Source organism: Pinus tabuliformis, chromosome 3_2 (assembly GCF_031772625.1).
Source record: "Pinus tabuliformis cultivar Carrire ecotype Pingquan chromosome 3_2, CPIR1, whole genome shotgun sequence".
Lineage (NCBI taxonomy): Eukaryota > Viridiplantae > Streptophyta > Pinopsida > Pinales > Pinaceae > Pinus > Pinus tabuliformis.
Window position 1 is genome coordinate 501,805,681 of NC_142302.1, and position 144,179 is coordinate 501,949,859.

The 144,179-nt window shown below is 37.3% G+C and overlaps 1 protein-coding gene across 3 annotated transcripts; it reads left to right on the forward strand.

Moving 5' to 3' along the window:
* The first annotated feature begins 26,888 nt into the window (after positions 1 to 26,888).
* On the forward strand, positions 26,889 to 120,726 carry LOC149181483 (inactive beta-amylase 4, chloroplastic-like). 3 transcript variants are annotated; one of them, XR_016257013.1, is made up of 10 exons: positions 26,889 to 27,386; positions 82,965 to 83,093; positions 83,327 to 83,576; positions 83,759 to 83,979; positions 118,024 to 118,101; positions 118,239 to 118,398; positions 118,670 to 118,923; positions 119,184 to 119,278; positions 120,054 to 120,122; positions 120,275 to 120,350. XR_016257013.1 is itself a non-coding variant. In XM_089416635.1 (10 exons), exons 1-10 carry the CDS (start codon positions 27,094 to 27,096, stop codon positions 120,473 to 120,475), a joined length of 1,725 nt encoding a protein of 574 aa, XP_089272761.1. In that variant the 5' UTR covers positions 26,889 to 27,093; the 3' UTR covers positions 120,476 to 120,726. The 3 variants fall into 3 exon arrangements, 1 of the variants encoding a protein (XP_089272761.1); XR_016257014.1 differs by having other exon boundaries at positions 119,190 to 119,278; XM_089416635.1 differs by having other exon boundaries at positions 119,209 to 119,278; positions 120,275 to 120,726.
* The last annotated feature ends 23,453 nt before the right edge of the window (positions 120,727 to 144,179 follow it).

A 144,179-nucleotide genomic window follows, 5' to 3' on the forward strand; every position in this document is an offset into this window, starting at 1 on the left:
TCTGATACCATGATAAACACACATGGAATGTGGAGAACAGATAGGATAGATAATCATGAGATGATTTATTATTCACAAGTTATACATTTATAATACATTTGTGTAATTCTTGGATTCATCTTCCAAGGTCTCTTATACTCCCTTTGATTGTTAAAATTCCACACCATAACCCTTAGCGGCTTAGGTGTTCAACATATAATAGAGGAAGAATAATCAGAAGTTTGTTGAATCACAACATTCTTAAACTAGGCAACTCAAGAGTCCCCAATACTAGATCTAATGCTATCAAATTGTGGTAAGACACATGAAAAAGTGCCAACATAACACGGGGAGACACATTAAAGGGATGCACAGGCCCAATAGGGGTTGTAGAGGCTGATGGAGCCGAATTCACGGTAGAGATAACTACCATTGAGAGGAGGGACACCATATTTGGGCTCAACAATGGAGGCCATATGCTAAGGGAGGAGGCACATTAGTAGCTAAGGGGGAACCATAGCCTCTAAAAGCAAGATCATGATCACCATTCTCTTCTTCGTCTACTTAGGATTAGATCATTATTATCATTGAGGAAGCTCAACTTCACTCTTTGAAAGTTTATTGTTGTTTTGCATACTTTTGGAAAGCTTTTTACTTTATTCCCAGGGAGGATTTATTCAAGAGACCTAGAGGCATTAACATATTAAACATTCTTTTATCCACCATAATGCATTTATATGAGTCAGTATTGGATTTTATCTGTGCAACACATGAGGTATCATATTTTATCTAGAGTGCTACTGCGATAAAATAAGGTTGGTCCTTATCCCCCACACTATTCGGGATGTGCATTGACGAGTTAGACTGCTTCTTGCATGAGCACATTCAGGATGGTGATGGTTTCCATATAAGCATGTCATGATTTCTATATTGACGTGTGTGGAAGATGTAGTCCTTTTGGCCTCATCTACATATGGATTGCAAAAACAATAAGATGCCCTTTTCTATGATCTTCGTTAGTTGACGATCAACCTAGGTAAAATAAAGGTCATGATATTCAATGCATCGAAGAATATCCTCTGTGATAACCATTTATTTTTCAAAGCAGAGGACATCAAGATCACCACCTCATATAATTAGCTAGGGGTACTATTCATATGACCTCACTTTAGTTTATGGCATGCACTTCAGCCTCAAATAAAAAAGGGCTATGGGTCCTTGGCCCTTCTTTAGAAGCAATGTTTCTAGCATCATTTGTATTACATATCGACTAAGTTGTCACTCATGGACACTCTTGTCCAACTCATAGTTCTATATGGATAGGAGCTTTGGGGAACGAGTTTGCTAGAGTCTAATTAGTCTTCAACAAAGAGAGTATAGGTCATCCTCCTTTGCTACAACATTTGGTGCAAGCATATAATCCCTTAACCCAACTTTCTTAGAGAGTTTAGAGATCACCCCTTCCAACTTGCGATGTTGTTTGGTCTCATATCTCGTCTACATTGTATTCAGATCTTTCTTGACATGGTGAAGGGGCGTGACTGGTGTCCATTCTTGGCCTCTTATTCATTAGAGTCCATTGTAACAGCTAGTCCTTCGACTTGATCTCGGTGTTGGTACACGAGAGTATCAAATCTCCTTGGTTTAGTTGATATTAAGTTGGACTAGTTCCTACATTCATATATTCCCTATGTGCACCTAGCCACCTCTTACCAACCAAATGGGAGATGAATAAAATAGCATAAGAGGATATCAACAGGAAATATCTATAGGTCAATTGAATAATTCCTTAGTGTGGATTACATATGAAGATGGCTTTCTATGTGAATCACTTCATTGTGAGGGGGGATGGACTCATTGTTTGGCCTCATTACAAACTCCGCCATTAGATACACACCCTGTGGATCGCTCAGGACAATGAAAAGTTGGTTGTCATAGATTGTGGATTAAGATTGACCACTAAATTGACCAATCAAATAAAATTTGCTAGTTGTGCCATCTTTGAGAGATTGAGACTGAGCAAATTTCATCTTCTGTTGCCCCATTTATTATGAGATCCATGGGAGATTCATTGCATGCAGGCCCTCTTCAATTTCTTTTGACACTAATACCAAGGATGTCTATCCATGTACATGCAAGTGGCCCTCGAACTTCATGTCCATATTCAATAGGTTCCTCCAAAACTAGGTACAATTCAACATATTACATCCTTCTCTCTAGTGCTCGTGTTAACTAAGGGCACCAAAAGATAGGCTATTAATATCATTGCTTCAGAACCCCAATCAATGTAGACCCAAGGGACCATTCCCCTTCCATAGAGACCTTAGATTCATTGCCAAACCAGAACTTTTACCAACAAATAACCGAGGTCAAGTAGACAACAACAAATGGCTACTTCCTCATGACAGCAATGTAACAAAGAATCCAAATCTTCCCCCATCTCTCCCCCAGGGCACCATTCTATTTTGAGTTTTCTTCATTTCACCTTAAGTGTTAGGAGATATGGATCTCATGAATCATGACTTAATTCTTGGATCCTTTATATGGCCACCTACACATGGAGTTGAGAGTTTTCCATGCTTTCACATATAGGCATTATCTTTCTACTTTGTTGTTTATGTTCTTTTTATAGGAGACCTTTTCATACTCTAGCTCGCATCAACATCATTGTACTCAATAGTCCCATTGACCTACTTTTGTGGTCATTTGTTGGACATTAATATATTTATCTTATCTTATCATTATATATCCATTTTTGAATATTGGATATCATGTGAAAATATAAAGTTTTAACAATAATCACTTTAGCTAATTAAGTGTGAAATAAGAATCAATTTAATTAAATAAGTGTTAATTTTGGGCATTTATAAGATATAATATTAAGATTTTTTTTTTCAATTGTGGTTCACGGTCACTGAGTGGTTGCTACATCTATGGGTAATAATCCGGGCAGATCCACCCAAAGGGATCTACCCGTCGGCTTATCTAATCGGGCCTAACCCTAAAGGCGTCGAGGAAATTTGACCCTGTGACCTCCCAATTCGAAAGGTACTTAGCAACAAGAACTCGACCAATTGAGTTATCCCTTGGGGCTTGATATAATATTAAGATGAAAAAGTATTATTTTGTATTTTTTATGACGATGATTGTAATGTCCCCTAATAATAATAATATAATATTAAAATATAAGCAAATAAATAATAAACAATTAAGAAAAGATAATAATAGTAAATAGATAATAAATAATGAAGAAATATAATAATAACAAATAAATAAAATAGTAAATAACAATACTAGAGTTTTAAATAAGTATATATAAAAGTAAACTATAAAATAGTAACAATATGTAAAGTTAACAAAAAGTAAAATAAAATAAGAAAGAGTTAACTAAGAGAACTATAAAAATAGTAAAAATAAGTAAAGTTATCAAAAAATAAAAATGAATAAAATAAGAAATAAATACATTAAGAGAAAATTTAACTTAAGTAAAACTTAAAATAAAAAAATAAAAATAAAAGTTGCATGTTGACACATGGAATGTGTGCATGCGGTTTCATTTCCAATGTTTGGTATATTTAATAAATGATGAGGAAGATGAGAGATTATTCCATCATCCATTCTCTTGGGAGAAAAGTGTTATGAGGCAAATGATTCCCTAACAGTAGTACGTTGATTGAGGGCTTGGGGGTCGCTAGTTGTAGAAAGATTTTGTGCAACTGAGCCTACAGTTGGGTGGAGAGTTGTCCCCAAAACTTTGTTGCAGTTAGCAAGATTCAAATAGCGTTCAACTCTGAAATCACAAGTAAGGAATATCATCACCACAGGTAAGTTGTCTCTATGAGATCTTGTTGAGTGCATAACAACATAAGAGGAGTTAGAATTCGGACGGGAGACCTAGATGGAGCTAGGGTTTTGAACCAGTGGATCCTGACTTCAGGCGGGCGGCCTGTAGGGCCAAGACAGCGACAGGGAGGAGGTACAGGTGACAAACAATTGGCAGAGGAAGGCTCGTGGTTGTCAGGGATGGGAGGACAGATGGAAGCAGACATGCAGGAACACTAATTCCTTGGGAATCATGCCATCAAGCCTTTGGTTTAAGTAGAGAATGGAAAACGACAAAACGTTTTACAGTTTTAATCTTTGTTGCGCTGCTGCTTCCTTTCCTCAGCACATGCCTGTGGTAATAGCACAGAGTTTTGTTTCTATCGCTAAGTTGTTAACAGAAAACAGGAGGGAAGAATATGGTCAAACAGAGCGAAGCTGTTGATCTAAATCCTGAACCTAGGGACATTTTTTCGATTTAGAGGTAACAGACCAAAATATAGAGACGTATATTCATCCAGCTGGACAACTAGGAAGGAAGAAAGGCGACTCAGGAGCGGGTTGGACTCAGAGCAAATCCCTATGACTCCTAGAGGAAAGCTTAGGGTTATCGTATCTGGAGAAATGGGAGGGGCAACAGCTGCAAGGGAGGCAGTCCTTTTCAGAGCATGTAGCGATAGAAGTCAAGGGTTTACAAGTAAGTAATGATCCTCCTCTTTCACTAAAACAATTTTACTCAGGGGGACTAGAGGACATATTATAAGTTGCAGATTTAAGGGTCAGAAAGGCTTGCGCTCCTTCCTGGCGGACGGTTTAGGGTTGGAAAAATATGGGAGAGGGTCATGCCTAAACAACACCCTCACATGTAGAAGCTCGCAAAATAGGGGAAGCAGGGATGTCACTCGGCATAACCCACATGTAGGGGCAGGCGTTGTTGGCCTGCTAGAGTGTTTAGGGCTATTGGCAATCACTTGGGCAAATTTATGGAAGTTGATATGTCGTTTCTGCAAACGAGAGAACAAGGGATGGCCTGTATACTGGTAAGCTTAAATCCCTGAGAAGGTTTGGCGGAAGAAATAAACTTGCAATACAAGGAATTCACTTATACACAAATACTGGATTATGAACATTTGCCTTTTAGATATCACTGGTGTCATAAATGTGGACACCTGGCAAAAGAATGTCCGTTGGGTTTTAGGCGAAGAAGGAGGCAAAGGAAGGAAGGGGGAGGGAAAGCAGCAGAGGAGGAGAGCAAGGGTGAAAATATGAATCCGAGAATGGGGGATGATCAGATGGAAGTTGACAAGCCTCAGGAGGATAATGTGGAGAATATGGAAGTGCGGGAGGAAGACCATCCTATAGTTCTGCAACCTCAGCATGAAAAGGAGACTAAACCAGCATCAACAGTAGTGGATGTCAGGAGCCTTACTCATCCAATAGAGGGTACGGTTCTGGATCCTATCCTTCCTCATATTTCTCCTGTTCATTCTTTGATTTTTCTACATCAGAGCCTGGTCCCTCCAGGCCTAAGAACTATGTTATACCCCTCTCAAATTTCGCTAATGAACAACTAGATAGTATTATTACATCAATCCCTGATTTACATCTAAATCGAAGGCCTGGGAAGGGTGAGGAAGCCAAGAACAAAGATGATACCCAAGAAGTAAACCCCTACTACAATCTCAAGTCCCGTGAGAAAAAACCCCCTCCTTGGGAGGTCGTGGGAGGTCTCGGAATGCAAACTATCCAAGTAGGAGACTGGAAGGTTAGAGGGAGGAAATCAAATTTGTCAAAGGCTCAATTGAGAGCTAAATTAGACATTGTGAATGGGAAGCAAGTGTCCATATCTGGGGTGCTTAGAGCAACGCAAACCCCCTACCCCCGTGGTTTTCCAATGATTATGATGTCCTTGAACTATAGGGGTTTAACGAGTGGTCCTAAAAAACTGGCTTTGATGGAGGTGATCCACAACTACAATCCGGACATTCTACTCTTACAAGAAATTTTGGGAGTTGGAACAGAGGTAATAAAATCTCTGTCAAAATTAATGCCTGCATGGCAAATCCAGGCTTTCGATGCCAAAGCCCAATCACGGGGGCTGGCGTTGTGTGTAAAGGATGGGAGATTAAAAGTTCTGAACGCTTGGGGGCTGGACCAAGTGATTGGAATAGAAGTCTATTCCTTAGAGCTTTGCACAAACCTGTTGATTCTCAATATATATGGATCGTGCCAAGATAGAGTCCATTTTTTGAATAACCTTTGTTCCAAGTCCCTTATGGATAACCCGAATCTGGTGATTGGGGGTGACCTGAATTTTTCTCTAAGAATTTTTGAAACCTGGGGCCCTTCTGCCCATACAAACCCGCTCTTTGATTTCTTCTCTAATATCATTACAGAGAACAAGCTTTTAGATATTAATCTGTTAAAACCTAGACCAACCTGGAGGAATAGGAGAACAGGGGAAGACCAGGTGGCCAAGAGACTGGATAGGTTTCTTCTGAGAGAGGAGGTAGCGGTAAAGATTCCAACGTTTCAATAGTGGGTAGGAGAGGGAGGTGATTTTGATCACTTACCTATTTTGCTCGAATTGAAATGGCCACAGAGGAAGCCAACAACACCTTTCAAATTCAATCTATCTTGGCTATTGGAGGATTCTTATAACACCCTCTTTAAAAAAACCTGGAGACTTGTGGATACAAGTGAGAATAGAGAACAAACATTCTTTTTTATGGAAAACTTAAAACGCCTTAAGAAGGCTACGATTAAATGGGCTAGAGACAATAAATTAAAAGAAGAAGAAAACCTAAAACAGATTGGGATGGAACTCGATGAGCTCAAATGTCTAGAAGCTTATGGATATGAGACAATAGAAAAAAGAGATCGGATCAAGATGTTGGAAACCCAAAGGAGGAAAATCCTCTTAGTAAGAGAAGAACAATGGTGATTGAAAAGTAGGGCTATCTGGCTAAGGGCTAGGGATGAAAACAAAAAATTCTTCCAAAATTATGATAAAGGAATGAAAAACTCAAATACCATTTGGTCTCTCAAAACAGAGGATGAAAGATAGGCCAACTCTTTTGAGGAATTGTCTTCAATGGGAAGAAGCCACTTCAAAAACCTTTTTAAAGCATCTTCGGAAGTGTCATTAGCTGAGGTGATCTGGATAGCTCAGATTTTCCCTCGATATGTAGATGAGGAGGACTCTGAAGAGCTCATGGGGGAAGTCTCAAGAGGGGAGGTTGAAGGAATCATAAAATCAATGCCAAAGGACAAGAGCCAAGGTCCAGACGATTGGACAGTGGAGTTGTTCCAAAACTTCTTTGGGACTATAGGCAGTGAATTAACTGAAGTGGTTGAAGAATCCAGGAGGAAAGGGGCGATTTTTGAACCCTTTAATGCCACCTTTATAGCCCTCATCCCCAAGAAGGAGGACCCCTCCTCTTTTGAGGATTTTAGACCGATATCTTTGTGCAACTACATCTACAAAATAATAACAAATGTGATAGTTGTTAGATTGAATTTTATTCTCTCAAGGCATATTTCAAAAGAACAATTTGGATTCTTGGATGCAAGACAGATTCATGAAGCGATAGGCATGGCTCAGGAAACCATCCACAGCATAAAAAAAAAGAAGCAAAGGTGCAGTCGTGAAAATTGACCTCTCAAAAGCGTATGATAGAATCAGTTGGATGTACCTCCAAATGCTCCTAACTCATCTAGGGTTTCAAGTGGGCTTCATAAACTAGGTCATGGGGTGCTTGAACAATGTTAGTTTTGTGGTTTTAATCAACGGGGCGACATCCTCTTTTTTCCAAAGTCAAAGAGGGATGAGACAAGGTTGCCCTTTATCCCCCCTCCTCTTTCTACTAGTAGCAGAAGGTCTAAGTTAGTTGTTACTGGAAGCAAGAAGAAAAGGAGATATTCAGGGAATAGAAGTGGCAGTCAATCTTTATATAACTCACTTACTGTTTGTGGATGACATTCTTCTTTTCAGCAATGGGATAAGGAATGAAACAAAGAACATAAAAAATATATTGGAACTCTTCCTCAAGGCGACGGGCATGCTTATCAATAAGGAAAAATCCTCATTAATTCTAGAAGGGTTTAATAGAGTGGAATCCAGGAATATAATAGAAGATCTACCTTTCAAATATCAGAAGATGGAGGATAGTTTCAAATACCTAGGATTCTTCTTAAAGCCACACTCATATAGGAAACAGGACTGGTTCTAGCTAGTGGCAAAAATAGAATCCAGGATTAATCATTGGAGTTTCAAATGGTTGTCTAGAGCAGGAAGACTGGTACTCATAAAATCAGTACTAATGGCCATCCCAATTTACTAGGCGACACTTACATGGGTTCCGAAAGGAATTCTGGAAAGGATTAGATGAGTATGCAGCCGATTCCTATGGGCTGTCTCGAAGGAGGATTTGATGCTACCCTGGGTGGCATGATAAGTTGGGAAGACCTAAGGAATGGGGAGGATGGGGAATAAAAGACCTATCAGCTTTTGGATCATTTCTAGCTGTAAAACTGGGATGGAGACTAATAAAGATGGAAAACCTGTGGACCATAGTGGTCGAATGAAAGTACATCAATCCCATTCCTTTGGACGAATTGATCAGGAGGCAAAGTAAGAAGAATGGGAATGCATCAATGGCATGGAAATCTACTGTAGATGCCTTTATTATCATAGAACAAGGCCTTTCCTGGCAAATTGGAAATGGAGAACAAGTCAGGATAGGGAAGGATCCCTGGGTGGGATGCAACGAAGGATACTCACTATCTCTGGGCCTTATAAATCAGCTAGATTCAAGAGGCATCCATCATATAAGCCAGATCGAAAAAAATGGACATTCCAAGATATGGGGCCAAGCATGGCTATCTGGGATAGACCTAAATCTCAACCAGCAATGGAGGGAGGAGTGGCAAAACTTCACCAAGGAACTGACCAGGTCAAATGTTAGGCTTAGAGATAGGCCAGACCAGCTAGTCTGGGCACATGCCCCCTCAGGTACCTATTCTCCAAAATATGGCTACAAATTCCTCATGTCAAGAAAGGGATGGGGGAACCTGGAATGGTGGGTGAATCACATTTGGAAGCTGAAATTTCCAGCAAAAGCAAGAATGTTCTTCTGGTGCATACTAAGAAATAAAGTGCCAACCTGGGACATTTTACAGAGGAGATACAAGTCGGGCCCTGGCAGGTGTGCTTTATGTAAAAATGATATAGAATCGATTCACCATCTCTTCCTAAAATGCCCATTCACAAAGGAGGTTTGGATGGAATCAGGGAGGTTGATACAGAACAGGATGACCTAGGAAGGGGAAACTCTATCAGAAGTATGGAATCAATGGTGGAAGGACTCTCCAGAAGGAAATTTGTGAAATATCCCTCTAATCATAGCCTGGGGTATCTGGATGGCTCGTAACAACAATATTTTCAAAGACTAGACTCCCTCAACAAGCCACATTGTTGTAGAATGCGCTGCTATTTATGCAAGTATTCCTAAGCCAATCCGGGATATAAACCCAAGGATAGTAAGAGAGGAACATATTAGATAAGGAACTCCTTGGAGTATTTTGATGGGGCCTCAGCCCAAAATAATAAATGTGGGGCAAGTTTGTTGATACACCTAAATGATCACAGAAGTCTTAAAGCCTCTGTAGGGTTGGGGAATGGATCCAACAATTACGCAGAACTTCTTGCATTAAAACTACTACTTTGTTGGCTTACCCACCTGGGCATTCATTTGGTTCAGATCTTCGGGGATTCGATGAATATTATCAAATGGTTCAATGGCGAGAGCAGATGTCAGAATTATATTCTATCTCCTTTGTTAGAAGAAGCTAAATATTTAAAACAATTTTTTAATGATATCACAATATGTCATATTTATAGGGAACACAATAGTGCAGCAGATCAACTTTCTAAAGCGGGTCTACAATAGGATCTGGACTGTTGGAGGATAGAGGAAACTGAACTCGATGAGATCCATGTGTCGGATCAGCCACCATTTTGAGAATCTTGGCAGCAGTCTCACGATTTCGGCCTATGATGTTTTTCCTTACTGTTATTATGTTTTAGTTTTTATTTACAACAACTCAAACTTAATTTTATGCTAAAAATGGTCTTTGGAAATAGATAATGTTTTGGGCGAATATATACTTGTTTAACTGAAAGTTGACCATATTCCTGTTTGGGTTGTTTTCCTCTATGAGGAGGCCCGAGAATTGGTTCAAAGCTTCCTTATGGTATACAACCTTTTTTCATACATCAACTCTTGTTGATTTTTTGGTTTTTTTGAGATACTTAAAGCTGATCACTATCCTATTTGGGTTATTTTCCTCAATGAGGAGGCCCGGGATAATGGTTTTAGTCCTTCTATTTTGCAAAATGAGATGGTAGAGTAAGAGGACACTCAAACTTACCATTTCAGAACAAATCTATGCTTTTGTCAAAAGTGTTAGGATATTCCGACACATAGGAAATAGTTAAGTATAACTTGGTCTAGTATAGAGTTAGGTAAAGTGTGTTTCTTTACTATGTACATTTTGTAACTTACAATCCGACGGTCACGATATGTAGTGATCCGACGGTTCATTCTCTCCTCGGTATTATCGACACTTGATCCGTGGCTAAACACCCAATTGGTACATGATCTCTATTTAAAGAGCATGGAGGGTCATTTGTAGGTTAACCGTTCATGAGAGAAGCTTATGTAAATTTTCATTCTTTTATTAATAAATTGCCTGAAGTGGCCGCTTTGGCTCAAGCCGTGGACTGTTTCCCTCTTTGAGGGTTTTAACCACGTCAAAAGTACTGGTGTATTGATCTGCGATCTATTTGTGAGCGGTGTCCTTTAGTGTTCTGTCTGAGGAACTTACCCTGTAAATTCCTACATGGTATCAGAGCTATTTGAGGGCCGCGTCCGTTGGTGATCCAAATCTGAAGCCGGTAGAACTGCATCCGACTACTGTTTCCTAGATCTACTGTTTCTGACTGCTTTCGAGCTGAGAGGACTGCTCTGTTGTGTTGGGAGCATCTGTTCCAGTGAGGAACCCCTTTCGTTTCACGCGAAAAGGTTTCCGGTAGCCCTAGCTGCGTCATTTTTAAGATCTGGAGGTATACAGTGTTTATTTGCAGTTTACAATTATTTTCTCTCTGTTTGTTTCGGTTTCGGTTTATTTAGCTTTTTTTATTACCGGATCTATACCTTTCATTTTTGCGTATGCTCTTTGCTCCGCGACTCTGTGCGATCTGGGCAAATCAGAAACAGAAAGGAAGGATTTTTCTCATGCGTATGCTCTTTTCCGCTGCGCCTTAGTGTGATCTCGGAAAATCAGAAACATTGAGGAAAATATTTAGTTTCCGGCTAAAGCTAACTTCGAGCCGTAAAGTTCATTCTTTTTGTATGTTCGTGTTGGGTTTTGTGTTTTTTGTTTTGTAGGGAAAAATAGCTTTCTCAAAGCAAGCACGCAACCCAAAGCTTCAACCCCCCTCTCTCTCTCTCTTTCTCTCTCTCTCTCAAACTTTTTGTATAGCTCACTTGGTTCAAAGCTAATTTATGAGAGTAGAGGTCTTGAGTTCAAGTCTCCTTTTTGTTGGAAAGGGGGCGTTTTTTTTCATTTCCGCACATTCCCGCACTTCGTCGGCATCTTCATCAATTTTTTTTCAAAAAGCCATAACTTCTTCATCCGGAAGCCGTTTTCAGAACCGTTTTTTTTTAAACGGCCTAATTTTTCGAGATCTTTCCATTGGAACACTTAGTTTCAGCATCTATAGCTTCAGTTTCTGTTAAAATGGAAAGTCCATGCCAAGTTATTCTTGACAGCACCAACTACTTCCAATGGTGGTCCTACATTGTCGATTTACTTAGAAGTAAAGGTATCTACAGGATAGCCACAGGCCAAGAAACCAAACCGAAATATGAAGATAAGGCAGCTAAATGGGAAAATAGGCAAGATCAAGCACGTGGGTTGATAGGGATGTCTATTTCTCCAGATCTTAGATTCCATATTGCAGAACTTGATGCTCCTGATGAAGCAATGAAACAGATTACTAAAGTCTTTGGAATTAAAAATGAACTTAAAGCCCATCAACTTGAAAATGAGTTGCTTACATTGGACCCCAATAATTTTTCTTGCATTGAAGATTTTTTGTCCAAGTTTAAGACCCTTAGACTTCTCTTGGAAGGTGTTAAGGTTAAGAAAGAAGATAGTAACCTTATATATTTCATTCTTACTAAGTTGGGACCAGCCTACTCTGTGTTTGTTTCCACCTTCCATTCTACAAGAGAAGCCTTCATTTCTCAAGGACAAGACTACAAGTCCCCTTCCTTTGATTCTTTTTGTGATTCTTTAATAAGAGAACAAGAAAAACTCTTACACCTTGGTCTTCTTAATCTTGGAAACTCTTCTAAGAAAGCGTTAGCCGCCCAGCAGCAACCAAATCCAAAGAATCCTAAGAAGTTGTATCCTAAAAAGAATGGTCCTAAACCAAACAAGGGTCCTAAGCAATTTCAGCCTCAAAATGAAAAATCATTTCAACAAAATGATAAAACAAATAAAAACAAAGGGAAGAAGACTGATAGACATTGCAACTTTTGTAATTGAGATGGCCACTTAGAATCCAAATGCTTTAAGAAGATGGAAGCCTTGGAAGCAGCAATGAAGAAGCATAACATCCATTTGGAGCACTCTTCAACTTCAACTTCATCTTCAGGAATGGCACTTTCTGCATGTGGTTGTCAAGCATCTCGGTCTGGCTATGCACTAAATGTATCTTCTTCTTCTCATTCTCATGAGTGGCTCATTGATTCTGGAGCTTCTTATCACATGGCCAGAAACAAAGCCATGTTTTCTTCTTTAAATGATTGTAACACCAAAAATATATATGTTGGTGATGATAGATCTCTTAGTGTTGTAGGGACTGGAATTGTTCATGTAGACAATGGTCAGTTTAATGATGTATTATGTGTTCCAACCTTATCCTGCAACCTTCTATCTGTATATCAGATAACCCATTCAGGTGAAGGTAAAATCATTGAATTTTCACCTCACGATGTTGTAATTAAGGACCTAAGAGATCCTAGACAGATTTTAGCTACTGGCATTGTTGATGATTCTACAAGGTTGTATAAGTTTCACAACTTTGGGTCATCAAATCTTCCCTCAGTATTTGTTGCTCATAATGATGAAGTGAACAAACTTTGGCAAGAGCGATTTGGTCACTTAAACTATCGCTCTCTTCAGAATCTATGTAAAGAAAATATGGTGACAGGTCTTCCAATGGTATCTTACAGAGATGGTGTTTGTTCCGGATGTGTACCCGGAAAACATCATCGGGACAGTTTTGAAAAACGTGCCTCTTGGCACGCCTCAGCCCCTTTACAGCTTGTGCATAGTGATTTATGTGGTCCACTTCCAGTTGTTTCATTCTCTGGCTACAAGTATTTCTTAACTTTCATTGATGATTTCTCCAGACGCACTTGGGTATACTTCTTAAAACTCAAGAGTGAAGTATTTAACATGTTCTTGGCCTTTAAGGCCTTTGTTGAAAAACAATCTGGACATCAAATTCTTAAGCTAAGAACTGATAATGACGGAGAATATGTTAAAAACAACTTCATCAACTTTTGCACTGAGCATGGAATTCAAATGCAACATACTGTTCCATATACTCCACAACAAAATGGTGTAGCTGAAAGGAAGAATCGCACCTTAAAGGAAATGGCTAATTGTATGCTTCAATTTAAAGGACTTAGTCTTAATTTGTTAGGCCCCTATACTACTAGTGTAACCCCTTATTGTTATTAGTACAACCCCCTTATTATATTGATGTACCCATGTAGTGCCCATATTGTTACTATTGTGCCCCACAGAAGCCCACTATTGTTATTATTGTGCCCTTACATTATTATTGTTATGTCGACTCTGATTATGTTATGACCCCTTAGACTCCTATATATAGAAAAGAGGTCTTTTCATTTGTATCAATCCAAGAATTTTTCATTTATGTAATGTAAAGGAGGTTTCCCCCTCGAAGAGGTTGAATTCTAAGGCGTTGATCTATCTTTTCTATCTTTTCTTGAGCTGGTTTCATAACATAATTATTGGGCAGAAGCAATTAATTGTGCAAATTACATAATAAATCGCACTCCTACTAAGGTTTTAAAGAATATCACTCCAGAAGAAGCATGGAGCTCAATTAAACCAGATGTAAGTCACTTTCGTGTTTTTGGAAGTGAAGCATGGGCCCATATTCCAGATGAGAAACATAAAGCTTTAGAACCTAAGAGTGAAAAATGTATTTTGTTGGATATTCTGAAGATGTCAAAGGATATAGACTTATTCCACTTAAGTCCAAGAATGTTATCATTAGAAGAGATGTAAAGTTTGCTGAAAATATATCGGCCTACGAGCCTAGTTCGGCGGATGTGCCACCTCTTCCTATCTCTTCTACTTTTGAAAATATTTCTTCTTCAGATGATGAAAGCGAGGATGACAATCCTCCCCCACCTTCTCAGGATCCTCCTTCAGCTCCTCAGCTTCCAAAATGGGTCCGTGCTACTCGGGATGCAGCAGGTGATCTTGCCGATGATCCTACAGATCAGCGACGTACACGTTCTCAGTTCGAGAGAGCCTCTTCTTTACTGGCTCAAGCTTCAGTGAATTATGATCCTGACACCTTTGCAGAAGCTTCAGGCCATCCAGATTGGGAAGCAGCTATGAATGAAGAATATCATTCATTATTGGCAAATGATACATGGGATCTTGTTCCTCTACCAAAGGGACGAAAACTTGTTAGATGCAAATGGGTTTATAGAACCAAGTATGGACCAAATGGAAAAGTTGATAAACATAAATCTCGTCTTGTTGCTAAGGGCTTTTCACAAGTTGAAGGCATTGACTACACTGAAACCTTATCCCCTGTTGCCAAAATGAACTCTATCCGCCTTGTTCTTTCCCTTGCTGCCTCTTTCAAATGGGAAGTCCATCAGATGGATGTTAAATCTGCCTTCTTGCATGGGGACTTGCATGAAGAAATCTATATGGAACAACCTATTGGCTTTATACAAACAAACTCCAGCCTTGTATGTCGGCTTAAGAAATCCCTTTATGGTCTCAAGCAAGCTCCTCGAGCTTGGTATGCCAAAATGGATAACTTTCTTTTAGAATCTGGCTTTTCTAGGTGTCATTCTGACAATACTGTCTACACCAAGAAAGTGGGCAAGTCTCTTATCATTCTTGTTCTTTATGTTGATGATCTTATCCTCATTGGTAGTGATCCCAACCTTATCAACCATGTGAAGTCCCGCCTTAAAAAGAAGTTTGAAATGACAAACTTAGGACACTTACATTATTTTCTTGGTCTTCAAGTCTTGCAATCAAAGGAAGGTATTTCCCTTTCCCTGTCCAAGTATGCCTGTGATATTCTACGCCATTTTCACATGGAAGACTGTAAGCCAGCCCCTTCTCCCTTTTAGTCTGGAGTCAAACTTTCAGTCACTTGTACTTCTCCTGAAGTTGATGCTACCTTATATCGTCAACTTGTAGGAAAACTTTTGTATCTAACCCATACTCGTCCTGACCTTTCCTTTGCTGTTGGCCTTGTTGCTCGGTTTATGCAAAACCCATGTGAAAGTCATTGGAAAGTAGCTAAAAGAATACTTCGTTATGTTCGAGGTACAGTTCAGTTTGGGATTCATTACAGTGCCGAAGCATCTCCTCTATTGGTTGGTTTCACTGATTCCGATTGGGCTGGTGACCCTGATGATCGGAAGTCTACTGCAGGTTATGTGTTCACTCTTGGTTCAGGACCTATTACATGGGCTTGCGAGAAACAAGGTGCCATTTCTCTTTCTTCAGCAGAAGCAGAATATCGTGGTGCCGTAGAAGCTAGTAAGGAAGCCTTGTGGCTTCGTCAGATCCTGTCAGAGTTTGGCTTTCAGCAGCAACATCCGACTACACTTTGGTGTGATAATCAAAGTGCCATTCAACTATGCAAAGATCTAGTCCAACATCAGCACAGCAAACACATTGAACTGCACATGCACTTCATCAGAAAGCTCATCCACGACCATGTTCTTGAAGTGCAATATTGTTCAACAGATGATCAAGTTGCAGACATCTTTACAAAGGCTCTCACAGAGGCAAAGTTCACTAAACTTCGATTTATGGTTGGAGTTCAGGAAGTTGTCACTAAGGGGGGATAGGCTCTAGTGCCTCCTTCCTTCTCCTATTGTGTCATATTTGTAAATTTTTCAATCCTATCCCAAGTTGTTCTTAAGGGGGGATGTTAGGATATTCCGACACATAGGAAATAGTTAAGTATAGCTTGGTCTAGTATAGAGTTAGGTAAAGTGTGTTTCTTTACTATGTACATTTTGTAACTTACAATCCAACGGTCACGATATGTAGTGATCCGACGGTTCATTCTCTCCTTGGTATTACCGACACTTGATCCGTGGCTTAACCCCCGATTGGTCCATGATCTCTATTTAAAGAGCATGGAGGGTCATTTGTAGGTTAACCGTTCATGAGAGAAGCTTATGTAAATTTTCATTCTTTTATTAATAAATTGCCTGAAGTGGCTGCGTTGGCTCAGGCCGTGGACTGTTTCCCTCTTTGAGGGTTTTAACCACGTCAAAAGTACTGGTGTATTGATCTGCGATCTGTTTGTGAGCGGTGTCCTTTGGTGTTCTGTCTGAGGAACTTACCCTGTAAATTCCTACAAAAAGCCATACAGTTTATTGAATGCTTAAATGCATATACTTTGTAACTTTGTATTGCCTTAATAAGAAGTTCGATTTTTTCTTTGGAAATAAAAAGGTAAGTTTCCTTTGCTCATATTTATGAAATTCTATGTTAAATAGTTGATTAATTATGTGTTGATTATAAATCGCATAATTGATGTAATTATTTGTATATTTTTGAAATCGGGGTTGTTATGATGATGATGATTAACATCCACTAAAATAAAAAATGGTCTATCGGACCTTAAGGACGTAAGATATTAATGGAAATCCTTTAAAATTTGATTACTATGCTAAAAAATCACTTAGAGAAGTGTTATGAGATCAACATAGTTTTGCTAAGGTAAATGGTTAAGAAGGCTAGTAGTGTGACAAATATTTTGAAATTTAGATCCAATCTAAGTATATGGTGGATAATTTAAGCAAAAATGGTTTTCATCTTCAAGCCTTTTAGTATCACAAATGTGACAATTTTTTCATTCCAAGGTTTTGGGATCTTACCAACATCCAATTTCATTATGGAGCTCATGAGTGTTCTTGTTTTAGCAATGTTTAATTTATTCTTTACACTAGTTAGTACAAAGAGATACTTTTGATTTTTGAGGTTTGGGTTAATCACCTCCTTGTTATTTCTTAATTTCCTTTTTCCTTCTAACTCCTTATCATGCCCTAATTTCTCCTTACACTTTTATTAATAAAATTTATAATAATACATTTGTTCTACATAATCATATATTCCTTTATCCCCTCATGGTCTAGCTAAGACCGGGCATCCTTGTGCCATCCCTGCTTGAGTCAAAGGTAGTTTTGACTACAGTTTGAAGCAATTTTAGGAAGCATGTTGTCTTCTTTGTTAATTAATCTCTTATTATATGGCCATAACCATGCTCCCAATATAGGAAATCCCTGCTTTAATGAGGATGATAGGACGTGGTGTATTTCCTTTAATTTTGAGATTATAGGTTATAATTGTTTTTGGATTTATTTTATCTTTCACTAGGACTTTTTGGATATATTGCATCCTCAAACCTCACATCCATATAAAATAACATGAGTAATAAGAGTATCAAAAATGTTTTTTTTTTTTTTTTTTTTTAATCCCATATCCAAAGATTTTAATTATTTACAATTGTTTTCAAGGCCATAATAATCTTTTCACCTTCCATTAATCCTTTTGTCAATGCTATAATTCAAATCGAGCTTGTGATGTACTTTAATTTTGAGATATTTGTAGGAAGGCACTTCCTCTGAGTTGTTGCTATCGTATATAAATGTACCACACGTGATCTTTTTGGATTTAATTACATGACTTTCATTTTGTCCATGTTAATAATGACACCCATCTTAGAACAAAAATATTAGAGGATTCTTAGTTGCTTGCTATGATCATAAGGACTCCTTATCAAAAGAATAATATTATCGACATAAAGAAGAAGGGTGATGACTCTACTAGTGAGAGTTGAGGCAACACAACCTGCTTCCTCCAAATGCACTTCTAAATTATCAACGTATATGCTAAAAAGGGTAGGGGACAAGGAACACCCTTACTTGACTTGAATATTGCAGTTATTTTTTTTCGACTATGGTCCTAAATTTGGCATTAACACGCTCATAGAATCTTGCCACAAATAGCCCTCAACTCAAAATGAGCCTTTATCTCTTCCATCCTCTTCTACAAGTTTGTCCTAGAGAAGGTGACAAAAGTTTTCTGAAGTCAACGAAACAACATAAGAGATTAAAGGTGAGATGAAAAATAAGACCACTCAACAACAAGAATCACTTGAGAATTGAACTTGGCTAGGGAAGAAATATCATTCTTTTCAACCTTCCAAAATAAATCAATTAGCAACTTTAAATTACTATATATACCGAACTATTCAAAACTTCTATTAATTTAAAAAAAAAAAAAACATTAACCAAACTTTTAAATTGATGTGATAAACTTTTAATTATTATCTAATAATATTGAAATTTCTAAAGTCAATTGGGTTTGTTCTATATAAATTCACTGAAACTAAAATAGAAAGTAGAATTAGATAATATCACGAATATTAAATATAATTTTGTTGATTTATATTTACATTTGGATAGATATATGTAATGATACCACATGAGAATTAATGTTGACAAATTTTTTTCAATATTTAAGATGATAACAAAATTATATATATATTTTTTATCCAAGTACATTTATAAAGATAAAAGTAATGTATGGATTTATTAAAATTAAATTCATAGAGTTGGATGATATCATAAATATTGGATATAACTTTGTTGGTTTATATTTTATTTCTTGTACCATATTGAAAATCAACATTTTTATTTTTATTTTTTAAGATATATATGGTTTTAGTATTTTTATTATATATATATATATAATTTAGATAAAAGTATTAAAGGTAAATTAAATGTTTTAAAACTAAAATATAGTATAGTTATGAGTGATTTAAGGAATATTTTTTAATTTCATTTTTTAAATAGGAATCACTATATATTATTTAGTGGAATCTATAATTTTGTACATATCATCATTATTATTTTCCTAAGTGGAACGATAATTTCATAAATGTTAAAGGGCAGTTTATTATGTCTCTATAGAGATTTGAACCCGGACACAAAACATGTGCCATGCCGCTCAAGCTAAGTTCCTTCAACCTACTATGTTAACACAAAAAATTCAATATAATTATATTTTTAATATTTTTTTAAATGATAATATATATGTGTGTGGGGGATTAAAAATGGATAAATTAATAAAAAAAGACTAAATTTACTAAAAATAAATAGAATAAGTTAATAAAAATTAGAATAGAGTTTGGATGATATTATAACTTTTAGATATAATTTTATTATTGCCGGACACTCTCCAATAATGTCATGTCATGTAATCATTTTAACTTTGTCAAATTACATAAAAACAAAAATTAAAATTAAAATAATATTGTGAAAACATTTTTACTTGGTCAAAATAAAATAAAAGTAATAAAAAATGTTAAAATAAAAATATCTTCATTGTATTCATCCATAGTATTGACCTACGACATGAGAATCCATGACATTGACCCATGGTATTATGTGGATTATAGCCTATTTAAAGTGGGGGAATTAAACCAACCTAGACCCATCTTAACTCCAACACTGATAGGGATCAAATCTGAGATGCAAACCTCTATAAAAGTGAAAATAAATTTGATCTCTCTTGGCGCTTGGTAGAGTGGAGTTAAGATAGATCTAGGTTGGTGTTAAGAGACATTCTACATTTCAATATGGAAGAAATGTTGGAATAAAATGTCAATGTCAATAAAAATAATAAAATATACTGCAATTTTGTTTTTATTAATAAGACAAGGACCCAACCAATTGAGTTAATCCTTGAGCTATTTTATTGATAAAATTATAAACAATTTTTTAACAAAAAATTGTTAATATAGATACTACATTTAAATTTTTTAAATTAAAATAATTCATATTCATAAACATATAAGTAGAAATATTTATAGGAAGGCACTTCCTCCAAATCGTTGTTATTGTATATTTTTGGATTTAATTACATGACTTTCAATTTGTTTGTCAATAGCGATACAAAAAAAAATATTAGAGGATTCTTAGTTGCTTGCCAAGATCACAAGGACTCCTTATCAAAAGAAGAATATTATCGACATAAAGAAGAAGGGTGATTACTGCACCAATGAAAGTTATGCCAACACAACCTGCTTCCTCCAAGCACTCTTCTAAATTATCAATGTATATGCAAAAAAAAACGAAGGGAACGCAGAACACCCTTGCTTGATTTGAATATTACAACTATTTTTTTTTTACTAGTCTTCAATGGTCATAAACTTGGCATTAACATGTTCATACAACCTTGTCACAAATAGCCCTCAACTCAAAAGAAGCCTTTATCTCTTCCATCCTCTTCTAAAATTTTGTCCCAAGGAAGGTGACAAAAGTTTCCTGAAGTCAAAACAACATAAGAGATTAAGGGTAAGATGTAAAATAAGGCCATTCAACAACAAGGCTCACAACTATTATAATTGAGAATTGAACTTGACGGGGGAGAAAACAATCATTCTTTTGAACCACTTAAAAAAAAAATAATTAGTAATTTCAAATTACTAAATATACAAAGCCATTCAAAATTTATATTAATTTTAATCAAAATAAAATATTTACCAAAATTTTTAATCAATATAATAAAGATCTAAGATCCTTATCCAAATTCAATTTTTGCAAGTGACATAAAAAACGTGATGTGTATATTCCTCTGAGATCTTTATCCAAATTCAATTTTTGCAAGTGACATAAAAAACTTGATGTGTATATTCCTCTTTAAGATAAACTCATTAAACTAAAATAAAAGATAGAATTGAATAATATCATAAATGTTAGATATAATTTTGTTAGTTTTTATTTCCATTTCTTAGTAGATATTTCTATGTATTAGCATAGTGAGAACTAATGTTGACAAAAAAAATTCAATGTTTGAGACAATAACAAAACTCTATATATATATTTTTTCCAACTACACTCATAACGATAAAAGTAATGTATAGATTTATTAAAATTAAATTCACTAGGACTAGAATAGAGCCGGATGATATCGTAAATATTGGATATAACTTTGTCTTTTATATTTATGTTTCTTGTACCATATTGAAAATCAACATTAAAAGATTCTAGATATACATGGTTTTAGTATCTGTTAGGATATTTATAAAAATATCTTTTTTATATCTATCTATACAAATAAGGATAAAGACCATATATAAATGTATTAACATTAAATAAGTTTATTAAAATTGAAATATAGCATAGGTGTAATGAATATTATTGGATATAACTTTGTGAATATATATATATATATATAAAATAAAAATAAAAATAAGTATATTTTATTTAAGGGAATTTTTCATACATCATTGATATTGTTATAACAATTTTATAAATATTATAAGGGTTAATTTATTAGTGTCTTTGAAGACTTGAACTTACTAGAAACACAAAACTTGTGCAATACCATTCAAGCTAAGTTCTTATATTACAATGTTAACCAAAAAAAATATAATATAAATATAATTATAATTTTTATAATTTTTTAAAATGATAATAAAATAATATATAGTTTTTTTGTATGATAAAAATAAAGATTAAAAAAATAGATAAATTAATAAAATATAAAATAAATTGATTAAAATCACAATAAAGTTTGGGTGCTTCTATAACTTTTGGATATAATTTTATTAGGTTGAGAGTTGCTCTACATATGGAAGAAATGCTGTAATAAAAAGTTAATAATAATAATAATAATAATAAACTATAATGTCGATATTAAAAAATGAATATAAAATAAAAGTAGTAACAATAATTAAAAAAACACTGTAATTTTGTTTTTATTAATAAATTTATATATTTTATATTTAAAATTTTATGAGAGCATGGAGAGCTTGGAAAACCCTCACGGTGGCTAGGGTTTTGCCTTAGTCGACCGATCATGTCCAGATTGAGTGATTATTGCGGGTTTTTGCGGCTTTGGAATAATGATGAATCTTCGTGTCTCTATGATGAAGATGGTCCCTATTGTTGGCATGCGAACTAGAATGGCTAGTTCATCTTCTGCCTCTCATAGCTTCATTTTGAAGTTAGGGTATGCCCTCTCGACAATTCAAGAAATTCATTCTCTTGACATGGATCTAGACAAGGAAGCATGCAACACCGAAAAGTTTTCTCAAAGCAAGGATTAGTTTGCAGGTTTAATGGTTTTTGGCTGCGACTGACAAATTTGCATAAATGGATATCTAAATCTTGGAAGCCCCATGTATTAGATAACTTGAATATTTACCCCATGGCTTGAGGTTTTTCGTTGTTGTCTTTGACAACATCAAGGATAAGAAGGTTATTTGCAAATCTAGTCTGTGGTTTTGGGGTAGTGCTGGTTTATTCATGCAGCCATGGTCTCCCACTTTCGATCTAGTAATGAATCCAATCTCCACGAATCCAGTTTGGGTAAGACTCCCAAATCTCCCATTGTGTTTGTGGAGCATTCAAACGCTAACATATATTGGGAACACTATTGGAAAATTTTGTTGCCAATGTCTAGATACTGAGTATTATTATAAAACAACTTATGCTTGCATTTGTGTCGAGACAGACTTTAGTAAGGGCTTTCTTGCTAAAATAAATTTGAAGGGCCCTAATTATGTTTGGGCTCTAATGTTAGATTACAAAAATGTTGTTTTCGGGTGGAAAGCATGTTATGAAACATGACACATATTTAAAAACTACCCCAAGCGACATGATAATAAAGACTAGAGAAAATACCCGAGGTCAAATTGGTGACAATGAGCGAAGGGTGATCACTATACAATATATAAAGAGGATGAGCACCAAGAATTGAAAGTCTCATAAAATAAATATGAAGAAGGCACTATAAAAGAAAACACAATTGGGATTAATTAGGGGAGGAAATAATCAGAAAACATATCTGAAGTTGGTGCAGACAAAGAAGTTGCGCCAGAATCAAAACAAGGAGAAATGCAAGAGGATCCTCTAGTCTTAGGAAAAGAGGAAGAGAAGCTAAAATGTGTGGAAAATGGACTATCCCAAGAAGAAAACAGACGAAAAGTTGGAGAGGCAGTCTCTTGGGCAAACAAAGAAGATCTCAAGAACCAGAATCAGAATGTTCAACCAAAATCAATGGAAAACACTAGATGGATACAAATTGGGAAGAAAGGGAAAAATGTCTCACCAAGAAAAACCGAAAGTCACAACTAAATAAAACCAAAAATAGGTTCGTCTTGATGATGAACCACACTAGATGGTTCAAAACACGTCGACAAAAAGCTCTGGGTGTGATTAGTACCGAAAGATGTCCCAACATTCATAATATGGATCACGTAAGCCTAAATTCGAAGATTAATTTATGTATTGCCAATACATAGAATTTTTTGGATTTTTTTGGCGAGTATATACATATAATAGTTTATATAGAATAATGTGCTATAGGGGAGGGAAAATAAGAAGATTTCTTTGGAAATCTTGGATAGTAGAAGATGTAGATGAATAAATTGATGCAATCTCTTATAATATAAAACACCATAGTCGTTCCTTTCTATATATGTAAATATGTGTGTGTGTGTGTGTGTTTTATATTTTGTGCAATTTACGGACCCCAGAGATTAGTGATCGCTACGTCCACGAAATATTTGTTCCAACTAGATCCACCTAAAGGGATAACTTCCTGCTAACTCAACCACAGAACTTGATCGCAAGGATGTTGAGAGAATTGAACATCTGACCTCTCAATAACAAAGGTGTTTTAACAACTCAGATTCGACAAGTTGAGCTAACCCTGAGAGCTATTTTATTAATAAAATTATAAAGAAATTTTGAACAAAAATTTAGTAATATACATACCACATTAAAAGAATTTTAAATAATAATAATTCATATAAAGATATAGGTAGAAATAAAAATATTTCCACATACATACACACATACATATATATACTTACTATGAAAATTAAAACAATGATGATTCATATTAGTAATAAACATATTTTAGAACTATTTCCATATACATACATACATACATATACTTTTATGAAAATTAAAACAATGATGATTCATATTAGTAATAATCATATTTTGGAACTATTTCCATATATATATATACATACATAAATACATATATATACTTACTATGAAAATTAAAACAATTATGATTCATATAAGTAATAACCACATTTTAGAAAACACACACACATATATATTTAAGGTAAATTCTATTAGCTTTAGAAATTGGAGATTACATCAGAAATTATCATAAGATCTGCTCGTCTCTTAGATGGGAGACCAAACCATAAAAAAAATGGACACTGCACAGGGCCTGTGGGGACAATTTGATACAAATAGAACTAACAACTATTAAGTCTAAATGTGGATGATGGCCCATGCGACCTTGCTCAAAACTAACAACAAAAGTCCATACATTAAACATTAAGTGGGGGGATTAGAATCAGAGCCTGCCACCCGAATAAGAGCCATTGGATTCGCCGGGGGTTTAGATGTCATCGAGGGGATGCTTAGATGGTGTTTGATCTTAGCGAATTTGCGATTGATCCCGTATAGCTTGTTGTCATAATACTTTAGGTGTCCATACATGTGGTCTAGGGATTGTAGCAGCTTTATCCTAGACTCTTGGCTATCCAATAGAGTGTGTCCCAACATGAACTTCATCTGCTAGTATATATCTACTGTCCACATAAACTGATTAGCTCCTCCTTGCGTATATCTTGTGTCAAGGAGCTAACTTGTCAAATTTGATAAGGAGGTTCTATGGGCATAAGCTTCCCCTTCAGTTTTAACCAACTCCTCCTGTACATGAATCAAAATATGCTTCCCGTAACTTGTTGCAAAGCCTTCCACACAATTATGTAAGTGAATGTTCTCTCTACGTGCTTGCTCCTCGTAGTATGTTGCCCCTCTTCACACGACCTCTTTATGTAGGCATGGTGCCAACAAATTATGTTAACTGAGCTACATGATATGATTTGTGATGGATGCACCAAGGATTTTCCACTCCAAGCCGCTTCTCCTTGGTAAAGTGGAAAACTAGTTGAGGAATTCCCGAGGCCTCAACCACTTGATAGTCTAACTTGCTCGAAACTCAACCACACCACTATAGAGTTCCACCTATTACTAGCGGTTTGGTTGCAACCAAAATCCACCCATCACCTCTTTCCAACTAACTAAGAGGACTCTATCTCGCGGGTCTAAACTTACGACGACACTCCCTTTTCACCTCATGTTGATAAATAAGGTTCGATTGCATATGCATGTAACTATATCTATTATCAGAATTTTAATAAAATAAAAAATAAAATACTTTTTACATATAAAAATGTGAAATTTATATATAATATAAATAGTATTGTTAAAATTAACATAAATCCATCTTAATTTCATATCTATCCAATATCTAAAAAATAAAATCTTTCCATTTACAAATCTTTTTTAACTTATATATATATATATATATAAATTAAATTAAGCTTAATAATTTTATAATTAAAATAAATTACGTTAATATATTTATATTTATTATATTACAATAGAACTAATATTGATAAAAAAACTCAATATATCGGCCTGGAGTATGCCGTAAAACTGCTTCTGCTTGGCTAAGAGCTCGTCTTCCTCGGACGTAAGGAAACAGGTTAACGGCCCAAGACCCAGAGGCATCTGGCAGGAGTGAAAGCCTGCTCCCTTACGGACCACCAGCGGGTTATTACAGGTGGCGTGGTTTTCCTTGATAACGGTGATGAGTCAAATCGACATTCGCGGATAGCAGCCAGAGATGGTTGTCCTCACTGTTGGTTTAACACCTGAGTTTGATAAGTTTTGCCACCTTCGAAAAAAAAAAAAAAACAAAACAAAAAAAACAAAAAAAAACAAAAAAACAAAAACTCAATATATATACTTTTTAAAAAACTCAATATATATACATTTTTGATATATTCTGATATTGAAAAACTAATATTAATAAAAAAAAATATATATATATATCTTTGAAAAAATGAGAAATTTGTTCACTGTTTTTAACTATAAATATAAATATACTTTACTATATTGAAATTTAAAATATAATCAATCTCTTGTATTGTAATATTATTTGTATTAATAAAATTATATAATTTTATTTAAAAAAATAAAACTTTTACTAATTCATTTTATAATATAATTCAAAAATCAAAACACTAAATTTAAATAATAATAAATATTATTAAAAAAATAAAACTTTTACCAGTTCATTTTATAATATAATTCAAAAGACTAAATTTAAATTATAATAAATAACAATTAAATATATTACTTTAAAAAATGTAAATAATATTATCAAATTTAAACAACCATCAATATCATTATAGAGTTTTATTTTTAAATTTGAAAGAGAGGAACTTAAAAGATGCACTCAAACTATTGGACTACGCTATCCTTAAAATTCCAACATACCAGCCATTCCATTTATTAATCATGATCTGTTAAACTTTGGCATGTGATGTGATATGATAATTGAAGATAGGTTTGAGGATAAAAACAAACCATGCAATGGCAGGTGGCCAAAAAGTTGACAACGCCATCACTTTTACATAAGATGATATTTTAGACGCGTGAGGAACCGACATCCCACACCCAAGTTTGCCCCTTCAAAATTAAGGTGTCCGTTCATTGAAATTGACGTCCTTTTCTCATGGAGCTTCCCAGTCATAAGACGGGAAAATTCCGCAGTCAAGGGACAGGAACTGCTCGCCTATAAATTCCTTCACCCGTCTTCATTTCCCTCCTCTATCCCGCCTCTCCTGGAGATCGTCGACGCAACGGGCCACTCGGTCGCGTGACGGATCATTATTCTCTTTCTTACCCTTCAATCCCCGGCCTTCGCCTATAAATCAAAGTCCCCGAGCCCTTATCCGGAGCTAAATAGACGTTACGCAATGTTCCGCTGGTGGAGATTCCAAATGACCGTAGGGGAGGTATGAAGACCGCAGCAATAACCCCCTGGTTCCATCCCTGCTCTGTCCTGGACCCGCACGCGGCTCTACACTCGCCCAGGCTGGGCACCGCTCGCAGGAGCTTCCGCGGTTCTATGAGCAGCGCTACCGGGATTCCCAGGCACCATGGACTCATTGCAAAGGACTGCGCGCGCAGACATTCATTTGTGCCGAGGAACTTCGGCAAGAAGAGATCGAAACCCGTTGGCGGCCGATCGGGGTCCAAATACCAGGGGTTAGCCGGCCAATTTCTCAGACCCGCGGGTTTTGTGCTCAGGTCAGATTGTTTTTTTTTCGACTTTTGTTTTATTAATTTATCAGCATTCTTCGCAATTAATTGCGGAATGCCGAGGCCTGACGGTAAATTTCACATCATTGGCGTTAAATTAGCTTTAAATTTAATTAAATAGTTCTTTATTGTAAATTTCGGTAAATTGCACATCATTGGCGTTAAGTTAGCTTTAAATTTAATTAAATAGTTCTTTATTGCAAATTTCGTACCCGTTTTCGGTGCGCGGGAACTAAGGCATTTGACAACTGTAGCCACGTTTAGAAGGATGCCTTGAATTAAAACTTTGGATACCGCTATTTGTCCGCATTCTGTGGTAGGATAGCTGCAGTGTTCTCTGATGTCCAATTAGCATGGATGGAGACGAAAAGGTGCGGGTATCTTACTTTGTAGAAACAGATAATAGCCTGATATTCCTCGCGGATAGAGGGGAAGATTTGAGGTTCCTATTCGTATTTATCCATTAGCTCCTTAATACGCGGAGGGATGATCCTTGTGGCTTTTTTGGCTACACGTTTATTTTCTTTTTTCCTTGATTTTAAAATATTTCAGTTTGCAATAGAAGGGCATCACTGAATAATCTTCTTTCTTCCCTAACGAGTTCATGATTTAGGTCATGATGGCTACACTGTGACCGTGATGGCTTTACTTTGCTTTAGTTCAAGCTTCGAGCAATTCCATGGAGATTTCTATTTTCAATTATGGTTCAGGCTACAACGGACCGAGTTAAAACTTTTTCCACCTTCATCAAGGGCAAATCATTATTGGGAGGAGTTCTACAGAGGCTTCTTCTCCCTCAGCTATGGTTAATAGGATAGAAATCAAGTCTGATTTTTTTTTTTTTTCCACCTTTGTCGAGCTCGAATCACAACTAGGAGAAATTCCAGAAGGTTGGCCACTCTCTCAACTATGGTTTAAGGGATGCAGATTGAGTTTGAATTTTTGTAACCTTCGTCAAGGTTGAATCGTAAGTGGGAGCAATTCCGTAGTGTTTTCTACTCCCTTAGCTATGGTTTTTAAGGTATACAGGTATCAATGTTTTTAAAACCGGAACCGGTGACCGGACCGGTCCACCTAATGAATCGGTTTACCAACCGGAACCGGTCTAACCGGGACTGGTTTGGTCTAAACGAACCGGTTTTACAAAAATACATTAAATAATTAATTTTTAATGAAACAAAACTATTTTAAGATGTAAAACCATGATTCCAAGCCAATAGAGACAAAATATGCAAAGTTTGCTCCTTTATATACCATGTAAAGGTGAATATATCAAAATGGCACCGAGTACAATACATATCATCGACAAAATAGCAAAATACATAAGAAATGAGGCTCTAAATGGCCTATAAAGTCCAAAAACAATGCTGCAAGCTATGAGGCCATTGGCCTACTACAAGTCTACACTGTACACATGATCAATCATCAAGTTCATCACCACTGCTAGACATAGGATCATCATCAGGAGCTACATAGACATCATCTGGTTCAGAGTCTGAGGATGCCTCAGCCTGATCTGCAACCTCAGTATCAATGCCACCAATGATAATAGAAGTGGACCTAATGGAAGCACGAGTTTGTCGACCTGCACGACTAGTGCCTTCCATTGCTTCTTTGCCTTTCCTTGATGTCGCTACTAATCCTGGTTCTGATGCCGACTCAGAGCAAAAAGTCTGATTTTCAGAGAAGTCAAAGATCATAAAAGTGCTGAGGTCAAGGAGTGCTCCAAAGGAATAAGAATATAAGAAGGTTTAAATAGTCTGTTCAAGACCTGTAAGGCATTTGCAATTTCTCTCTCTGTATTTCAGGGCAAATTCTAAATTTCTATGTACTATAGTAAGGTGAGCCGAGACTTTGAAAGAGAACCAAAAAGCTTATGTTATATCAGATATAAAGGCCGAACTTCCTCACTAGAAATTAAGGAGAAGTTACACTGGAGTTCTGATGACTGTACATGTTAATGTGAAAGTTCCTGTGGACATCAGAAACTCTTTGAATTACATTACCCCGCGAACATCCAAAATAACACCTCTATGAAAAATCAGAACTCTGACATCCGAGTTTCTTTGGACAGTGACATCTAAAGTACAAAAACGTGGAATTCTGTAACCTAACTTATTGACAGATTTAAGGCGTTTTTTATGACAACTAGAAACAATAATACTTGTCCAAGATCTGAGCTATCTTTGGCATTTGAATTTCCTGAAGTTTAAAGTAGACATGGAAGCATCAAAGTCTAATATAATGAAGCATCTAAGGATTGGGAGGAGTTTTATATGGCAAAGACAAGGAGTATACATGAGAAATCTTAACCTATAGGCTATGACAAATCCAAACCTGTGGTGTCGATATCAAAATCAGCCTCAACCACAGTAAAAAACCCCTAAACCACAGTCAAATTTCCCTAAACCACAGTAAAAAATCCGCCTTTTTCCATGTTTTGGTGGGCATGCCTAAAACCGGCCGGTTTTCACCGGTTAGGGCTGAAAAATGGCGAAAGGCCCAGTCAAACCGGGTTTTTTGGCCGGTTCAGACCGGCAGCCTTGCTAACCGGCCGGTTTGACCGGTAACCGATTTTCAAAAACGGTTTTAAAAACTATGACAGGTATATATGGTTTTCTATTCCCTTTAAATATTTAACGCACTTATCAGTTATGTTGATAAGTATTAATTAAGGGTTGAAATTTGTGGCCTTGATCTATCATGCATATTTGAAGAAGTTAATGTCTAATTGCTTTGGAACTAAGTGCAATATAATGGAAGTTTGCAATCGGATTTTGAAAAGTTATCTCTTTAATTGAAGTTGAAAACATTTGTTTGAAATACAAAGGTTGAAGGCCTAACTGTGAGACGTGTTAAATGCTTGAATCTTGTAACCACGAGATGCCCAAAAGCTCCAATCATCGAGGGATTGCTCATACAACAAGGCTTGAAGCCATTGCAAGAAATACTCGTTATGAGCTCAACATGTCACATGCTAAAATCAATTGACAACTTTTTCCTTTTTTTTGCATAACAATGTTTTTGTTTATTGTGGTTCACAAATATTGAGTGGCTGCTACATCCATGGGAAAACCCAGGTAGATCAACCCACCGGTCAAACTAGCAAGGCCTAACCCCAAGGGCGTTGAGGAGATTTGACCTCGTGACCTCCAAGTAGGCGAGATAATTAGCAACAAGAACTCAACCAATTGAACTATTCCTTAGGGATTTTGCATAACAATGTTGTTAATATTGTCTTAATCAGTAATCATCATTGTAATTTGACAATTTGGCATTTATCCGTTGTGAAGATTTGAAACTAGGCATACATTCCAATGGTCCAAAGCTTTAAACAATTAAACTTAGTCTAATGTTCAAACTCTAAATTGATATAAGTAAAAATCGCTAATTGGATTCTAAAGTTGCGGGCTTCATAAGCTTGAGCAATGTCATCTTTTTGTTCATGTGAACAAATGCACAACTTAATGACAAATTGACTTATCGCCCAATAGATGATAATATGCTCTTTGGTAATTTCCTCTAAAATGGAGGCCACAAATTTTGCACATCCAATTTTTGGAATGTTCTTGCCCATTCTCAAGTAGTGTGATGTACCTTAATAAGGTATTTTCATTTTGTGCAGCTTGGACTTAAACATTTTGTCCATCCATAAATGACAAATGTTCAAACTCATTAAAATGTAATTTTAATGTTTTAAAATTTGAGTAGAAGTTACAAGACCTTCCAAAGAAAAATAATGATAGCTTCAAAGTTTGAATTTCAAAATAACAAAATATTTACAAATTATGAACTTAGAACGTTGCATGCATAAGTCACATCAAAATTTATATAGCAAACACAATTTATTATTTAAACTTTAAATAGTCACATACAAATTCTAAATTATAATGATATGAATCTTAATAATAAGGGGTTCAGAGTATGAGATTCAAGAGTCAAGAAAAGTTGATTAATAGTTTCATAGATTATATATCCATAGTCAGGAAGAACATGAGTGATAGTCCAAAATTGAAAAATGCTAAAAGCAATGCATACTATGGGCGCCAAACCTCAAAATAGCAAAAAAGGGAGTCCTTGACTCAATACCCATAGTAGCATGAAGGCTGAAGCCTATCCAAAAATACACGAGGCTCACTTCCTTATCACTCATCATCATCAATGCCCTGCAACTGCGACTCATGTCTTCTAATGGTACATTTACCAATCCTATCCAGAGAGATGGATCACCCACCTCATCATTGATTTGGGTGGCATTTTTAGGATATACATCCCAACATGCTACTAGTCCCTGTAAATACTTAGCCGCATTCCCTGTAAGAAGGTGAAGAAGCGCATAAACTAGTTTCTCTACTCTCTTATAAGCAAGCCTATTCCTTTTAATAAAGGGAATAAAATTGTATGTGGACCAATACTTTTATGCTAACCTGAGATAGTAAATGAATAACTAGAGTGCAAACTTCTAGAGCTTTGTCACTAGACATCTTTTACCATTCATTAGGACTTATTTGTGCTATATCCAACAAATATTGCTTTGTAGCTTTAGAGAAATTGGGGCTACTAAACATTGCAAAGTCAATAAATTGTTCTCAAATTATGGTTTCTTGCTGTAGTGTATACATATTTTCTATGGCATCAATAAACCATTGTTTCACTTCAGGATCATCTATTGGTGCAACTCTACTTTCACTCTCTTTATACAACCTTTCATAAGCGGCCATATGAGGAGGTGTGTTAAATTTGTTGAAAATGTAATGAGTAAATGCCTTCTGGCTTATGCCTTGGTTAGTGAAGACTTCGAATTGTCCTTCTCCTAGTATGAGTGCGAGCTCATGAGTTAGACTATAGTTAGGATGAGTTATTTCTAGTTTACTAGAATAATAATTAAGTTAGCTTGCGTAGAGTTGGAGCTTTAGTTAAGTGGAGTCTTTATCAATTTGACTACAGAATGAGGTGGCAATTACAAGTTCATTTATAGGGAGTTAGTCTATAGTGTTGAGTGGAGAGAGAATGAGTTAAGCACTCCAATGTTGATTGGAGAAAGGACAAGAAGAACTCTCAATTAGCTCTCAATCAAAACTTGACTTCTAAAATAGAACTGGGTCTCCTTGCAAGTTCGAATTGGGTTTATAAGAGGAGGATGAAGGCACAAGAAATTATAGGTTTGGTGCACAGGGTTTGTGAGACAATACAATTCACGACTTTGTGAGTGTCCTTGATTGTGGAGAGCGCAAACCTTGTGTCCTAAGAAATAGGAGATCACAAGTGCGCTAGAATTTAGTGAGATTGATTGTGTGTAGAGCTTGTGTCCTAAGGAGTAGGAAGTCACAAGTCCGCAAGAGAATAGGAGGAATTGTGCTAGGATTTAGGAGCCTCATGTGCGCTAGGAAATAGGGACCAAGGAGAAGAGAGTAGGTTTTGCAGGGCAAGTCAAGGAGGCAGCATAAGAACAATTGTGAGCTAGAGGGCTGAGATCAAGGTAAGCTGAGATCAATCGTATCAAGCTGAGATTTATGAGAAGAAGCAGAATGCTTTCTCAGAGATAGATTGCTTTGTAATAGATCTAATTGCTTAAGAACAATCAATAAAATACCACAACCAAGGAAGCAAGTTTCCCTTGTTGGGTTTTTTGCTAAGTTGCACGAAACGGGGAAACGGGTACGAGTTTCCGAAACGGGAAGCGATACGAAACGCGACCTCCCCAAATTTTGGAAACGGGGAAACGCAAATATATATATATATATATATAGAAAATATTTAAATATATATATATATATATATATGTGTGTGTGTGTGTGTGTGTGCAATCATAAAGCATAAATTATACATTATAATTTATTACACTTAAACATTAAGATTTAATTTACATCACATTTACTCATGAATGATCACATAATGAAAATAAAAATATCAGAATATCCAAAAGCAACCTTTATTAGATATCCAAATCTCAAAATCAGCCTTTATTTATATTAATATATGAGGCTGCAAGTACAATAAAGACTATAAGGCTGCAAGAGAGAGATCCAAATCAGGATTTTTTGCATCCACATCCCATTCTTTAGAAGGACCACTGTTGTATTGGAAGTCTCCTCCTACATAGTCGAACGACCTTAGTGCTCTTGATTAAATACACGTTTCATACCCTAGTACCCTACATGATCTTGATTATTGGGAGTTTCCCCTGCATAGAGGGCTTGGTTCTTTTGATTAAATACAAGTTCCATACCCTAGTACATGATAAAATCCAATGGAAACATTGCAATAATCCAATCCTGAAATCCTGAAAAACAAATAAGTCTGCTGGATTTTGAGTGAGATCTAAAATTCTACTTTCTCCATATGAAATCCAATGAGGGCGAAACCACTCTCAAACATCCTGAGTCATTTCATGGTAATGTTAAACATTTAAGTAAAAGGATGAAAATGAAAAATAAAGGAGACTATCACTTTTACTTTAAGAGTTTAACATTACCATGAACTGCATATCAACACTAGGGAAAAAATTCATTTTTATAACTTTAGACACACATCTAGAAAATTAAAAAGCAAATTTGAAAAAAAAAATAATTAAAAAAAACACAATTCAATTGGGAAACACGCGCTGTACGGCTGGGAAACGCGTTTCGGCCGTACTGCCATGTTTCTGTTTCGGGAAACGTGGCAGTACGGCCGGAAACGCGTTTCCTGGCCGTACCAAACGCGTTTCCGCGTTTCGTCCCAGTTTCCAGCCGGAAACGGGCCCCCCCCCCACGTTTCCTGCAACATAGGTTTTTTGAGTAAACAAGTATGTCAATTTGTGTGATGTGTTTTTATCTTTGGTGTTTTTATTCCGTTGCTTCTAATTTGTTAAGAAACTCTGTATATTGGTGAAAGTAAACTTGGTTTCAGTTTTAGTTGCCTAGTTTGCAGTTATTCATCAAGTAGTCACAGAGTTTCATGGAAGTTTAATAAAAATTGTTCCATATCTTTTCTATCAACCTTTGGATTTCATTAAAAAATGCCAAAGAGTGGTCCCTTTGATGCATGATGGATTTAGTTTGTTTGACCATGCTATCAGTTGACTCTTATGATTCTCTAAGGTTAGGGAATTTGAATTTGCATGCCTGATTAGCGCCATTATTAGAGAGGTGAAAAAGGCAATGTATTTGACATCAACCGATCAATCATCATTCTGTAGCATTTGTCTTACCTTCTTTCCCTAAATTGTTTTTGATTTCCCCCAATGTAGACCACTCATAACTAATAATAATGGCCTTTATTTTTTGTTGCACCTATAGCAAGCGATCAAGAAGAATATAATAGGTGGCATACCTTGTATCTACTAGTTTCAAGAACTGCTTTATTTTGTATAAATCTTGTAATAATAGCTAGAGAGCCATAGTGGTTGCAAATGAACGTTTTTGCTTCTCTCACATGCAAAATAATGTTGGGTGATCCAAGAAATTTTACCAACGTCTTTGAGTGCATTACTTAGAGCATGTCTGTACCAAGGTGTCCAAAATAGATGTTTATACCTGCCTTGAATCATTAACTTTGTAGACCTACAAATTGTTGTAGCGTTTGTGATAACATGAACTATGTTTGTAGGACCAATCTCTTTAGTTGCATCCTTCAATTCTTCAAATTGGAATGTTGCATCACGTTTCTTTCTAGAATAATTAATTGCCCTTAAGAAATAGGGCTTGCTTGGAGAGGTGATAATGATATTCAATAAAGGTGTGTGTTGAATATTTGTTTAACCATCAATGGTAGTTGAACACCCATAAACAACCTATGATTTTCTCATCCCTTTCATCAACCTTGACATCTTTGAGACTCCTCTCTCTAACATGGCTGTCCTTATTTTATTGTAACCATGTGGTTGAAATGATAGGCCAATAATGATGAATTTCCTCGTCATTTCTTTGTAGAGAGGAGAACCGGTGGCATAAAATTCAACCATTACATCCTTTGCCTCTTCTTTGCATTGCGTATTGAACATCTCCGTGACAACAACTTTCTCACTTGAAATAGTGTTACTAGAACCACAAATTGTATTAGCTTTATTGTTGTAATTGGTTGCTCCTTGAGAGGACTCCATTGAGCCAATGACTCTTGGTTTTTAAAAATGGTAGAACTGTCCTCCTTTGCCTATGTAAGAATAGTACCACCCTTGATAGCCATGTGAAATTTAGTCATTTCAATTGCTTTTTCTAATATGTAGATGCATACTTTTACTCCATTCATTGAAATATCCAATAGATTATGGTAAATTGCTGTGAAGTTGTCCTTAAATACATGTTTTCAAAGGTTGCATAACCATTGCGCTAGACCACCACTATTCTTCGTCTTGTTTATGGTGATCTTCTTGGCAAATTGCAACAAGGGTTTTTGCACATTGATTGTAGTGGAAATTGAGTTTTTAGTTGAATCAATATTATATCTGGAGGTCTTCTCATTTTAGATTGAGGAGTTGGAGAAGAGTGTTCATCTAAATTTTTTGGAAGATTTAAAGCACAGACAAAAGGTTCAAATGCTTTAAAAAAAAAGGGACTTGTTACGGATCAAATCAACAATGTTGCTAAAGTCTTGACAGCCTACTAGATGGGCACACACATGGCAGGGAGCCCTAAATTAACCCCAAATGATTCCTCACTGAGATCAAAGCATTCAATCCTAGAGTGGAGATGTTTGCTTATATGTGTTGTCGAGCTGTAAAAACTATCACTGTAGTAGATGGAAACTAAACAACAATTAAGAATAGCCAAAAATCACTAAAAATATGTTATGCAACCTATGAATTTGGGCCTACATTGGAAATCTTAATCTGAAATGTGATTATCTTTTAATTTGGGTCATTAGTTGAGTTGTTGTAACTCAAAACAATTTTTTGTCTTGTGTATTACATTGTAAAATTGCATAAAAACTAGGGACGTTAATATGATTTTACTTGAATAACCACCCTACAGGTGCCTTAGCACTTCGAGATGATTAGTTTAGGAGTGGAGAAGATACGAAGGTGAATATAGAGGCTTTTGAGCCCCCCCAACTAAAAATATGATTGAATAGTGAATTTCTAGGAAGCTGGAAATTACTTTTCAGAAATCTAGGTGAAACCCGCTTGGTTTAATGACATATAAATTTCTAGATTTAATTTAGAAACTTACTTATGGCTCAAAATGATGAAATTGTACATTAAATTCAATGAAATTTAGCCAATATGCAACGACAAATGGCTAGAGACAAGGATAAGAATATTTAGAAATTATACTTGTGCATTTTCTTGGTTAGATCTATCAATAAATTCACTTTTCCCCAAGATCTGAACTTGCTAAAAAAATAAATATGTCAAAACCAACAAGTTGATATCCCAAGCTAAATGCAGAAAATTGAATATGTTTTATAATTTTGAAAATAAGTGGTCTTGTTGTTATATTGATGCTCTTTTTGTCACACTTATTTGTTGGAATGTGAATAAATACACCTCTATGTTGATATCGATTGCTTGTTTCAAGGGCGAGTGTTTGGTCCAAGGTGGAAATCACTCCCACTTTTTGCTTAACACTCTTGATGACTTTCAAATCCGCTTAGGAGTTAAATCTCCTCAAAGCGGCGTTTCCAACTTTGGATCTTTATGTGTAGTAGAATATGAAACTTGAATTGAAACTCCCACTAGAGATGGTACAAATGTTTGGAACCACCTACTTGCAAAACCAAGAAAAGTCAAGTGGGCTTCTCTCCTAATTGGCTCCCTCGAAGTGTCTAGGTAGCCCCTTAATGACAAAAATCGTTAATCAACATAATTTTATTTATCACCAAGAAAATGTTAGATTTTATTAGCCACGAAACTTATATAACAAAATAAATGAAGGCAAAAATCAATTCACACAATGCACAAATAAAATTTACACGGGTTTTGCAAAATGTGATCTCTTTATTATGATAGCACTTGTCTCAATTAACAACAACAACCTTACACGAGTAGAGTGTAGCCTTTATATAAAAAATTCTAATGGCTAGTAGGACTCTCCAATAAAATATTACTAGTCATCCACAAGTTGGAGACTTGGTAATTTTTAATTCAAAAAATACTGCAAAAATAATTTGATTTGCTCACAAGGGGTTCAATTTAGACAAATCTGCACATCTTAGCTCAAAATTCCCTTTCCTCATGGTCCATGATGGTCAATAGTCAAAATAGGAACAATAACAACTCAAGGTTCCACTTGGTCACCCTTGAAGAATTCAACTTGGCCCTTTGGAGGAGAAAGTCATCCGATGGGTTCACTGTGTCTGCAATGGCTAGTTAGACACTGTAACAGCTAGTTGACCTCACTAATGACTATTTTTGACTTGATTTTTCCCTTCAGTAATTCAACTTAGCCACATGGAAGTTATATTCACAATGCCCTTAACTTTTTGACAATTTTTGAACTTGGGTACATTGAAATTGGCTTGAATTCAAATAATGTTTCTCTTGAAATCTTCATATCTTGCCTAGCATTGCCACACCATCACTTGTTTTCCACATCATCATGTCCAAGTGAGTGATCTCTGATGCCCTTAAAGTCCCCTGAAACATGGTTTTTTTCATCTCATTGAGTAGAAAACTTTTATTGTAATGCATGTCTCCAACGGCTAGTTAGACACTATAACGGCTAGTTGACCTCACTAATGACTATTTTTGACTTGATTTTTCCCCTCAATAATTCAACTTAGCCACATGGAAGTTAGATTCACAATGCCCTTAACTTTTTGACAATTTTTGAACTTGGGTACGTTGAAATTGGCTTGAATCCGAATAATGTTTCTCTTGAAATCTTCATATCTTGCCTAGCATTACCACACCATCACTTGTTATCCACATCATCATGTCCAAGTCTCTGAAACATGGTTTTTTTCATCTCATTGAGTAGAAAACTTTTATTGTAATGCATGTCATAAACAACCTAATGCTTTCGTCTATTTTGCCCACTGGAAACTTTCTGACTTGTTGACCAAGTTGTAACTTGCCACTGGATGCTTGGATTTGTAAAATTCCACATGCCATGGAATCCTCTCATCAAACTCTACAATCTAAGAACGGGTTTACTTTTTCACCACCAAGACCACTTTGCACCAACGCCAAGGTCACATATAGACCCTGTAAACCTTAACTGTGTGGAATGACATAGGTGCACCTTGACGTGTAGGACTGGCCCATACACCAGTGATCACCCCTACAAATGCGGACTCCCATAAAACTATAAGTCCTTGAGAAAGTTCCCAAATCCCTTTAATCCGGTTAGGGATGAAAGTGACCTTTAAGTGGAACTTCAAGGGACAAGGCATGGTTCGATCAAACAATTGGATCTAGACTAATGACAAAGACATAGGTCTAAGATATCTAATATAAGGCCTCTCATGGTTTTACATGGTTTTTCACTTGTAGCCTCAAGCTTACAGTGGTGATGAATGTTGCATTGAAAAGTATATATACTCTTGCTGACATGCAGGTAACCAGACTTAAAATTAATTTTAAATAACATATCTATTAATAACAAAAATAAAATTCCCCCATGGTTGGTGATAATTCAAGCCTAGTTGAGTGACAATCATGACAATATGTTGTTAAGAGGGGGAAGATCAACGATCCCCCAGTGGTATTCACATGACGATAGTGCGTGCTAACACTTATGTTGGTTTAATGTTTTGGGTTTCGGTGATGGTCTCTGTATGTGAGATATTTTGTTAATTTTAGATAACAATGGTATGTTCTATGCTTATGCTTAAGAGAAATTTAATTCAATTTTCCTTATTAGCACAATATCAATTTCCAGATTAGCAATCACATTAACATGACAATAAATTGTTAAAATTGGCAACTAGGGCCAAACTCCATGTGGGTCACCTTATTTATGGTTGCTGATACTTTTCCTAGATTCCTCTCGTCAAGAGGTGTAGGATTGATCTAAAGATCATCTAGTTTCGATAAGTATTTATGGAGATCTGAATTTATTTCTAATTACTTGACAAATTGTCAAGGTCGGCCAACAAACTTATGTAGGCTCAAAAGCCCAACAATCACGTCTATTCATCTTCAACGTTTGCATATAAATACAAGGTGCCGCCTCCTCATTTGGACACTTCATTCACTCATCATCTCTCTCTCTCCCCTACGCATAAAAGGAGCCTCTCTCTTTCTCACATGTGTGGCTGAAAGGAAGACGTCCTAGGGCAAGGAAGACGCAGAAAGAAGGACGCTAGGGTAGCAGGTCATCTCTTTGACCAACGTTGACCAAGCGTTGACCATCCAGAGGTGCAGATTGGGTGTGGCTGCTTCTCTTAGGTAGACCACAATTTTTGGCACGAAAACCAAGATGATTTGACCTCTGGTTTGATCGGTGTTGACGGCCCTAGTTTAGGGCTGCAAGTTGACTTTAGAAATCTGCAAATTGATTGTACTTTTGGGGCTGTTCAAGGGCAATTTCTTCAGGGTGTTCGAGGACAAGTTGACCTGAAATTGACCAAGCATTTTAGAGGTCAATTTAACTAGTTTGACCAAGTTTGACTTTGTTGATCTAGGGTTTGCTGCTGCTGATATGAAATTACAAAATGCAAATTTTGTACTATTTCTCTCTGCTGAACTATTGAAGATAAAAGAAAATTTGATCAAAGGGTTTCCCCACATTGGGGTTTGTCCCTGGCTAGCTGCCACATCTTGTGTCTCTTGTCTTGGCTTATTTTCTATTGATCATTTAATGTTCTATTTGCACTTTACTTAATGTATATGTGATTGCTAATTTGTGACTAATAAGAAGAAAAATAAGTGAACTGCTCTAAGCATAGAACATACCATAATTTAACATGGTATCAGAGTTGAGGTGAAGACAAAGCCCAAGCAAGAGCAAGAGCAATAATCAAAGAGAAGGATTGATAGGTAATCTTAAAATCATGGGGTCCTCAACACACTTCCTTGTTGAAGACAAACTCCGTGAGAAGTCTGACTATCACGAATGGAAGATGTCTCTCGATCTAACATTAGAAGAGCAGGAAGTGTTGGACCATGTGAGAGGCGGAATTGTTGAGCCTCCATCAAATGCATCCACTGCTGCTAGGAACAAATGGACCAAGGGAGAAGTCAAAGTAAGGAAGATCATCCGGGACTCTATCGACAAGCGCTTGGTGGCCTATCTTTCCTAGCTGACCACATCCAAGGAAATCTACAATAGATTGGTGAGTTTATTTAAAGTTAATGATGAAAATCAAGTCTTGTTTCTTAGAAATAACTAATAAGCTAAAGGAAATTAAGAAGGGCAAAGATGAGAGTATGCAAGCATATTTCTTAAGGATCACCGAGATCAAGAACGATATCCTATATATTGGGGAACTAATTCTTAACAGGGAAATGACACTCACAACTCTTGGAGAACTGCCATCTGAATGGTATATATTTAGGACTACACTTCTCAACAATAATGTAATTCATGGATTTGAGGAATTGATGGCCAAATGCATTCAAGAAGAAACAAGGATGGAAGAGCAAGAAATGTCCATACTTAAAGGTCATCCCTCTGCCTTTTCTTCTCATACTAAAAGAAAAAACAATTCTGGGGCTAAATTCAAAGGAAAGGTTGAACCAAAGGGTGGAAGAAAAGGACGATGTTAGTATTGCAATAAAACGGTCACTATGCAAGGGAGTGCCTTGATAAAAGGGATTCACACAGGGGTGATGATCAAAATCCCTCTCAAGGCAATCTAAGGAATGGCAGGTCAAATGGCAGAGGTAAAAGAAGTGCCGGAAATGAAGGAAGAGGATAACCATTCAAGAAGGCAAGAAATTCTAGGTATGAATCTAACACTGTTAACAGTAAGCAAAGGAGAAAAGGAATAAATTGGGTGCATCTGGAAAGAAAGGAATCTTCGTGGGCTATAGCGAAAATACTAAGGGCTATAGATTCTATGTAGCTGGTCAAAGGGAAGTCGAGATTAGTCATGATGTCACCTTTGACGAAGATATGGCTCTTAGCAAAGTAGACAATCTTCCTACTTTAAGGGGATTTAAAGAAGCTGACACCGGGGAATCGAAGGAAAGGGAAGATGAGACGATGCCTGATGTGGAGAACCTATGGATCCTATTGATCCTCCTTCGCAAGAGCCTTCCTCTTCTAGGAAGAGGCCTTCATGGCTTAGGGGGACACTTGATGATGCCGAAGGACACATTGCACCCAGAGGAACCTTCTGTGAAAGTAAGAAGCTGAACAGGTATCAGGGATACCTGAACATCATGAGCACGATCATCCAAATTGTGCCTTCGTCATTCACAGATGCTATCAAGCATCAAGTATGGAAGGATGCTATGACCGAGGAATATGAGTCCACTATGAAAAACGATGTTTGGGATGTGGTTTCCAGACCCCATGACAAAGCAGTTGTCACTTCAAAATGGCTTTACAAGATAAAGCATGCAGTTGATGGAAGTGCGGAAAAATATAAGGCTCGTTTTATCGCTCGTGGCTTCTCCCAGAAAGAAGGTATAGACTATGACGAGATATTTGCACCTGTTGCTCAATATACCACCATCTGCTTGATCATAGCCCTTGCTGCTTTGCAAGGATGGAACCTACATCAGATGAACGTCAAGACTGCGTTCTTACATGGTTCGAACAAGGAGGAGGTCTATGTGGAGCAAGCTGAAGGATTTGAGATTTATGATTGAGAATCTCATGTGTGTAGGTTGAAGAAGGCCCTCTATGGGCGCAAGCACCTCGAGCGTGGTATGAGAGGATCGATAGCTACTTGATGAAGCTGACCCTAACCTTTACTTTAAGGTTATAGGTGACAAGCCTCTCATACGGGTGCTATATGTTGACAACCTCTTTCTAATAGGTGCAGACCCTCTCATTCACAAATGTAAGAGGGAGTTGGCTTCTAAGTTCGACATAAAAGACCTAGGACTTATGCACTACTTCCTAGGATTGGAAGTCTGGCAGAAACCAGGGGAAATTTTCCTATCTCAGGGAAAATATGTGGTGAAGATAACGGAGAGATTCGACATGGTGAACTGCAAGCCCGTAACTACCCCAATGGAACTTGACTTCAAGAAGTTAAGTGGTAGTGTTTCCGGACCTGTTTTACGAAATGCTACCGAGTATCGTCAACTCATCGGAGCATTGATGTTCTTGGTGAACTCCTGTCCGGATATATGCTTTGCAGTCAACACATTGAGTCAACATATGGTTGAGCCTCACCACTCACATTGGATTGGTGCCAAGAATCTGTTGAGATATCTTTGTGGCACGATCACTCATGGGTTGAGATACACTGCTGGAGAAGTTAGACTACTTGGATATATCGATGTTGATTGGGCAAGTAGTGTGGTGGACTGAAAGAGCACTTCCGGGTGTTGTTTCTCTTTGGGATCTGCCTCGATTTCCTGGATGAGCAGGAAGCAGAAGTCGGTGGCTTTGAGCATCACCGAGGCAAAGTAAATTGCTGCTATCACGGCCTCCTATGAGGCAGTTTGGTTGCAAAAGCTCTTCAGTGAGTTGTTTGGATTTACATTGGATACCACCATGATCTTGTGTGACAACCAGAGCGGGATCCGTTTATCAGAGAATCTCGTATTTCATGATCGCTCCAAGCATATCGATATCAGGTACCACTGTATTCGAGATATGGTGCAGCAGGGAGCAATAAGGCTCCAACATATTGGTACAGATGAACAGGTCGCTAACATTTTGACAAAGCCCCTAGGAAAGGTCAAATTCCCGACTTTCTGGGAACGACTTGGTGTCGTTCAGAGACTCTCTTATGAGGGCCGAGTATGATGTATTGAGCTCTAGGAGCTCCAGGGGGGCGCGAGGTACTTCTTGGAGCGACATGTGACCATAGGGCGACTCACCATCACACTATGTGCATGGTAAAAGGTTCAACTTTCCCCTGTGACACCCCGTGGCGACTGTGGAACAGGGTGATTAGTTCTCCTGTGGGCCAGAATGATTAGTTCTCCTGTGGGCCAGGATGATTAGTTCTCCGTGGCATCCACTGGATAGGATGATTCGTTCTCCTGTGGACAGGATGATTAGTTCTCCTGTCGAGGCATGCTACCCATGCAATCTGGGACTCATGGGAAGTACCTCTCATCTGATCAACGAGCAGGGAAATGAGGATAGGGACCATAGTAGTACTATTGGTGGACGCATCGTTGTATCTACCGTACTTCCTATGCTACGATGACCTCCATTGATCTGGGATCAGTGAGAGTGGTATACACTTTGAGACTGACTTCGGGTCAGTGGAGGATGTTATGATACATCCTTGATCATTTCTTCTTCTTCATAGTTCGAGTAGAGCAGAGCAGAGCAGAGTGGGGTCAAGCTGTGCAGGATAGTGCATTTGATGGATGGATAGCAATGATGGTCAGACGGATTGCAGATGGAGTTCTCCCTAGTTGAGAGGGTGTGTTAAATTGGCAACTAGGGTCAAACTCCATGTGGGTTACCTTATTTATGGCTGCTGATATTTTTCCTAGATTTCTCTTGTGGAGAGATGTAGGATTGATATAAAGATCATCAGATCCTGATAGGTATTTATGGAGATATGAATTTATTTCTAATTACTTGACAAATTGTCAAGGTCAGCCAACAAACTTATGTAGGCTTAGAAGCCCAACAATCACGTCTATTCATCCTCAACGTTTGCATATAAATACAAGGTGCCTCCTCTTCATTTGGACACTTCATTTACTCATCATCCCTCTCTCTCTCCTACGCATAAAAGGAGCCTCTCTCTCTCTCCCACGTGTGGTTGAAAGGAAGACATCCTAGGGCAAGGAAGACGCAGAAAGGACGCTAGGGCAACGGGTCATCTCTTTGACCAGCGTTGACCATCCAAAGGTGCGGATTGGGTGTGGTTGTCTCTCCTATGTAGGCCTCAATTTTTGGCACGAAAACTGAGGTGATTTGACCTTCTGGTTTGACCAGTGTTGACTGCCCTAGTTTAGGGCTACAAGTTGACTTCAGAAATCTTGAAATTGATTGTACTTTTGGCGTTGTTCAAGGGCTGTTTCTTCAAGATGTTTGAGGAAAAACTAACCGGAAATTGACCAAGCATTTTAGAGGCCAATTTCAACTAGTTTGACCAAGTATGACTTTGCTGATCTAGGGTTTGCTGCTGTTGATACAAAATTACAGAATTTAGATTTTGTACTATTTCTCTCTGCTGAACTATTGAAGATAAAAAAAGATTTGATCAAAGGGTCTCCCCACATTGGGGTTTGTCCCTGTCTAGCCGCCACATCTTGTGTTACTTGTCTTGGCTTGTTTTTTGTTGATCATTTAATGTTCTATCTACACTTTACTTAATGTATATGTGATTGCTAATCTGTGACTAATAAGAAGAAAAATAAGTAAACTGCTCTAAGCATAGAACATACCATAATTTAACATAAATGCAGATAGAACATAAATGAAAAGCAGAAGACAAGCCAAGACAAGAGGACACAATATTTGATGGATGCTAGGGAAAAACCCCAATGTGGGGAAACTCTTTGATCAAGTCGTCTTATTATTCTTCAAAAAGTTCACCAGAGAGAGTACAATATACAAAACTCACTTGGCCAATTACAGTGAAATTTGTCTAGTCAAACTGCTGTCAATAGGATGCCCTAACCAAAGAGTCAACGTTGGTCAACTTAGCAGAAATCTTCCTCCAAATTAGTTTTTTCAAACCCAGTCAATTCAACCTCCAAGGATAGACCAAATCAGCCCAAAACATTCCAGAAAAATCTGGTCAAACACAATATTTGATGGATGCTAGGGAAAAACCCCAATGTGGGGAAACTCTTTGATCAAGTCGTCTTATTATTCTTCAAAAAGTTCACCAGAGAGAGTACAATATACAAAACTCACTTGGCCAATTACAGTGAAATTTGTCTAGTCAAACTGCTGTCAATAGGATGCCCTAACCAAAAAGTCAACGTTGGTCAACTTAGCAGAAATCTTCCTCCAAATCAGTTTGTTCAAACCCAGTCAATTCAGCGTCCAAGGATAGACCAAATCAGCCCAAAATAGTCCAGAAAAATCTGGTCAAACTTGGTCAATGCACAGTCAACTTGTCAATGACTCTGCAGTCAACGCTGGTCAAACAATGGAAAACACCTTGATTTTTTGTGCTAGGAGATGTGGCCTAAGAAAAATGAATTTCCTGCCTGAAAAATGCAGCCAAAAGATGAAGTTTGACCCTCGGTCAACGCTAGTCAATGTCCCTGTAATAGCCCAAAATAGATTTGAAATTTCGGTCTACAATTTTAGGCAAAATAGGTCAACGCATAGAGAAGAAGGCTACTCCTGCTTGCTATACAAACCAATGAGGAGAGGAGAGAGAAAGATGTGTGATTGATGTTTGTCCAAATGAGGAAAATGACTCCTCTATATATACACAACATTGAGGGTAAAGAGATGTGACTTTTGGGCTTCTGAGCCTACATTAGATTATTGGCCGACCTTGACAATTTGTCCATAAATGAAATAAATTCATAATTCCATTTGTATATGTCAGAATGAGATGATCTTTAAATCAATCCTACACCTCTTGGAAAGAGGAATCCAATCATCATATGAGTTGTCCAAGGTGGAGTTTGGCCCTAGTTGCCAAATTTAACACTCCCTCTCAACTAGGAAGAACTCCACCTGCCAAATCATCTGTCAATCTGTACCATCTTTGACATCCATGTTATACTCTACTCTGCTTTGCTGAACTATGAAGAAATAATGAAGAAGAAATGATTGAGAATGTCATACCATTCTCCACTGACCCGAAGTCAGTCTCTATTGATCCCAGATCAATATCAAACATCCTAGCATAGGGAGTACGAGATAGTACACGATGCATCCATTGGTAGTACTATGGTTCCTATCCTCATTTCCCTACTTGTTGGCCAGATGAGAGGTAGTTCCCATGAGTTCCAGACTGCATGGATAGGATGTATCGACAGGAGAAGGTGAACCACTCATCTTGCTCATATGCCATAGGAGAAGGTGAACCACTCATTTTATGCATATATCAACCATCATGGGGTATCACAGGGGAAGGTGAACCACTCACCTTATGGTCGCTCGTCGCTCCAAGAAGTACCTCAAGCCCCTTGAAGCTCCTAGAGCTCAATATCCAAATCAAACGGGACCCTCATAAGAGGGTCTCTCCACAACTCCCCAGGGGCTTCGTAAGAATATCTGTGATCTGGGATGCTTTTGTTGAAGTTAACCAACTCTTGAGTGATTCAGTAGGAGAGCCCATTTTATTTCACTTGAAAGATTTATCTAACGAATTTGTTGTAGGGTTTCTAAACTTTAGCTAGAGGAAAAATTTAATTATCTCATTTATCTCTTTTAAAATTATTGTGCTCAATAGAATAAATCTGCTATTTAAAGAGCTAGTTACATTATAACTATTTGTAAATGACATTTGAATTACTTTTGTTTTAATCTTTTTGTAAATATAATATTTGTAGATATTTTACTTTAGTATTTGTAAATATTTCAAACTTCATTAAAAATTAAAAATTAAAAAATAAAGTAACAAAAAAAAATGGTTTGACCTTTATGCTTATGACTTTCTTTTATATATATTTGTGGTTTCCATAGGAACATCGTAGGTTTTGGCATTTCCTTTTTTTACAAGTGTATTTGTGGGCCCATCCCTCACCCAGCCTAAACGGTTAGGGTTTGAGGCCTCTATTTGAATTTTATTTTTTATTTTTATCCCAAAGCTAGGCAGTAAAGGACTGAGAACCTCTTTTCGTTTCAGAAAATTTGCATGGTTTCTTTAATTTTTGTTTGGTTCTCCAATTCAGATTTTGATTTGGGTTTGATTTGCAGTCTCATAGATAAGTTTTGTGGCTCAGATTTAGGCTAGCGGCAGGGTTATAGAAACTTATAATTTTATTTCTAATCCTCATTTGTGTTGGCAGAAGCAAATTAAATTTTTTGCAGGGTTTCTCAACGATTTGAAGGCCTCATTTGACCAGCGAAATTTTTAAGTGGATTCACTGGCCTCATTGTCAATTCTGGCTTAGTCGCAGGCCCCTTTTTGAGGCTCAATCCCCTTGGCTGCTGGATTATTAAAATCTCTTTCTCGTTTGATATGATTTAGAGATTTATTTTGGGTTTTTGCAGGGTTTGTTGCCATCTCATAATTCTTTTTTTGTTTTGCCTTTTTTTTTTTGTAAATAATTTCTTTCATTTGTGGCATATTTCCCTTTAGCCGTGAGCTTTAGAGGAGCCTTTGTCCACAAGTGCGAAGAGTCAGATTGAAGGAGGGTTTTTCAACGAATTTTCAGATCTAAAGCTTCAAGAAATTCACCCAGAAATTGAAATCAAATTTAAGTCTAAACTCTAATTAATTCTCTGAGCTAGGTTGTGAACATTTTCTGCCCTTTTCTTTAGATTGGCTGTGAGCATTATTGGGTAACTAGTGGATCAATTTTTTTTGAAGGCTGAGAGCTCTTTGAGTGTTTAAACTTGAAATTAGTTCTTGGTAGCATTTGTATCATTCTTGATTACTGGTCTGAATTGGTTTGGAGAGATAAATTGACCCTCACTTATTTTTTTGTAGATTTATCATCATTTTTATTTGAGGGTTTCTCATGCTATTTTAAATGATTCAACTTTATTGATTTGCAGAAATTTCAAACCATCTTCTAGCAGAGATTATTTATAGTTTTCTGAGTCTTGGGCCAAGTTGATTGTAAGCTTATCCCTGTGAGAAAAATTCGTTGAACATATTTGTAATTTCATTATCTTGCAGGGTTAACTACTAATACTTGTGTGCATGACCTTCTATCATTGGTTTTCTAATCTTCTTTTATAGCAAAGACAGACCTGGTATACTTGTCACCTATGTCATTTGGAGGGCGTTGGAATTTTAGTCCTATTTGGAAAAGGTCTCCTCCCAACTGTGCAAAAGTCTGACAAGAACGAATATTTACAGTGATTGTTTTGAGGGTGTTCTTAATAAATTTAGCTTCAAACTTCAATAATTTCAAAACTAAAGCTTAATTAATTTTTGAGCAATTTTCTTGATAGACTGTGAGCATTTGAGCCTTTTTGTTCTTTGTTTTGGGCTGAAAGCATTTTCAGCACTGAAAGCATTCTCTGTTGACTTAGAGCAAAACTCAGAATGCTTTTAAGAAGCGCTAGTTAAAGATGTTCTTCACTTAGCTTATATGATGTAAACAAAAGCAAATTATGGCAGATGAGATTGCTAATAGGAAATTAAAGAAATTACCACTTAGATCTACAATTGCATCTGAAATAGAGACAAGAAATATACCAAACACTTAGATGCAAATATTGAAGTTAGATCTAGCATGCTAAAGAGATGAGATGCATGAGCAACTTAGTGAGTTACAAAACCAAACACAAAATCTCCTTTTTAAACAAGGAGAAACAGGATGCCAAGGGATGAAGATCCCAAGCTCCCCAAGAGAAAGATAAACTTTTATTAATGTGAGTTACAAAGATGCAAAAGCCTTTTGATAGAGACAAAGGCCTTTTGATGTCTTGAGGAGAATTACGAATGACAGTTCTTTTACAATGACCAATCACTCCTCAAACCTCAGATAGATTCTAACAACAAATGACTTGCTCCCAAACTTTTGAAACCCTACAACCTGTAAAATAAAAAAAATATGATGAATTTCCCAAGTCATTCAAGCCTTTAGCATCTTCAAAAGAAAATTTCAATGCTCCCAAAGCTTGAAACTTATATGTAGTCTCCTTGCACCAGTGCTGAAAATGCTTTCAGCCCAAAACAGAGAACAAAAAGGCTCAAATGCTCACAGTCTGTCAAGAAAATTGCTCAGAAATTAATTAAGCTTTAGTCTTGAAATTATTGAAGTTTGAAGGTGAATTTATTAAGAACTCCCTCAAAACAATCACTGTAAATCTTCCTTTTTGTCAGACTTTTGCACAGTTGGGAGGAGACCTTTTCCAAATAGGAGGACTAAAATTCCAGCTCCCTTCAAATGAAATAGGTGACAAGTATACCAGGTCTGTCTTTGCTATAAAAGAAGATTAGAAAACCAGTGATAGAAGGTCCTGCACACAAGTATTAGTAGTTAACCCTGCAAGATAATGAAATTACAAATATGTTCAACCAATTTTTCTTACAGGGATAAGCTTACAATCAACTTGGCCCAAGGCTCAAAAAACTATAAATAATCTCTGCTAGAAGATGGTTTGAGATCTCTGCAAATCAATAAAATTGAATCATTTAGAATAGCATGAGAAACCCTCAAATAAAAATGATGATAAATCTACAAAAAAATAAGTGAGGGTCAGTTTATCTCTCCAAACCAAATCAGACCAGTAATCAAGAATGATACAAATGCTACCAAGAACTGATTTCAAGTTTAAACACTCAAAAAGCTCTCAGCCTTCAAAAAAAATTGATCCACTAGTTACCCAATAATGCTCACAACCAGTCTGAAGAAAAGGGCAGAAAATGTTCACAACCTAGCTCAGAGAATTAATTAGAGTTTAGACTTAAATTTGATTTCAATTTATGGGTGAATTTCTTGAAGCTTTAGATCTGAAAAATCGTGAAAAACCCTCTTTTAATCTGACTCTTTGTACTTGTGAACAAAGGCTCTGAAAGCTCACGACTAAAGGGAAATATGCCACAAATGAAAGAAATTATTTTACAAAACAAAAGGCAAAACAGAAAAAGAATTATGAGATGGCAACAAACCCTGCAAAAACCCAAAATAAATCTCTAAATCATATCCAACAAAAAAGAGATTTTAATAATCCAACAACCAAGGGGATTGAGCCTCAAAAAAGGGCTTGCGGCTAAGCCAGAATTGACAATGAGGCCAGTGAATCCACTTAAAAATTTCGCTGGTCAAATGAGGCTTTCAAATCGTTGAGAAACCCTCCAATAAATTTAATTTGCTTTTGCCAACACAAATGAGGATTAGAAATAAAATTATAAGTTTCTATAACCCTACCGCTAACCTAAATATGAGCCACAAAACTTATCTATGAGAATGCAAATCAAACCCAAATCGAAATCTGAATTGGAGAACCAAACAAAATTAAAGAAACCATGCAAATTTTCTAAAGCGAAAAGAGATTCTTGGTCCTTTACTGCCTAGCTTTGGGATAAAAATAAAGAATAAAATTCAAATAGAGGCCTCAAACCCTAACCGTTTAGGTTGGGTGAGGATGGGCCCACAAATACACTTGTAAAAAAAGGAAATGCCAAAACCTACGATGTTCCTATGGAGACCACAAATATATATAAAAGAAAGTCATAAGCATAAAGGTCAAACAATTTTTATTTTTATTTTTGTTACTTTATTTTTTATTTTTAATTTTTAATGAAGTTTGAAATATTTACAAATACTAAAGTAAAATATCTACAAATATTATATTTACAAAAAGATTAAAACAAAAATAATTCAAATGTCATTTACAAACAGTTATAATGTAACTAGCTTTTTAAATAGCAGATTTATTCTATTGAGCACAATAATTTTAAAAGAGATAATTACATTTTTCCTCTAGCTAAAAGTCTAGAAACCCTACAACAAATTCATCAAATAAATCTTTCAAGTGAAATAAAATGGGCTTTCCTACTAAATCACTCAAGAGTTTGTTAACTTCAGCAAAAACATCCCCTTACACTTGAGATCTGTTTCAACTTAATATTCTCTACATACCTTAAAAATATTTTGTTAGCTTCAAATGAGACATGAAAAATATAATGGAAGAAAATCCTAGCAACTTAAGCGAAAGCACACTAGCCACTTCTAATCCTAAAATATTTTCTAGATCTAATTACCAGTGTAAGATAGCTATACACTAGTAGTTCTATATAAGCAAATGAAGTAACAAATAAAATTACGAGTAGGAATTAAGCTCTAATTCATTACCATATCCATAAGTTTCAACTTAATATTCTCTACATACCTTAGAAATATTTTGTTGGCCTCAAATGAGACATGAAAAATATAATGGAAGAAAATCTTAGCAACTTAAGCGAAAGCACACTAGCCATTTTCAATCCTAAAATATTTTCCAGATCTAATTACTAGTGTAAGATAGCTATACACTAGTAGTTTTATATAAGCAAATGAAGTAACAAATAAAATTACGAGTAGGAAATTAAGCTCAATAATTCATTACCATATCCATAAGAGAAAAGCCACAAATTTTCACCCCAAAGACTTGTGTATTATTATTGCAAAATAGAAAAAGCTTCAAGACCAAAAGCTAGAGCACAACATTGAGAGATGATACAATGAGGAGCATATGCTTCCTTATATAGAAAAAATGAGAGCTCTAGAGGCTTCCAAGTGAATAACGGCTAGTTCCATGAAGGTGCACCATTAAATGCTTGATCCATGTCAAAATGATCTCCACCGTTGATTGCTTGAGATAAAATTCGAATTCCTTGATGTTGCCCTTTTCTTGGTTCAATTTTTTTGTTTGTTTGTTTACCTTTTCTCCTCGAAAAACCCCCATTCTCTTAACCAACTTGGACCATGAATTTGATTTTCATTAAGAAATCGATTTTCCTAGGAATTAATCCTTTTTTCTAGGCCAAAAATATTTTCTTGCTTGATTTGTGGAGATTCCCTTCTTGAAAAGTTCACATTCACTTTTTAATATTTTTCTTTTAGTTTTATTTTCTGACCAAATTCCGGCTGGTTATTTAACTACTTTTTTGCCAGAAAACCAAAAATAAAAATCAATTAATTTTCTAGCTTAGAATTTTAATTTATTTTGGCCAGAAAAATTAATTGATTGATACTAAAGGGTATTAATAATTTATTCCACCCTTAGATATTTAAGCCATGGTGTCTAAATATGAGGGACCATGCACCAAAATATTTTTACATCAAGATATTAGAGTTAACTCAACCCTTGAAAGGGGGAAACACCTTTAGCCATAGACCCTTAATACCAATTCTGCGACCAATATGATTTAGTGGACCAAGTGACTTGTAACAGAATAATTTAGCCAATTAGCTTAAATTATTCCCAAATCACTTTTACAAAAGACTCTACTAGAACACTAGGACTCACCTAAGACCTTGACGATAAATTCCACCCTAGCTTTGGGGTGAGGCTAGAGGGGAAAACTCTTCCGATCATCCGTGTTTTTTTTTAAATACGGACGAATCAGTGAGACGAAAAACCTCCTAGGATGAAAATTATCGCCAAAATAATAGGCTTACCTAGGTTGTTACATACGTATATGGTCTTACTAGAATCATTTACATTATAAACATTGCAGAATGGGTTTATAACTCTGATACACTGATGACTGATGAATCCTGGATATTTCACTGCTCAAACATGAAGGAATTCCTTTGCAAAAAAGTGCACTGCTACAGGGTAGTTGACATAGAGTGGTCAACATCTGGCTCTACTTGGGGACACGTTGCTTCACTGAAGGAATGTGAGAATCCAGAATCTACACCCAAACAACACACAAGTTCATATAAGTAGTGTCCATCCAAATATAATAAAAAAATCATCATATAACATTGAACACATGAAACAAAAGCTCAAAAATATTTTTCTAACATGAAAAGTAAATCTTTTTAAAGGACAGAAACAAAAATGTTGAAACAAAATCTAAAATAACAAGGCGTAAGGTTAGAAATACAATACAGAAGATGCCCTTATGGCATCAGATGTCATCTTTGTAGAACAACTTGAGCATCTGGCCATTCACAGGTAAGTCTAGTGGTTCACCATCTAATGTGCTCAAATGAAAATCTTCAAGAACCACTAGACTTCATTTGAGCACATTATCATTGTAGTCCATCGAAAATCTTGCATTAATATTTGCATTCTAAAGTTAGATTTTGCATTCCACTTAACTTAGTTTGCATCCACCTATCTGGCTTTGTCTAATTTGGCATATTGTTATTTTGTGAGCACTCTATCTTTACTTTAATTTGCTTGCTCATTGTCCATTGATATTGTTACATTTATTTGAGCATCTCTTTAAAAGCGAAGTACAGGTTTCTTTTATTCTTGCAAGGTAGATTTTCTGCTCATCTTTTAATATTGTGTCATTTCCAATACTAATACTTGTCTTGCAACATTATTTATCTTGTGACTTGAAATATCTTGCAAGTGTTAAATCTCTTCTAAGCATTGTTATAAGGCACTGGTTTATCATTGTATCTAGTCATTGTCTTATTTATCTTATTGGGATTGTCCTGTTAAATATTTACTTTGCTCTTTTAGTAATCAAACTTGCTAAATAATTTTAATCAAGTTGCTTAGATAAAGAATTGCCTTGCCCTTAGTCTCCTAGACTTGTTGTTGCAACAAGTTTTCCCTTTCTAACTATCCTTAGGGACTACCCCCCTTAGCTTTTCTAGGAGAGAGCTTAAACGAAGTGAGTAGGGAATAGGTGACAGCCCCTACTCTGAGGGTTGTGCCTTAAAGATTATACCTTGCGGGGTTAGAAACTTTTCCCGCACTTAGGTGTACATCTTAGGCGACAACATTTTTTGGCGCCGTTGCTGGGGATAAGTTTACTTTGACTCGGTTTATTCACTAACTTTCAGTTCTTAGCATATTGGGTTTTTAGAGTTAGGTTCTTGTTCAAGTGGCAGCTCCACTTGTTACATTTTCTGCAAGGATCTCTACTAGAAGGAATCCAAGTCTTTTGTATAATCCTACTCCAGAACCTGAAAGGGCTCTTAGAGTTTGATTACACAAGCTTCTTTCTCGTAGACTCCTTGATAATCTTGGACAGGAAGCTATCCCTGATATCCATTTGCTTTTTCTTGACCCGGTTGAACAGGACATCATGGACTTGTTTGCCCCTTGTAACTTTGCTAACATTCAAGGTTATCCGCATGATCTTCCAGATAATGGTCTTGACAAATTGCCATCTTTTCAAGGAAATAATGTGGTTAGCGTTAAAGCTCCATCTTGAGTGCATCTAGTCAACAGTTTATCAAAATCTGGAAACCTGTCATTGTTGATGATAATAGTGTTGAACACATGCCATTCACGAGGGAGAGCTCCATAGTCAATGAGAGTGAGGTCCCTATCAACAATAACTTCTCCAATTGAAAGAAGATCATTTTTGATCTTGGTAATCTTCATGAAGTAGCAATGGAGATCTTCACCTCTTCCCTTCTTTATGTCCTTCAACTTGTTTTTGAGGAAGAGAACTTGGTTTGCATTGCTAACTTTGAACATGCCAACCACCCTGTCATACATCTCCTTGGATGTGTTCAAATCAGAGATGTATCGAACCAAATGTTTGTTAATAGAATACTTGATGATCTTCTTTGCTTTGACTTCACCTTTCTTGTACTTTGTCTTAGTGGAAGTTGGTACCAGTCCGAACCAAAATAGGCCAGTTTGGTACAAAACCAGCTGGGTTCAAGACTGGTTCCGTGTACCCATGCAGGCTAGCATAAAAAATGCCTTTTTTTAAATATTTATTTTTTGATTTTCTCAGTTGTTTGGCCCACTTCTTATTCTCCCATAGGCTAGCCTAATATTCAAGCTTATGGCCCTCAGCCTAATGATCAAGCCTATGGCCCTAGTATTTCTGTGCAATTCATGGTAATGTTAAATTTTTAAAGTAAAAGGATGAAAATGAAAGGTAAAGGAGTTCATTTTTACTTAAATTTTTAACATTACCATGAAATGACTCAGGATGTTTGAGAGTGGTTCCAACCTCATTGGATTTTATATGGAGAAAGTAGAATTTTAGATTTCACTCAAAATCCAACAGATTTAACAATTTTTCAAGATTTCAGGATTTGGGGGATTGCAACATTTCTATTTGATTTTGTCATGTACGAGGTTATGGAATTAGTATTCAATAAAGAGAACCAAACCCTCTATGTACTTTGATGTTAGTGGCATTGGTTGTCAAATTCATCTATCATGACTCTACTAAAAATGTACCCATCAATGATCACTCAAAAAAAATCTTGACATGACATGCTATGTTTCTTCTATCTTATTTTGATGCCTAAATGGTTATATTGATGATGAAGACTCCGATATAGGCAACGATTTTGATGATATGTAGGTGACGGGCATTTGTTGTAGCATGATTTTTGTGGATGCTATAGGCCATCTAGAGCCCATTTGTTGATGTATTTTCAGTTCAGAGATGGATTGCATTTGTGGCCATTTTGGTTATGTGCACCCTTACATGCTATGTAAATGAGAACTTCTGCATATTTGTGTATAAATGGTTTGGATTCATATGGATGCACATGAATATATATGTTTTTATTTGAAATATGAATATTTTATGTGTTTTTGGTAAACCGGTTTTTCTTCCAGTTCCTGTTCCACAAGGTTTTTAGGTTCGATCACTGGTTTAGTTCTGATAACATTGATTTACACAAAAATAATAGTCAAAAGTAAACTTATTAAAATTGTAAAATTAAAATTAAATTTCTTTTTAAAAAGTTTAAAAGTCATAGTTATAGAAGAAATCTAAATGGTAAAATCATAAATCTATATACCTATGTTTTGGTGTTGGTAAATATAGAGGTATAATGTGTTGGTGCAGAGTGCTTATGCGTCAAACAAAGGTAGCTTGTAGGTTGTTGGTATGGTAACTGGTAAGTACTAGTTAGCTGCTGGTAATGGAGTCTAAATAGATGGTTGGTTGTCTAATGGCTAGTAGCATAGACCCACGAGCCACAATTTCTTGTCTTGTGAACAAACCCAAGTATAGGGTCATTGTGAGGAGGTATGTAGATCTGGTGCATCAGTGTGCTAGAGCAATTGCTGAGAAAACACAGCCGTGGAGGGGAGAATATTGTGGGCGAGGGAAAATGAGGTCAATTGGGTTAGGGTTAGGGGAAAATAAGGCACGGGGTGTTAGAATTTAAGTTGTCACCAGGGTTTTAATTTTAATTTTTTAAACTTAGTTTGTGGTGGGGTCAAGGGATGGCCGATCGTCCCCCATTTTTTCTAGGGATGGTGGAGAAAAGTCCATGAATTTAGCAAGGTATGGATTGGGAACAACTTGGTCATCCTTGGGACCCTGATAACGTCCCCTTGGAATCTAAAATATTCCCAATGTGTTTTTAGGCCCTTAGAATGTTGAAACACAATGTTTTATGTTTTTGTTTGTTTGTTTGTTTGTGTGGGTTAGGTACCGATGAAATATAGCCTAGAATAAAGAGTAACCTATCCTTTTCAAATGCATATATTATCAAAGTTTTGGCATGAAAGTTTTTGAAACATTTTGAATCTGATTTATGTAAGCCCTAGGCGAAGGGAAAATTAAATTTGAATTTTACAATTCTTCTTCTTAATTCAAAATGAGGATTAAAGAGATGAAAAACCCCAAACCCTTTACTTCCATGCATGCCCAAGTCACAATTGAATTTTTGGTTTCAAGTCCAAAATATAAGTTACAATATATCAAAAGTGTAGTGAACTAGGGTGATTTCACCCCAGGGTTTCCTTGTAGCTATAAATTTTACTTCTCTAGTGTAGCAACTAAATTTTAATTATAATTACATTTGTCAATCCGTAATTCGCTTTTTAGTGATACAACAAATAAGCAGATCGACTCGCAAGGAAACAATACAGCAATTAAACCATATAAAATTCACAACACACTGACCCAGAAATATAGTGTTATCAGCACATAAATACAGTTTGACAGTACATTCCACAACAAATTGTACTTATAAACCATACATATTAAATCCTGAATCCCACAAAGATCAAATACATAGTTTTCCAGACTTTAATAAGTTCTTGCTTTGTAACAGTTTCGGGTTTCCTACAAATCTGAGCTTGTTACTGTTGCCAACCCGAGTCACTCGTCTAATCGCTTCTTCCGTCAACTTTGAGGCTTCTGTTGTGAGGCTTGAACTATGGAGAATACCGAGTTGCAGGTATGGACCCTCGCTGGTTTGTATAAATGTGTCTTTCCAAGCGCAAAAACCTTCAGGACTTTCACCAGTTCGAGTTCATGCTGCTTAGACTTCTGACTTCAAGCCACAGGTTCCGAGTTAAGCCCAGGGTTCGGCTTGCTCCAGAACGTGATGGTATTTATGTCCAGAAGTCGGATTATGATTTCGCTGAGCAATCAGGGCAATCCCTGCTTCCTAGGGTTCGACTTTGTATCAGTACTTAAGGGGCCTCCAAGGGACCTGATTCCGTCAGGAAAGATCTCGCTTCAATTTTCCCTTCATTAACCAGTGCCCAAGCAATGTAAGAATCAACAAAAAAACCCTAATGTCTGGCCTCCTAGATGATGTTACTGTTCCAAATCAAGAATAAAAAACCCAACAGAATTCACTGTTCTTCCAAAGAACAATAAAACAGAGTCTTCGCTGTCTTAAGAAAGGTATTCTTGTGCTTAGAACAAAATCAATATCAACAGGAGACTCGTTGCCTACAGATAGCATCCCTATGCCAAAACAGAGAGTAGAAAAGATAGAATGGTGCCAACAAGGGTGGATTCTTTCACTACCAAAATTGACAGGGAGAAAGGGGTCTTGAAATGCTTAGAGCAATTGCTCAATAAACAAATGAGATGATCCACAATGATGCCCTCAAATGAATTCAACCCTCTTGTATTTATAAATTTCCTTGAGGGGTCTCTTCTTAATTGATTAAATTTTACTCCAAACCCCAATTTTGGGTTTCTTTGCCCAGCTGCCCCAAAAAATTTCCCAACATAGTATATTTTGGGGTTTTCTCCTTTATTGAGGATTATAGCCTACGGGGACTGACAGGCTACTTTGTCCCTTGGACAATTAATTTCTCGGGGACATTACAGTCCCCCCTTCTCAACATTGCTTGTCCTCAAGCAATGATAAATCCTGCTACTGCCCATTTTGTTTCCCTTCTTCGATGTACTACAGGCATTTTCTGACATCTTCCATATAACTGGTATTTTGACCCCTGCAATTTGACGACTTTTTGTTGATTATTAATGCCTTCTAGTACGGATTTTACACATGCAGATTCTTTAGGATTGTTATTCCCCAATTCATCTGGCTTGTTTAAGCAAGAGTTCAACTGGACTAATGATGATGATTGATCCTCGTATATGAGAGTGGAATCTCATAGTGCTTCTTCAACCTTAGGCCCATTAGATGACCCTAAAGGACTCAAATCCCGTATTTCATTATTTGGCAATGAAAGTGGTACATCTTTAATACTGGTTTTCAATGTATCTGGCAATGGGGAAAGCACTTCTTCACTAAGTTTTTTCTTTTTCAGGGATTACACATTGCTTTGGAAGGCCACAGTTCCCTTCTTCAGTGATTCTGAACTGCTCTGCAATACAACAGTTTCCTCTTTTGGTTGATGGACTTGCTTGGTCTTAAAGACTTAAACTTCACATTAGCTTGCCCTAACAAGTTATTTCGAGTTGCATATTTATAAGCTACTCCTGCATCAGAAGCACACTTAAAACCCATCCGAGCACAACTTGTATGATTGTAAATTTTGGTTCCTGAAATATCTAATTGCCCAAAACATACAAAATGTGCCTTTAATGGTGCTTCCGATGAAGATGAAGGTCATGATTTGATCTTATTTTCTCGATTTCCTTCCCTTACACACCTCACGAAGACTGTGATGTTGCAAGTATCAATGCAGACTTAGTCCTATCCTTTTGATTTTCTTGAACATCTTTTCTGCACACATTTAAAAGCTGTTCTCTATCATCAATAACTTTCTCTCCAATTTGATTTTCTTCTACATTAAGAGACTCTATAGAAAAAACAACTCTGTCTTGCGTTTTCACTACTTTGTTCTGAAGTTTGAGAACTAAATGTTTTGTCCACTGTATCTGTAAGAACAAATGCATTTTCTACTTCCTTCTTTGAAGATGATTCCTGTAGTTGACTGAAGCTAGTTATAGTTTCTACTTTAGTGTCAAGTATCATGTTCTTCACTTCTGTATTATCCCTTTTGTTTGTTTCGTTTGTAAACACCATATTTTCAGATGACACTGATACACATGAGCTGTGATGGAGTTACAAGATATGTTGGGCTGGAGCTTACTTGGCACTCAATTGTTGCTATGCTTGGATTCATTGCAACACATAGGTGGCTTTGTCCTATCTTTTCATCATCTTTCTTTAAACAATTGTCTATCATGCGACTATTACCAATTGCCTCCAAAGAAGTCATATCAGGTAAAGTTGCAAGGAGACTGTCAGTTTTTCTCGCCAACAAATATTCTGGGTCTCTAGCAGAAGAAACAACAGCTAATGTCTGTTCAAAGTTTCTAGATGGACTGTTTGGATGTAAGCATCTTCCAGACGATTTTGGACTTGGATGACAGGAGCTGGAGAAGATAAAGGGGGATTGTCCGTAAGAATACCTGGAGATATAGAGACACCATACTTGGAACCCACACCAGACATGGCCAATGGATTATGCATATCAGAAGATTCCACAGAACTCACAAAGACTGGGCTTCTGCTTGTGGATGCCTTCTCAGTAGCATTCACAAGCTTAGGGGATTTGGCTCGAGAATCACGAGTTATCGCTTGACCTACATTGTTGCCTTGAGATGGTTCAACAGGTGTGAAAGCTGACGAGGCAGATATCTCAAAGATTCGAGAGGCAGACCCATCCTTTTCTGAAGGTATAGGTTCTACAACTGGTAGCAGACACTGAGACAAGTCTAGGGCATACTGTTGAATTGTCTGGGTTTGAACACAATAAACCTGTACTGTTCCTTCTCCATCAACAACATTCTCACTTGTAGCAGTAAGCCTTAAAATAGCCATTGCTATGCAAAACTCTGCTAGATAGCCCATGCATGTGGCTGCAGGTTTAGAACCACATTCTATTTGTACTCCATATATGGCACATTTTTTGGCATTTGTCAGTAAAACCAGGCTTGTACGAGGTATAACTAAAACTTGACGAAAAAAACAATCTCATGTCTTGGCTCTAATGAACTTCTGGGTTCAAGTGTTTGAATACACTGCCAATTTTCTAAATCTGATGACGATAACCAACCATCTGAACTTGCAGAGGGGACCAATAGTTAAAACTTAAAAAGAACTATGTGATCAGGACAATGAAATACTGTCAGAAATGCAACTGAGCCAACATGCTGCCCATCATGAGGTTCAAGTGTTGCCAAGGGAGGCATCTTCTTATCTCCTCAGCTTTGGACCTGGCTCTGCTTCTCTAGAGTTTTTGCTAAAACCAAACTCATTAATGAACAACGTTTGCTTTGTCTTTGACTGATTTCCACCCCCTGAGCTAAATTACTATGTGCAATTGCTGTCACATTTAATATCCGTGTTAGCCTGTTCCCTTTCTTTCCTCATTCATATGCTTGATCAATAAGATCAGAATACTCTAAATCCTCAAAGCATTTTTGCAGGGAAGAAAATGGTTCGTTGAAGTAGACACAAAGATAAACTTGGGTAAGATCCTTTCCAGTGTTTTCTTTAATCATTGACCAAGGACTGACTCCTTTTTTCCTTTCCGGTGGTTCAGGTCAGCTCTTTCTCCTTTTCCTATAGGGATAACCAAAACCACATGGTTCCATGTCAGTGTCAAGCCCACTGGTACCTTCAGAAAAATCTTTATCGTCAAGAGGTCCATCATCAGATTCCGCTGGTGTCCACTTGTATCCAAAGCTAGAGCTTCGTGAAGAATTTGATAGCGAATCCTGTGTCAAAAATTGTATCATCATCTTCATTAGTTTCTACCTTCCCACCATCTTTCCCTTCATTGTCTTTCTCAGGTTCGACTGTACTACCACTATATTTGCCATGGTCGCATTCACCTACATCTTGCTTCTTTGAGTGAAGTTCACTTTTGTTAACAACATTATTCTCTAGTTCCATATTTCCAGTCTTATTCTTGTTATCAATACCAACAACAGTTTGACTGCTTCATGGAAGACCCTGTAATATTCTTAGTGGAAATGTCAATATCATTATCTGATGTCTTTGTGGTCCTATCATCAGGTTCAAGGGATTGATCCTCATCGTTTTCCTTGGACGCTGCAGCCATTTTGTTAAATTTTTGTAATTCCTCAAGAGCCCTTCTATTCCAATATTGCAATTGGTTGATGGTTTCTGCTTGCTGCTCTTCTAACTTCTGCCAAGACTCTGCATATTCCTTGCCAAAGATTTTGTCTAGCTTGCTCCATCTTCAAACACCATCTGGGGTGGCAGGATTTCTGCTCTGATACCACTGTAGTGAAACTAGGGTGATTTTGCCCTAGGGTTTCCTTGTAGCTACAAATTTTACTTCTCTAATGCAACAGCTAAATTTTAATTATACTCATCAATCTGTAATTCCCTTTTTTGTGATACAACAAATAAGCAGATCGACTTGCAAGGAAACAATACTGCAATTAAACCATATACAATTCACAATACAGTGACCTAAAAATATGGTGTTATCAGTGCATAAATACAGTTTGACAGTACATTCCACAACATATCATACTTATAAACCATATGTATTAGATGCTGAATCCCACAAAGATCAAATACATAGTTTTGCAGACTTTAATAAGTTCTTGCTTTATAACAGTTTCGAGTTTCCTACAAATCTGAGCTTCGTACTGTTGCCAACCTGGTTCACTCATCTAACTGCTTCTTCTGTCAACTTCGAGGCTTCTGTTGTGGGGCCCAAACTATCTAGTATAGACAACACCGAATCACAGGTATGGACCTTCGCTGGTCTGTATGAATGTGTCTTTCCAAGTGCAGATAACTTCAGGACATTCATCAGTTCGAGTTCATGCTGCACAGACTTCCGACTTCAAGCCACAGGTTTCAAGTTAAGCTCAAGGTTCTGCTTGCTCCAGAACGTGATCCTATTCATGTCTAGAAGTCAGATTATGATTTCGCTGAGTAATTAGGGCAGTCCCAAGTTCAAAACTAAGGATCGAATTTGCATTAGGTCTTAAGGAGCCTCTAAGGGACCCAAATCCCTCAGGAAAGATCTCACTTTAATTCTCCCTTTGTTGACCAGTGCCCAAGCAATGTAAGAATCAACAAAAAAAAGCGCCTACTGTCTGGCCTCCTAGATGATGTCACTGTTCCAAATCAAGAATAAAAAACCCAACAGAATTCGCTGTTCTTCCAAAGAGTATTCTTGTGCTAGAACAATAAAACAGAGACTTCACTGTCTTCAAAAAGGTATCCCTGTGCACAGAACAAAGATCAATATCAACAGGAGACTTGTTGCCCCCAGAATGGTAAAACTGGGAGTAGAGAAGATAGAATGGTGCAAACTAGGGTGGAACATTTCACCACCGAAATTGACAGGGAGAGAGGGGGTCTTAAAACCCTCAGAGCAATTGCTCAAAAAATAAATGAGATGATCCATAATAATGCCATCAAATGTATTCAACCCTCTTTTATTTATAGATTTCCTAGAGGGGTCTCTTCTTCTCAAATGATTAAGGAAATTTTACTCCAAACCCCAATTTTAGGTTTCTTTACCCAGCTGCCCCAAAATTTGCTCAACATAGGATATTTTGGGGTTTATCCCTTTACTGAGGACTATAGCCTTATGGGGACCGATAGGCTACTTCGTCCTTTGGACAATAATTTCTCGGGCACATTAAAAAAGGTGCCAAATCAAACAAGGTGATAATTATCTTTGTATATGATCTCAAAATTAGTTGAAGGGTAGCCATTCACAGTAGAAAGTGGAGTGTGAAGAAGCAACTTTAAACCAATGTTGCAGTAATTGTTATTGAGATAATATCGGCGAGGGAAAAAATCGGAAAAATCGGGAAATAATCGGGTAAAAAATCGTAAAATACAAAAATATTCATTTTTTTTCATTTTTTTTTTAATATCTAAAGCATCTACAAAATAAAATAAATACATTGACACATAAATATGATAAAAGAACTAATATATAAGATGTGTAATATCATTTTTAGTGCTACATCACACATAACAGTGAATCATGTCCTGAATAGTCAGTGCTGACTCCTGAGTCCCAACTCAGCCTCAATATATCAACAAAAAATATAATAATGTATCTCATAGGAGTCATAATGTCATATACAATGAAATGAACCAAATAACTAATACCATTGATTTCTTCTGCCCCTCTTGCGAGAAAATGCAATAGCTTTCCCTCTAGATGTAGATGCCGATGGAGTTGGCAGTGGACTCTGCTGTGCTCTAGAAGCAGAAGAACTAGGAGCTATAGGAGGTAGACCACGTCCTCTACTAGTGACAGGGGTAGCTTCGGTAGGTTGTGTCACCTCCCCCTCATCAAAAAATCGACCAAAAAAAATAAAAATAAAAATAAAAATTCAAGATTTTTTCGTAATAGTCACGATAATTTCAAGTTATCGCGATTATTTCGCAACTTTTTGCGAAAAAAATTCACGTAATAATTGGGCGATAATATGACCATTTTCAAAAAACCGCGATTTTCGCAACAGTGCTTTGAAACCACCTTTTAAAACTTATTCCTTCAATTTCTAGAGAGCGATAGTTAGAATGATGAAGAATGCACGGGTTTTGGAATAATGAAATCTACATAGTTGTTGGTTGCCAGAAGAGTGAGTACAAGGATCAAAGCTAGACCTTAACCTGCATTCAATCATCATTACATGCAATGCCAGTCATTGGATTCAATTGATGGTTGTGGTTATCCCTCTATTTGGCCGTGACAACTATGTAACATCATTTAATTCGAGTTGGTGGGAGGAGTAATAAAGGTAGACTCGTCACCCCAATCCCCATGCACCATCTATCCTAGTGGCTTGCCATTATATGTAACATGATTGTTTGCATTAGCACTTCGTCCACATGGTTGATGTTCCTTTTTTTTTAATTGTGGAAATTACTGACAAGGGTAGTAGAGTCAAATTGGTAAGATAGAGCAATAGAAAATTCTCTTTTCATAAAACAAAAAGAAATTGTGTTTTTCTAGTAATTGATATTAATATGTTTATTTTATGTGACATTAGAAAAATTTGCAAAATTATTTTCATAGAATTTTGTTCAATTATTGGCAAAATGGTTACAAGAGTTATTTGGTGTATGTAGGGGCTAACAATCACGAGACAAATGCATATGGATTGGTAGCTTTTTCCTTAGTATGTATTAAAAAAATCAATCATAACTAGGTTGTTTCTTTATAATTGGCATTGTTGTCATACGAACATGCACTTCTTGACATAATGTCCTAAAGTTTAAGTGCAGTTTGACTGCAACTAAGAGGGAGGCCATTGTCACATCGCCAACCCTCTTGCAATTCATGTGGGGCTTACCTAGGGTAGGATTGTTGGGATTTCAAGACAATGAGCTTCAAGGTTACTCTGAAGCGTAAATTTAACAAAACAGTTTGAAAGAGTTAAAAGTATGAAATTCTGATTGAAGGACCAAAGACTATTGCCAACTAAGGATTGGGCATATGAGGTCAACTAAGGCTCCTCTTTAGAATTTTACAAATGAACTCAAAATGATAAATAGGGTAGTCCACTACAAGCCTAATAGATCATTCTAGTTAATTCGTAAGTTAAGAAGTTGAAATCGTTGAAAGGAGCACTAGGGTTTCTTGTGATGCAGACCGTGCAACCGCAAAGGTCTTGTTTGCCTTTGGTTTTTGCGAAGATCTGCAATTAAAGGACCTCACATTTCGTTGGATGAGGGAAGAGGGTCGAGGATCTTTCGAAATAGTTCTAAGGGGGCTGGATCCAAGCTATTTGGAACCAACGATCTGCGTAGCCAGTAGAGCCTTGGCATATGCAAACCTTTACTAGATCTCGTCATTGTGATCCCAAATCTGCGATTCTGTTGTGGTTTTCTTGCAGTATATGGCATTTGTGTGGACAACTGGTTTTTGGGTGGCTTATTTACTTCTTTTACGATAGATCAAGGCTCTGCAATCCTGGATCTCCAGTTAGTTTTGGGTCTTTTTGTAGGTGTGGGTATAGGTCAGATTGTGGAGCTAGGAGACGTGGGGAATCTGTGGTGGCTAGACCCATTTTCTTTCTCATCCAATTATGGGGATCAAGACGCGGGGGTTCTATGGATCTCAAAGATTGGGTGTTATTTCTTTTACAATATGTGCACGTGGGGTGTGGATTGTGATAGTTTGCAGTTATATCATGGGCATAAATGAAGGCATTTGCCTCAACTTTGACCTTAGTTTCAGATCGGGTACCTGCATCCTTACAATGAGAGGCTTGTTTCTAAGGAAATATCTATCGTTTCAATGATTTCTAGCTCAAAACGAAGGAAATATTTGTCCATCAGTTGGTACACTCCTCTTGGACTACAAATTTTGATATCTACTTATGCTCTATAGGATTCTTTGTCGTTCAATTTTTTCTCCCAACAAGATGTTGGCAAAGTTCTCAATGAAGCGCCATTGTTTTGGGGCAGTGCTGGGCTCTTTGTTATTCCTTGGTTCATAGAGTTTGATGCTAGCAACATGGTAGTAACAATGATGCAGTTTAGGTAAGGTTGCCAAATATCCCTCTTCCCTTTTGGCACCACAAGGTTATGGAGTACATCGGAATACCTTGGGAAAATTCAAAAAGATGGATTTGGACAGAACAACAAAATGTATTTTTACTTTTGCCAAGAGATGCATAGAGATCGATTTTAGCAAGGGTCTTCCATGTTGTCTTCTCTTAAAACATGAAAATTTTCAGTGGCCACATGTATTTGATTATGAGAATATAACATTTAGATGTTGATATTGTTTTCAAATAGGACTCTTGCATAATACATGTCCACACGCCAAAAGGGCCCCAAAAAAGAAAATGAGAAAGGCTTCAAAGCCAAGAGGGTGGTTGTTCTCTGATAACTTTGAAGAGGAAGGAGAAGAACTTGAGAAACAGACTCAAAACAAAGAAAGCATAGACTCATCTTGGTAGCCAAAATAATGGAGGAGGGGAGCAGTCAGGAACTGCGGAAACTAATTAGAAGGGCTCATAATCAACAAAGATCATAATAGTTAGGCAACAACAAATGTAGATAGCCACAACACTTGAATGGGAGGCCTAAAGAGATCCCATTTAGTTGAGAGCTCGGATTTTGATAAGGGAATTCCCATGCAGGTAGATGACAATCAAATGGCTATAGTAACAAATGATCCCAATCATGGTGTGCAGTGAAATTTGGAGAAAAGGAAGGGAAAACTAGGTGATTATATAATTACACTTAGCCCCGACAATCTATGTATGTTTATTTTTATTGTTGTTTTTCTTTTTGTGCATAAACCTTCAGGCTGATATAAGTCAATGCTTTGAGCATATGCAAAATGTAATTTTTTTCTTAGAATAAAATTGTGATTTTTCTTTCGAAAAAGAAGAAGAAGTTGAAGGTATGATTCTCCACTAAAGTACCTCCAATGTCTTTGAGAAGGGATCTATTCAAGAATTTAGAAGAGGGTGCACCATCACCATTAGAGAAGAACACTACTTTTACAACCATTCAAGAATAAATGAAGGTATGATTCTCCACTAAAGTACCTCCAATGTCTTTGAGAAGGGATCTATTCAAGAATTTAGAAGAGGGTGCACCATTACCATTAGAGAAGAACACCACTTTTACAACCATTCAAGAATAAAATACCATAAGGACATGAAAATACCACTTACTCTTCAAATAACAATAGAAATCCATTTGGCCATTGAACATCCATCCATTAAGAAGTATCCACAAAATCACACCTTGAAGAGAGTGCTTTAGCTAGCCATCCATTGCACAAAGAAGAAAATAAAAGTCTCCAACGAAAAAATTAGAATGCTAAGGAATTTTGTGCCCAATCCAACCATGAGTACAAATGGGGAAGTGTATCTCTGTTTATAGAGAAATGCTCCAACTTCCTTTACAACGAGAAATTAATGTTTCATGAATTACCCAAAATTCTAGCCTATGGAGGGGTAAAACACCACATTTTCTAATTAGCTAAACTAAAATACAAAAAAGCTGGGTTGCTCAAGTCACATGTACAATATTCAAGTGAGGTAACCTCCAAATAGTGATATGCCTCCTCAAGAAAAGGTGTACATAGGCTCCAAGGTGCATCATCCAACTTTCGAAGGCTTTCTAAGGGTGTGTTCCACAAAATATATGTGTCAACTTTCAAATGTCCTCTATGTTGGGGTGTGTGGCTTCCAATGTAAAGTATTCTCAAAACTAAGATCAAAAACCCCTTCCAATGGGGGTAATCCTTCCAAGTTTGCTCCAATAATCAATGTGTGAGGTTGTCAAGGTGGAATCATCATCAAATAATTAGCCAATAACCCATTAAATCACTTGCATAAATTTAGGTATGATATCCTCAGGAAGTAGTGGTCATTCATAAGTAATGTGAATCGTCCCCTTCTTGAGCAATCTATTCACTTTCCTTAAAGAATTTGCGGTCATGGTGGTCGGACCACTTGTACCCTCAAATTGTGATTTTTGACCATGTTGTCACACAGAAAGTCTAGGCACCGGGACAATGGCTCAGACCGGGGGCTATCACCCTGATCCCCAATCTCTTTGTTTAAGTCGTCTCCCTACAACAGGTAAGGGAGGTAGACCCTACGGAAATAGAATGAAGGAGAACTAGTTGGAAACCAACCAGTTCGGGAGATATAGTGAAGCAACCAAGTACTTATAGCATTTGATTAGATTTAACATGACTTATAGCATGTGATTAGATTTAGACGATTGATACTAGTGCCTTATGGAGTCAACAATCTTGCTAGGAAATTTAGGACCAAGTAATTGATTAGCAACAACTGCTTGGATGAATAACTATCTTATATGAAACGCAGATCCTAAAACTAATGCGAGATGCAGGAATCTTGGTCAATTTTAGTTAAATGCCTATCTAAGTTTTGACCCTTTGATCCTTTCTATATTGGGCCTGATTTCGTTGTAATTGGCAGAGAGAAGATAAGGTGAAGCACACTAAGGTGTGATTAACGATACCTCCCTTGAAAATCTAACATACCTGGTGATTCTGGCGTTGCAAAGGGCTGTGGCTCTGACAAATGTAAGGTCATCATTTTAAGTACTATTAAAAGCAAGCTTCTCAAACAAAGATGGATGAGTACCTATCTCTCTACCGACCAAGCTTATTCTTGGAAGTAAATTTTAATGATGCAGGAATCTTGGTCAATTTTAGTTAAATGCCTATCTAAGTTTTGACTCTTTGATCCTTTCTATATTGGGCCTGATTTCGTTGTAATTGGCAGAGAGAAGATAAGGTGAAGCACACTAAGGTGTGATTAACGATACCTCCCTTGAAAATCTAACATACCCAGTGATTCTGGCGTTGCAAAGGGCTGTGGCTTTGATGACTGCAAGGTCATCATTTTAAGTACTATTAAAAGCAAGCTTCTCAAACAAAGATGGATGAGTACCTATCTCTCTACCGACCAAGCTTATTCTTGGAAGTAAATTTTAATTATGCAGAACTAACTTAATATGCAAATGCACAATATGATTTGAAGATGAGATGAAGTTAGATTCTAGGATGAAAAGCGCTTATGCCATAATCTATCAAAGCTCTTAATCACCAAAATGAAATGTTCACTTCACTAGACAAAGATTGAAAGATGAACTTCATAGCAGTATCACAATTAAACCACAAGCTTACTTCAAATGTTTTTTAATACAATAATAGCCCAAAGAGAAACAAAAGGTTCTTCACAATTTAATGTCAATGCCAATAGATGCTCAAAAAACTCAGTTTAGGAAACAAAAGATATGCAATTTATCCGAGTTCTATGAAAGAGTACTTAATAATTACTTGAAAAATTCACCAAGAAATATGCAATAAATATCCAATAGTTCAAGTAATTAAACCACGCTTAGAATTAATTTTAGAATTAATTCAACGATGAATAATCTTGATAGATGTCAAGCATAAGAAAATGCTCAAAACATTAGCATGCAAAATACTCTAGCAACTAAATTTCGGAAATTAAATACCTTGTAGAACCATGAAATTCAAATGCTACACAATTCAAACAATTCTAGAATTAAAATGATTTTTCTTAAATGACCCCAATCCAAAAAAAATCATGTTTACCTATAGTCAACTTTAAAAATGATTAAAAAAAATTTAAATGTATTTTTGACGTTAGAGTTTAATTTTTTTTTTTACCATTGCAAGGTTTTCCCTTTAAAATTTTAAAGTGCAAAACCCTTAACACAAGAATCCCCAAAAGAACTTTAGATTAAAATTTTAATTATTCCTTCGGCAATTTTAATGTGATAAAGTTCATTAATTAAAATTTTTTAATGGGCCAAAGGCCACATAAAAATTTGAAATTGTTGAAGCCTTTTAAAATTTCCTTTAAATTTAATTCCTTTTTAAACCCAATATGAAAATCATTTTTTTTTTTTTTAAGTTATATTTTTTGATTAAAAAAATAAAATAAAAGTGAAAAGCAATTAATAAAAAAGAAATCAAATTTTTAATGTTATGAGAATCTGACCCTAATGAAATCAAAACAAAACAAAGTAAAAAAAAGAAAAGAAATCGAATGTATGCAGGTTGATGGTGGTCAAAAAATAAAATAAAATTGAAAAGCAATTAATAAAAAAGAAATCAAATTTTTTAATGTTATGAGAATCTAACCCTAATGAAATCAAAACAAAACAAAGTAAAAAAAGAAAAGAAATCGAATGTATGCAGGTTGATGGCGGCGACGAGGAGGGATGTGATGGCAACGAAAGAGGGAAGATGCAAGTCGAAGGAGGAGGGGCTCACTATAGGAGATGGCATCGATGCAAAGGGAGGAACGAGGGTTAGAGAAAGACGCTGGCTTGAGGGGTATGCGTGAAGGATGAAGCCATTTGTAGCAGGGAGCTACAGATGAGATGAAGCTCGAGGAAGTAGTTGCGAGCAAGGGAGAAGAGCTCGAAGGATGAGGGAACGAAGGAGATTGGGCAACGAGGATGAGGAGGAGAGGAACACGCAGGTCGAGCAATGATGGGGGAGTAGGGAGCAAGGACACAAGAAAAAGGAGAAAAAGGAAAACACAGAGAAGGGGAAAGAAAAGTAAAAAATGCAGGGAACAAAAAAATTTCGAATTTTTCTAGAGAAGGATAAAATGCAACAAAAAATGGCAGCCCAAGAAGCCTAGAGATTTATAAAGTTTTTTTTCTTGCCCATATTTAAATTTTAAGTCAACATTATTTCTGCTTTAAAGTTTTGAAACCCTTAGACTGAAAAGTAATTTTAAATAATGTCTTTGCAAAAATGGTATTGAGGCCAAATCTTGCCCTCCAGGGTCTAGATTTGGCTTCAAATTAAACCTCTCTTTCAGTTTTGCACCTGTAAAAAACGAAAACAAAATACCCAAAACCCAGATATACAAAATAAATAAAATCCTAGAAGATTGTGTTTTTTTATTTTATTTTCAATATCAGATTTACAGATCTACGCACAAAATTTCTAGATCTAGCAGATTTGAGGAGTATGAGTCCAACTCCGCTTCCAAATCTGAGAATCTAAGTCTCTCAATAGCTAGCTCTTATCAAAATTTTCACATATTTTTAAAAAAAGATTTTGAAATTTGTAAAGAGGTACTTGCCCAAAAACACCCTGCAGAAAAAGATTTTATCATTAGATAAATCATGGAGCTTATATGAGGTCTCTTAAAAAAATATATGCTGAGAGTTAGCTAGTCCAACCGAGGACTATCCCCAAACGCTCAACAAGAAAAACCTAAGAGATCTCTTGCAAACAATAGATCAACCATCAAACCAAGTAGAGAAATAGAACAACAATGAAATTCTAAAGAAATAGAGATACTTGCTACTTTGATCAAAATTAAAAATGTTGCCCTAGATCCAACAAATTGAATAAGATACGTGTACTTCAGATTATTCTAAGAGAGCTATTGATTGATAGTTTTCACATAATATTAAGCAGAAATTAGAACAATGTTACCATAAATTCATGAAGAGGAAAACCACCACACGTTGAAACCCCAAAGACTTTTGAATTAAGTTCAGAAAAGTATACAAGAGAGTTTAGTATACGATTCATTGATCAGGTGGAAAGACAGAGTGACACTGACCTCTAATTTATAGGTAAAATTTCCCACGACTAGTTGGCTTGGTCCCTGTCAAATCACTCTCAACTGTTCATAAAGATATAATTAGTCTTTAATCATTATTGTCGAAATTATTTAATTTTTGAGGAAAAAACGAATTTATAATTTAATTGCTTTTTAATTAACTCAATTAATTATTTTGAGTTAATTTCCTTAAAATATTGACTTTGACTTAACCACCAAGGCCAAATGGTCCAAAATTTCTTGATTTCCTCAATATTGGGGACCTCCAAAAATTAACTTCTTTAAAACCCACGAATTTCATCACTGGAGAATTTAATTTTACCGAAGACACAAAATTAATTAAATTTCAGGCTTAAGATTTTAATTTAATTTTGCCAGAATTAATTGACTTATGAGGGGATTAATTATTTTTCCAATCTTCTAATATTTAGCTATGGTGTCTAATTATGAGGGACCATTCATTAAATATTTATTACATGAAGTTTTTACAATTTAGTACATGAAGGGTGAACACTGTTCGCTACAGACCATCAACATTTACCCATTTCTGCGACACAAAATATGATCTAGTAGACTAAGTAATCTGTAATAAAATAATCTAGCCAATTACCTAGGATTATTCCCAAATTACTTTTACAAAGACTCGATAAAAAACACTAGGACTCATTCAATATCTTGACGACAAAATCCACCCTAGCTTTGGGGTGAGTTTGGAGGGAAAAACTCCGTCGATCATTTGTGTCTAGAAACACAGATGAATCAGTAAGACAAAAAACCTTCTAAGGTAGAAATTGTCATCAAAATACCATGTTTACCTAGGTTGTTACATACATGACAGTCTTTACTAAGATTATTTACATTATAACCATGTAGAATGGGTTTACATCTTTAACAAAACTGTGGGCTTGAACACTTGAACATGATAGATCCCTTTTGCGGAAAAAGTGATGAACCGCTATGGGGTCGTGGACACAGAGTGGTCAACAGCCCATATCTCCAAGGGCTAGATGCCATTGATCTCCTTTATGTGAAGGAGTTGCACATAAAATGCATGCTAGAGTCATACCATGGTCATGTCCATAAGTTCCGTTTCCTTAAAACAAGTGTCACTACAAGGAGTTCTTTAAGCAAGTTGAGATGGAATGGTCTTATCTGGTTGTTATGTTGTCTTCAAGTAATTTCTACTGCAAATATTAAAAGGGTACCCTTTCTCAACCTCTAAAATAGACCACCTTTCATGCTACAATTGATGATGAACAAACATTATAATGGAATATATGCTAAACTTGACTTCCATATGCCAGTTTTTTTCCCATATCATGCCATAAAATGTCTCTATTGAAGTTTGATGTATATGCTTCTTATTGATGACAAGGAAAATCCAACTCATGGCTTTGCAATTGCAAATTGGAGGAAACTCTTGGTCCAAGTAACTAATTGCAATCTTTGATTAACTTCAACAATGACCTCATATTCTTTGACTAAAGCTTCCCTGTCTTGCTAATCATATTCTCATGAAGGCACTAAGTTTCTTCAATAGAATAGTTCTATGTTATGTACTTAGTAAACAATAAATCTCTTTCTCAACTCATAGCCATCACTTGGTCTCAGATTCACTTATGATGACAATTTCTGCCATGGCTTATTTAGGTGTTTAGCAAATATCATCTTTTCAATATAGACCTTTTAGCGAACCCACAAGTAAGATAACTTTCTAGATGCTTTCCCAGATCACAAAATACATCTTTAAGAAATCTAAGGGCTGCAAACCAACTGTTTTTGATTGAGATTATTTACTTTGATGAGCTACCTCCACACTAAAATTTTGCATTAGTAGACTCATTGTCTTCCTTCTAGGTTTCTTTAAAAAATAACTTGGAATGTAACATTTCCAAGAATTCTCACATTATCACCTTGTTGTCACTACTAAACCAAATGACAAATATGGAACAAAGACCCACTGTCACCTCAGTCAGTGTCCCTTGCTCTTTACAAATTTTTAGCGATGGGAGGAGTCCCAGTATGAAGGAAATCATTTATAATGATGGGATCAATGATAAGATATGGAGTGATTCCCAAGGCCCATTCAAACGATAGGTTCAATTAGGGCTCAATGCTTTAAGAAAAGCTAGAAAGGCTGTTCAAGAAAGACTTAGAAAGAAGACCTAGACCTAGCGTTATGAATATTTAATGATGATGAGTATGTCTAGGATCAAGACTTCCAAGATGAGGCCAAGCTTCTCTAGGAGCTTTATAAGATGATTCTTCTTCAAAATAGGGTTATTGCTTCACTAGAGAAACATGGGAGGAAAGAGGAAGCCTATGTGAGACCTAAGGCTTGCGAGTAAGCGTGAGAGGAAGACCTCCAATGTGATCACTAGGCCATGCATAGAAAAAGGGTAAAAAATGAGTCACTGATTTGAGTTTTATGGGCCTTTGAGCATGTAATGATGTCTTCATTTGCCTTTTGCCTTTTATTGATTTTTCTTTTATTTTATTGCTCGAGGTTGCAGGGGATGAGAGCATGATGTGTATGATATAACATCGATTACCCGCTTAAGGTGGGGCAATTCATCGCCCACCCGGGGTTGGGACATACATGGGTTCCTTTAATGATGCATATGGCACTCATAGGCGCCTTAGGAACTAGGGTGATGGCCATAATGATAGGGGGTAGAGCTCATGTTTGGCCTTTTCCCACTTGCTAAATTTGATTGTCCCGATCATCTTTTGCATTTTGTGGTATTATTTCCTTTTGTATGCGGCCATGATGTGCTTTTAATCTTTTTTTTTAAAATTTGCGTTGACCTCTGGGGGATCGTTCCAAGCCTGACCTAGACATGTGGACAAGGGGAGGGGGTACTAGAGCCTTATGGACCCAGTGGTCATGTGGACCCAGAGAGGGAAGATGATGAAAAATGGGCATGTAATGTGCGAAGGGGAGTGAAAAATGTCGAACGAGGAAATGAAACCGTGCTACCAAAATCGGGGTTTCCTAAGTAACGCCCATACTAAAGCTGTAAGCTAGTAGGGGAGAGATCCCGTGGGACTAGGGTTGAGGATTAACCCCCAATTAAGGTGAGGGAACAAGACTACAGTCGAAACCGACCCTTCTTCTAAGTCACCCAATAATCCATACCCAAGTGTGCTAATGAAAAACAATCATAAGGACCCAATTGCATAATGAAAAACCATATCTTTAGGATTGGATGGCCCACCTTCAAACATATGATATTGATAGATGGGCGAGGGTTTGGCTCCGGGAGTGGAGACATCTGGCACAATATCGACTACACTGGTGGTTGTCAAGGGTTGTTGGTTGAAGACAAATTTGGGAAAAAATTCCTCCTTTGGGGTCACCCACTAATGGTGGGTAACACACCTTTTAATACATCATATGCTAGATTAATGTTTGTGAAGCAGTTAAAAACAAGCAGTGTCCAACAAATGCACGTTTGTTATTTTCACATGGATTGCTAGCCACAAATCTGGTTGAGCTCCAGGATAGATGAATGTACTCATACTCATTCCCCCCCCCCCCCCCCCTTTCTTTTATTAAATTTGTAATTTCATGCAAGGCCTAGAAATCCCCCAACTATCCAAAACTCGAAGAAAATACAAGGGATACTGAAAATTTATTAGTATTACCGCTGTTACTTGCCGATAGTGGGTGACCCTAGGGGAGAATTTTTTTCCTAGATTTGTCTTCTACTGGCAACCAACAACCCCTTGCCAGCCACCTGATAGCTTTGATCTGCTACCATTCTCTACCATATGAGCCAACCATTGTGTACCCTTGCTCATTTGTGTTGATCGTATGTTTGAAGGTGGGCCATCCAACCCCAAAGGTATAATTTTTCATTATCTAATTGGGTGTTTATGCTTGTTTTTCTTGGGCACACTTGGGCATGGGTTACTGGGAGACTTGGAAGAAGGAAGTGCTTTGGCTGTACTCTTCTTTCCTTACCTCAATTGGGGGGTTAATCTTGAACCCTAGTTTCGTGAGATCTCCTTACTCAGCTATTAGCTTTAGGAGTGACACTACATGGCAAACCTTGATTTTGGTTGTGTGGTCTCACTTCCCGATACCATATATCTCACTCACCTCCATTCCTGACAAAGCCATTTTCCACATTTTCCTATTTGGGTCCACAATGTGTTGCTTCCCCTTCCCCTGGAATGATGCCCTTGAAGTTGATGCAGCTAAAAAGAAAGATAAAAGCATAATTGGCCACATATAATAGGAAATGTACCACAAAATGCAAAAGATCGCTGGGACAATAAAGTTTAGCACATGGGCAAAAGCCAAACATGAGCTCTACCCCTTATCATTATGGCCATCACCCTGGTTCCTAGGGCCCTTATGAGTGCCCCTTGCATCATTAAGGACCCATGAATGTCCCAACCCCTAGTAGGCGATGAATTGCCCCACCTTAAGGGGTTAATCATTTGTATGTCTCACACATCATAGCTACCCTTGTAGCTTGGCATGCGGCTTGGAGCCTTCCCTCTGTCCCCACTCTGTTCCATCATTATTTCACATGACACTTGCCATTTGAAGGGTGTACTTTGGACTTGTCATTCCCTTAGAGGTTGAAACCACCTAATAAGGTCCTTCGCTAACCTATCCTACCCAGGAAGGTAACATTAGTACATGTTCAAAGCTGCCAAATTTGGAAGGGAAACCCACTATGAAGTGTCCACTTCTGCCCTTGATTAGCAAGTTTATTTACTCAATCACACTAATGAATCATTGTATTGGAAGGTGGAGGCGCATTAGATCTTATACAAAATTGCAAGTGGTTTTCATCTTTAGACTTGGCCTCCCTATACAGCATCCAAGCCCTCCAGAGGATCACAATGGAATTTTTAGGGTCGGCGTTGAGAACCATGGGCCTCCATCCATGCAGAGCATTGATTGCCTCACCATGGGCTTCTTTAGCACCATGATTTGCTTGTTCGTGCCCCAATTATTCAAAGATGATGATGCACTTGGCCCACATTGCCCAACCGACTACACATTGCGCCTGACACTTGGTAGTTGTTCCAAGGCCCAGAGGAGGTTTTGTCTTTCCTAGGGAGCCATGTGAGGACATGTGTCATCTTCTAGCCCTCGTTGAAGGAGCATCGACTTGATCTCAAGCCACATGGAGACCCATGAGACCCATTTGGAGCCCACAAAGCCCAAATAAGGGTTTGGAGATGTTTTGCAATATATGAAGGGAATAACCCTCTTTGTCATAATTTTTGAGTCCCTCTCCCACATTTTTAGTACAAGAGGTCTCAATGTTGCCTCTCTAGCCTACCTTGCATGCATGACGTCAACTACATGTGGGCTTGAGAGAGAAAATAATTTTTAAAAGCTATGATGGTTGGCTTGTGACCATGGGTGGGTTACTTAGCATATTAGGCAAATAGAGGGGGCTTTGTCATTTAAAATTTGAACTCTTATGACTTGTATAAATAGGTGAGACCTATTCTCACCCCAAAGCATCATCAATTGGATTTTCGGCCTAGAAAAATAATTTGGACTTGCGATTTGTGGAGTGTTTTGGATGAATTTTGATGTTTGGATAATTTTGCTATCTTTCTTGGAGCTTCTATATGGATGGTTCTGTTCTTCACTATCTTGTAAGTGCTCTTTATTGATGAATTTATGATTTTGTTAATGTCTAATGTATGGAATATTGTCTCATGGTTATTAACGTTCCCTAATTAATGAAATATTGTCAAAAAAAATTGTAACTATTGGGTAATGTTGCATGTATTACTCATAGATAGTGAATGAATGAATATTCTTAGGGGATTTATTGCATTTTCATCCTTGAAACTCCATTGCAAGTGTCATTGAAGTATAAATATGTAAAGGTGTTGTGAAGCTACTACCATTGGGGGTAGCAAAGTTGCTTCCTTTAGGTCCCCTTGATAAAGTGAGGTGTCTATATTAAAATATTTCATGACTCTCAACTTTCCAATGGTTAGGCACTGGTCTTGAATCCTTGGTGATCACTTAAAACTTGAAAATCATCTCTCGTTTAACGTTTATTCCTCGTCCCTTTAAGGATAAGGAAGCCTCTCTAGGGCTTGGTGCGAAATCTTTTGAAGGGAGGCAATTTGAATTTCGTTTGCATAAGATTCTTCCTAGGTGTCTCCTCTAGGGGTCTTCAAGTTTTGGAGGAATTCCCACAGTGGAATTTCCATAAATTTGATGCCCTAGGCATCACATCAAGAGGGAACCCTAGAAGCTAATCCTTCAACTTAGGGATTCTTTGGAGGCATTTGCTTTGGTACTTGTTGAAGTAAATTGCTCATCATTTTTTCTGTTATCCACCTTGACCTTGGATGAACTCATATCTCGCTATATATATCAACTCTAGGTCTCATCTAGCCATCTTTCAAAGGGGTTTTTGTGGAAAGTTTTACTAGCTTCTTCCAAAGCTTGTACTTTTGTTGAACCTTTCCATTGAATGAGCCACCTTCCCTCACTTGAAACCTACCATAGATACATATCTATCACAAGTGAGTCATACTGGGACTCCTCCTATCAGTGAAAATCCGAGAAGAGTAGGGGACTTAGGTTGTGGTGATAGTGGGCCTCTGTCCCAAGTGTTGTTGTGCCCTCTAGCTTTTGCCTATCCATGAGGCCTGTTAGTTTGTGCAACAACCCCCATGTGAGAGTAACGGGTAATAAGCATAATTTAGCATTTGCTTGATTTGAAGATCCTACATTGATGTATCCTACTTCACTACACACATGCTATCAGATTTTGTTTGGAGTACTATTGGGGTAAAATAGGGTTTCCCCTTGATCCCCACATTATTTGGGATCTACATTGATGAGATGGAGTCCTTGCATGAGCACATCTAGGAGCATGACGATTGCCTTCTACACCATGTCTTGATTTCTATCTTGGATTTTGCGAATAATGTGGTCCTTTTAGCCTCATTAGTTGATGGATTGTAGCGCTTGTTATGCCATGTCTTGGTTTCTACCATGATGTTTGCGGATGATGTGATCCTCTTGCCCTCATCCATTGTCGCAGAGACAATTGGATGCCCTTTCCCTTTTCTGTGATCTTCAATTGTTGATGGTCAACCTAACTAAAACCAAGATCATGATCTTCAATGTGTCATAGAAGGTCTTGTCTAATCACCATTTTTTCAAAAGAGATGAGATCGAGATGACCATCACATACTTATCTTTGCGTTACTATTCATAGGATGTTGCTTTAGTTTGCAGCATGCATTTCAGTCCCAAATCAATAAGGGCTATGGGTCCTTGGCCTTTCTTGAGAGGTGGTGTTTCTAGTTTCAAGAAATGTCAGCGAAGATTGCACTCATGGACACTCTCGTTTGACTCTCCGTTCTATATGGTTCTAAGGTTTGGGGTCTTGGTTTACTAGAGCTTGGTTGGTCTTCAACAAAGAGAGTATAGACCGTCCTTCGTTGCATTAGTCAGTGCAAATAAACAATTCTTTAGCCCATCATTCTTGCAGAATTTGGAGTCAACGTTTCAATTTGAGACATTGTTTGGTTTCATCTCTCTTCTATACTTTGTTCAGAGCATCACTAACACAACAAAGGGGCGTGATTGGTATTAATACTTTCATTCATTGAGTCCATTGCAACAACTAGTCTTTTGTCTCAATCTCGACATTGGTACACTGTAGTCTTTGTTCATATACTCCATGTGTGTGTTAGACCACCTCTAATATCATCCCCGAAGATATCCATAAGAAATATGGACACATCACTTTGGGTAAAACTTTAGGGTGGGTTACATTCAAAGATGGCTTTCTATGAAAATAACTTTATGGTGATGATAGATGGGCTCATTGTTTGGCAACATTTATGCTTTGCCATTGGATGCGTGCCCTTTGGATCCCATTGGGACAATTTAGAGTTGGCTCACATAGATTGCTGATTGAGATTGACCACCAAATTGATTGTTCAGATAGGATTAGCCAATTGTGCCATCTCCAAGAGATCGAGACTAAGGAGCATTTCATCTTTTGTTGCCCCATTTATTATGAGATTTGTGGAGATTTCATTGCTTATTCAAGAGCATCTAGATCCTATATAGTTTCTCATGATATTTAGGCTAGAAATGTCTCGCCATCTACAATTTTACATAAATTGTATTTGAGTCATAATGAAATGTATTTATCAAAAGAAAGAAAAATATTTTATTATTATTATTGTTATGACTCATTAAAGCATGGGTTTCATGCTTGGGTCATCATGTTTAGGACAAAGTCCCCATTGAGGACTTCTAAGATTTATACTGAGTCATTAGAGTCATTGTCCATTAAAAGAGACCTTTATTGGGCTTTTGAATCATGTAAAAATATTTATTATTGAGTCCAATAAGTTATTTGTCACTTCCACACCAAGTTAGCCTCAGATAGGGTAATTTGGCCTTGTCAGAACCCTATATATTGGAGCAGTTTGATTCATTTGGATAACACACACTCACACAAGTTCGATTTACAAGAAGAGGTAGCTAAAAAGTGTGAAGTTGGAAAAGGAGGAGAATTGTAGGGAAGGTCAAGATCGAAGTTTTTGGGCCATCTATCTCTCACACGTGTGAACTTTCTAGGAAGATCAAAGTCTCTACTGTTGCATCAAAGCTGTTGCTACCTGTTGCTGCCAGGTCGAAGTTGCTGCTGCCAGTCGAAGTTATTGCTGCTAGGTTGAGGTTGTTGCTGCTAGGTTGAGGTTGTTTCTTGGTCGAAGTTGTTGCTGAAAATGTTAGCATCTACAAAAGGAAGAAAGCGTTGACTTTGTGTGGAGGAAGTCTATGTCTAGGTCAAGAGCTTGGGATCAGTGTTTTTAAACCCGTTAGGCTCGGAACAGACTCGGCCGAGTTGGTTCGAGTCGGTCAAAAAAAAATTTGAGCCGGCCGAGTTGTTACACAATTCGGCCGGCTTGATATTAACCTGGCCGGCTCGGTCGAGTCTGTATCAATCCGGTCGGCTCAGTTGAGTCTGTATCAACCCAGCCGGGTTATGGACAGTGGCCAGTGAACCCCAAAAAACCGATTTTTTAAAATTTTGTGTGGGGGACTCCCTAGGCTTCCTTGTCTGATTCTGATCCCTAAGATTGATATGCTATTCATGGTAATGTTAAATTCTTAAAGTAAAAGTGACATTCTCCTTAATCTTCATTTTCATCCTTTTACTTAAATTTTTAACATTACCATGAAATGACTCAGGATGTTTGAGAGTGGTTCCGGCCTCATTGGATTTCATATGGAGAAAGTAGAATTTTAGATTTCATTCAAAATCCAGCGGACTTATTAGTTTTTCAGGATTTCAAGATTGGGGAATTGCAATGTTTCCATTGAATTTTGTCATGTATTAGGGTATGGAACTCGTATTTAATCAAGAGCAACAATCCCTCTATGTACCTTGATGTTAGTGACATTGGTTGGCGAACTCCTCCGGGATTCCCTCCCAAACTGGGAGCTATTAAAAATGTCGCTCCCGCTCCCTGCTTTCGCTCCTGCTCCCAAGTAACATTGAGCCAGATGATGTTGGCAACTATAGCAGTAGAGGCCATTTCTAGCCTCCTTGGTTATGTGTTTTTGTTTTGGTCTCTATATCATCATCGTGTATGTATTGGATAGTGCATTGGGTGCGATTTTGATATAACAGATATATTCGTGAGCCTACTTTGATCATATGTTGTTTTCTATCTATATTCTAATGTTGTGTGTTTGGAAACATGAATGAAAATCTTTAAAATCATGTGTGTTTATAAAAAATAAATATTTAATGTATTTTTTACAACGACCAAGTCAATGAAATCGAGCCGGCCGAGTCGATACCGAGTCGGAGTTTTAAAACATTGCTTGGGATTATCTCGTGAAACTATTGAAGGAAGAGTTGTTGACTGGGTTTTCATCTAGATTGTGGTTTTGCCTTAGTTATCTGCCTACATCTGGTGTCTTTGATCTTCGTGCTATTGTTTTGGTAATTGATTGATGAACTAAGATAAAAGAACACAAGAAAGTTAATAAGACCATAAGAATCTCACTAGTACTTATCAACATAAAGAAAATCTTTCTGCCTTTCTGATTTGCTAACATAGAGTTCATGCTCGCATTCTCTAGCTTCCTCCTAGACCAGATCTTGTTTAGTCGGTTACATCCTTCTTTATGGTGCTTCCATTAGCTAGGGGCACCAAGATATAGATTTATTGTAATATTGCCTCAAATGCTAGATTGGTGTGGACCCCAGGGACCATTCCCCTTCCGTAGACACCTTAGACACATTGGCAGGACAGATCTCTTGCTAGTAGGTATATGAGGTCCCCTAGACACTAGTGGAGGGTTACTTCTTCTTGGCAGTAGTGTTGCAAAGGGTATAACTCTTCCCCTAGCTCTCCCTCGGGGCAACATTCTATATTAAGATTTCTTCATTTGGCCTCAAGTGTTAGGAAGTATAGATTTAGTGGACCATGATTTAGTCCTTGGGTCCTTTCTAAGGCTGTTTGCACCTAGAGTCGAAGGTTTTCCATGTTATTAATATATAGGCATTATGCTTTTACGTCTTCCTAGAAGTGCTGCAACAAAGGGTCCATATCTTCCCCTAGCTCTCCCTCTGGGTACCATTCTATCTTGAGTTTTCTTCATTTGGCTTAAGTGTTAGGAGTGATAGATCTAATGGACTGTGACCTAGTCACTGGCTCCTTTCTAAGGCTGCCTGCACTTAGAGTTGAAGGTTTTCCATGTTTTAGCATGTAGACATTATGTTTTTACTTTGTCTCTTATTTTTTATATGGGAGATCTTTTGGTACTCCTACATGTATTAACGTCATTGTACTCAGCAGTCCCACTGACCTACCTTTGTGTTCATTTGTTGGACATCAATATAATTTTCTTATTTTATCTTAATACTCAATAATCAATGAAGTTGGTTTTTAGGGAAATCTACAATATCCTTGACTATTCCAATGAAGTTTGTCACCACAATAATATTGTCAAGTGCCATAATATTGTCTTTACCGATACAACCTTACAATGTGTGCTCAAACAGCTTTCAAAAGCTATGAACAGTCTATTCCAATTTTGCTTGCATCCTCTTAGCTAATATTAAATATAGTACCTTCCAAAAACTAATCACGACATGTAAATGTGTTTACTCATCAACCATTATAAAATCCCCAAGACATTACTCATATCAAGGATATCACGAGGAGCTTAAATGATCCCCTCTAATCAACAATATTGCTTTTAATAACATTCATACATTCTGTTTAAGGGTGTACTTAATTCCTTTTTAATCTATCTTAGATTCTGAGTAAATTAGAGTCAAACAATAGTTACTCAATTTCACAAGTATCAACTACTTGTCAGCCACTACGTAATTGTGGGCAAACATATTCAGCTGCAAACTATACTCCATTATGTAGCCATGCACTTATACATGCAATGAGGCAATTGATGCAAGTACTTTGGTTATAACTTGTAACAACTAGATTGTGGGAACTTGTCTTACTGTGGTTTGTTATTTTGGTTTATTCTTCATTAACACTGTGCTAGCTTTTTGAAATGTTTGTTTGCAGTATGGCGGGCCATGGGAATGGCAGCTCTGGTTGTTTGGACAATTCAAAGAAAAGAAGGGTACCTGTTTTTGTCATGATGCCATTAGATACATTTAGCATAACTGATTCAGGACTAGCAAAAATTAGACGGTATGGAGAATTATCCCGTTTTACATATTTAAAGATAATTCATTCCTCACATCTGTTATGTTGAAAACTATGTTTATCAGTGACAAACACAGACTTCTCACTTTTAGATCTTTTTCCTTACTCTACTGTTATGTCTGAACAACTTAAATTGATCACTTAAACTGTTCATCTTTTAAGAAAAATGTGGTGAAATATGATGAAAATTTTCAATTGTTTTTTGCTTGATCTTGCAGAGTCAAGGCCTTAACCGTATCGCTACGTGCACTCAAGTTGGCAGGTGTTCATGGGGTCATGGTTGAGATTTGGTGGGGAGTTGTTGAACGTGCTTCACCCATGCAATATGACTGGTCAGTCTATGAAGATATTTTTAAGATGGTATGTGAGGCAGACTTAAAGCTGCATGTAGTGTTGTCATTCCATGCATGTTTGTACCCCTTTTCAAGTCCCAGAGCCAATATCAGCCTACCATTATGGGTCAATGAGGTACTTATTCTTTTTTGACTCTAAATTAATGGCACATACATTTGAAGTATTACACAACTTACTAATTTTTAGTACATGTATCATTACTATATGGAAAAAGACCTCATTCAAGGTTGCAGCTTCTATTTTACTGCCAAACATGACTTTGGACATTTTGAGCACCAACACTGCTGAATGTACAGATTGGAAATCTTAACAAGGACATCTACTACAGAGATCGGCATGGATATTCTAGTGATGAGTATCTATCTGCTGGAGTGGATCAAATACCTATCTTATATGGACGTACAGCTGTTGAATGCTATGAAGATTTCATGGTCAGTTTCATAGACAAATTTCAATCACTCATGGGAAATCCAATTCAAGAAATTACTATTGGCCTTGGTCCGTCAGGTGAACTAAGGTATATCTGTCTATCAGATGTGCATTCTTACCTTTGTACTAGTATGCATCTGTTCACTTTGAGATGCATAATAGCTCAAGTAATTTATTTCTGGAATACCATTTCACTGTGTTGTATGTGAGTATATTTTATATCAAGTATTATAATCAAGGTTTAGGTTGGCATATCAAATGCCCTAAATAATATAATTTGAAGCTCAGCTGGACTTGGGCAATAAAATTCCCATTGAATGGGAACATCGTCCTTCCTATTTGCCTTCAACATACCACCTCATTCCTGCTAGACCTGCCATGTTTTCTTTCTAAAAGATGACTGAGTACATGTGGAATGTGGACTTTTTTTTGTATACTGTTCTGCATTATACAGAGTAGCAATCAAATTGGATGACGAACTTGAATGTGGTTGGCAAACTTAGGTTTTAGAAAGAACTAGTAATTAGAAGTGAAATATATAAGGATGTTTGAACACACCTGAAATATAAATCATTCTGGATTATACATCATTATTTATTCCATGCTTCCAAATTTGACACAGACTAGTGGTTATGCTTGCCTTTTTTCTCTGAAGGATGTCTATGTACCTTTGGAAGGTGGAGTTTGTTTCACATGTTTGTTTTGAGTTATACAAGGGAACACAAACAAACTTCCAGATGGAGTTTGATGAAAAAATTGAAAGTGAGAACCAAAGTTAGGTTTTGGAAAGAACTAGTAATTAGAAGTGCAATAAATAATGATGTTCAATCACACACAGAAATATGCTACAGTTTTACTCCCAAGTCATTCTGAATTATTCATTGTTATTTGTTTTGTGATTTAAAATTAGAGAGCTTCCGTTGCTTTTATAGTTTTGGACATTGAGCAAATTAGCATCTAATACTTAATATCTAATGAACAATTTATTAATATCTAATACCTTCACTGGCTTTCTGAAGCTCAATGGTGATCGACTTGATCCTGTCTGTAACTCAAGGGCATATTTGGTGATGAGGTTTAGGCCTCCTTGTTTCTTTCTAATATGTTTTTAATCTTTTAGAGTTTTTTTCTTCTCACCGAAATATGATTGAAGCTCTGAGCAGGAATAGATAAACAAAAGCTATGCCCAATTATTCCCTTCATGTAGGCCAGTAACTTTATAAAGCTTAGCATACTTGGTCTTCATTTGAATGATGTGCAACTCCCATTTCATTCTTGGGCCAGGTAATCCACATAGCTGTTGGAGTTGCCTTTTAGTTTTTTATGGGCAGGTAATCAGATGAGTGATCTCTTTTTGGCATCACATTGCATACATATGTGTTGGACATCCCAATCACAAAGCCTGATGGACTGGCTAAAATTTCTGATAGTTTGGTGTCAACTGGTAATGCATATGAGAGGGGCATTGGGCACACCCTTAGCAGGTTCAATCTGAAATTTGTTTGACAAATCCTCACATAGGTTGGATTCTTTGGGTCATAAAGTGATACAATAAAGATCATATATTACCAATAACAATATAAATATTAAATAATGAACAAAAACCCCTTGTCTAGAAGGAATAATTATCTGTTTTTATTGGGATTTGTAGTCTGAAGTGCATGGGTTGTCAAAGAAAATTTTGTTTGATCACTTACTTATTCTTACCTTCATTAATCGAGAGGTTGGGCTGGTGAGATATATTTGCTTTGTGACCGTTTATTCTTTGGGATTGGGTTTGTATCAATGTTCCCATTTGCAGGGGATGATCCAAGGTGTCCTTGATATGATCCCATTCCGCAGGGGTTGTTCCCCCCTATATTTGTATTGAGAAATTATTCTCTCACTTAATAGTTGTACATGAGTGACTAAAAAACCTGTTGATAGGTGTAGCTTGATCACAATTATATTTCTAGCAATGCCAACCAAATAATCACGCCCATAGAATAAAATTTAGGCCCACATTGAACTAGAGCTGTATTTGTGTAGAAACTTGAAAGAAATGCACATAATGAAATGGCTGTAGTGCTTGGTAAGAACAAGAGTTTGTTATTATGCTTTTTCTTTTTGAACTTCTGTGTTCAATATTGTTCATAGTAATTCCTTTGTCACTTTGTCTTGATCTCTCGATGTGAGGAGGGTGTTCAAACCAAGGGCAGAATGAGTGTTGTGTGCCCATGTTTTTACATGTTTTAACTCTCATACAATACATCGAAAGAAAATAAGAAAGTGGTTTTAACTTTTAACCCTATGGAAATTGGTATCATTTCTTTCTTAGCTTGCCCACTAATTGCCAAGAATGGAAGATGACATATGTAGTTGTTGTAAGATTGTAGTCACCATAAACATTGACAATAAGTCAAGAATTTGCATATTATGAAGGTAGCTGCTTTTTAATTTATTGAGACACCTAGAGACTAAAATAAAAATATTGGAGGAAAATACCTCAACTTTCACTAGCTCACATTACCAGCACCATTGGGAAAAAGCATGGTCACTTTTCTTGGCCCAAATATATGACAACCATTTTGAAACTATTAAGTCCATTGGAATGGTACTTGGTGTTTTAGAAAACACATTAAATCATATGCCCACTTTAAGGTCAATAAATTCAAGAATGTTAGTAGTAGGAGAAGTTGTCGTTGCTTCTATTGTGAGAGATGGGAAAAATAACTTGAATCAAGAACCCTTCATAGCAGAAAAGTTGTAGTTTTTCTTGGAGGTTTCACACATATACTATAGTGCTTCATTCTTTGTTTTGTTTTGCATTAAGTAAGTTAATAATGTTGCTAATATTTGAGTATAAAGGGATTTGGTTTGGGTTCCAGTTCAAAATCTAATATGTACAACTCCTGGAGGTTTCACACATATACTATAGTGCTTCATTCTTTGTTTTGTTTTGCATTAAGTAAGTTAATAATGTTGCTAATATTTGAGTATAAAGGGATTTGGTTTGGGTTCTAGTTCAAAATCTAATATGTACAACAAGAATGATATGAGCCTCTATTTGAACTTAGACATTTGATTCTTAGATCAGTGTCATTTTCAACTAAGACTTAAAATGATTTGAAAGTATCTAGTGCATCTAATTTTGCTTTAAGAGATGAAATGCAAACCATTCTAGTATAATCATCAATAAACACTATAAAGTACCTTACACCTTGTAGGATTGGTGTTCTTGTTGGTCTGCATAGATCTATGTGAACAAGCTCTAATTATCTTGATGTCGAGCACTGACTTGAAGCTTACTCTTGTCTGTTTCCCATTTCCCAAGATTCGCAAATGGTGCTTGTTGGTTTATAGATTTTGGGTGTATCTCTTATTGTTAAATTGGCAACTAGGGCCAAACTCCATGTGGGTTAGCTTATTTCTGGCAGCTGATATTTTTATTGGATCCCTCTCGTCGAGAGGTGTAGGATTGATCCAAAGATCATCCGATTCCGATAAGTATTTATGGAGATATGAATTTATTTTGTTTATGTAATTATTATCAAGCCGACCAGCTCTTATGTAGGCTCTAGAAGCCCAACCGACATGTCTATTCATCATCCTCGTTGTGGTATAAATAGATGAAGATTTGGAGTCATTAGGACAACGCACTCTTCATGTGATCTCCTCTTCTCCACGTCTTGGGTTTTTGGTGAAGGAGAGACACACAAGAAGATACGTTGGGCCAAGTGTATGATGCCCTAGCTTATATGCTGTAATGAAGACACCTAACCGCAGTAAGGGAAGGAATTCTTACGTTGTAATGAAGACATCTAAACGCAGTACGCAGTCATGAAGACTCAATACGTTGATGGAATACACAACAATATATACGCATAGCATGGAGACCTTGTACACTTTCCACGCAGTCATGAAGACATCTAAATGTAGTTTATACGCAGTCATGAAGACATCTAAATGTAGTTTATACGCAGTCATGAAGACTCAATACATTCGTGGAATACGCAGCAATATATTCACACAGCATGGCCTTGTACACTGTCATGAAGACACTTTCCATGTAGACATCTAAACGCAGTCTATACACAGCTAATGGAGAAACTCACTCACTGTCATGAATACTCTTATACGCACCACAGTTAGCCGCAGAGAACCACTGTCATGAAGGAGCTGTAGTCATCTCCGCATGCCGCAGTGAAGGGTTTGAACGCAGTCACAGTGAGGAGAACTCAGATTAATGAATTACTAGAAGTCTGGGTACAAGAAGCAGTGACGAGGGTTTCAAGCAATGTTATATTGTATTGAAACCTCGGTGGCATACCTGTAGCAGCCATATCACAATAGAGAGGAGTCGCTGTAATATTAGCACGCAGTCAATGAAGATCACATATACGCTGTTTAATACGCTGGTCAATGAATATATAGATACGCTGTTCATTACGCTACTCAATGGAAACATGTATACGCTTACACGAGGAACAGAACTCAGATGGGTGCAGGGATCCGCTAGTATAAGAAGCAGATCTACATTATGTCAGGGCATCACTTTGTCTGTCCTCATTATCATAGAAAATGCCTGGTCTTGGTTTTCGTTAAAAGGCATACTCATGTGAAGAAGGTTAACCATTGTATCGAGGGTTTATGAGGGCTAGAAGAGTCCTAAGGTGCAGATCTGAAATAGGGCTGGTTCTAGGCCTAAGGAACTCAATCATTGGATAGCTCCCAGCAAGCAAGGCAGAAGAATACCTTGAAGAGCAAATCAATGTCATCTTCAGGTTGTCTGAGCAGTCCATTCTAGTAAGCAAATCTCTTTGTCTCAAGACAGCGTTGAGGAGATACCCTAGACAATGTATGAATTGGGATTGTTGTAGGTGACAGCATGACTAAAGAAGGATTCTATAGATTCTGGAACTATAGCCTAGCTGCTTTGCTAGGCTGCAAGCCATAGCAAGCAGCTAAGGCTGATATGCATATGGTTGTATAATGAAACAACATAAGGACTATGTTGCAGCATGATGAAGCAATAGAAGGACAGCTGCATGATGGGCACATTAGCAAGGCTAACATGATGATACGAGAATGGGGCAGCATGATCTATGTGCAACATAGTGATGATGCATGATGCAGCATGATGGTACCTCACGGTAAGATGCAACAAATGGACGAGATGCAGCACTATGATAGGTGAAGGAGTCACCTTAGAGAATCAGTTGAAGCAATTTGTTTTCAATTGATCTCTGCTGATATTCAAAGTCAAAGTATTGACTTCTGTTGTAAATGTACTCTCTCTCTCTCTCCTTCTCTGCTGAACTTTGAAGATAAAAGAAGATTTGACCAAAGGGTTCCCCACACATTGTGGGGTTTGTCCCTGGCTCGCGCCATATCTTGTGTCCTCTTGTCTTGGCTTGTCTTTTGCGTTTTATATTTATGTTCTATCTGCAGTTTATCATAATGCTGATGTGATTGCTAACTGTGAAAATTTATATAAATTGCTCTAGCATAGAACATACCTAATCTTAACATGGTATCAGAGCTGAGGTGAAGACAATGCCCAAGCAAGAGTGAAATAGCAGTCACCAAAGACAGTTGGGACAAGACAGAAGGATCAATGGGTCCCTCATAATTCACCGAGGGTGAATTCAAAGCAAAGAATGTTATCAGAATGGCACAGCGGAAGATTTTGATGGTCCATCTTAAGATCACTTCATTGGGAAGTTGGGATCTAAGGGTGGAAGGAAAGGCGGATGCCTTGTTGAAATAAGTTCGACCGTCATGCGAAGGAGTGTCTGAATGGCAGAGACACATCTCTTGATGAAGATAACAATCATTCCTGGGTCATCTTCAATGATCAAAAGAATGACGGGTAATGCAGGTCATCAAGGAAATGGTCGACTCTTCCACGAAAGCAAGGAACCCCAAATCTCTTTTATGTACCTGATCGAACCTGATGTCCATCTCGGAAATGGAAGTCAAAGGTTGCAGGGTGGCACTTATCGATGGAAAGGTACGTGTTTGAAAATAGATCTTTTAAAAATGTTTTTGAGTTCAGGGTTGTATCAAGTTGCAGGAAGTCCACTGGGGACCATGTCCATTGACTCAGCTCTAGAGGTCTGTGAGTCAAATGATGACTAGGATGCCTGAATTCAAAAGGAAGCATGAAGGTACATGTCTGAAATGTACCAAAAGAAAATATTATAAGGGTACCATTCCCCTCATGCAGCAGGTTCACAGGTTTGGAACAACCCGAGGAGTTTGAGAATCATGATCAAGGAATCTCATGTATACAGGTGGAAGAAAGCCCTCTATGGCTTGAAGAAAAACACCTCAGGCATAATATGAGAAGATTGATAGTTGTCTAATGCAGCTGAGATTCACTAGGAGTGAAACCGATCCAAACCATTACTCGAAGGTTGTGGATGATAAACCTCTCGTACCGGCACCTATGCCTGACAGGTGCAGACCCTCTCATTTATAGGAGACAGAGGGACTTGGATTCTGAATGTGGGAAGATAAGATGCAAGCTTGTGAATGCCTCGAGGATCTTAACTTTCAGAAGTTATATGGTAATGATGTCGGACCAGATTTAGGAAATGCCTCTGAGTTTCATAAACTCATTCGCATTGATGTTCTTGGAGAACCTCCGTCCGGACATCTGTGTTGCAGTTAGCATGGTGAGCTCATATTTGGTTGAGCCTCACTAGATTGGTGCCAAGAATCTTCTAAGATATCTTCAGGGCACAATCTCTCATGAATTGAGATACACCGCCGGAAATATGAAACCATATGATTATTCGAATGATGAGTGGGCAGGAAGTGTGGAGGATCACTAGAGCACTTCTCAGTGCTGTTTGGATGAGTAGGAAGCAGAAGTCGGTGACTCTGAGCACCACCAAGGCAGAATACATTGCTGATAGTATGGCCTTCTGTGAGGCAGTCTGGTTGCTGAAGCTCTTCAGTGAGCTGTTTGTACACATGATGAATACCACTGTGTATCTCTGTGACAACCAGAGATGGGATTCGATTATTGAGGAATCCCGTATTTGACAATTGCTCCAGCAGATAGACATCAATCACTGCCTTATCTGGGATATGGTAAGTCGATGATCAAGGAGGCTCCATCACACTGAGATGATGTACAGGACAGAGCCCTGAGGAAAGATCAAATTTGTGATTTTCACGAACGACTTGGAGTCGTTGAGAGACCTTTGTAAAAGGGTCCTGCATGCTGCATACATTGAGCTTTAGGAGCTTTGGGGGGTTTGCAGTTCTATTGGAGCAACATATGACCACAGGGTGACTCACCCTCCCCTGGTGGTGCGCATTGAAACAAGATGATTCACTCTCTTGTGGGACAAGATGATTCGCTCTCTTGTGGGACAAGATGATTCGCTCTCTTGTGTAGCAAGATTGATGTGTTCTCCTGTGAGGCCTGGATTGATGTGTTCTCCATGGCGATTGTAGCAGGATTGATGTGTTCTCCTGTGAGGCCTGGATTGATGTGTTCTCCATGGCGATTGTAGCAGGATTGATGTGTTCTCCTGTGAGGACAGGATTGATTAAGTTCTCCTGTCGAGGCATCCTACCCATGCAGTCTGGGACTCATGGGAAGTACCTCTCATCTGATCAATGAGCAGGGAAATGAAGTTAGGGACCATAGTAGTACCGATGGACGCATAGTTGTATCTACCGTACTCCCTACGCTAGGATGACCTCCATTGATCTGGGATCAATGATACTGGTCTGGGACCAGTGGTAGGAGTTGTACATGCTATGACGCTGACTTCGGGTCGGTTGAGACTGGTCTGGGACCAGTGGTACATACTCCGAGACTGACTTCATGTCAGTGCAGTACTGGTCTGGGACCAGTGAGAGTGGTACATACTATGACGCTGACTTCAGGTCAGTTGAGACTGGTCTGGGACCAGTGGTAGAGTCTCTGAGACTGCGATACTGGTCTGGGACCAGTGGTAGGAGTGGTACTTACTATGAAGCTGACTTCGAGTCAGTTGAGACTAGTCTGGGACTAGTGGTATGCACTCTGAGACTGACTTCAGGTCAGTGGAGAATGATATGACTCATTCTTGATCAATTCTTCTTCTTCATAGTTTAGCGGAGATGAGCAGAGCAGAGCAGAGCCAGCAGAGCAAAGCTAGTAGCGCTGAGCTGAGCAGAGCAGAGCCAACAGCGCTGAGCAGAGCCAACAACGTTGAGCAGAGCCGAGCCAGCAGAGCTGAGCAGAGCAGAGCAAAGCCAACAGAGCTGAGTAGAGCCAGCAGAGCTAGGCAGAGTAGTGCAAGGCACTAATGGCAAAGATAGTACAGTTGTACATATGGATCAGCGGATGGAGTTCTCCCTAGTTGAGAGGGAGTGTTAAATTGGCAACTAGGGCCAAACTCCATGTGGGTTAGCTTAGTTCTGGTAGCTGATATTTTTATTGGATCCCTCTCGTCGAGAGGTGTAGGATTGATCCAAAGATCATCCGATTCCGATAAGTATTTATGGACATATGAATTTATTTTGTTTATGTAATTATTATCAAGCCGACCAGCTCTTATGTAGGCTCTAGAAGCCCAACCGACGTGTCTATTCATCATCCTTGTTGTGGTATAAATAGATGAGGATTTGGAGTCATTAGGACAACACACTCTTCATGTGATCTCCTCTTCTCCACGTCTTGGGTTTTTGGTGAAGGAGAGACACACAAGAAGATACGTTGGGCCAAGTGTATGATGCCCTAGCTTATATGCTGTAATGAAGACACCTAACCGCAGTAAGGGAAGGAATTCTTACGTTGTAATGAAGACATCTAAACGCAGTACGCAGTCATGAAGACTCAATACGTTGATGGAATACACAACAATATATACGCATAGCATGGAGACCTTGTACACTTTCCACGCAGTCATGAAGACATCTAAATGTAGTTTATACGCAGTCATGAAGACTCAATACATTCGTGGAATACGCAACAATATATACACACAGCATGGCCTTGTACACTGTCATGAAGACACTTTCCATGTAGACATCTAAACGCAGTCTATACGCAGCTAATGGAGAAACTCACTCACTGTCATGAAGACTCTTATACGCACCACAGTTAGCCGCAGAGAACCGCTGTCATGAAGGAGCTGCAGTCATCTCCGCATGCCGCAGTAAAGGGTTTGAACGCAGTCACAGTGAGGAGAACTCAGATTAATGAATTACTAGAAGTCTGGGTACAAGAAGCAGTGACGAGGGTTTCAAGCAATGTTATATTGTATTGAAACCTCGGTGGCATACCTGTAGCAGCCATATCACAATAGAGAGGAGTCGCTGTAATATTAACACGCAGTCAATGAAGATCACAGATACGCTGTTTAATACGCTGGTCAATGAATACATAGATACGCTACTCAATGGAAACATGTATACGCTTACACAAGGAACATAACTCAGATGGGTGCATGGATCCGCTAGTATAAGAAGCAGATCTACATTATGTCAGGGCATCACTTTGTCTGTCCTCATTATCATAGAAAATGCCTGGTCTTGGTTTTCGTTAAAAGGCATACTCATGTGAAGAAGGTTAACCATTGTATCGAGGGTTTATGAGGGCTAGAAGAGTCCTATGGTGCAGATCTGAAATAGGGCTGGTTCTAGGCCTAAGGAACTCAATCATTGGATAGCTCCCAGCAAGCAAGACAGAAGAATAACTTGAAGAGCAAATCAATGTCATCTTCAGGTTGTCTGAGCAGTCCATTCTAGTAAGCAAATCTCTTTGTCTCAAGACAGTGTTGAGGAGATACCCTAGACAATGGATGAATTGGGATTGTTGTAGGTGACAGCATGACTAAAGAAGGATTCTATAGATTCTGGAACTATAGCCTAGCTGCTTTGCTAGGCTGCAAGCCATAGCAAGCAGCTAAGGCTGATATGCATATGGTTGTATAATGAAACAACAGAAGGACTATGTTGCAGCATGATGAAGCAATAGAAGGACAGCTGCATGATGGGCACATTAGCAAGGCTAGCATGATGATACGAGAATGGGGCAGCATGATCTATGGGCAGCATAGTGATGATGCATGATGCAGCATGATGGTACCTCACGGTAAGATGCAACAAATGGACGAGATGCAGCACTATGATAGGTGAAGGAGTCACCTTAGAGAATCAGTTGAAGCAATATGTCTTCAATTGATCTCTGCTGATATTCAAAGTCAAAGTATTGACTTCTGTTGTAAATGTACTCTCTCTCTCTCTCCTTCTCTGCTGAACTTTGAAGATAAAAGAAGATTTGACCAAAGGGTTTCCCCACACATTGTGGGGTTTGTCCCTGGCTCGCGCCATATCTTGTGTCCTCTTGTCTTGGCTTGTCTTTTGCGTTTTATATTTATGTTCTATCTACAGTTTATCATAATGCTGATGTGATTGCTAACTGTGAAAATTTAAATAAATTGCTCTAGCATAGAACATACCTAATCTTAACACTTATTGCTTGTGTTTGCCGATTTTTACCAGACTGTCAAAGCTGAAGTGTCCTAGTCTTATATGCCACAACCAACTCTCGATTTTCTATCCAATGTAGCATTTTTCTCCTTGAATTTCATCAAGGACATATACACTGCCTCGAGTCTTTATTGCTCTTCCCACTAATCTCTCTAAATTAGTCTTCCTTATTTCACATTTTTTAGCACGAAAAGTGAGATCATAACCTTGATCGCAGATCAAGCTGACACTTAAAAGATTATGTTTTAGTCCTTCAACATATATAACATTTTGTGCTTTAGTCCCACCATTGTCAAGGCTTACGATACTTCTTACAATGATTTTTCCTCCTTTTTCTTCTTTTAGAGTAATAAATTTCTTTTCATCTCCGATCATATGTTTAGAACACTTGCTATCAATGTACCCCTGACTCTGATTGTTTAGAACAAACTTAACCAATCCACACTTTCCTGTTGGTGACTCTCCTTGTTTTTTCTTCCAAAACCTTTTTCTTGACTTTTTAGGATAGTCTTGTGCCATCAATCTTCAATACACCAGAAATTGGACTTCAAATCATCCCTGAAATTGGCCTCAAACCAGGACTGAACTAGACCTTCAAATAGTAGAACTCAACCTTGAAACTTGGCCTTCAAATAGTAGAACTCACCCCCTTAAACTTAGCCTTCAAATGACAAACAACAATAATCTTTCTTGAAACTCAGTGTTCAAATAACAAACAACAATAATCAACCTTGAAACTTAGCCTTCACAGGGGCATAACACGACTCTCAAATTAGAACTGCAACTTGGCCTGAACACAGGCCTAAAACCTTACCTCTACAGGGACAAAATTCGGTCTTTAAGACAAGCTTGAAGCTTGGTATTCTCCTCACCAAAACTTATCCTAATTGGCCTCCAAAAGGCCCTATACTCGACCTTTGAAAACAAACCCCAAATAAACCAAAAACCTTTCCCAAGAACAATGCCAAAAGTGCCGGATTTTTGTAGGTATGGTTGGTCTTCATATTGTATAATTTGGCCCTTCAGATATATGTATTGATAAATTTCAAGACATGTTCTTCATGTCTTTTTCAGAAGGAAGGATTTGAATTTTTGAAATATAAATTTTTGGCATTAAGAAGTCAAGTTAGTCTCGACATGGTCAAGTCGACCCAACTCTATTGTGGCAACCATTCGACCTCAAGCAATACCATCTTCTGATCCAAGCGAAGGAGAAACATAACAAGAAGGACGAAGATAAGAAGAAGCATTTCTCTATCCAAATTTGACCTCACACGTGTGACATTCTTTGTTGACTTCGCACGTGTGATAAATTTCTGGGCATATCTGGCTTCAAGTATGAGTTTTTTGAGTTCAGGAGGAGGCCAAAATTCGGCCCTAGTAGAGCAGAGCAGGCGAAGACTTATTGACTTGATTTGAAGACATTTGACTAGGTTTGACTAGGGATCTCTTATTGGTCTTTTTGATTGCATTCTGACTAGGAAAGATCAATCATATCTCTAGTTGAATTGAAAGATTTCTCAAAGGAAAAGGTTGTTCGGTTTTCCCAAAGTAAATTCTTGTGTTTCTTGTTTGGTTGTCTCTTTATGATCCTACTGGCATTTTGTTTATACTGTTGAGATCTTCTGTGTAATTGCTTTATGATGAATTTGAATGCAAGAAAAGATTAAGGCAAGAAATCATAAGAATTATCAGTTAGAAGGTCATATAAAAAGTTAGCATGGTTTCATAATGATGGGTGAAAGAGCAGCCTAGACATAAGTCAATCTATTTCAAGTTATTCTAGGGCTTATTCTAAAAGAAGCCTAAATCTGCACCTTTTTGTTCAAGTCCTAAAAGATCTACACTTTATGTGAACACAAAGTCTTTTTTCTTAGTTTTCTCAGGCAGACCAAATTGCTTCAGTTTTACCACAAGTAGGCTAAAAAGAAGTCCAAGTCTGGGAGTAGAGGACTGAGAGGTCTTAATGTTGCCCTCAAGAAGGTTGAAAGGCCTTGGTGTAACATCCACAAAGGCCGAGAGACCTCAGGGTTGCCCTCAAGAAGGTTGAAAGACCTTGGTGTAACATCCACAGAGGCCGAGAAGCCTCAGATGTGAAAGTCAACAAGGTCATATAGCTGAAGAAAAGGATTTCATTTTTGTTTTCATAGTATCTGGATCATACCAATGATCATTGTGCAAGCACTTGGAGGAAGAACACATTATTTCAATGATTTTTGAAGAAGCCAAGATACTTGAGAAGTTGAGTCATTTCCAGAATTAAAGACTACTCTGTCTTAAGAGGCCGGATCCCTTAAATTTTTGAAGAGCCAAACTTATGTTACTTTGGAGGATCATATACTTGCTAGATTTGGTTATCACATTGGAGGCCAAATTCCTATTGTCTAGAGAAAGCTCAGAAGGCGGCTCGGAGAATTTTTGTTTTGACAGGTTGAGGACGAAGTTAGGACTAGACAGTGTGGAGATGGCACTTGCAAGATTATCTTTCTTATCCTAGTTACACTATTGCTTAAAAGATTTCAGATTTATTTTTGTCAAACACTGAGTTAGTCTGAGATACCTATAATGGATACTTTTGATACAATCCGTCTACCTTTGGAAAACTGTGAGTAAAGCTCACAAACTCTGGAATTGTGTTGAGATAGGTTTAGACCTGTGCAAGGACATTCACTTGAGGTATGTGTTCAAAAGCGAAATGATACATTGTCCAAGTACAAAGCCTTGCATTGGTTGAGATGTGTTAGTTCTTATGATTGATTTTGTCTAAGCATTTGAGATATGATCAGTTTAATTTAATACAAGAAAGTTACTCGTAAACAGAGGAAGCAAAGAAGGACATCAAAATGCCTTCATGAAATATTTTGATATGATAGAGATTACAATGAAAAGAAGGCCAAGTTCCTCATCAAGTTTGAAGACATAAGAACTGAAGATTGTTCTTCTAAAGGACAAAATTTGTTGCCACTATTGCGATTGTCTTAAAGGAGCCAAACTACTCTGTCTAAAAGGGAGGGATAAAGAGCAATCATCTCTGTGAACAAATCTTGTGGACAAAATTTGCCAATGAAGGCTGGACGTTTCTCATGCCTCTTGAAGATTGTTTTACTTTTGAGAAGTAGATGAAGTATTCCTTGATCAACTAATAATTGCATTACAGAAGTAGGGCACATTCTTATCCTATTATGGTTTGGATGATTTGTTCCATTTATGTTATTCAATGCCTTGACAAGAGCAATAATTTTTGTCAAAAGATGCCTTGGCTGAGATATGTTGCTGACATTAGAATGGCATTAGCTATTTAGTATATGGCAGAGTTTTGATCAATGTAAGAAGAAGCTGAAAAGAAGAGTCATAACTCTTGTGCTATGATACTGATCCAGGTGGATATTGGTGGCCACCCGCTAAGTCCACTTGGACCCCCACCACTGTTTCTTTCAGCTTCTCAGTTTCCTTAATTGTAGCGCAGTTTACTATTTTTAGCAGTTTTTCGGGTACTGAACTTTCGGAGCCGTTTTGAGGCCCTAAACGACGTTTTTTGGGAAAATTGGGAGCAACATTACCAATGTTGCTGTAGTTCTCGGATAGATCTTTCCAACGAGATGTTGTGCGTCAAACAGAGATCCTATGCCAAAGTTATGACCCCGGGAAGTTGATGTACCAATTTACCCAAACAGGGCCCACAGTTTGGCGTTTCATCTTCTAGGGTTAGGTTTTTGGATGTTTAGGGTTTTTCATTGTTTCCCAACAATAAATAGGGCTTCGAGCCTCATTGTAACATAGTTCAGAGGCATGTAGTTGCCACATCTCTTCTCAGAGATAAGCTACCGTTGCCCTAGCTAGTTTATTTCCATTTCTATTTGTAATTATATTTCAGTATTTTATAGTAATGAAATGAAGTATTATTTCCGTTGCATCTCTGTATTTATGGTTATCTCTGTAATTTGTTGCGTTCCTGTTTAAATCCGGATCAGTGGTATCAGAGCGGTCTGCTTTTTCTCTGTTTTTCTTTGCATGTCCCTAGCGAGGTCGGGATATAAGGAGTTAGGGCTTGAACTGGTCGAACCTGTGTAAGACTAGCCTCGTAAATCCCGACGACTTTCCATGGTGGATGAAAAGAAAGACGAGGGGGTAGGAGATCCTATCAAAATCTTGCTCGAAGAAGCCCTCGAGTGGCAAAGGAATGCGATGATGGACAACTTTGCCCAGATTCTTCAGTGACTACCCAGAGGTGTCACATCGACTTCCAACAACGACTTTGGAAACGCCACCCTTTAAGGTACAAGTTAATTTTGAAATCCCCATCTTTGAGGGTCAAATAGAGACGCAGACGCCGTAGATAAATGGTTAAATTTGCTAGTAGGGTATTTTTTTGTTCATGATTTTTCGAGTTGGGAAAAGATTATTTTCGCTCTTCTCAAAGCAGCGCCCCACGTCAAGGACTGGTGGGAAACCTACTGCGAGTGGAAGGATGAAAGTACGAGCTCACTATTTTCAGCCGCACCCACTTGGAATTCATTCCAGACTGCCATCAAGGAGTAGTACTACTTTGTCGGAAGCTATGAGGATCAATACATAAAGTGGACCACACTGCGGCAAGGAAGGGACCAAGACATGTCGGAGTTTACCAATATTTTCCATACCCTTCACACAAAGTTGGGTATCAAGGATTCAAAGTAGCATTTGGTACTCAAATACCGCGGCTTCCTGCACAAGTACATCCAGGAAGAAATAGAATTCTTGAACATATCCTCGCTTGGCACGATATACTGATATGCTGTTAAGGCCGAGCAAAAGTTTAAACAAAAGAAGTGAGACTTTGGATATGCGAATCCGAAGCAAGGGAAAGGTGCCCCCAAACCGCGGAACAAAGGACAAAGCCAATGCGGGGTGGCCCAAGACAACCTGCCAAAGCTGCAAGCAAAGAACAATGCCGCGAAGCCGAAAAAGGACACAGGAAAGTGGTGCGAGTTCCATAAGAGCTCCACTCACAACACAAGTGAGTGTCGGGACAAGCAGTCACTGGTGGTCGAGCTAAGGGTTTCAGAATCAGATGCATGTTTCGTCTCTGAGTCAGAACCCGACAAGGGGAATGACAAAGGGAAGCAGATTATCGATGCGGAGCCCAACGCCACCGTTGCCACCATGAAGATCCAGAAGGAGGAACCCGAAGACCCAGAGGAGGAGGAGCGTCTCTTCCACTCCCAGATGTGGGTAAAGGGCTCCTCACTACAGTTCATTGTTGACAACGGGAGCCAAAAGAACCTCATTTCGGCAGAGGTTGTGAAGCAATTGGGTTTACTGACCACAACACATTCACAGCCGTACACCATCGGGTGGCTTCACCAAGGACGAGATCTTCGCATAAGCCAGTAGTGTCGCCTTCCATACAAAATCAAGCCCTTCAAGGATGAGGTATTGTGTGATGTTGCTTCCCTTGATGTTTGTGATGTATTATTAGGACACCCATACTTGTGGAAGCGACATGCTGTGTATGAATCAAGCCTCCGTGTTGTTATTGTTACTTTGGGAAATAAGTTGCATAGGATACCGGAGGTAGCACTGCGTACAACCATCTCTTTGGGTACTGCACAACAATGCAGTAATCTCATTTCCAAAACTAAGAAATTTGTTTTCCTGATGATACCCCCTCAAGGAAAGAAGACGACGGTGGCCATGACCTCCATACAGGGCCCCTCCACATGACAACTACAGATGGAAAAGGTCGTGGAGGAGTACGAGGACATCTTCACCTCCCCCGCAAGGGTTCCTTTGCACTGTCAGGTCGAGCATTCCATTGATTTGATCCCAAGTGCCCCGTTGCCTAATGGACCAATCTATCGGCACTCCGTTCTGGAGAACAATGAAATCAAGAGGCAGATTCAGGAGCTGTTGTAGAAAGGTCACATCTGTTCGAGTTCATTGCCTTGTGGTAGCCCGATCGTGTTGGTATAGAAGAAGGATGGGACTTGGAGACTCTGTATTGACTATCGGGGGCTGAACAAGATCATTGTCCGTAATAGGTACCCGATCCCACGGATTGATGACCTCCTGGACCAACTGAAGGGGGCAAAATATTTCAGCACGATCGATTTGAAGTCAGGATATCACCAGGTACAAGCAACGCCATTATGGAGAAATCAAATGCCAAGTACAAGCAATGACATGATCAACATCGGATGCCACACAAGTTTCAGGTGGGCGACAAAGTTTGATTGCATTTGCAAAAGGAATGCCTTACTGGAGCCTATCGGAAACTCAGACCACTCCGATATGGTCCTTACACCATTACCAAGGTTGTGGGAGACAATGCATTTGAGCTCAGCATTCCCACATTCCTTGCTTGCACCCAGTGTTCAATGTGGATCGCCTTCGGCCATACTTTCCGCCACTACTAGACACATTCGACATTGTAGAATAGCTCACACCCACAGATTTAAATCCAGATTGCATGGAACAAGTTGCAATTGATCGGATCATGGACACACAGATCAGGCACACTCGCCCCCATAATATCCAACTGTATCAAATTGTCAAAGCAGGCCAACTCCTTCACCAGGGCAAGTGGCTCACCAGGGACCAAGTTCAGCAGAAGTTTCCTCATCTCATGGAGGAACTCAACGCAATGGGGACCATTGCTTCCTAAGGGGGGAGGAATGATCCAGATGGATACTGGGGGCCACTCGCCAAGTCCACTTGGACCCCCACCGTTGTTTCTTTTAAATTCTCAGTTTCCTTAATTGTAGTACAATTTACTATTATTAGCAGTTTTTTGGGTCCTGAACTTCCAGAGCTGTTTTGAGGCCCTAAATGATGTTTTTTTGAGGCCCAAAAGTTGTAGTTCTCGGATAGATTTTTTTAACGAGATATTGTGTGCGTCAAACAAAGATCGTATGCCAAAGTTACGACCCTGTGAAGTTGATGTACCAATTTACCCAAATGGGGCCCACAGTTTGGCGTTTCATCTTCTAGGGTTAGGTTTCTGGATGTTTAGGGTTTTTCATTGTTTCTCAACAATAAATAGGCCTTCGAGCCTCATTGTAACACAATTCAGAGGCATGTAGTCGCCACATCTCTTCTCAGAGATAAGCTACCATCGCCCTAGCTGGTTTATTTCCATTTTTGTTTGTAAGCATATTTCAGTATTTTACAGTAATGAAATGAAGTATTATTTCCTCTGCATCTCTGTATTTATGGTTATCTCTATAATTTGTTGGGTTCTTGTTTAAATCCGGATCAGATACCTTATTGGAAGACCTAATATACCTAAGGTTTGTAAACTCTAGGTAATCTTGAAAGGATATGATTTAGAAAGACCTATGGTTTGTGGACAAAACCCTAGACCTAAAATATTGAAAAACGATGATTTGCTGGAAGAAGAAACCATAAATCTTGCAAGCAAGGAATGACATCATGTTGACGATGAGGATGAGGTTGATAAATTTACAAGATGGATGCAAGAAGGCAAAGATCCTCTAAAGATAGGTACTTTATATCTCTCTTTGATTATTATTGTCGTTATTGTTAACCTTTTTGTCTTTGTTTTTTTGGCCGGGTTGTAATCGTGCTTCCATATCCTCCTAGTGAGGATTGCAGCTACATAGTAAAAGCTACCAAGGCCATGGTAGGAGATGAATGTAATGGAGGAACGAAGCAAAGCTTGTGACAAGAGGACTTTCCCAAAATCGGTGATTTGTGTTGAGAGATATTGTACTGGATGAGATCCAAGCTCAAAGGGAGCAGGAAGATCAACAAATTTGAAGTATAACTTGATTGTGCCGAAAGGAAGTCAATGGTGACTTCCAACTAGATCTACAAGATCTAGTGCGATAAATGGCAGCATAGAGTGAATTTTAAGGAGTTCTCCCAGAAAGGGGGAGACGATCATGAAAATACATTTGCTCTAGTTGACAAGTACACTTCTATTAGAATAATTGTTGCTTCTGTTATGGAATTAGATCAGATGGATGTAGAGGTTGTTTTTCTCCATAAAGAATTTGAGCAAGAAGTGTACATGAGACCACCTCAAGGTGTTGAGGGTCATGAAGGAGTCTCTTGCTTACAAATAGAAGATTGCACCTAATACTTGGATTAATGGATCAAGGTTCATCCTACATGATTTGTTTTTGATGAAAGCAGGACTCATGTGTTAGAGGGACCAATTGTGCTCGAATGATTTGCTTCCATAACAAAGGGAGCAGTGAGGGAGCATTAGCTTCAGAGGGAGTTGACCTCTGAGTTCAAGATGAAAGCCCTAGATTTGATGTATTACCTCCTTGAAGCATACTATTGAGATCCCTTAGAGATTTTTGGGATAATGGATTGTCAAGCTAGATATGCTATTGTAACTAGAAAGTTGTAGTGGCAGAGGGAGCAACTAGGATTGCCACAACATGATCTGTTCCAGAAAGAGCATCCAGTTTGGGTAACCAGAAAGTAGCTGATTAGCTTATGGTTGAACCAAGACATGTGGTTCAACATATGTTGAAGTACCAACATGGTTATGGCATAACCAGTTATGGTTTGGGATATGACTCAAATAGTGAAGTATAACTGCAAGGATACATAGATTTGGATTAGGCAGAGAGTGTAGACGACATAAAGAGTTTATCATGATATTCCTTTAGTTTGGGCTTTGTTATATTTTCTTGGATGAGCAGGAAGCAGGCATTTGTCGCACTCAGTATTGCAGTGGCTGAGTATGTTGCAACTTGTTTGGCAAGTTGAGGAGCAATATGTCTTCAAAAACTACTTGCAACATTGTTTAATCAAATGCAGCTGATAACCATGATGATAGATCAAAGCACAGTGAGATATAATACGAAGACATGGTACATGAGGAAGCAGTGTGGCTCTTGTACTATTCTACAATCAAGCAAATCGTTGACAAAGTCTCTGTCCCAGGGTGAAGTTTGTATACTTTAGGGACAAGCTTAGGGGCGAGTGAGTGCATTTAGCATCAATCAGGAGATTTACCATTCAATTAACATGCGAGAATGGTAATAGCCCAGGGTTTCACCATAGGTCACAGGTGTTGACTAGGTTCCAAGTGATGACTTGGATAATTGGTGAATTGCTCGAAGTGATGACTTGTTGAGCATAATGTTGATGTAGGATGCGTTTCATAGGTAGTGGATTGACACATCCACATAGCTAGCTCATTCTCCTTGTGTCAAGTATGTTGACCAAAATATGGGAGAATGGTACTGCAGAGGACAACCATGACCAGAATTAGGAATAATGGTCGTAGACGCTCAAACACTTAATTGAGTGGGTGCCTTTCAACATCAGGCTCAGAGTACTCTCCAGATAGGTTGAGTTAGCCCATTTAACATCACAGCCTAGAGTGAGGCCTTTGGATTTGAGACCAAAGTACTCAAATGGAGTAAGTGTGTCCCTAGGGTTTTACCATGAGTCAAAGAGATTGATTAGGATGATGGTGAACCAGGACTAGTCAGTATACGGTGGGTCAGAGGTGACCAAAATCATGGTGAGTAAATGATGCTAATGATGCACCATAAGTCAAAAGTATCGACTAGAGTTATGGTCAGAGGTATTGACCAGAGTTATGGCGACTTGTAGATGCTGTTGATTTTAGCATGAGTCAAAATTATTGACTAGGACTATGGTAATTGAATGACAATGATGCTAATGATGAATTGTTATAACCTTTTCTTAGAGAATTTTTTAAACAAGATAACATTTGAAGAAGTCATTAAGACTACCCCTCCCTAGCTATAAGAGGGAGTGTTGGGATTTTGTAGCTACGGTTGGTCTTCATATTGTATAGTTTAACCCTTCAAATATATGTATTGATTGTGCAATTTTAAATTCTATGGCAATTACTAGTTATTATTTGCCTATATGTATAGATTATTTGTCTTTTGCAGTTAACTTGCGACAAATATTGAATAATAGACAATTGCAACTTCAGAAAAAAATAAATAACCACGTGAATTGAGAAAATTATGCACACACAAATAATGGACACCAAGATTTTTGGACAATAGTCCTTGCAAGAACCCTGAAGGGAAAACTAGTTTCTAGGTGAGGGTTTATATTAATTCTTTAACAAATTAAAGAGTACATCAACTGCTTTCCTCTCTCACTGGAAAAGCTTCAGAAATTTTCTCCACTGGCAAAATCGATCTGGAAACACAGTTTCCTTTTGCAAAACCTCACGACCTCCGGCTTGCAACTACCACTTTTGCCTACAACTTGCATTGGCAAAATCTGGAAATGCATATGACCTTCTTGGAAATCACACTGCCTTAGGATAGTCGTTCCTGCACCTTCTTCCGTCTACAACTCGACTGTGCTATTTGCACCTTCTTCGACAATCTGCTCTAGCAATTGGAAATCAAACTACTGTCGAGTAATGCACACTTGCTAACTTGCATTGGCTAGTGCAGCCTCTCCACAGAATAATTCTACCTTTATTCCTTCCTCTCGTAATGCTGGAACCTCGTGAAGAATTTCTCTGGAAATCACTCCCCAATTCTTCCTACTGAAACCCTTGCTGCTGGTGCCCTTGCGCTGCCTATGTGCCCTTGCTTTCACTGCAACTATGTGTCTCGATGTGTTACTTATATATTCTCCAAATGTCCTTTGATTTCCTCTTATAATCACTCTTTGACAAATCAATGACCATGATCTAATCATAATCGATGGCTAAGATCATTTTGACCCCATCAAGTGACTTTTCCAGAAGTCTCTAGAGGAAAATTGAATTACCCCCGTTAACACTAATTAATTAAGCTTATTTCCCTAAGTTAGACTTAATAAATTAATTATCTACTTAATTAAATCTAATCAAGGCCATTTCTCACGAAACCTTTTCTTTGTATTGGAGAAAATGTGTTCCCTAGCCTCATAGAGACAATTTGAGATTAGAAGACTTGTTCGAGCTATACAAGCTAACATTGATAAATTTCAAGACATGTTCTTTATGTATTTCTCAGAAGGAATAATTTGAATTTTTAAGATAAATATTTGTGGCATTAAAATGTCAAGTCGATATCCATTTGGTCAGGTCGGCCCGGGCTTATATATAACTCATTTGACCTCCTCTCCTTACCACCATTTGCCCTCAAGCAATACAATCTTTTGATACAAGCGAAGGAGAAACAAAACAAGAAGGACAAAGACAAGAAGAAGCATTTCGCTCTCCAAGTTTCACCTCACACGTGTGAGATTCTCTTTGTCGACTTTACACGTGTGACCTATTCAAACCCCTTCTCATCTGACATTTACACTTGTTAAGAACTAGTCAAATAGATGAGTAATGTGTTTTTGGGTTGTTGTGCCATACGCAAGGCCCCGAGCAAAAGATTTATTGGCTCGGTAATTTAATCTTAGCATGTAAAAGCTTGATGAAGAAGTTTCCAACTATCTTAGGATGTAAAACTTCTATTGGCTTGTTGAGGAGAAGTGACATTGACGTGAGTTCTCAAATTTGGGAAATTTGATGCATCTTTCTTGAGGAAGAAGAGTGTGACTAGTTTGATAATACTTGTGGTGTATATGTAGGGTTTCATTTGGATTTGGGTTCAAGAAGAAAAATGATATAAAGTAGTTTTTAGATATAAAATTCAAAATAGTCTACAATACACTAATTGTGGAGATAGTATAATTTTTTTTTTTTTTTTTTCATTATTTATAGCTATAATTCTTTGTTCATGAAAAACTTCCATATTGATAAAATAATTGGTATTCTATCCTATTCTTTTTGTGATGTATCAACTTTCAAGTCACTTATTGAAATATTGGCTAATTTGTTAATTTTAGATAACAATGATATGTTCTATATGCTTTAGAGCAATTTACTTCAATTTTTCTTATTAGCCCAATATCAATTTCCAGATTATCTATCACATTAACGTTGATGATAAACGCAGATAGAACATAAACAATAAGTAGAAGACAAGCCAGGACAAGAGGACACAATATTTGGCGGATGCCAGGGAAAAGCCCAATGTGGGGAAAACCCTTTGATCAAATCTTCTTATTATTCTTCAAAAGTTTAGCAGAGAGAGAGAGAGTGGAATGTTGAGTTGGGAATGTCCAAATGAGGAAAATGCCTCTTCTATTTATACACAACGGTGAGGGTGAAGAGACACATCTGTTGGGCTTCATGAGCCTACATTAAACTTTTGACCGACCTTGACAATTTGTCCATGGAAGAAATAATTTCATAATTCCATTTCTACTTGTCAGAATGAGATGATCTTTAGATCAATCTTGCACCTCTTGGAAAGAGGAATCCAATAAAAATATCATCTCCATCATATGAGTTGTCCAAGGTGGAGTTAGGCCATAATTGCCAATTTTAACATAATTGCAAACAAAATTGTAGATCCTAACATTAAAGAACGCCCCCTCCATTTTTTAGTATACTTACGTTTAATTTTTTTAAGGAGAAAAATGATTTATTTAAATAAAACTGATTTCATTGTAAGTCAAATTGTCAATACTTCTTGATTTGATTATTAATCTATTTTTTTTCCATCTTCTCTATTTTGTAGTGGCAACCGGTGCATTTGAAGGAGGTTCAACAATCTTTCCCTGCACATAGTTCATAGCATAATGCTCTTCATAGTCAAGAGACATCTTCCATGCATGATAATCAGACTTATCATTGAGTTTGTCATCAGATTTGAAGTAAGATAAGGAGGCTATTGAATCTTGTCCTTGTCCAACAAATCTCAGTGATTTCTCTTTTCACTCTTGCTTGGGCTTTGTCTTCACCTAAGCTCTGATACCATGTTAATTTTAGACAACAATGGTATGTTCTATGCTTTAGAACAATTTACTTCAATTTTTCTTATTAGCCCAATATCAATTTCCAGATTAGCAATCACATTAACATTGATAGTAAATGTAGATAGAACATAAACAATAAGCAAAAGACAAGCCAAGACAAGAGGACACAATATTTGGCAGATGCTAGGGAAAAACCGCAATGTGGGGAAAACCCTTTGGTCAAATCTTTTTATTATTCTTTAAAAGTTCAATAGAGAGAGAGAGTGTGTGGAATATTGAGTTCTGAATGTCCAAATGAGGAAAAGGCCTCTTCTATTTATACACAACATTGAGGGTGAAGAGACGCATCTTTTGTGCTTCATGAGCCTACATTAGACTTCTGGCCGACCTTGACAATTTGTCCATAGAAGAAATAATTTCATAATTCCATTTCTACTTGTCAGAATGAGATGATATTTAGATCAATCTTGCACCTCTCTGAAAGAGGAATCCAATAAAAAATATCATCTCCATCATATGAGATGTCCAAGGTAGAGTTTGGCCATAGTTGCCAATTTTAACATAATTGCAAACAAAGTCATAGATCTTAACATTACCGTCCATGTTTTAGTATACTTACGTTCTATTTTTTTAAGGAGAAAAATGATTTATTTAAATATAATTGGTTTCATTGCAAGTCAAGTTGTCAATACTTCTTGATTTGATTATTAATCTATTTTGTTTCCGTCTTCTCTATTACGTAGCAAAAGTGGGTAACCCCTAGGAGAATTGTTTTTTGTTTGCATTGGTCAGCTAGTCAACTAGCGGCCATATGAAGATGCACATATTACTTTAGAGCTCTCCACTTATGCCGACCTTGACAATTTGCCCATAGAAGAAATAAATTCATAATTCCATTTCTAATTGTCAGAATGAGATCTTTAGATCAATCTTGCACCTCTGGGAAAGAGGAATCCAATAAAAATATCATCTCGACCATATGAGATGTCCAAGGTGGAGTTTGGCCCTAGTCGCCAATTTTAACATAATTGCAAACAAAATCATAGATCCTAACATTAAAGAACGCCCCCTCCATGTTTTAGTATATTTACGTTCTATTTTTTAATGAGAAAAACGATTTATTTAAATAAAACTGATTTCATTGTAAGTCAATCTGTCAATACTTCTTGATTTGATTATTAATCTATTTGTTTCCATCTTTTCTGTTACGTAGCAAAACTGGGTAACCCCTAGGATTTTTTTGTTTTTGTTTGCATTGGTCAGCTAGTCAACTAGGAGTGATATGATGATCCACATATTACTTTAGAGCTCTCCACCTATACTCCAGTGAATGCTCTCTCCCATTTAGCATACTTCTCGAAGGAAGGTGGCTCATCTATCAAAAAGTGATGGGTCATGGTATTGACTCGAAACGTTGAAAACTCAATGAAAACTGTGGAAGTTCCGAATTCTCATAATCTAAGTACATTGACCATTTATGCAATCACGTGCTTTCATCTAATGTTTTGGGCACACTAACATGGATCGCATGCCATGCTGGATGATTGATCACTCTTAATTGTACCCTTGTTCCCATACTTCATTGGGGAGATTGTCAATTGCCCCTAGTCCAATGTGACCTCCTCTAAGGCCCCTTTTCTTCCACTATTAGGAGTGACACTAATAGGAAGCATTGATTGATAGAACGTGTCCAAGATAATTCGCACTTACCACCTTCCATTTATCCCTTATATCCACTTCCATTCTTTGGGTTGTTCGTCATTGGTCACTGGGATTGACACCTTATATCATCATCCCTAAGGCAAGTTTGAAATTTTTTCTCTAAGAGGTTGTTGCGGTTGAAAGAAAGATAAAAGAATATGAAGCCACAAATGAAATAAAATGAAAAATGCAAAAGATGGCTAGGACATTGTATAAGCATGTTGGAAAAGGCTTAGCATGAAATCTACCCCCCTCATTAGCCATCACCCAATTACTGAGCATTCCATACTCTATCTAGTTAAAGGAACTTATGAATGTCCCATCTTCAGTGAATGATAAATTGCTACATCCTTAAAGCATAAAGCAAGCTAGGTCACCTAAGCTATGCAAAAAAGAAAGACAAATAATTAAAGTAAAAGGCAGAACAGAGGGGTGGAAATTATAGGCCGAGGAAAGGGGTAACTCATGACTCCACGATTGCTTCCTCTTATCATCATTATACTCAAGATATTGGACCCTCCTTCAACTGGTACCGTGGCTATGTCCATCTTCCTTCAAGTCTTTCCCATTCCATGATCACACTTATAACATGCATCTATGAATTGGTGGGCCTACCTGTGAAATGTCCATCTTCGTAGAGGCTACAAGCACCTATTAGGGATAATTTCATGATCATCCCTAAGTGTGGTAACTTCCGTGCAAATCATCAGCTAGAAAGACGTTTGAAGGCAAGGTTTTTGTGAAGTATTTTCGTGACACTAACATTGAATATGGTCCACTATGATGCTTTAATGATTTTTGCACCTAATCATGTTGATCTCACTTGATCTCGAGGATGTGTTTCATGTGGTTCACTATATATACTACATAGATCCCTTGAGAGATGGTTTGACACCAGTGAAGAGGATGTGTAGCCTAACTTTGAGAGCACACATGTCACTGTAGCTACAACGCTCCCCTTCATGAAATGAGTGTTGGGGTTTGAGGAGCCTTCACATGGTTGTATGCTCATTCCCACACCTCCAAATGCTGAAACATTGAGCCAAGAAGACAAGGTGTTTACTTGATTGATGATGTGCCTAGATGGACCCAAGACGCCACCAAGTTGGCCTTGAAATCCCTTGATGGATGTTGCCCTATTCTAGAGCCCAGATGATGATGGAGACCACTTGATAGTTTGGGAGGGTTAGCACACCCTATTTTGATACTGACACTTAATCCTAGGGCTACCACGTCACCCATGCATGTTGTAGGAGGGTGACATAATCCTTCTTGATGATGACATCTTGGTGGAGGAGATGTTACTCGTAGATGTACGCATGCAGTTTGATGATATCCCTTGGAGTGATGAGGACTTTTGGACCCACTTTATAATTTGCTTGATGGAGATGCCCATTTTTGGAGGATGTGACATCATGGTGGAGAGCATTTCCTCCCACATTTTTGGAGGTTTTATGACATTTTTATTATGGTTTATCATTTGTAAAGCTATCTTTAGGTTGGCTTGTGGCCCATAAGCCTAGTTGAATGCTTCAAGCAAACTTTGAGGGATTTTTCATTGTAAATCAATGCAAAATGACTTGGTTGGCCTCATATAAATATAGGGAAGTAATTTTCATTGGGTCATCATCACACAAATTCATTTCTCTTCTCTTGAGTGAGTGTGCACTAGCTCTTGTTTCTTTTTCTCTTGAACACAAGGGATGAATAGTGGTGCAGATTGTCTTAGGGAGGATATTTTGCTTGGGGAGACCATCTTATGGATTGTTGAAGTGATTCTTTCTTAAATTGTGTAAGTTTAATGCTTTCTTCTTCCATTTTGCATGCTATTTTCTTAAATTAGGATTTATCTTGTGCCATATTAAAAAGTGCAATATTTTTTATGAAGTCTTGTTTCTATACGATTATGCGAAATTTACCATTCAAGAATCCATTCTTTGACCTTGAATCTCCAATGAAAGAAGTTGTTAGGTTTCTAAGAGAAGCAAATTAGGATTTGACCCTCTCTATGCAAGTCCTCCGCTCTTTGATGTCGCCCTTAATTGACTTCATTGCGCAATTGAATAGAGGCACTAGTCTAGTTATGGGACACTTTTTAAAATTTCTCTTTTCCTTGATTCTTGGTAAATAGGGTTAGAGTTTGGTGTAAATTTGCATTGTATAGCAAATTTACATTATGTTATTGTTTTATTGGTAGGAATTGCATTCAATAAATTTAGAAGGCAAAGTCTAGCATTAATTGCATGCTTTCGCCCCTAATTTGGCCCCAATTTGGGGCTGACATCTAGATATTTATTGCTGTTCTATGGTTTTTTAACCATTAAAAACTTAAAATTGACCAATCCCTTGCTTACCTCTTTAATAGTATTTGGTCCTTTGTTGATTTCATCATTTATAGGATATTCCTTTGTTATTATATTCTTTTGCATGCTGTAAATTGGCATACCATAAAACTCTAGCTTATCAAACTTTCCTTTATTTTGTTGGGGTTGGTGGAAAGTGTAATTGAACATTTGTAACTCTTATTCAAGCTTTCAGGGCTTTGTCGATACCTTCTCCCATGACCATTAGACTGTAATCACCCTTGAGCCCTCTATTGAAGACATTTCTAGGTGATTTGTCTGCAAGTTATGTATAGAGTAATTTGACTTGGAACCCTAGTCATCTAGCCTCTAGGTCTTGGCAGGGAAACCTCCCTTGTGGGGATAACATCTAACCACAGTGCAATCAAATAGAAGCGATTGGGGCGTTAAAGAGTCATTTGGCTTGCAACCCTAGTCCTCTAAACCTCTAATTATTGCTAGGGAAGCCTCCGTTGTGGAGATAACATCTAACCATTGAACAATTAGAGCGAGGCCACTAGGGTGACAATGGTGGCTGATCTCATTGTTGTCATAATACCTAGGTTGCCTAGTGACACTTTGCACTATGCCTTCTTGCTTTTGAGGTAACATTTCCCATGGGGGTTTTCTTTGAAAAACCTTTTGATGATAGGTCACTATATACCCATGTTACTTGGGAGCGGGAGCGGGAGCGGGGAGCGGGAGCGGAATCGGGAGCGGGAGCGACCATTTTCAGAAGCTCCCGGTTTGGGAGCGAATCCCGGAGCGATTTTTTAAAAATATATATATTTTTATATTTTTTAATTTTTGATACATATATGTCAACAAAAACATGTAGAATGATGAATTAGATATAAAAAACATAAAAAAGCATAGATTGAACCATATAACAACAATCATCTAGAAGTTATAATCTTCATCAACCACGTCCGCAAGTTAGTAACATAGTAACATACAACATATTGAGTCTCATGATTCATCAATCTTAAAGTTTCAAGCTTTTAAAATTCAATATATAACATTTATCATCATTGATCACCAAAGTTGTACTTGTAAGCTAAGTGTAACCATTACAACAAATAATATCTAACATGAAATGAAATGTTATAAAATGAAATGAAATGAAACAACTTTCAACTTTCATGAAGCATCATATTCATAATTCATTACTAATGAGTTATAATTGCCAACTTCAAACTTAAATTGTCATATATTGTTTAAAAAAATATCATAATAAATATGAAAGAGTCAATAGTTATAAAAGCTACTAGAAACTAGAAAAGAGAAGTAAATCTATTATCTATTTCTTATGCTTGGGCCTCTTGCCACCACGAGAAATGTCTAATTTTTTAGTCTTGTTGCAAAATCAGGATCTTTGTCATTAATATCACCCTCCAAGCATTAATATCCAGAGGTATCTTTGTCATTACCTTTGTATCTGTATAGGGATCTTTGTCATTAATATCACCCTCTAAGCATTAACATAAGATAGAAAAAGCATAGCATGTCAAGTCAAGATTTTGTTTGAGTGATGCGTACATTTTTAGAAGGGTCATGATAGAGGAGTTCGACAACCAATGTCACTAACATCAAGGTACATAGAGGGATTGGTACTCTTGATTAAATATGAGTTCCATACCCTAATACATGACAAAATTCAATGGAAACATTGCAATCCCCCAATCCTGAAATCCTGAAAAACTGATAAGTCTGCTGGATTTTGAATGAAATCTAAAATTCTACTTTCTCCATATGAAATCCAATGAGGACGAAATCACTCTCAAACATCCTGAGTCATTTCATGGTAATGTTAAAAATTTAAGTAAAAGGATGAAAATGAAAATTAAAGAAAATGTCACTTTTACTTTAAGAATTTAACATTACCATGAATAGCATATCAATACTAGGGCCTAGACTTGATCATTAAGTTGCCCCACTCAAAAACTATTTGTTTCTTTCAAAAAAAATTGCATTTCGAACATTACTACAAAAAAAAAATGCAGAAAAGGCAAAACGCTCCCGAAAAGGCAGGGAGCGAATTTTTTTTTAGGGAGCGCGCTCCCGAAATCGCTCCCTTTTCGGGAGCGATTTCGGGAGCGCGCTCCCGACCCGCTCCCGAGTCGCTCCCGCCCGGAGCGCGGATCGGGAGCGGGAGCGAGGGGGGGGGGGGGCCCCCGCAACACTGCTATATACATATCATGGTCATATGATCAAGTTCAATAGTGGCCTTTTGATTGCCACTAAATTGGTGTTCTTACATATCCAAATCTCTTGTCCCCTCATTCAACCTTGGAATTAGCTTATCTTGATTCCATATCAAACTACCCATATTGTTGAAAATGGTTGTTATTGATGTCAAAGACAATCTTGATGAGGGGAATTTTCGAGACCTTTTTCGTGATAGGTGGCACACCTCCTAACTCTTCACAGTTGAAGAAATGAATTTTTTTAATTATATACATGGGTCAACTAAAGTCGGCCTCAAGTCAGCCCTATCATAACGCCTAACCGATTCCAATTTTTGTGGTGACAAGTTGGCCCTTTGACCCCCATAGCCTAGTATAAAATTTAAATATGCCACTCGTGTGGCTCATTTGAGGCAAGTAACTCGGGTTCTGTGCAAGGAATAAACTCTGCAGTAACCAGATGATCAGAGTGGAGGGAAAGGGCTGAGCTAGGAGAATAGAGCCGAACTGAAGGGAGACGAGATCGAGCTGTAGAAGAAGATTGCTGAGTTGAGACAGGGAGGATTGTAGACTCCAGAGGTAAAGTGTTTCTTTTGTGGTTTTATTTCTTCTTACTCTTGTGGATTTTGGAAGTGGCCAAGCTTTCTTTTATCAAGGTTGCATGCCTGTAAAGAAGTGACAACAGAGATGTATAAAGGTTGTAGGATACTCTATTTTACACTATTTTTTTGGGATAGGTTTCAGACTAGTTTTGAGAGGGAGTTGCAAGCTTGAAATCAGGTTGAATTGCAGACCTGAATAGGCCCAAAACCAGGCCGAGTTACAGCCCTCAACAAGCTTGAAATCAACCCTTGTTGCAGGCCCGAATTACCCTAATTGCAAGGCGTGGACAGGTTGGATTGCAGACTGAGGTGGAGGCCAAGATTTTGTACTTGAACAGATGATATTTTGGGCAGATTTTACACTTGTTTTGAACTAGGCTGAATCTCTGTAAAGGGCTGGCTGGTAACCCCTGTCAGAACGAACAGCGGACTTGTTTAGTAGGCCAAGCCCTAAACCACTGAATATTGCATATTTGTGATAGTTTTGTAGGCATGTTGTGGACAATTTTTTACGCATATGAGTTAGTGTTAAGGCTGAGATATTCTTGGACAAAGAAGGTGTTTGAGGACCAAGAAGAGTAGGGTCAAGCACTGTGAATAGAGTTGGACTACAGCTAGGAGTAGGCCCTTGATTGTACAGAGGTTGCAAGGCAATGAGGGACTAGGAGAGCCCTGAAAGATAGTTAGTTGTGAGAATTTGTGACACCTCAAGATGTAGGATTTGAAGAATGTTTGTGGGCAAGGTATAAACAGTGTGCTGTCAGCAGATCAAGTTTATCACCATTGGTTCAGTAGATTAAGGAACAATAATTTGAACCAAGGGGTGAAAACTGGTGCTGCAATAGGCCAAGAAAAGTAGGTTAAGAACAAGAAGGAAAAATGAGGAAAGACTGATGACAGAGCCAAGGACTAGGACAAGACAAAGGAGCAAGACAGGTGGCTGTTATCAAGATTGAAGGTGCAAACCTAAGGGTGGCATGGTTAGGTGACAAATCCACTGAAGAAAGGCAATTTGTGCGAACCAAGAGAAGTTGTAGGTTGGGCTTACAAATTGCTGAGTTGGTTCTCAGCTGAGGGGTCTAGGGACTCCTGTAAAAGTTGTTGAGTTGGTGCCCAGCTAGGGGATTGAAATCTCCTATAGGTTGGTGCTTATAAAAGTTGTAAGTTGGTGCTTACTTTGTATGAAGAAGTTTACAAAATATTTACAAGAAAAAAAATTGTATAAGTGTTTCTTGTATAAAGATTTTTGCTGAGTGGACGTGGGACTCCCGTAAAAGTTGTTGAGTTGGTGCCCAGCTAGGGGACTGAAGTCTCCTGTAGGTTGGTGCTTGCTTTTTTTTTCCCAGGGAAAAAGCGTAATTTTCATTAAATAAATTAAGAAAATTACATGTTGAAAATCCAGCAGGAGTGAGATGCATTCACTAACAAACAGATCAGTCCATGTTCATATACACTATTTACAGATATCAGCCTGATCATAACAAAAAACTTAAACTGTAAAAACCATATAGCCCAATATGAGTCCAGATCATAAACTAAAACTGCAAAAAGCAAAAAAGAATGATCCTCAAGATCATTCCGAGAGGTTTTCCTCCCCTTCAATGAAAGGGCAATGAAAAAACTGGAAGAAAGCCCCATCCCTGAACTCCTGAATCAACCAATGACCTCTGTTCAACTGCACGGCCTCTTTGGATAGAAAATCAGCGACTTCATTCCTTTCCCTGTATATATGAGAGCAGACAATAAAATCAAACTGTGATTTTAAAGATAAAGAATCCTCCAGTGAGTCCCTGAGTGTGTGCAAGTGACAGTGATAAACACCATTGATCCAATTTATGATAAGCTTTGAGTCCCCAAAAATCTGAATCCTGTGGGAGGAGGTGTCTTAGGCTGTTTAACTCCGCAAAGTTGTTTGTGCCTCTTCCTAAACCCACTTTAATTTTGAAACAAACAGAATCATTAACATGAAGAACTGCGCCCCCCCCCTCCCAACAGCTTTCCGCTTGCGCCGAGTCATCGAAATAAGCCCGCGGAAAACTTTTGTCTATAACTTCAGGACTGATGACCCTAATACTGTGTCGAACCGAATCCTTAGGAATCAGGTTGTAAATAGCCAGCATGTGGTTACAAGTGACTGCCCACTGAATCGATGTCTCAAAAAATATTAGGTGGTTCCTAAACAGCCATATACCCCAGCAAACGATCAGAGGCAGATTTCTGACTTTCTGGGAGGCAGCAGCCATCCACCACCGATGCCAGGCATCGCCAATGTTTTGGCCTTCCCATTTTTTAATCTAAGTTGAGAGCTGCTGTAATGAAAGACCAAACCTTGGCCGAATCTGGGCAATGAAGAAATAGGTGGTTCGTATCCTCTGCTTCCGCTTTACAGAGACAGCATCTGGAGGGACCCTGCACCATACGCTTGTTTAAATTTGCTTCTGTAGTGACTTTATTTGAGAGGATGCACCACATGAAAAGCCGAGACTTGTGTGGGGCTTTTAATCTCCATAAATGACACCACCACCAACATCCCTCCCCCAAAAGCCGAGCCTCCATGATCGCTGCAAATCCTTCTTTTGGGGTGTACCTGCCTGTTGGGGCCTTTGCCCTAGTTGGTGCTTATTTTCAATTTTGTATGAAGAAGTTTACAAAATATTTACAAGAAAAAAATGTCCATCAAATGATTTAAAAGCTAAAAATTGTTAAAAATAACGAAATATTGATTCGCGCCTTCCCCACCCTCAGTATTTACTTCCAACACATACTTTGTTTTGTTCTAATTAAGATTTCTTTGCATTGTTTTCATATTAGTCCCTTGAAGTTGGGTTTGATCTTTGATATTTGGCGATCCCTAAAATTGTAGCTCTTACATATTCAAATCTTGTCCAACCTTTAACCTCCTTGAAATCACTTTATCTTTCATATCCAAACTGACTATTATTATTTTCTTATTTTGCATCTTTTGCTTGCCAAGATTTGAGTGGCTTGATATTTTGTTAGGGCCTCATTAGCATTGTTTGTTGTTTAGATTTTATACCTTCAACACACTATATACATATGTGTGATTGGTAGATGGTAAACATATAAGCATCCATGAATTGGATCCCTAACTAATAGGAAATTGAAAGGATTGAACTCCTATGAAAATAGTATAATATGAAAACTAGATCTACATATATGGAGAAATTGAAAGCACTAATAGCATGTACAGATATGAATTCTCAACCACATATTTCTTTTATAATTTAGAAATATGAATTACAATGTAAGAGCTCAAACCTTTAATTCACTCATTCATTTCATATGTAGTACTCCACGAGATTCTTTTATAAATGAATAATAGGCTAAGTAAGTTAAATGGGCATCCAATTTTATGAAAAGAAACCCTCTAAAAATGGTTAAGTGTGCCCATGCTTGCATGGATAATGGTGCCAGGATTAGTGTGCACCAATTGGAGAATTTTGCACATGCATGCATTTTTCCTCTTTGGGATGTAGGTCCTCCTGGAATAGATAATCCTAGTACAAAAAATTGTCTAACCTAATATTAGAATTTCAACTTACAACTAGTGAAAATAGAATTATAATTTTGGATCAACAAACTATTACAGCAAATTTGCTCCTAAAGTTAGCACACAAATGCTTCAGAGCATGTGTGCAACCCAATCTCAATGTATAAGATTGTTGCACCTCTCCAAGAGGCTTGTTTCTCTTGTCCTATCACCCACTGGCATCCTTGCCACTAAAGGAAGTAAGGATAGTTATGGGTTTTTGTTGAAACTGGCATGTAACATTTTGTCTGATAAATTAAATTCCAGTAAATAGCATCAGAAGTAAAGTTGCAGTGGAACTTCAAAGAGTTCCTACTTTATCTATCTATACCATTGAGGATTTTGATGCATTAAATCAAATGTAGAAAATTCCCCATTCTCTAGTCTATTTGTTTTATACTCTTGGCAACTGGAGGAACAGATGGATGCTGCTCAGATATCTCTATATGCTTTTTGCTTTCTTTAAATCAAATCTAGCATGCAGGTATCAAACTCTTTTGCTTTTGCATGCAGGTACCCTGCCCATCCTTTTTCTGATGGGAGATGGAAGTTCCCTGGTATTGGAGAATTCCAGTGCTATGATAAATACATGTAAGGACATTCTTCTACCACAATAGACGAATCATTTTATACAAGTTTTCTATCCCCCATGTAAATAGCACTTCCATGATTTTGTGCATTTCTTTTTCTTATATCATCTATAAGTGCCTTCATGGTTGTCTGGACAGGATGGCAGACTTGAAGCAAGCTGCATTTCAGGCAGGGAAGCCAGAATGGGGATATGCCGGGCCACAAGATGCTGGTAGTTACAACAGTTTTCCTTTTGGGGAACCCTTTTTCAAGGAAGGGCAGGGCACCTTTTTATCAGATTATGGCCGTTTCTTCCTGGTATATGCGGTTCTACTTTTGAATAATGTGCATTTCTGCAATTTATTTCTTTATATGTGTACAGCTCTATTGTGCTCTTGCTAGGGAGAAATGATGAAAAACATTGGCAGCACTTAATCCAAAAATGAGAGGAACTTAATATGAAAATGTTGTTGCCATATTTTAGTTTCATTTATGTGCTAAAATATCTGCAGATGACAGTAGACCACGTCTTTAGTTTATTGAGTGGATGTAAGAAACAATAAGAAAGCTTGGCTTTAGCTTTTTGCAGGAGTGGTACAGTGGGAAGCTTATTGAGCATGCTGATCATATCCTTAGTAAAGCTGTCAAAGTGTTAAAGACATGCCAACAAGATCGGCCAGATGCTGTCCTATTAGTTGCAAAAGTTGCGGGAATACATTGGTGGTATGACACAGAGTCTCATGCAGCAGAACTTACTGCTGGGTACTATAACACTTCCTATAGAGATGGGTATGATTCAATCGCTGCAGTCTTTGCAAGACATGGCGCAGCTTTAAATGTTCCGTAAGTGACTAGACATTTAGAAAAGCCTAACATGGAATCTCTAATGTGTTAGTCATTGAAAAAACTACTTATAAATGACCAATTATAAAGCACTTCTAAACTCTTAACATCCTCCACATTGGATTATCGGATTTAGAACTTGGAAAATCTGATTTGTTATATTCATTGAAGAAAACTATTTATAAATGGCCAATCATATTACCGGTAAGCTCTTCACATGCTGCATATTATATTCCTTGTTCTCATACTTAGCTTATCAGATTTAGTTTCCATACGTGTTACCAGTTGTCTGGAGATGTTTGATAGTGAACAGCCAGAGATATGCTGCTGCAGTCCGGAGGGTCTCATTAGGCAGGTAAATGTTCCAGCTTCAGTTTCAAACAGAATGAATTTATGGTGTGTGTGTTCAGAAACATATGTGGATTTCGTTAAGTGGGTGGTACTTACTGTCTGTAGAAATGCTTGCAAATCATATAAAAATGGTACGGGTCTCGAGATTACTTGTCTCTTTGAAAATATATTTTCAGTCTCTGAAAATGGTACGGGTCTCGAGATTACTTGTCATAAGGTTGGCTAGTGCTTAAATCTCCAAAATGTTGTGACACTTCAAATTTAAATTTCTAAAATGTATTTCTTTTTAAATAGCAGGTAATTTTGTAGGCGCTTCCAGGGTAGGAAAGAAGCTTGTGTGTCTATGTTTGGGTTTATAGGTTGATTAAAATTTTAGCTGGGCAGGTGTAGAATTCTCAGAACTTATTGTAGGGAGACTTAAATTTTCATCAGTCGGTTTTAGTGTAAAGTCTTGATGATTGTTTGCTTTCCAAAAGTTGGTAAGCAGAGTTGAGTTATTTCTTGAAACTGTTTGGGTCTTTTTGATCTGGCCTAGATGTTCCATGTTTTCTTTTTTAAAACCACTGAGTCTATTCACTTGAGATCACTTTTCCTCCGACTTAGCTGTTTATCAATCTGATTAAATGATTCTGAATAGATGTGTTCGGTGATTTGTTCAAGGCTGTCCAGTTTACCTCTGTAATTAGTATTTCTGAGCAATATTAGCTTATTTGTCTAATTTCTTCTGGCGTTTCGTTATCTTGTTTAATGCTGAAATTTGATTACTTTACATTTCTCAGATGAGAGAAGTTGCAAGGCGAGGAAATATACCTTTAACAGGTGAAAATGCAATTGAACGCTTTGATAAGGTAACTTGCTTTATGCCCATAACGAGATTGGTTGGAATCTCTTAAATTGGACGTGACTTTAGATTCAGACATTTTATACTGTTGGGTAACACGTTAGATTGATTTGCAATTCATCTAATCTGATGTATTGAGTTTTTGACATGGTACTCTAGGAGGCTTTCTCTCAAATTGTGAGAAATGCTTACAATCGTCCTCAAGATGTGAGAGCCTTTACGTATTTCCGAATGAGGGAGGCACTGTTCAGGACTGATAATTGGAAATCATTCGTGAACTTTGTTAAGCAGATGTACAATAAGTCTCAAGATGGAGGCTGCAATGGTAAAATGTACAGTAAATTATGTAAAACTGGTTGATATTATTGGCATATCTAAGAGATAGTTCAATGTTCTTTCCATATTTGACTAACTAAGAGTTAGCTCATTGTTCTTCCATATTTGACTAATGTGTGTTAATTATAACACAACTTCCTCTGTAAATTATGTAATATTTGATACTGTATTTTCTACAGTTCTCCTGATAATTTTCAACAGACGTCTTTAAAGATGTCTCAACAAAAGTAGAGAATTTGAAATTTCAAGCAATTTTTAAGTTATATTTTGCAGTACTTCGAGGATGGTTACCAGTCATTTGCTTTCCTCTTTTGTAACCTCGTTGAAACTCCTCGTGAATAGTTTCTAAAGGAAATAGTTAAAATTTTATCTACACAAATCCTCTTGGAAATGGGGAAGAAAATTTTATTTAAAGTTTGTGCCAAGACGGCCATAATGTGTTTCCAGTATTGATTACAAAACATACTCAATGTGGAAGGAACTTCCAGTATTATTACAAAACCTTCCATTGCTGTGGTAAGGATGCAAGAAAGCAGTATCCTTTGCATAAGTTTATCACGGGAAATTGTTTTTAGTCCGTAGTTGCTGTTTATTGAAATCTTTATGTTGGAAAATACGCTTGGACAAAGGTCAGAGGGTTTACATGTTCTTATTATCTATTTGCAGAATTTAATTTTACTTGAAAATGCGGCGAGGCATGTAACATTCTATGACGTGGAATTGAGAAGTAATCTTTACAATACATCACCGCAAATTCTAAATCTGACTTCTAGTATATAACGAAATAAGTGGCGTGGATAATTCAATACAGCCAGTATCTAAAGGTAGCCAAGGGCTTGAGGAGGAATTTATAGACCGACCTCGATGGTGCTTGCCATGCCACCATTGGAAACATTCCGGTGATGCTTCTGGCAGAGTTTTCTGTGTTTTTTTTTTTTTGTTTTTGTTTGTGTTCTCCAGTTTATACCCATGGTCAAAAGCAAGAGGCTTGCATGTTCCCGTGGTTATTTGCGATTTCATGTTTTGCTTGGGGAATGGAGTGAGGCTTACCATATATTAAAAATAAAATGGTTAGAAATTTTATTTAAAAAAAACAAAATTACAATATAAAATATTGAACATTTAAATGTTTACACTTATTTATAAACATTATAACATCTCTTTATAAATACTATTTATCTCTTTATAAATACTATGTGCAAATGTTTACAACAAATATTTACACTACTACATCAAATATTTACACTACTACATCGCCCTCATACGGGGTTGTAAAACACTTCAACACATTAAAACTTTTACTTAGTTTATGACATAAAACTTATACTTGGCTTATCACATTGCTATGGCAAAAGTTATACTTAGGTTATCACATCGCTCACAGAGCCCTATAACTTGGTGAAGTGAAATGATGACTATTGTGAAATGATGACTATTATATAATATATTAATAGTCATCATTTAATGAAGAATGCAATGATGGTGTAAAAATGATATCAACTTTGGGTTCAAAAAGGCTGAGAGGAAGGAGAAGAGAAGTGACCCGCGCATGAGTCCGTGGGAGAAGTCCCCTTTCAAGCCAACATACCCATAGAGGTGAGGTATAGACTTAGCATTAAGTTCCATACTGTATTTTCTTTCTTACATTACCACCACCTGTATCCATGGCCTCAGGCAGGGGGGTTTCCCGGTTGGGGCAGGCACAAAAAAAAAGGTTGTTAGAAATTCCACAATGGGGTTTACTACTACTCCTACAGAAAAGGATTGTTACCCCTACCTCCACTCGGACCAAGACATCACTTTTACCGAAAAAGAAAGTTAAAGTTTTTGATTTTTGATTTTATTTTGTACCATATTCAATTCTTTAGGTTTCTATTGAATTGAAAAAGAAAGGAACGGAGATCTTTTTTATTATGAGGTTTTCTGTGAAGCCCGGACCATTAGGTGCTCTGCGAAGCTCTCTAGTTTCATTATTCACGGATCCCTAGTTGACCGCTTCTCCCTAGTATCACGCTTATATCTAGTTGACTTCTGGCCTTAAGCTTCAGAAATCAAGGCAAGCAAGGCCTATTGCATAGGTGTAACTTTTCGCTCGGTACTAAAATCCTCAGGAGATGAAAGCATCTAAAGGTGCATTGACCGGGATACAGGACAGAAGGAATTGTTCTATCTCCAGAACTCACCTTCACTGAGCGTAAGCCTTTTATTCCAACCGGAGATAATGTATCAGAACGAGGAGGCTGTAGGGAAACTGCTTTTTGTTCTTTCGTCTCGAACTTCGTGAAGAACTCCATTCTATCTCTCCCCCGTTACGAACAACAAAGTGGGGCTGCGCCCCGATTGTACACCAACGGAATAATCTATTGAATCAACGGAATGAACTAGGTGGTGTGCTGCTAGGTAGTGATCCGTATCTGCGCTTACCCATAATGCACCACCTACCCCGACTAGGTATGGTTCTGCTACTGTACACTATGGCTAGATATAAATTGAATGTTCAAATGAGATATATAAATATCAAGATATAAGTGTAGATTATAAATTATTTTGGTTGATAATATGTGTGATTTGCGGGACAGGTATGTGGTTTAAGAGACTACGATTAAGAGGCATCTAAATTATAAAAATCAATTGGGGATCATATTCAGTCTAGGTCATAATAATCCTTAATTTGGTTAGTTTTTTTTGTTTCCTTATAATTCTTGCCGTTTAACCATTAGTTGTCTTATAAAATGAAAATTCTATAGTACAAAGTCTAATTTAAACAAAAGGTTGAATCCATTTTATGATAATATAAATTATATATTACTCATCTAATACATCAGGAAACCTTTAATATTGATGAGCTAAAACATGATCAACGTTGTGATCTTTTTACGAAGTCACTAACTCTTACATTGTGATCATCATTTTATGATGATGCGAAACCTTTAATATTGATGAGCTAAAACATGAGTCACTAACTCTTACATTGTGATCATCATTTTATGATGATGTGATGGGGAATTGAAAATAAAATCACTTTATGGTAATGCAATGTGGAATTAAAAATCAAAATGTAAGATCTTAGTGTAGAGAAAACTTAAACTAGGGCTTGTATCAATTTATGATGATGCAATGTTTTAGTAATGAGACATTGGATTTTGAGTATTTGCACTAGAATCCGTGATAAGAATTGTCTTTCAGGGTAAGGTAGCGTGAGGGAAAATAACCCATGAAATGGAATTTGCAAAATTTGTAAGTGAAGTCTCTTGAATTTATTTGTATTTATATTATTAGAAGAAATTTGTGTGTTAAAATGATTTCTTAAAGAAAAATAATTAAATAATAGTTAAAATAATAAAATTAAGAGTTATTAATTTTGGAGAGAAAAAGAGAATTATTTCTTTTTAATTATATTTTTGGCTTTTTTTTTTATAGGTTTATTCATTTTAGGTATAGACACTCGTTGGATTCGAAATTCAATTTCACATTTAACGAGTACCCATTATGCATGTTTGAGTACATTATAAAAACATGTTGAATACAATTTTTTAATATATCTTCAATTTTTGTCAATGTGGGTCTTCTTAAAAGTATGCATAATGGTTACTCGTTAAATTTTGTCAATGTGGGTATTCTCAAAAGTATGCATAATGACTACTTGTTGGATGTGGAATTTAATACCACATCCAACGAGTGTTTACACTTAAAATTTGAGTAAATCTATAAGAAGACAAACCAAAGATACAATTAATTAATTTTTTTTTTTTTTTTCCTCTAAGATATTTACATGTACTTCTTTTTAAATTTAAAGGATTTTGATGGGTTTACGTGTTATGACATGAAAACTTCATGAGCACTTTTAGGCTAAATTTTTTTCTAATGACAATGTATAATGTACCACACAATTCTTCCTCATGGTACTTGACTAAGTTCATCATTAGATGGGGTTTGTTTTCCTCTCATCCATGTGGTGCTTTGATAAACCTTGTTATGAACAAAGACATGTTACCCTGTCTTTTCAATTGACCCATCCGTCTTTCATGCACATGTAATGCCCCTTATCAGCCTTCGAATCCATGTTAGACTTTGTAATATTGACATTCATTCCACCCTCAAAAATCAAGATTGAGAACACGAAAGAGGAATCAATTGTATAATAAAATTCAAAAGGATAATGCAAGTAGTGATTGATCGAAGTTTGTATAGGGACAATGTGGTTTTATACATTATGTAGGATATTATTGGGAGGTTTCATACTTGGAGGTTTCTGGAATCTTAGTGATTGAAGTGGGCAAAGAACATGGGAGCATATTCTTAGCGATATAGTCAATGTACACATATGAGGGTTTACAACATTCTTTCATTTATGAATTTGTTTAATTTTGCTGAAAATTTGCTCTACGAGGCCCTTTTGCTTTTATGGAACATTGTCCTTGCCATGTTTAGATGGTAGGTAGGATATGTGATCCAATTTGTGAGTGAATTTATACTACGATTTTACGTGTGAAAATGTCATGCTTGCCCTTCAAATTTTGGGAGTCCCAAATGTATAAGATCAATCTTGAGATGACACCTACATTGTTATCATTCATGTTAAAATGAATATCTCTTAAGAACATCCTAATCTCATTATGATAAAGGTCAATAAAAATCACTCTGTGTAGGGCAGTTAGAAGAGTGGTCCCTTTTGTTGTACCCATTGTTCCTTGCACAATTATTTAAAAGAAACTTGCTGTCACAATGAACACATTGAATTTGGAGGTGGAACACACTTGGTTAAGAGTCCATCAAATTTTGGAGTTGAAATTCTTGAGAAAATTGCAAGATCACAAAGGATGGGAATGCATGAAAAGCCTCCACAAATTCAATCCATCAATTCATCTCCCTCAATAAAAGCTCCAGGTAGAAATGTAGAATTATGGATATTGAGGTTTCAGAAGGCCTCATATCATTGTCGAGGATGAGGAAATGGAAGTGGGCACTCTTCCCCCAACATCTAACCTTGTAGTTAGTAATGGATCCCTATCTATGCTTTCCATATTAGGAAGACACCTTACAAGATTTCAAACAAAGGAAACAAATTTAGCCCAATGGTTAGTGGAGGCATGGATACTTGCTTCTTACATGCAAAATATTAAGTGGAAAGAAATGTTTTATTAGGTTGGAAACTCACTATTGATGGGGCCCGTAGTAGAACAATGTCTAAAAATGTGATGAAATGATAGTGATCTCATAGGTTTAGGGATGGCTTCAAAATGTCAAGGATCGTATTCACACACAAAATTGTTGTACCATTGCTACAAGAGATAATGCCTAGATCTAGAAGCAAGCAATAATTTGAAAAAGTGCTTGCCTCACTATACCTTTGTTATCATGAGTTTGACAGAGAATTTAGGTGGTTTAGCATTTGGTTGGAACTCCTTCATGTGGGTTCTCAAAATCACATCACATTGACCCTTTTTTCCCTTACTCTAACTCGAGAATTGGATCTTCTCAATGTTTATGCTCTCACACATTTTAGAAATGATTTTGGCCTCTTGATCCCATCCCACCTCATTTTAGGAGGTGCTTGGAATTTCACTATCCATTGTTTTTGAAATGTGGGGGCCTAAGCTCACTTTGGCCTCTTTGTTGACGACTTCTTGAATATCATGTATTGACCCATACTAGTTGATGTTGAGCCTACCTAGGTGGAACCCATGTGGTCTAATAAAATATTTGCTACTTGAGGAATATCCCATTGACTTGATTGTTTCCTTATCAAGGAATCACTTTTAATAAAGTTTAGTGCCTAAAGATCCTGTATCACTAAGGATCCTTGTTCTAACCCCCATACTATTAAATTAGAGCTTACTTTGGGTGGATAAAAACCTCCATATCTTTTCGTGTTCAACCCCCATTGGTTGATGTATGAGGAATACATTAATCATAAGAGAAAGCTAGAGGAATAAATTTGAAGTTGATCAAGACCTTAATATGATCTCATTTCAAAGTAGCTCATTCATTCAAAACCCATTACTAAGAATGGTTGCAAACAAATTTTCAACAAAAATAAAGGGCTATTTGCAATGTAAGAGAAAATCTTAGCACTCTAGGATAATGAGGAAACATTAAAGGAAATTGATTCCCTAGAGCAAGAAAAGTAAACCCCCCCTCTTCACAGGGGGCTATGTGGCATATAAAGAGTCAGAGCATTGAGCTATTCGAGGGTGATGACACTAACATTTTCAATTTTTTAGAAAAGCAATAACATACAAATCTTTCAACACATTGGAGGAAATTTCAGCCTAAAAGTGGTTTCCTAAGGAAAAATAATAAAATATTGGTTGAAATAATAAAATAAGAGCTATGAATTTGGAGGGAAAAGAAGAAAACTTTTTTTTTTTTAATTGCATTTTTGGCTTATCTCCTTACATGCTTACTCAAATTTCAAGTGTATACACTCGTTGGATGCGGAATTAAATTCCACATCCAACGAGTACCCATTATGCATAATTTTGAGAAGACCCACATTGATAAAAAATGAAGATATATTAAAAATGTGTGTTTAACTCGTTTTTTAATGTATCTTCAATCTTTATCAATGTGGTACTTTCAAAATTATGCATAATGTGTACTCGCTGGATGTGGAATTTAATTCCGCATCCAACGAATTTTTACACTTGAAATTAGAGTAAGCCTATAAAGAGATAAGCCAAAAATACAATTAAAAAAAGTAGTTTTTCTTATTTTCGCTCCAAAATATTTACATGTATCTCTTTTTAAATTTAAAGAATTTTGATTGGTTTACATATTATGACATGGAAATTACATGAAAATTTCATGGGCACTTTTAGGCCGCAATTTCTTCTAATGCTAATGGAAAGTCAACAACAACAGAGGGGTTGATTGTGTGGATTTTAGTTCAATTGTGAAAGTTTCTATCCCCCACTAAAAAAAAGTGCATACAAAACATTGGAGAAAAATATTAGACATTATAGCATTCATGTCGTTTTTGAGGGATGTAGATATGAGTTTCAACATCATAGCATTTATGAGACTAGCCATAATGGAGAAATTGCTCAAGGTTTTGAAATATTTTCAAGGTGGGAAAGCTCTAGGCTAAATGGATGGACGATTTAGTTTTTGATTAGTGTGGTGAAATAACATTATAAGTGCGGACACGAACGAATTCTTGTAGCCTAATAATGGGTCTAGCCACAACAAATACGTTCTATGGAAAATTTCCTTAGGTTAGAATCAATCAAGAGGGCCTACCTCTTGGTCACTTATCCTGCTTGATGATGTCCTCGCTTACTCACTCTAGTAATCTATCGCTTCCTTCTTCAAACTTCTGAAACATGTAAACAACAACAACACACAAACATAATAATAAACAAATTGCAATTCAACCTATTTAACAAGTTAAGAAACATTAAGCCATGAATATGTAATATTACAAAACATGTAGGAAATCAATCGATAGTTGCATATATTAATATCAAAGAGAGATTACAACCATTCGTTTTGACGTTGCAGTCTTCCTCTAACAAGTCCAGGTTCCCACACACTTCTGCAAGCATTCCATGATGGCTTAAAACAACAATAGTTTTAAAGCTCTTCCCTTTAAGTTTCACTCCAAATCAAAACACACTTCTCCCTCACACAATTAGATAGCTACAACTAGTAATAGCTTGCTTGTCTACTCCAAAATAGCATCAACACTTTGCAACTGTAACACTCACACTCAGCCAAAACCATCAACTGTGACTAGTTTGTGCTTGGGAAGAAGGGATGTTTATATAGGAAATATGGATGGGAGATGGATCCTCTTCTCATGGGAGAAGGACTTATCCCTTGAGATAGTTCCATCATTATAGGGGAAAGGAGCCCAAACTGTCATCGTCGACTCCATTCGGCCAAACCATTTACCAGACTTCTGTTACGGAGCTTCTAGAGTTGGAAGCTTCGGCTCTAATTAAAAAACTTTCCATAATAGGATCGACGTGACTGAAACACAGCTCAGTCGCTTCGGTCAGCGCGAGGAGTAGTGCTAATCTCTGTACATCGACGTGGGGGAGACAAAGGCCATTAACATTGGTCTTGTAAACTGGGCAAAACAAAAGTTTCAGGAAATGGTGCAAAAGGGAGTTTATCTGCTCATGAAGAGGGAGACAATGGGAGTTTCTTCATGAAGGCAAAGCATGCAGGGTTCACTGTAGAGGTCCTCCAGGATCAAGGGATGGGGAGTACAGGGATAGTGACAAAATGCTGTGTAACAATTAGTTTATGGGACCTATTATCTATATACCTTCTTGTTACGGTTGAACAATTAAAGTCCTCAAGTGATTTTCCTCCTCCCATTAACACAATTTTCATTGCAAACATCTTGAACAAGGGGAAATCTTTAGGGGGTGAACTTTATAGGCCTATATCACTTTGTAATTGTGCCTACAAAGTCATATCCAAAATCATTTTTCCACCTTAAACCCATTCTATCAAAGAAAATTTCCCCTAAGAAATTCAATTCCCTGGACAATTGTAATATTCTTGATGTCATAGGTGTTTCCCAAGAATCTTACACATTATAAAAACCAAATTTAAAGTGAATTTTATGCTTTACATTGATCTTACAAAGGATTTCGATCTCACAAAGGATTTCAATGGAGTTAATTATCTTTTCCTCAATGTTTCGTAATATAAGTTGGCTTCTCTACACCCTTCATCAATTTTGAGTGTTGCAATTGATATGTATATTTTGCTATTTTATTTGATGGATTTTTTTCCTTTTCCTATCCCTCTAGAGGTCTGCATTAGGAAATCCCTCTCCATACTCTGGTTTGCTTGTCAATGTTGAGGTTCTCAATAGACATATAAATCATGAAAGTTGATTTGGCATTCTAAAGGATTTAAGATTGTTGGCTACCTTCATAAAGTCAACATCCTTATGTTTGGGAATGCCATGGTCTTAGAAGAAAAATGTATGTACATATTATTAATTTTTTTCTCCTCCTCTATGAGATTCAATATAAACCTTGGAAAATACTCTATCTACATTTTCCATGTCCCTCGAGCCACTTTAGTCATTATTTCAAATTTCTTCCTTTTTTCCCTACTCCATTGAGGAATCCATCAGATACCTTGGTTTTACACTAAAGGATCAAAATTATCAATGTTATCACCAAGATTTGTTGCCCTTAGTGCAAAGCCTCCATAGAGTATTAATTTCAAGCTTAACTCAAAAGAGTTGTTAGTGTCATCTCAACAATTACTTTTCTTTCTTTAGGTTGTGTTTTAAACATGAGGGGGAATTCCTTGATAGCAACTAAGTATCTTAATAAAAGAAGTATATTGTTGCTTAAGTTACTACCCACTTGTATCAAATTTGTATTATTAAAGACTACCAACAAAGTTGAGCCTAAGTTTATAATTGGTTTTAATGTTCAATTTAAGCAAGTTTATTGGGGTGGGGGGAGAAGGGCGGTGAGGTTGTTGGAATATTTAGCAGTACTTCTTGGGGGGGGGGGGAGATGAATCAATATTAAAAATTCAAAAACATGTAAATGCATCCACAGATATAAAGGAAAGCACATAAATATATAGAGCACACATATTTTTACATGGAAGCCCAAAGCAAGAGAAAAACACATAATTCTTTTCTTAATATAAATAAAGAGAACATTCAAATTTATCAACACTGTTATGTATCCAAATAAAAAATAACACATAAACATAAGAAAAGATAGATCAATGACTAGATAATAAGTCACTTCGAGGGGGAAACCTCCCTTTACATCACATAAATGAATAATTCTTGGATGATTCAAATGACAAGACCTCCTTGGTATATATAGGAGTCTAAAGGGTCAAAATATAACTAGGGCCTACATAACAATAATAATGTAAGCGAACAACAATAATAATATTGAACTTCTATGGGACACAACAATAAAAATATGAGGCACAACAATAACAATATGGGGGGCTACACTAGTATTATAGGGACCTAACATGCCTCTCTCCTTCAGAAAAGTGTTTTCCTCAACGCTTGAGTAGTTTTGGATGCTTCTATATAAAATAATCATCTTCCCATGTGGAATCTTCAGTAGGTAATTTCTTCCACTTAATAAGATACTCTGATTGCCATATTTTTGTTCTCGTGATTGCTTCAGGCTCCATTATGATTTTTCCTTCATCATCAAGTTATGGCAATATAGTTTGAAATGGGAGCTTGTCACCTATAACCTTCTTTAAGCATGGACATGGAAAATTATGTGTACTTGCGAAGATGCAGGTAGTTCCAATTTGTATGCCATAGTATCAATTTTTTGCAATACCTTGTATGGGAAATAGTACTTGGGTTATAATTTATTATCCTTCTTAGCTTGATTGAGGGGCATTTAATTATATGGTTGTAGCTGTAAAATTACCCAATTTGTCACATCAAAACTTCTTTCATTATGATGTTGATATACCTGTTGTTTCATTCGATTCTGCGCCAAAGTCAGGTTATCCTTTAAGAGCTGGAGAACTTGTTGTTCATGCTCGATGTGATCTTCCACTGCTTGAATCTTAGAAGTGCCTCTTAAAGACAATGTCAGGGACAATGGATGATATCCATAAAGCACCATAAATGGGGTCATTTTGTTGCGGTATGGAAGGAAGTGTTATACCACCATTCTGCCATAGGTAACAACTTGATCCATTGTGTTTGTTTATTATATACAAAGCAATGAAGATATCATTACAAACTTTTTTTCACTATCTCGGTTTGTTCATTAGATTGTGGATGATAAGATGAGCTATGAACTAATTAAGTACCAAGACAAAAAAACAATTTTGTCCAAAAATTGCTAGTGAAAGTGGGATCTCTGTCACTTACAGTAATCTTTGGGTTTCCATGTATATTTTGAACTATTTCCACAAATATAATAGCGATTGTACTGGATTTGAAAGGGTGAGATAGTGCACAAAAGTGTGCATACTTGGTAAGTCTATCAACTACCACCATGATGACACTCTTTCCTTCGAACTTGGGTAAACTTGTGATAAAATCCATTGAGACCTCCTCCCAATGATGACTTGGAATGACTAATGGTTGTTAAAGTCCTAGGGCCTTAATTGTCTCAACTTTATTTTGTTGGCAAACCAAACATTCTACCACAAATTTTTGAATTCAGATTTAAGGCCATCCCACCAAAATTCCTTGTTGACCTTGTGGTAAGTTTTTAAAAATCTTGAGTGCCCTCCTAAAGAAGTGTGAAATTCCAAAAGAACCTTTTTTTTGACTTGGGAGTTCTTAAATAGATATGAACAATATTTGTGCCACAATGAACCATTTTTCTAGATAAATTTATCTGATGCATTGGGATCTTGCTGCAACTTTTGAATAAGTGTCCACACCTCTTCATAAATTTTCCATTCATCCCTTGCTTCAGTTATCCAATCAATTTGGATAATATAAATAACACAGAACAATGCCTCCACATCCTCATCCCTTCTTGAGAGTGTGTTTGCAACAACATTTTTCTTCCCTTTTTTGTAGATGATTTCAAAGTCATAACCCCACATCTTTGTGACCCATTTTTGCTACTCTTATGAAGATAATAATTATTCCAAGAAGTATTTATGATTATTGTGATTTTTTTACCTCGAAGTGTCTTCCCATCAGGTAAGGGCGACATTACTTCATCACAAGTGGAATTGACAACATTTCCTTCTCATAAATAGGTTTGTGTAAATACTTTCCCTTGATTAGTAGAATTTTAAAAGCAATAGGTCTTCCTTCTTGCATTAAAACAACACCAATGCCATTTCCCGAGGCATAAAATTTCACAATAAAGGTTTTTGTGAAGTTTGGTGTAGCTAAGACCAAATATCGACACATTGCTTCTTTAAGATGTTCAAAGTCCTTAGTTGTTTCTAGAGTCCAAAAAAATGCATCTTTCTTTCATAATGTTGCTAGAGGTGCTATTATTCTCTCATAATTATTAACAAACTTGTGATAATACCTTGTCAACCAAAAGAATCCTCGAATATGCCTTAAGGTTATGGGGATTTTCCATTCCTTGATGGCTTTAATTTTGTTAGGTGTCTACCTTGACACCCTCATGAGATATAATATGGCTCAAATATTCCACTTCCTGTACCCAAAATAAACATTTGGAGGGTTTTGCATACAATTGTTTCTCCTCCTATAGTTTGAGCACCCTGTCAACATGTTGAATTTGATCTTTCCAAGACTTTCTATAGATTAGTATATCATTAAAAATATTAACACAAATATTCTAAGGAAGGGTTTGAAAGTGGAATTCATCAAACCTTGAAATGTGGAAGATGCATTAGTAAGGGCAAAATGCATGGCCAAAATTTCATAATGATTTTCATGACTTCTAAATTCTGTTTTTAGAATGTATTCTATCGTCATTCTAATTTGAGGATATCCTGAATGAAGATCCAACTTGGTGAAGTAAATTTCTCCATGTAGTTCATCCAACAATTCATCAATGACAAGAATGAGAAAATTATCTTTAATAGTGGGCTTATTGAGCTCTCTATAATATGGAAAAATACGCCATGATCCAGCCTTCTTATGATTCAATACTACTGGAGAAGATAAATAACTTTAGTTAGGCTAAATTACACTGGCCTCTAGCATTTTTGCAACCATACATTCAATTTCAATCTTTTGGGCATAAGGTATCTATAAGGTCTAATGTTTGGAGGAACACTTCCTGGAATCAAGTGAATAGCATGATCATGATTGTGAATAGGTGAAGACTTTTGGGAGTCTCAAATACTTTAGAATGACTATCAAGTACTCTTTGGAGATCTGGAGAAATGGATGACTTAGATGCTTGAACATCTAGTGAGAATAATTGTGCAATTACCCCTCGTTGTGCCTTCATTTTTTTTTTCATGTCGTTAGAGCTAATTATTTTCCCAAGTTTCCATGCTATACCCCTTAATTCAATTTCCTTTTCTTCCGAGAAAAAATTCAAGAAAAGTTCTTGAAAATTAAAATCTATCTTCCACAAAGATTGTAACCATTGGACTCCTAATAAAACATCAACACCACCCATTGGAATGGCCAACATTGGAATATTCGATACATATTCCCCCATGGTTAGATTGATATTATGGCACTTCCCCGAGCAATTCATAGTTCCTCCACTTGCAACCATCACTTGACACTTTAATGCTGGGTATCGAAAGCAATTCAAATCCTTCTATATATTACAATAAATAAAATTATGGGTACTACCTAAATTAATCAGTGCTATTTCCTTTTTCTTATTGACATATCCTTCTATCTTGAGAGTTTGAGGAGTAGTAACTTCCGCCAATGCATTACAAGATATGGTTAGATTCATTTTTTTCAACCCTTGGGGTTGGTTCTTGGTGTATATCTTCTTCTTTTGATGTTTCTTGTTCGTTTTCTTCTTCCTCTTCACAGTGTATGTAAAATAATTTCTTCTTAGCACACTTATGACCTTTAGTGTATTTACTATCACAACTATAACAAAGACCTTTTTCTCTTTTTTCCTCAAGTTATTGTGGTGTCAACCTAGTAGTTTGTGGGAGGTTAGGAGCTACAAAACTTCCATCTTTATTGTTGGGAGTGGTAGACCTCCTTGTTACCATAATTTTGCTTTCATATTTTCTTGCCACCCTGAATGCAATCTCTAATGACTTAGGTTCCTAGAGGCGAATGCCATGTTGGATGTTATACTTTAATTTCCCTATGAAGACATTAATAATATGCTCCTTTGGAATATATGTTACCTTGATATTCAATCTTTGGAATCCTCAATGTGCTCCCCAACTGAACACTTTTGTTTGAGATTTATCAGTTGGCTAAAGAAGATATTGCTCTTTGTATGATCATAATGTGATACCAATTCCTCCATAGAAATTGTTCAAGTGGCATAATGAAATTTTCTACCAAATAATGATATCTATGCTTTACTATGCTATTCGAATCTCTTCAAACTGTTTTTTCAAACAAAAGTTATGCAAATTTAAAAATATACACCTTTTAAGAACTTGATTTTGAGCTTGTCGATCTAGCTGATCTTGAAACTATTGTATCTCTGTTGTTTCAGCCTCCAAAGGTTTAAAATTTTGTCCTAAGGTAGCTGTTTGTGTCTTATTTACAACACTATAGGTCATGTCGAGATTGGATCCTTTAAGATAATTTTTTTCCAGATCTCCCACGATGGTTTGATTATGGATTTGTTTAATAAAGTGAACTTGTATAGGATTCCACGTGTCATTGTTTCCACCTTCTACCCTGAAACTCGTAGCAGAAAAAATATAGTATGTGCACTTTTAGCCACTTTTTATGGAATTCAAATCCAATGCTAGAAGATAAATTTATGACGATTTTCCCCGAGATACCTGTTTGAGAGTGAATTTTGGAGTATGTATAAATCCTAACATCCTTGGACCATATATATGAAAATATAGTGAACCAAGGTCTAAAATTGTAAAAAAATGTTCATAAATATTTTTCCTTCACGTGGTATCAATTTCACGATTTGAAGCTTCGCAAAAAAAAATTATAATGAAAATTCCATAATGGCCCGTTTAAAGCAACAAAACCCCAGGATCAATATCTTTGATACCAAATATTATGCATCCAAATAAAGAATAACACAACAAATAAGAAAATATAGATCAACCACTAAATAATAAGCCGCTTTAGGGGGGCAACCTCCCTTTACATCGCATAACTGAACAATTCTGGGATGATTTAAATGATAAGACCTCCTTGGTATATATAGGAATCTAAAGGGTCAAAATATGATTAGGGCCTACATAACAATAATAATAGTGGGATTATACGGAGTGTTAGAGCCTAGATTTGCCTCAGGCTGAAAAGGCAAGGTTCTAGGTCCACATCAAACCACGCTCAGCCTCGTAGCTAGCCCTACGAGAACATGAGAGGGCTCTCTTCGGGTCAATCTCGGCAAAAGATAATCGATGGGGCTCGAGATGACTGTAATAAAAGCTAATCTTAGGCTAGGTATCTTGTTGGAAAAAGGGACAGGGAAATTTTGGGTCCGGGGATGAGGGCCTGTTCTTGCAGAGTTCAAGTTGGGGCAAGGAAAACAATGGTTAGGATGCCTTAAAATTGAATGAATGGATAGAAAGGATAGCTGAGAAGCTGAAGTGGGCAAGATTATATCAAGGATCCTCTACAAACTGAAGAAAACATATAAAACTAAACAAAAGTCAAAGGCAGAGCATAACAGATTATGAATTCCACCTTAAGTACTCATTAGCTTAATTTCTGAAGAAAAGAGAAGGGAAATGGAATACATAAACATTCATGAACTTAAAAATACATGGAGAAAAACACCGTCCAAAAGACAGAGCCACAAGGATCCCAACAAGTGCTGCAAAACCCTGGTCTTTCCTATGCCAAAATTGCAGAAGTGAAATGTACAATAGAGTGCTAAGCAATCCCAAGTATCCAACCCTGAAAATGACTTAAGAATTACATGATATAGAATAGCCCAACCCATTCCCTTGCCTCTAGGGTTCGAGCTCATCATTCTAGGAGCTATTTCAACCAATTCTAAACAAAGCACTAAAATCTAGGCAATCAAAACAACTTGCCTCTATAAGGTAGGAAACTGATTCATTCATTAAATTTTCACTTTTTAGTGAATGAATCCTCTATAACAATTAAATAAGTGCCAAAATTACATCATGTTTATCCAATTACATCAAGATAGATAAAAAATTACATCAAAAAGCAAAACTAGTCAAAATGGCCGAATTTCTGAGCTGGAAGGTGAAAAATTGAGCAAAAATCCTCTATGTGTCGTGCCACTTTGACGCTGAGTTTGAGGCACTTCCTGAAGTCCAAATTGCACCCAAGATATCTCATTGGAAAGCCATGCCTATCTACTTTCCAACCCAAGTGGAAATTTTTCAATTTGGATGTCATTTGCCCCTCCAAAACTGCAATCTCCCAAGACTGCTTCCTGTGTGTCAAAATAGGGGCAGAGAGGTCATTTTGTGAGTGTTTTTGACCTCCTGAGGACTCAAAACTTGTTCAAACTTCTTGGACATGCACTAGAAGTCATGATTTTTCATGCAAAATCCAATGATGTAAATGTTTTTCAATTTGGAGCTCCCTATCAAAAGCGCGTGCCACGTGGCGCGACGCATAGGGAGAAAAACCCTGTTTTTTGTGCCAAAATTTGTCAAAATGCCAAAAATGCCCCAAATTTCTTGAAATTTGGGCTGGATCTTCTTCGTTAAGTGGCATGCTGGGCTAAAGAGGCTTCGGCCAATATCTAAAGACGATCGAGCTCCCTTTTCCTCTTTTGCTTCCTTATTGCCTTCTTTAGTTTTGCCTTTAAATTCCTGATTCGTGCCTTGCAGACCTTGTTCCGTGCCATGTAGTGGAAAGCCATGTGTCTCAGCAATGCATGATCCTTATCGGCCTTGTCTAGTGGTCTCTCCAAGTGGATGTTGATTCTCTCGAGATTAGACTCCCGATCCTCATTAATCTCTTGCTCCAATGACATGAGCTCAATTCTTCTCTTTTGTGCAGCTTGGCGATTCTCACGGATGTTTTGTAACTCCATGATTGCTTGTTGATCTTCAAGCTATTTGTTCCTCTACTCCAGGTATTTCATAGTCCACTTAGCTCTCTCCAAGTCAAGGGATAAGGCTTGGATCTTTGTTTGCTGCTCCTGGATGATCTCCCTAAGATTGGCACTTTGTGGGCCCGTATTTGTATCATCATCATGAATGAGAATGAAGTCGGTCTCTCTTTCACCTGAAGGCTCACCTGAAGGCCCCTTATCCTGCATTAGCCTCTTGCCTTTGTCCTATACCTGTGGTGCTGATGTCGGAAGCGAGGCCCCTTCCACATCGGGTGGAGATAACACTCGCTTTGCTGCTGCAAACAAATGTCTGGTGCCCCTCTGATATGTGATGAATACTGGCACACTAGCGGTCTCATGGCACTCATACTGATGAGAAGGTCCACCTGTCTCTTGCTTGACCTTTGATAATCCCTGTGAAGCTCTAAAGAAGTCACGAGAGATGAAATCATCCCAAGTGATGCCTTGTAATCCAAGCTGATGAACCACCAAAAACTTAATAAGAGAAAAATGATAAACACTGTTAAGTTGCTGTTGAGGGATTTTATGCTGCACAAGTGTGGTCATCCTCTCTATATTCTGGAAAATGAAATACAGAATGTTCATCATCCGTACCCTGGTGAAATGCATGAGCAACCTGATGTGATAAGCATATAGATGAGAGAACCGTCCCTCACAGCTGAAATATTTCATGATCAATTTCATTAGTGGAGCATATTCATCTTTCAGATATCGGAATGGAAACACTCCCTTGAGCTGCCTCAAGAAACCGGTTTTAATGTATGGCTCATAATGCTGCCGGTCAATCTTCTTCCTCTTGGTCCATGGTTCCCCAATGTTTGGTATGCCGGTTGCTAGTGAGACAAATTCTGGTGTAAGTGTGAAGGTGACACCGGCTAAGGTAGCCTGATCTCCATGTAAATGCAGCACAAATAGATGAGCCAACTCATGATGAAATTGAACACTAGCCACCTTTTGACAAAACTCATAGCATGACTGATGCTGGAAACAAAACATAGCAAGAGGGCAGGCCTGTAATTCAGTGAGGGTGACTGGTTCTTCTCGGATATGTCTACCTCCTCTATGAGGCCTCCGGGGTGCATGTTCCTCCATGGGGGAGTCACTTTGGGTTTCCATTTCATAATCCGATGAATGCTCAGATGCCATGACTACTGTTTTTCAAACTGCCTTGGAGAAAAAGATGCTGGTGTAGGAAAACTGTGCTGAACTGCTCTTTTAGTGATGTGTTCAAATTCTGCCACCAAGGGGAAACAAATGAAACAAGGGACTGTTAGGAATAGGGAAAGTAGTAAGGGATTAGGGACTATTGGGACTATAGGGATTAGGGAAATGTAGGAGGGTTTTGAGGGATTTGATGTATAGGGTTAGGAATTGTTGTGTAGGGTTTGAGGTGTGAGATTGGAGAATTTGGGACAAAGCATTTAGGAGAAGGAATTAATGAGCTTAGGGGGGTAGGAAATTAGGGAATGATAAATACAAGGGAGGAATGGGAAGGAGGAGTGACAACTTTGGTAGCAAAACACTGATTTTGAAACCCACAGCAATTTTCCTTTTGAGGTACTTTGGAGGTAGGGTTTAAGATTTTTGTTTCAATCGTTATCAGCCATAAACCACCATAACTTATCACACAATTGGATGAAATACCAAGATAACGACCCTACCTGGCAAATCCACGCAAGTTATGGGCAATTTGGAGAAATTTCAAGCAAATTCGGGCTTTCAGGTGTATGCGCCGTGCCGCATACCCAATGCGCCACGCCGTCCCAGTGCACCGCGCCCGTTCAGAATTACACTGGACAACTTCTCCCAGTGCGCCACGCCACCTGCTCTATGCGCCGCGCCGACCAAGTTTCCTCCAACTTCACCCAAATCGCACACTAACTCAACCAATTTGCTTTGAGTGGCTTCTCTTTGGTCTTGGCATGCAAATGACATTGATCTTCATGAAAATATCTTTATAAAGACATGGATTTGATTTTTGACTCTCCAAGACCCATCTTTGTAATGTTTTGGCATTGGCACTTTTTCCATTTTAATACAACTCTGTTTTTAAATTTCATTTTTGATTTTTTGACTGAAATGATAAAATTCTTGGCAATTTTTTGCAGGGATCGCTGACATGGAATTTGGCAAAGGAGACCAGGGCTGCGCCTGAAGAAATCAACTGAATTTTTTTTGAAAATGTTACAAAAGACAAAATGTTGACTTTTCTTCAAAACAGAGTTTTGAAGAACAGTCATAATCCATCAATATGACGATGAAATTCGCGAAATAGAAAACATGTGTAGAACCTCCCTCTGGCCTGCTGGCATTTGGACACTTTAACGACTCAATTTGTGAAACCCTAGACCTATGATTGACATGACTCTTGTGATCTAGAAACTGAAACAGGACTGTAAGTGACTTTAAAACTTGATTTTGATGAACAGACCTGAGCCAACATGGATAAGGCATGAGGGGTAATGAATGACAAGACCCTTTCGTCAGATTTATGGCATGCTCCTAGCGGAATGCAACTGAGTGAATCGAGCGAGACACCTAAAAATGAAATGCAAAAAGAGAAATGATCTCTGACGGAGGGATGTAAAGACCGACTCTAACATTGGCTCCAATGGGGATGGTAGCTCCTTGGAGGTGCCAAGAACGACAGATCTTTGGGAGAGCAGACAGTGCCTTCATCCATTGGGATATGGAATCAAAACTCAAGCTAAAATGCATGACTGAAAACTGACACAAACTAACTTAACAACAAGACTGAAAACTGACTCACAAATGACTTATGACTGACTTAACTAAAACAAGAACTTACAAAGCTTATTGAAGGGCAGCAATCCATCAAGATTTCAAATCATGATGACAACCACCTGTATACTAACGAAATATGTACAATCATGTGTAATGAGCTTTCCAATGTAACCAATCCAACAGATGGCTACATACCAAATTTCTGCTCTCACTTTTCTTGAGCAGGCGGAACGATGAACCTATAGGCAACTCACAATAACAATTGAAATCAAGGCTTATGCTAACAAAGCAGCCAACATTCATCTTCTATGGTGCTTGCAACAAAATGCCAAAAGGATCTTGAAAATCCTGAAGCACTGGCTTATCTTGAGATCCAACAGCAAAAATATAAGTACTCCCTTCATTCTGATCTGAAAGAACAACTAGTTGCTGAGTGATAGGAAGGCACAGAGAGGTATAATTTTCTGCCATCTGAGTGTTAGCTGTAAATTCCTTGACCGTGAGAAATTCTGGCATATTGTCTCTCTCAAGTTCATATTCCTCAACTTCATGGCCTAGGTCATTCTTAAACAGAAAACAATCTTCAAGATCATCAAACATGACAGCCTTACCATCTTCAGGAAAGAAAATATTATTTGTTTGCTGATCAATAAAGCTAATTTCAAGACTATCATTATTTTCCAAAGTGGAAGAAATTTCATCAACACTTTCTTGACCATGTGCACACTGCAGACCTGCATTAGCTTTGGCTGTAACCTGACCTTTCAAGAGTCGATCTATCTCATCTTCAGACAAAGGAGATAATACTTTCTGTTTTGTTTTGCTCAAGCGATTACTACCTTCTTGAAATAACATTTCAAAACATGAGAAACCTGAATGACAATCCTCAATTCCTTGATCTTCTGAAATTTGAAAACATTGTTGACCATCTTCATATGACATGGCAATCAAATTATCATTTATCACTGAGTTATTGAAACAAGATTTTTCACTTACTTGAACAAAGATCTCTTTTTTTTTTTCATGAACTGACTGGATTACCTCCTCATGTAGGCTTTGGTCAATAACTTTGACTTCTTCATTCCAGATGATCTCAACAGCAGAGCTCTCCTTCATGGGATTCAAAACAAGGTAGTCTTGATCATCACGATCTGAATCTAGATCTGAAATAGCCGACTTGACTTTGTCACAATGTGAAATTGAAACTCGAATTTCCTGCATCCTGTCTTCTTCTATGGACAGATCTGAAATAAAACCTTCTCTTTCATCATTTTCCATTGTACCAAGATCTTGATCCTGCTGCAAAAAGATATAGTATGTGCACTTTTAGCCACCTTTTATGGAATTCAAATCCAATGCTAGAAGATAAATTTATGACGATTTTCCCCGAGATACCTGTTTGAGAGTGAATTTTGGAGTATGTATAAATCCTAACATCCTTGGACCATATATATGAAAATATAGTGAACCAAGGTCTAAAATTGTAAACAAATGTTCATAAATATTTTTCCTTCACGTGGTATCAATTTCATGATTTGAAGCTTCGCAAAAAAAAAATATAATGAAAATTCCATAATGGACCGTTTAAAGCAACAAAACCCCATGATCAATATCTTTGATACCAAATATTATGTATCCAAATAAAGAATAACACAACAAATAAGAAAATATAGATCAACCACTAAATAATACGCCGCTTTAGGGGGGAAACCTCCCTTTACATCGCATAACTGAAAAATTCTGGGACGATTTAAATGATAAGACCTCGATATATATAGGAATCTAAAGGGTCAAAATATAATTAGGGCCTACATAACAATAATACTAGTGGGATTATACAGAGCACAACAATAATAATATGGGGGCTACACTAGTATTATAGGGACCTAACAACACCAATTGAACGTAAGCACCAACTCCTTGGTTTATCAACACAAATTGAAAGGAAGCACCAATTCCCTAGTTTATCAACACTAACTAAAAGGAAGCACCAAAATCCATAATTTACTAGCACCAAATCTTGTACAAGAGTCAATATTAATCAAATAAAGTCTGCCCTCCTGACAACTGCTCTGTTTTCCTTCACACAAACACTTTGTTTCCCAAACAAGACCTTCTTAGCAACATAATTTATGTCAACAAATGATCCTTGAATTGAGCCTCCTTATCAGTAAAAATTATCCTCAACATGCCCTAAACCAGAATTGAAACACTAAAAAAGGTGTACCAAAAATTCTTCCCCACAAAGCCTCTCCGAATAAGCTCCTTTTCAGTTATGGCTTACGAGGTATAAAACTTAGAATTCCTTATTTTATTCACTTGTTTGAAAAGATCCAATTTTTCTTGAGTGAATTAGTTGAAATTCTTCTTCTAACGCCTATTTATAGTGCACTTGGTCTCTAAAATGGGTTGACTTGTGCAACTATTAAGATATATAGTGAATATTCAAAAAATCATTTCTCCTCAACCACGAGGAGTTAGAGGGAGTGCCATATACCGTTGGAAAGGTTCCAGAAAAATATTTTCAACCATATATGTGATACTTCCATTTGAGCTAGGTAAATTGAGTAAAAAAGTATTCAAAGATAGGGTATCCAAATGAGACATCAAAAATCCAAAAACAATATTTCAAAATGTGCTATATGATTATGTAACTTTCTATTTCATTTCGAAAACCTTTGAAATAAATGACAATTTCTTTCAACAATCTCCCCCTTTGTCATTGATGACAACCATCATACCCTATGTTCCCCTTGTCCTTGTGATTCTTAATGTTTCTCTGCCCCATTGACATCAATGATAAATGACTCTCCCCTTATTTCTTTGAGGAAGATTGTTCAAATCAATTTGGAGTAGAAATTACTCCCATTTTTCTAATATACTCAAATGTCTCTTTGGGAAGTGGTTTGGTGAATATCTCTGTAATATGTTCCTTCATCCCAACATAATATAGTTTGATATCCTTTTCTGTGATTTTCTCCTTTAGAAAGTGAAACTTGTTAGGAATATGCTTGGTCTTGGAATGCATCACTAGATTGTTGGAGATGTTTATTGCACTAGTGTTGTCACAAAATATTGGAATATGGTCATATGATATTTTAATTGTATGCCTTACAAGGTTTGCTTCATATGTAGGACTTGAGTACAACATGTTGATGCTATAATAGATTTTGGTTCCACTGTGGACAAGGATACTAAATATTACTTCTTGCTAAACCAAGGTACTAAACAATCTCCCAACTACAAGGTTGCTCCCCTTGTACTTTTTTCATATATACTTCTTGCCCAATCTGCCTTTGTGTGATCTAACCATGTCAATTCCTTTCCTTTTGGATACCACAACCCAAAGTCTATTGTTCCTTTGATATCTAAAGATCCTTTTCATTGCTAGAACATGAGTTTCCTTCGATACTGCTTGAAATCTTGCAACTTGTCGAATTGTATGCATTACATCTAGTCTTGAAGCTATCACATAGAGTAGGCTACCAATCATTGATTTATAGATTATTTGATCCAATTTTTTGTATTCATATTTTTTTTCTCAACTTTCATCTGGTGACCATAAGAGTGTTCACGAGTTTGTAGTCTTCCATTTTGAACTTCTTCAACATTTCTTTGATGTACTTGGTTTAAGAGATGAAAATTCCTCCATCTAGCTGAGATATCTAGAGTCACAAAAAAAAATCCAACTCCCCAAGTAAATACATTTAAAATTCATTTTGCATATCTTTTGCAAAGTTCTGACTTAATCTATCATTATCACCTCCAAAGATGGTGTGATCAACATATACTTCAATGCTGATCATATTGTCTTGATCTTACTTATGTGTAGAGATTACTTTTTGCATTTACCTTTTTGAACCCTTGTTGCTACAAATACCTCTCCAATCTTGAGTACCAAGATGTAGGGGCTTGCTTAAGTCCATGAAAGGATTTCTTCAATTTACAAACACAACCTTCATCTTTTGATAATTGAAATCCTTCTAGTTATTCTATGTAGATTTCTTCCTTTAGCTCCCCATTAATAAAGGCTGATTTAAATCCATCTAATACACTTTGATTCTTTTGGAGCATGCATAGGACAACAAAATTCTGATTGCTTCCATTTTGGATACTATAGAAAAAGTTTCTTCAAAGTCTATCCCTTCAACTTGGGCATATCCTTTGCATGCTAGCTTTGCTTTGTTTTCAGTCACCTTTCCATCTTCATTTAGTTTGTTTTTGAAGACCCATTTTGTACCAATCACACTTTTGTTCTTGGGTCTTGAAGCAAGTTCCCATGTCTCATTCTTCTCAATTTGATTTAGTTCTTCTTCCATGGCCTTGATCCAATGTTTATCATTTCTAGCTTCCTCAAAGTTACTTGGTTAAAT

What these genes read in the sequence shown, in the direction of transcription:
- LOC149181483 (XM_089416635.1), top strand. Translation starts at nt 27,094, where the DNA reads ATGAAGACCGCAGCAATAACCCCCTGGTTCCATCCCTGCTCTGTCCTG. An exon ending in GGCGCAGCTTTAAATGTTCC is followed by an intron (nt 118,924 to 119,208) that starts GTAAGTGACTAG and finishes ACGTGTTACCAG; the next exon opens with TTGTCTGGAGATGTTTGATA. An exon ending in CAATTGAACGCTTTGATAAG is followed by an intron (nt 120,123 to 120,274) that starts GTAACTTGCTTT and finishes ATGGTACTCTAG; the next exon opens with GAGGCTTTCTCTCAAATTGT.